Below are 144,179 nucleotides of genomic sequence, written 5' to 3' on the forward strand. Positions count from 1 at the left end.
AATTAGAAACTGTTTGTAGTTGCAACAAAAGTATATAACTTGTCCACACTTCCTCCATGCTCCTTAGGCAGGGACAACTTTTTATCCCCAGGGGGCATGAAACAATAGGGCATTTGATTTCCAAACAAGTATATGATGGGAATGGAATTTATGAAACATAAACTAACACTTAATGTGAACGGAAGCTGAAAGAATTGTTACTTTAGCAAGTGAATGGGCAGCTTCTCCCAGTTTCTGCATAGTCAGAGGCCTTTCAAATCACAATGGCCAACCCAAGCAAATAGAATGAAATGGCATATTTTTAATTAACAATTTATATCATTCAGCATTAAACTCATTTACTTGTCCTTAATTATTCTCAATCAAGATTCATGTTTCATTGCATTTTAAAAGAAAACAACTTTAAAATCACAACTGTCAGCATACCATAGAACTACTTCGAGCCCCAATTCATGGGTGGCATTCAAGGGTTAACCATTAGATCTTGATGTCACTTTAATGCAAACCTTTAGTAAACATAAGGAAAACAAAAAATATTGAAACAAGTTTTTGTACTCATAGTTTAACAGCTGCAGAACCAGGCTTGTATTTGACTAACCTATAGTGCATGCACATCAATATGGTGTCAGTGCACCACTCCACATTTAAACTGTTAGGCAGTAGTACACTCAAGTGAATATATAGTCACCTTTAAAGCTATATTGTGACAAAAAGCAGCCAAATCTTTGTTACGTCAATGGTTTAGAATGTGACACATTAGAACACTCAATCACAACTTATCAGCTGTGTACTATACATATAATTTTAGCGAAATCAAAATGTCCTGGCAAACGCAGGACCTACAAATCTAGGCTCCTGCACGTATTTATTCTTTTATTAAAATCGAGCACTTGTTAGAACCCAAAGGATGCCTTTGGCGATTGCTTCATTAATTATCAACGTGTAGAAATAGCAGCCAGGGCTCCGCCCCCTAAGTAAACGCGAAACTAGTCAGGTTAGAACTGAAACGCTCATTTACGGTTCCCTTTCCCGCTCAATGCACGCGCAGTCCTAGGACAGAACAAACCCGGAAAGTATTTGTTTTTTTAATGACCTTGCTCTTCCTCCTCGAGCATTAGTCAAGTGTACAAATCCACCGAGTTGCCTAAACCGGACTGGCATTACACGTCAGGGTGGAGAGGGGTGCGTAAGGCCGCACCCGAACTTCCTCCTTGTGCACTTCTGACGCTAGCAGAGAAGGGAGGGGACACGAGGTACCCAACAGGTAGCGGGCTGGCAGGTGTTTAAAAGAGTCTCCTCAAACCAGGTCCTGGCTCTACTCTGACACCATCTGTTTTCCTCGGCAGACGAACAAGAAGGGAAGCGCAGGGATGGAGGCGGGAAGGCTGGCGCAGGTTTTGCGGAAAGTGGCCTTGCCGGGGATGCTGATGGCGGTCCTCTTGGCTCAAGGTATGTTGTGGGGTGGATGTGGTGTGCCTGCTGCCATGTAATAATTTGTGGGGGTTAGGGAATGTGTGCACCTCACTGCCGGCACGTGGACCCTCGATTACCAGTATCATGTGCATATCGACGTGTGTTCTTGACTGCATGGGCGCCCTATAAAACCATAAGCTTTGAATAAAATGGCAAACTTACAGAGACAGGCGAGGGGAACACGGGACAGGGCTCCGATGTGGGTGATTGCATTTCGAACTGATTCAACATGATACATTTTTTAAGCAGATGGGCGAAACCTTGTAGAGAATAGGTCTGGCTTAAGTGTGCTGCTTCTGTGTGCCTTGCTTTGATAGGACTGGTGTATGTGATGTTTCATACCACACTTCTGCTGACCCTAAGTGCTACAAATAGCCGATGTTATTATCAAGAATAATGGTGCTCAGTTGATCGACTTTGGAAGGATGGAAGGCTGAGTTAACCTAGCTGCCATTCAGACCCGTGGCTGTTCGCACCCATATTTGAGCACAGGCTATGAAAGTGATGAGGAACAACTAATTAACAGAATTGATAATGGGAGTACGGCCCACATGAAAACAACAAGTCCTTTGAGTTGTTAAAAATGTAGGATTTTCCAAGTGTGAGCACACACAGCGGGAAGGAGACAGGTTCTCAGTGCGGGAAACAGGCGGTGAATACTCTGCTGCCTTTGAGTGTACCCCGGCGGAACCAGTGGTGGTTTCAGTGGTAGTTGGACTGTGTGTATTTGTGTGTATGTATGTGGTATTTCCATATTTGCCCACTTACAAAATATTTTCACAGTGTGAGAAGGGAGCAGGACCTTGGAGGGGGCGGGGCCTGGTGAAGCACTCTGCCCTTCACTAAGACCCCGCCCCCTCTCCCAAAAACACCCCCCAAAACGAAAGTTATCCCGGCTGTGGCCGATGTCCTGCGGTGTTTTCATACCTTTTATAGACATGGACTGCTTACGGCCTCCGAAACCGAGCTGGAAACCCACTATTTGAAGTGGTTTCAGGCTTCTTGTCCCTGCCACAGTGTGATTTTGGCTCCTCACTTGGTGACCGTGAGGAGGGCCAATAAATAGAGGGATAGGGAGGAGTTATGGTCCAGTGTATATCCTCCCGGTAGATACGTCAAAATATAAGATACACTGTTCCAAATAGAAGGAGAGAAAGGATACTGTGGCGGGGGTCCTAAAATTTAGGAGCAAGAAACCTCACACATCAAAAAGGATGTCATGCTTCATCATCGGAGTTGCTCCTCGTCAGACCGGCACTGCAATGTCGGACGGGCACCACCCCGAATGGGGGGACTCTTTGCCGGAGATCTTTTAAATGATGATGCTGTGACCCCAAGAATGAGTAAGCAAAGGAGATAAAAAAAAAGGGTGATTAAAATTGGCTCTCAAAGCCTACAACGGGTAATCAATTTATTGGACCAGATGGGAGATAGAGGCCAAGGTTAAAAAATAGTCATAAGAGTGAAACAGAGATAATGTGCAATGCTGCAATTTGTAGGATGCCCTTTTAAAGGGTGCCAGTGTGAAAGCTTGGAGGCCATGAAGTAAGGCATTACACCATCTGGATGTGTGAGTAGAAGACTTGAACAGCAATTCTGAATTCATTTTCCAGAAGAAACAGTTGAATTTTCTTTGGAAGAGAGACCTGGTACCAGGTCACCTTTGTTTTTTGTTAATGCCTTCCTTGAGGGTTAGGTTGGGCTCTAGGGTGAATCCACGGGACGTACCGTTCAGTGAAAGTTTGAGTTCAGAGTCCTCAAAGTTCATGTAATTGAGACAGGTTTGCCTTGGCTGTGTTAAGCTTCAGGTAGGCAATGGACACCCAGGTCGGAATGATGTGCAGTGTTTGAGGCTATGGATGTTGGAAGCAGAGGGCACGTTCAAATACAGTTGTGCATAATGGGCACATGGGTGTATCTTCATTCAGCTATCTGTGAGTAGCATCAGATATTCAAAAGCTGTTTGGAGAAATACTCGCAAATTTGTCTCACCACTGGCAATCGCTTAGGGTAGGATTCCAAACCATTGCTTCTTTCCTACAGTCCCACTTCATAATAGACTAAGGCATACACATATAATTGTTTTGCTCCAGCAGGAACAGTTGAGCCCAAACTGCCAAGCTTGGTCCTTTCGATACTGGATCAAAAGTAACCCAAGACCAGTTTGGACCTAGTTAGGCCACTTCAGTCAAAAACAGCCTGGTTCAGTAACACAGCCAGCATTGTACCAACATCTGAGCATACCCTTGACCAGTTAGGGCATTACATGAAACACACACAAAAGGTGATGGGAAGAAGCTTGCAAATAGTCTAACGAGTTGTAGTTGCTTAGTGTAGCATTCCAACTCATTGTTTTTTTTGTTTTTTTTTGGCACACCGTGCCAACCCAGGTTGGACTCAGCCATATGCAAACCATCCTGAATCCTGCTCCAATAGGAACAGTCCAGCCCAAACAGTCAACCCAAGACTGGTTTCGGCATAGTTGAGCTTTGTCAGTCGGATGCAGATAAGTTCCAGTGCCACACAGAGCACATGGCCTACATCAGGCCACTTAGAGAAGTACCTCAAATACACAGAAGGTGATGGGAGGAATGTTTGAAAGTAGTCTAACCACTGGGAATCGCTTTGGGTCACTGGTAGTTTGTGGCACACTGTTCCCATGAGGAGTAAGGGCAGTACGGATTTGCATAAGGTGGGATTTGTCTATAGTTCACAGTAGGTGCGTGCGGGGAAGAGAGATGAAAACATTGCTCCCGCAAGCTGGGAGCTGCTATTCAAAACAGCACTCTACTTGGAGGAGAAATGCTGGCTCCCACAGGATGACTTCAAAGCATCAAACTAGCAAGATGTTTGGAATGAATGTTATAGTTATGTTTGGATGCAGAGCAGAACAGTCACTTCTGGCCTAATGGTCAAGGTCTTGTACGTCTTGTACTATCACTCAGTAGGCTGAATGATCACATCCTAGTATCCCTTGGCAATATGGTTATCTATTTAGTAGTGTTTAGACTAATAAAGCTTTCTAGTGATGGAACATTCACTTTTCATTCCAAAACATGGGTGGGTTGACTGTCATAGGTATCTCTGGAAGCATCATAGTAAGAAGTCCACTATGGGCTAAAGGTTAAGGTCAGAGATCCTCACACTGAAAGATGAGGGTTCTACTCCAAGTGTGTCCCTGCTCATTTTTCTTCTTTAATTTCTTTTAAACTTCAAAAGTTTAAAAGGTTCATACTGAAAGGTGATCTCACTCTCTTTAATTGACAAATACATTTCACTTTCTTTCTCTCTCTGTTTCTCATTTTCTGTCTCATTCTCCCACTCTCACACCCACTCAGACCCTTACACTCCCATTCACACACCCACTCAGACCCTCATGCACTCACTCACAGACCCACTAAGACACTCACACACCCACTCACAGACCCACTCAGCCTCATACACACCCACTCACAGACCCACTGAAACCCTTACTTATCCACTCACAGACTCTCACAGACACTGACACACCCACTAAGACACTGATGCACCCACTCTCTCACCCACTGTCAGACACTCTCACAGCCACTTTCACCCCCAGATACACCCTCCCACACTCTGAGAAGTAGGACGTGGCCAAATCTTTGGCAGTGTACAGCGTTGGGTTGGGCAGTTAGGGCAGTAGGCAGAAGGGTCTGGCTGCAGCCGTGGCCCTGTATCCAAACCCTGCCTTGCATGGCCTTTGACCACGCACAACACATCCCAGGCCCTGTGGCCAATCGCCACACGTACAGCAGAGGGCCATGTGTGGCAGGGGTTGGTTTAACGTATAGTAATGAAAATTACAGTACTTTAAAAATACAATAGAAATTCACTGAACATAACAAAGGTTACAGGGGCGCTATAGTTAGGAGTTAGAATTTAAAAACAACATAGAAATTCACGTTAAAAACAAAAGGTTACAGGGGCGTAACTGGTGGTCACCAAGTGGTAGTTATAGTTAGGACCATTTTGTTCCATAGACAGAGCATTTTTTGTTTTGCCAAAAACTTTGGTGCCTCTTCACAAATCTTCATGAGATTTTCTAAATTTATACTTTAGTCAGTTCAGCTGCTGTGTTGAAAGTTTCTGGGTGATCCGTCAGGCAAGGGTCAAGAAAAAAGGCGGGGGACCAAAACACTTTCCCCCCATTGTATGTCAATGGGATTTTTCAAGTTTTTGAAAACGACTACAGCCCGACCTGCTAGATGGAATTACACTAAATTTGGCAGAAAGCTAGCTCTTGGTCCAGAAAGGATGCTGATTTGGTGTAAATCAATTCAGAGGGTTTTCGAGATATTAGAGGGCAAAAAATATAGATATCTAGGCACGGAGATACTCAGCCAATCCAACTGGCGTAGTGCTGATATCTGATTTGCTGTCAGCACTTCAGCAAGGAACTGTTGACAGCCATCTTAGGACACAGCTTCAGAAAAAAGTGGAAAAGAAAAGAGGCCAGGGTAGGGTCACCCGAACCCCCAGCCTTGGTCTAAGGGTCCCTTAGGCTAAAAAGTAATTATTTTATTAAATTGCAGGAAAATACCCAGAGCCTCCACACTTAAAAAAATAAAATAAAAATAAGATTGGTCTCCTGCTCTTTTTTATTTTAATTTGCACCCCTGTGGGCTAGGTCCCCGGGACATTGGAGGCTTTAAAAAGGATGTAGGGGCATGGGAACCCCCGTCCTGGGGTTACATTTGCCCACAGAACCACCACCTCTCCAGGGCAAAGCTATAATTTGATATGGGGGAGGCCCGTATGGCCTTCCTCAGAGCCCCAGGAACCGTGACCTCCCCAAGGCTAAAGATTAAGTTAACACAGGGGGGCTAAAATGAAAGAATGAAGTGGGTCTGTTGCGGACCCAAGTCCCCAGGACCACCACCTCCCCATTGCAAATTCTAATGTTGGAGGGGTGCCACGCGGCCCCTCTCGAGGAGCCAATAATGGCCCTGGGGATGGCCACCCTCCCCCTCCAGGGCCGGCACTTGCAATGTCTTGGGGTGCCCAACAGCAGGACATTTGTTCTGACTTGGCGGTAGCTTTGACAGCACCTGTTAAGTCAGAACAACCATTCCAGTTCCAGCAAGTGTCAAACAGGTCTCGCTGCTGGAAGCGCAGGTTTCCTCTGTTTCCCTGCCTGCAAAAACACAGGCAGGGAAACAGAGGAAACAACTGTTCTCATAGAGAGGGAGCTGCATTTTTAGCAGTCCCATCTCTGTGACAGCATGCCGGCTCCTGGAGAAAGCGGGGAGGCGGCTAGGACCACGTGGCCTTCAGGCTCCCCCCAGGATCCCATTACACATAGGGTGCCCTGAAGGGGACCCTGGAGAGATGACTGTGGAATGGAGCCCATGGGGCTGAAATTGGCCCGAGGAGGAACCACCCTGGAGTTATAGTGGTCCCTGGGGGATGGGCTCCCCAAGGCTAAAACCAGCCAGGGGAGGGAGGCCACCCCACCCTCAATGGACATTCACCCAATGAGGTAACACTTAGTACCTAACCTGTGGGAAGTGCTCCAGTTGAATAGACATTTATTGCTTGACTGTGAACTGGATGCTGGATAAACGAGCAGGGAAGCCTCGATTCTGGCCGTGATGCTCATTTCACAGAAATTAAACCTCAACCGGAAGCACTTACAAATATAAGCCTAGCAGGTGTCCCATCACTTCTGGAAAGGACAAATGAGCCTAACTCCTTAGCCTGGCGAAGGCAAAGCAAATGTGCTTACTCAGCGATACTATGTTGAAAAATCATCTGAAATCCTTTGTGGAGGTTAATGCATCTTTCATCTATTGGAGCTCAATCAGACGCTCTTGCACCCACATAGACCCTCTCACACCCACTCTCACACTTAGCCACTCTCACAGTCACTCTCATGCCCAAAGACACCCTTGGACACCTATTCTCACACCCAGACAAACAGGCCATGTGGATAACTCCAGCTGCGCATGGCCAAAGGCCGTGCGCAGCGTAACTATGGGTGGGTAGGGGACTGGCTGCTGGCCAGGCCCTGCATCCGATCCTCATCATACATGGCATTTGGCCATGAGCGGTTCGGGGTTAGGTGGTATTTGGACATGCGTGGGGGCAGTTGGATTAATGTATAGTAATGGAAATTACTTTACATTAAAAAAGCCTTAGAAATTCACTGAAAAAAACAAAGGTTACAGGGACGTTATAGATAGGTTCCAAATTTACTCTCACAAACCACAGAAATGGAGCAGTTATTGTTAGATATATTACAGCACTCATGACCAGCATATTACATTACTCATCACACATTCTATGCCATCATTTATGATATCATTGACAATATCATCTAATGAGTTTGTTAGTTTGTGTGCACCAGGTACCAATGTACATGTGCTTGTTTTGCTTCAGAAGACGTGCTGTCAGTAAAGTTTTCACCAGAGTTTGAAGGCTCCAGGTAGCATGATCATTAGCACCTTGAGACCCTGGTTATTTGACAAGAATAGTCTCTGTTTGGACAAGTTTTACATAGAGCGCACACTGTTCATAATAGATACTTTTTAATACTCTGTGGTGTATTTCTCATGAGAGCTTCACTGTTTGAAAACAGTGTGGACCTGTGTAAACTACCTCAATAGTGTAAACACTGGTTACAGTATCCACTTTTCTACTGATATCCACTTCATTTCTCAGTGTAGATTCAGAGACTGTGAAGGGTTTGCAACAGGAAAAGACAGCCTATGGTAGGGCAATTTGGTGTTCTCTGAATAGTTGTATAGAGATTGAACACCATGTGCAGTAGAAGTTACCCTTTTAGATGTGGTTGTTAGTCAACAGGAACTCGAGTACCCATGAAGTGTACGCTGTAAGGTCAATGTTGCACATAACAGAAGCTTTTTTAACCTATAGGGATTATATGCATGATATGATTAATGATGCTTTATACTAATCTGAGCCATTTTGCACTTAATTCCATATCTCTAATGCAATACCCATTTAAAGAGCAATGTGTACAGAAGCAGCTTGGATAGATGATGTCATCAGTGATGTCATTTGAGATGTCATCAGTGACGTCATAAATGAAGTTACAGCAAAAGTCATGAGTGATGTCATTTGTGAGATCAGAAGCAGTGCATGGCAGGGCACAAGTTATAGTTAGCTCTACTAACTATAACTGGTGAAGTTCCGTGTGTTAGTTAAAAGCGTTATGTTGTCACTGACATATTTACCTAACTAACATATAACATCATCTTAACCTTTGATTTTTCAGTGAAAAAAATAGATGTGTGTGTGCTCATATATATATATATATATATAAGCACTTTCTTCTTTTCACAGAAGGTCGGCACTCCAAGACAAATTGTGATCAAGTTTGTTAACGATTTACAGGAACGCGTTTCAGCATTACTGCCTTCGTCAACCTGCCACACGTCATATTTGTTTACTATTTATACCATCACATGATTATTTCGGCGCAATCTCTAATTTAAACTACATGATTATTTCAACTGAAAATGGCATAATTTCATTATAAATCTAATTCAAGATATATACAATATGTTATATGACAATTTACCCATGATCTGAGATCTTCATTCGTAAAATGAACCAAAAATAAACATAACGACTAGTAAGAGAGAGAATTAAATAACGTGACACAGGAACAATTAGCCCTCAAATCCAACTGTTCAGATTGCAAAAGTATAACATAATCTTTTATTCCTGTAAACCATAAAGGGTGTTCTCATAAATTGCCCAATGAGAATTTAGCACATAGTCATTTCTTGGCAATCATACATATATGGACCACCTGTGCAGCTATCTCCAGGCAAGATTTCATAAAGTTTATATTTAATAATATCGAATCAAATCACAGTAATTTTGTATTATAAGCAAGTACATAGAAATAATCATGTGTTCCCCTTACTGTCAGTTGGGGAATTTTCTTAAGATTGAGAAACACTTTAGGCAATAGCAGGTGGCTTAATTCGATAATCCAATAGTGCTGGGCTAGCATGCTGTGGTATATCACAAGTGCTGTCTCTTGAGCAAGCCTTGCATTAAACTGCATTCCAAACATAAAATCAGAAAAACAATGATTCATCAAGGTCAGGTATTTCAACAACAGACAGAAAACAAGATGATTTCCTTACTACATAAAAATTGAGATTCCACATTCCGCCCTCCGATACCCAATGGTATCCTATACTATCTCCTTCAATAGTATTACATCCTCTCAGCCCTTCAAGTTGTCACTGTCACTCGTATGGTGGTCCCCTTGCCAATGATGCCTACTTGTATTACAGCAATCAGTGACGAGAATACTAATGCAGGTAGGGCATACCTGTATGTGCACACAGTGTTATCAATATTGGAACCCCTATTATTACAACTTCTGAAAACCAGGATCCCCAGTTGCTAAGCCACATCTCTACCATTTCCCAGATGCCATCTGTGTGTATTCCCTCTGCCTCCTTCTTCCCCTTTTTTTATATCATCTATGGCCTTATTTATTTTTCCACTCTTGTCCAGTATATGCGCACAGCAAGATTGGTGAATGACTTGACAGACCTCACCCTCTTTTGCTAGGAGGATGTCTAACGCAATACAACTCTGGATCACTACGGCCCTCATAGCTGTTAGTTCTTCTGTTATGTTTCCTAACATTGCTGATGTGGAATGTGCCAATTTTTCTATCAGTCGTGCGAGTTAATATACTCTAAATGATGAACAGGCCATCTCTGCAGGGGTCGACATCACACTTATAGCTGTGAAAGTATGATCCAACCATGGGGGTGTCCTTTTCCTAGGGGCTCTTGGGCTAGCTAGATGACCTATCAAGGAAATATTGGCAACATGGGTCATTTGGGGTAGCACCAGTGAAGGGTGACAACTGCCATATCAACCAGCAGGCAATCAAAATATGCTCACTTTCAACACATGGAGAAAAATCCCTCAGGTCCCTCCAACTGTAGTGACAGCTGCATCAGACCATCCTTTGTCCTTTATAAATGTGCATACCTGCTGCATTTACTGTTGCTCACATATGTGGGGGTGTTTTCCTTTATTGATCTTTCCTTACAAGCCACCTTGTGCTCAGCATTAATCACCTTCACCACAGTACATGGCCCATCTTCCTTTTTGGTGCTCTTTGAACTTTTTTTAAAATTGGTATGCCCAAGTCCTCCACCCTCTTACCCCAGGAACATACCGGGCTAGTGGGTCCTTTCCTCCATTTGTTTCCTTTAGCTTTGTTCCATTAAACTTGCTCAATAAACTTGCTGTCTCCTTCCTGTGGGCACATATTTGCACATGGTAGTCCACCCTGGGAAGATGATGGGATTGTTTTAGTTTTGGAAGACATACCATAACGTGTATGCATTATCTCAGCAACAACTTTACATCCTGCATATTTCCAAATGGGACTCATTGTTTCCTGGGAATGCATTGGTAGGTGTGTGAAAACATAGCAATCCGAAACATTGGCAATCTCTACATGCAGGTTTACCATTTGTACATATGTATTTTCAGTATAGGCTTCCTTATATTCACTCCATGCCACTGTCTTCTTATCTTTTAATGTCCCCAGTGTCTCTATCTCCTCTCGTTTTGACCACGTTACTGTTTGTGTCTTGTTCAGTTCCCCAGTTTTATTGGTGGCATCAGGACCCTCAAGGAAAAGTATAGATACGTGATCTGCAAATAGTACTACTATTATAGCCACTATTATTCCTGGAATTGGTGTAAGTATTGCTGTCATCACCTAAGGCCATTTTCTTCCTCCTTCCTTCCTCCTTGGCATGGTCTCTGATGTTGGATGCTAGTTTGAGGCAAGTGTTGCAGTGATGAAATGGCAAATGTGTTCCCGTTATCAATGGTACCTTCCACAAGTCGTATCAGAGGTTAACCTGTACTTCATATCGACTTAGGTATCTAACAGTTTAGAAGCTCAGGATAGGACCCGTTTGCAATCCTTGCCTTCTGCAAGGATGTGTGCAGCAAGAGCAGTCCTAGCAGGACTCGTTTGCATCTGATACTGGAGGTGTAGCATGAGCTGCCCCGGTCGAACGAAGGTTGTACCTTGGGACAGGTGAGGAGACTGCTAGTGGCACCATCAGCTGCTCCTGCTTCTTATTTTCTGTGTTTGCTGCCTTTTCGGTGTGGGATCTGTGAATCCAGGAAGGTAGCCCTGCACACTTGATGGTTGTGGCAGTCATCAGAAGCACCTAGTAAGGTCCCCTCCACCATGGTTGAAGGCAGCATCGCCGGGTGTGGTCTTTCACCCAGCCCAGGTCTCCAGGCTGCAGTCCATGTTCTAATGGTGTTTCCTCTTCTAGTAGGACCTGCAGCACCTAGCGGTGAAGACAACACAATGTTTCTGTTTGTTTTTTACAATACTGTAGAAGAAGGTCATCAGTTACTGACAAAGGAGCAATAAACAAATGGCCAGGTATGTTCATCGGACGACCAAACAGAAACTCACGAGTGCTCAGTTATTTTACTCTGTCAGGGGTGCATCTCATGGCTAATAGGGCTAACAGTAGCACATCTATCCAGGACAGTTCAGTGGATGCACAAATCATTCCTATTTTGTTTTTCAATACCCCATTCTTTCTTTCCACTGCTCCTGTTGCTGGTGGGTGATAGGCGCAATGCAGTTTCTATCTGACCCTCAGCCCTTTGCATATGCCATCTATTACATGGGAGATGAATCTTGGCCCATTGTCAGTACTCAAAAGGGTTGGCACACCAAAGCGAGGAATGAGTTCCTTGAGAAAACACTTGGCAACTGTTTGTGCAACACAGTTCTTTGTTGGATAGGCCTCAGTCCACTTGCTAAACATGCACACTATGACCAGGACATATTTGTACTTGTGCGTGGGAGGCATATGAATGAAATCCATTTGCAAACTTCTTTCAAAGGGTTCATGTGGTGGTGGAAAGTGGTCTGCTGCAGGTATTGTACCTTTCCATTTGTTGTATAATGCAGGGACAGTACATTGTTTGCACAAACGTTCAGCATACTGGCAGAATTGTATAACTGTACCAGCACTGGGAAAACAAACAAATCATTTCATCACGTCCCACACGTGAAAAGCCTTGGAAAGCACAGGCCATAGAAGGTTGCATTGCCACTGGCGAACTTATCTTACTATTTGTACCTGTCCATACCCCCTCTACCGTCACACAATCTCCCTTTTACCAGTTTCCTCCTCTCATACCCCAGTCTGTTGGTAAATGCATTCTGGACCAAAATACAAACAATCATCTTTTGTCGGAGGAGAAGATGACATTTGAACCATTTCATATGTTTGATGTTCACATCCTGTCAGAGCAATTCTCTTTGCCTCTCCATCAGTGAAAGCATTTCCTCCTGATACATAGGGGCATATTTATACTCTGTTTGCGCCGAATGTGCGTCAAAAGTTTTGACGCAAAATCGGGCAAGGGGGCATGACTCCTGTCTTTGCTAAGACAGGAGTCATGTCAATGGAGGTTGGGCGTCAAAAGCCCGAAACCGGTCCCAGGATGCTTGTTTCCGGTCCAGGGAGGACCTGGCCTTGCAGTTCGGGCTGGACTGTTCCCATGAGGAACAGGGTCAAGACTGATTTGCATATGGCTGGGTCCAAACTGGGGTGGCATGGTGAGCAAAAGAACGATGGATTAAACCCAGATCTGTCTCACAGGGTCAAGACTGATTTGCATATGGCTGGGTCCAAACTGGAATGGCATGGGCAGCAAAAAAACGATGGATTTAGGCCCAGATCACTGTACTGGGGGTGAATGTTTGACAATGTTCAGCATTCCGTCCATCACTTATTGTTTTTGCATTTGTCGCCCTAAGTGGGAAGGGTATGCCCAGACGTGGGTCCCGTGCTTCCCATGCCACTGGATTCAAGCTAGCCTGGCTGATGAGGGGTGAAACCCCGAAACCGGTCCCAGGATGCTTGTTTCCAGTCTAGGGAGGATCTGGCCTTGCAGTTCGGGCTGGACTGTTCCCATGAGGAACAGGGTCAAGACTGATTTGCATATGGCTGGGTCCAAACTGGGGTGTCATGGTGAGCAAAAGAACAATGGATTAAACCCAGATCTGTGACTGGGGGTGAGTGTTTGCATTGTCAGCACTCCGTCCATCATCTTTTTGTGTTGCTATCAGTATATATATTCATTGTTTTCCTTTGTGCCACTTTGCAAGCTCTTGTCAAGGCCACTAATTCTTCTGCTTGGGCATTTTTTGTTGTCAACTGCCCCCCACAACAACCTTTTATCTGTGCCCATGGCATAATCAGCTTGCAGGGCTTCCTGTGTCATCTCTAAAGCATAACCCATCTCCAAATAGGTCTCTGTCAGTGTTTGGGAATGGAGTGTCTCTGAGGTCTAGCCGCACCTTGGTGTAACCGTCAGTCGCTAGTACACAATCATGAAATGCATCATCTGTGGTACAATTATACAGGTCACCTCCCGCTGGAAACAAGCAAGCGAGCTTAAGGGTGGTGCATTTCTTAATAGTAATGTGTGGGGCCAGCAGTGTCCATTCATTTTGTGTAAGACGGGTGTTTGTCAAATGCTGTGTCTTTGTGGCTGTCAGCAGTGTATCTACTGCATGGGGAACATGCAAAACCAAGGTATGTGCCAACACCACGTGCTCCGATTGTTCCACTGCTAGTGCCACTGAGGCAACTGCTCTCAGACATGGTGAAAAGGTGCCAGCTACAAGGTCCAAGGTAGTGAAATAGTAAGCCACTGGGCTGTAAAAGTACCCGTGCTTCTGTGCAGGACTTCTGGCAAGCAGTCCCCCTTCTCATGACAAAACAGATTGAAGTCCTTAGTGTAATCTGGGAGGCCTAGTGCTGGGGCCATACACAGTTCACACTTCAAAGTCACAAATACCTTTTCACACTCTGGGGACCATGGTACGGGTTCAGACACCTGCTTGTGGGTAAGGTTTTGTAGTGTATGTGTAATCAGGGAGTAGTTTGGTATCCAGGGCCTGCAGGAGCCTGCCACTCCCAGAAAAGTTCTCACCTCCTTTTGTGTGCAGGTCCTGGGAAACTGCGTTATGATGGAAACACTGTCAGGTAGTAGTCTAAGAGTCCCCTAAGGCAACTCATGACCCAGTTACTGCACTGTTGTCAAGCAAAACTGTAGCTTCTTGGGGGACACCTTGTAACCCTTCTCTGCCAAGTGACAAAGCAGTGCCACTGTGTACTCCAAGCAAGCTGTATGAGAAGGTGGGGCCATCTAAAGATCATCAGTACACTGTACCAAAGTAGAGCCTCCAGCAGTTGTAAGGAGGCCAGATGTGTCTTCAGGGCATTTGAAAAAATCAAAGGTGATTCTGTGTACCCCTGAGGTAATTTTTCCCAAGTCATTCTTCTTCTGCCTATTGAAAATGCAAAAAGGTATTGGGAATCTTTATGTAATGGGAAGGAAAAGAAGGTGGGGCTTAAATCCACGACCATGAAGTGAGTAGCAGTGGCTGGAATGCTAGATAGAATTACAGCTGGGTTCCGAACAACAGGAAATGATAGGATCCCAATTTTGTTTCATTTGTGGAGATCCTATGTGAACCTATATGTGGGGGCCTCGCCTGGTCCCTTGGGCATTTTTTTTTTAGGCAATATAGGGATGTTACAAGGACTGTCCCTTATCTCCCTTATCTCTCCCTGTTGTAAAAGGTCCCTTATTAATGGAGTGATACCCTCCTCTCTTTCTGTTGAAATCTTTTATTGTGGAACTTGTGGTAGTGGCACACCTGGCATCAACTTCACCGTCACTTGGGAATAATTCAGCACTCACCCCCTATCATTGGCTCCTCAAGCCCCAACACTTTCTGGGACAGAGTCCTGCAGCTCCTGTGGATTGCCTAATGTTCCCAGTGGTGCACATTTCATGAAGGATTGCAACATCAGTCCATTCATTCTGCTTTCCAGAAGAACCCCTAGTGGTGAACAATGGATGATACATTGTAGTTTGCAGAGTAAGGCCCATATTTATACTTGGTTTGCGCTGACTTAGCATCATTTCTATTAATGCTAATTCAGTGCAAACCTAACTCCATATTTATACTTTGGCGCTAGACACGTCTAGTGCCAAAGTAATGGAGTTTACATCATTTTCTGGAGGGGAAAACAATAAGATGCAAGGTAAGCGTTCCCGTCCAGAAAAGGACGATGTGGCTTTTACGCCATATTTATCCCCTGTCTTAAAATCCAGCACGGGGTCTAGGGGCCTTAAATAATGGTTAGCACCATTATTTAAAGGCCGGGTCTGGTCAGGCGTAAGGGTACCTGTAGGCAGATTTCCTTGGTGGGAGCCCATGGATATTGCCCACAGGTGACCTCCTTTCCTGTCCCCAGGGACACCCCCACCCACCCCTACCCACACCAGGAGGTCACTTAAGGATGTGGGACCAATCCAAGGTAAGTCCGGGTAAGTATATATTTATTTTGCCAAACACCGCTCGGGGCCCTGACTTGGGGCCTCCTGCACGGTGCTGGCCCCAATGGCCATGCCAGGGGGTGGTGGGCATGGCTCCTGTCTTTACTAAGACAGAAGTAATGTCCATGGGGCTTGTGCACCAGAAAATGGCGCTGCACTGCCTAGAGGCGGCTTACTATCATCCAGATCACTCCTACTAAATGGTAAAGGGTAGCAGCATATTATTGTTAGTTCGTCAAAATGTCATAATACCCAAATATGAAAAAAACTTTACCGGACCCAACAAGTATGATTGTGACAAAGAGCGACACTAATAGTGATGTAGTAATAGCACATGACATACATATGTATATCATAATAAAACATGATTAAAACCTAAGACAGTTACAACTGCTAAACTGCCACACAACTGCCACCCCACTCTTGTACCCAGGATCCCGCCAATCCTGGGGACAACCGGAGGCCAGCCCGAGCACTAGGCGTCTGGCACCAAAACAGGTTGGAGGAGAGGGTAGAGAACCAGCAGAACACCACTAGTCTGCCGGACTGGGCGGACCCCTACCGCCACAAAAAGAGCTGAAGATCTCAAAGTCAGTGCACAACCTGCACCAGCAGCCCCACCAGCAGCAAAAATTACACCTGCACCTCTGCAGAGGAGTGTAGTCTGTGGAAGACCACCAACTCAGAGTCACTGGAAATAGTCCCACACAGACATTTATCATGACACACAAGGCAATACACAAAGAGGGCTAGAAAGAGCAAACAACCAAAAGGGAGAAATATCAAAAAGACAATCTCAATAGGCAAAGCCGCCGCCATCAGGGAGAAAGGGGGAAGAGAAGAGAGAGCACAGAAGCAGAACCCACATCAAGGAGGTGACATGTACTCGCGGCTGCACCAAACTCTCCACAGCGAGGGCTGCACAGAGGAACACCAACAGTCCACAGACTGGCCCCAGGGAGGCCAGGCTGGGGGAGTATGGGGACCAGTAAACAGACCCCTCCTCATGACGCATTCTCCACCATCTGTAGAAGTCACTGTTTAAATCCAGGCCCAAATCAAAGACAAACACCATCTAGTTGTAGTAAGAGAGACAATTTAATAACGTGACACAGGAACAATTGGCCCTCAAAACCATCTGTTTAAATTGCAGAAGTATAACATCATCTTTTATTCCTATAAACCACAAAGGGTGGTCTCATAAATTGTACAATGACAATTTAGCACATAGTCATTTCTCGGTGATCATACATATATGGATCACATGTCCAGCTATCTTCAGGCAAGATTTCATAATGTTTATATTTAATATACAATCAGATCACAGTAATATTACATTATAGGAAATTACATAGAATTAATCACATGTTCCCCCTACTGTGAGATGGGGAATTTCCATAAAAGTGAGAAACGTGTTAGGCAATAGCAGGTGTCCTGACACAATAACACATTACTGCTGAGCTAGCGTTCTGTGGTATATCACAAGTGCTTTCAGTTGAGGAAGCCCTGCATCAAATTGCTTTCCAAGCATAAAATCAGGAAAACAATGGTTCATCAAGGTCAGGTATTTCAACAACAGGCAGGGTCCTTATCATTGAGTATCACAGGACTCTTCAGAAAACAAGATGGATTCCTTACCACAAAAAAATTGGGATTCAACATTTACCTGAGGGAACGAGTTATAGTTACTTCACATAACTCTAGCAACTGAACAACCAACCCTCTATAACATTCCAACTCTGCGCCATGCATGGCCTTTGGCTGTGTGCGGCGGGGGTCGAACACATGGTCTGGCCTGTGGCCAGCCCTCTAATAACCACCCAAACCCGCACCACACATGTGAGGATTGGCTGCAAATCCTCTCCTGTGGCCAGGTCCTGCAGACAACCCCCTATACCCACCCAGCCTCACCGCACGCACAGCCTTTGGACAACCTCCTATAATCACCAAACCACATGGTACACACCACCTCCCCGGGTCTACCTAAAAAACAAAATTGTCTGGGGCCATTGAGACCCCCCTGCCGTGTCCCAGGAACTACCACCTCCCCAGAGCTACGTAATAAGAAATTTTGTGGGGGGGCACACAGACCTGACCACACCACCTCCGGCCCCAGGGACCACCACCTCCCCGGGGCTACCAAATGAAAATTGTTGGGGAGCCACACTGACCCCCGGGCACCATCATCTCCCCGGTACTACGTAAAATAAATTGTTGTGGAGCTTTGCAGACCCCAACTGGGCCCCAGGGACCACCACCTCCATGGGGCAACAAAATAAAAATAGTTAGGGTGGCAGCGTACACCGCCCTAGACCCCGGGGACCACCACCTCCCCAAGACTCCCAACCAAACATATTTGGGGGGGCACACAGGCCCCTCCATCCCCTGGGGACCACCACCTCCCCAGGGCTACTCACATGGAACCCTTCTTCACCCGGGGATCACCACCTCCCTACGGCTACTTTTAAAAATAAATGGGGGTCCACTTGGACCTTCTAGGCATCAGGGACCATTACCTCCCTGAGGCTACTTCAAATAAATTGATGGTGGGCCTCACTGATCTCTCCTTGGGCCCCGGAGACTACCACCTCCCAGGGGCAATAGCTTAAAAACACTTAGGGGGGCTGCATGCCCCTTCAGGCTCCAGGGACCACCACCTCCCCAGAGCCATTTATTTCCTTTAACAAAGGGAGAGGAGCCATGCGACTCCCTCCTTTCCCTAGGCCTATTTCAGTCCTGGGGATCCCATCCCGCTGGCCCCGGCCACATCATCCTGGGTGCCCTGGCACCACCCAGGGCACCCAGTAGTGATTGTTGACAGTGGGAGGAGCCTCAAGGCCCCTGGTGGTCCCAGCTGGCTCCTGCAGGAGCCGGCATTGCTACTGCATGCAGGGAGCTGCTCAAAATACAGCTTGCTGCATGTGGGAGCAATAGTTTAATCTCTTTCCCTGTCTGCTTAACAGCTGTTTGCTTTTGCTTGGCAGGAACTGTCAGCTCCTGCCAAGCAAAAGCAAACAACTATCCCCCGAAGGTGGGCACCTTGGGAGGTAGCAGGAGCCGACCTTGGTGGGTGGTGGTCCCCAGGGCCATGTATGAATCCAGGATGGGTGAGCCATGCAGCCCTCTCTCCTTTAATGGGCATAGGTCGACCTGGGGAGCTGAGGGTCCCCAGGGCCATCTATAGCCCAGGAAGGGGCCCCCTATATATTTTACATATACTTATTGGCCAGGGAGAGGTGGTGGGGCCCAGGGGTCCACGCAGCCCCCCTCTTAATTTTTTTTAAATATACCCAAGGAGGTGGTGGGGCCCGGGGGAGTCTTCTGCTGGGCCAGTTCCCGGGGACACTGCCTTTTTATAGAGGAGGGGGGTCCACATGGCCCACTACATATCTTTTATTTATAGCCCCTGGAAGTTGGTGATCCCTGGGTCTATAATAAGCCCTAGGAGAGGGGCCCTGTGTGCCCCCCTCCTCTATAAAAAGGCAGTGTCCCCGGGAACTGGCCCAGCAGGGGGCAAAATAACTGAGAAACGCAGGAGACTGTGTTTTTTTTTTTTAAACCTGAGCGAAATCTACGGATCCAGCTGCAAATTTCACCAACATTTTCATAAAAAATACTTTTGAGCCATGGCTGCCAAGGCTCGGGGGTAGCGGATACATACACTATTTTTTTTAAATGTGATGTGCAGACCAATCACTACCTTGTTGCCAGATTTGGTGTGCTTCCATCAAGCGGTTTGGACTGCAGGTATGTCTAAAAAGAATATGGGAATTAACATGCAAACAGACATTTTTTGACCCCCCTTTGTCTCGGCCGTCGCTTGACGGATCATCCCAAAACCTACCTTTACTGCTTTGTTCTGAAGCAAATAGCAACTGATCTCTGGACCTGGATTTGACTGGAAAGAAAAATAGCAATACACATGATGATACTGCTAATGTTAGATACATAACCACGTTTAATAGGGCTCATGAATCCATCAGAAAGATTTTACAGAAACATTGGCACATGCTAAAAAGTGATCCTGTGATAGGCACTAATTTGAAAAATAGGCCTACAATAACATATAGAAAAGGGACGTCAATGAGAAATGTCCTTGTGAAAAGCGATGTGAGACAGGGGAAGACTATGCAAAGTAGCTGGCTTCAATCGCAAAATGGATTTTTTAAATGTGCCAAATGTAAAGCATGTAAAAATGGTGAAAACATTAAGAGTATCCAGCAAGGAGACAGAACTATTCACACCATAAAAGGCAGATACGACTGCAGGAGTGAATATGTCATTTACATTTTAAAATTCAGTTGTCCCAAGATATATGTTGGCAGTACTAAACTCCAAGTGCACAAAAGAATACTCCAACATTTGAGGGTGATAACCAACAAAGACGATTCATACCCTGTTGCTAGACATGTACATGAGTTCCATGCAGGACGAATGGAAAGTATCAAATATAGTGTAATTGACGGAATAAAAAAAGATGTACGTGGAGGGGACAGGGAGAAAAACCTGAGAAAGTTGGAATCCAGATATATTTTGACACTTGATTCTAGAGAGCCAGTAGGATTAAACTCTAGTGAAGAATTATATATTCATTTGAACTAAGTGGGTTCCTTATTCAGTATATTCTTTCATTTAGGCCTTTTTAGTCACATGTTCTGTCTGTTGATAAACACAATTTTTTTTTTTCTGCATGAGACATATGGTACCATTCATAAAAAATAAAAATTAAAAATTAAAAATTAATAATATTTTCTTTACTGTCGTGAAAACAATGGTACCATAATATTCCACAGGTTTAAGTACATAGTTATTGCTATTGTGTTATATCATGGTCGTTGCAGTATTTATATGTGTTTCCAACATGTTTAACGATTCTTCTAAGATTTTTCCATGGTTACATAGTATAGTATAACTTTGTTTTTGTTGTTGGTAAATCGTTGATTAAGGTATGCAATTAATCTTTGAATTATGCTTAGTTAATAACTAGTATGAGAGTTTCAATTCAATTTCTTTTTGTTATCTTTGCCTACATATTTGCTTCTATTTACTACTTAGATTAGATTCGTTTTTGGATAAGAACAAGGTTTTCATAGACATAACATGTAAAATAGGAGGTAAAATTCATAGGCATTTATTTATATATGCATTTGTACATGTTTTTGCAATTAGGCGTAATGATGGATGTTGTGAATATTATATGTTTAACTATCAGTATTTTTGTTACTTTGTTGCTTTAAGAAATGCACTTGTATTTAAATGGGGCAAAAATGGCGGCCCACACAGGTTGAGAAAGGCGGAGACGCCGAAACGCGTTCCTGTTTGTTTGTATTAAACCTTAGATCTGCACATTCACGGAGTGCCGGTTGCCTTATTAAAAAATAAGGTTGTGTTTGTATGTCAGACGTGGTGGCGCGCGTCTTATCCAGGCACCATTGGCGATTAGGAGCGGCAAGGGAATTGCCGAAGTTAAGTGTTTCTAAATTAACCTCGCTGCCCCCGTAATGGATTTTCACTGAGAGAGACCTTCATACCGTTCCCGACAGTCTACGCGGAGTCGGAGGACACCGGAGTCGACAGTCGAGTTGTACGGTAAGCAAAAGGTTCTCGTTTAGTTTCATAAATATTTCCTTCAAAACGGAGCCAAGCGCCGAGCAGAAATCAGGAGTTATCTGCATTTTACATGGCGCGTGAATGCTGAAAGAAAACGATATTGGTACAAGTGTTTACAAAGGATCGGCAACAATGTATCTATGTTCATTTGGGAAAACAGACTATTCAAAGACACGAAAAGCCGTATAACAGTGTTGGGGAAACACGAACTTTTGAGTTATCACGAACTGAACGCAGCATAATTATTTTTCAATATAAACAAAGTACTGTTTTCAGACGGACTTCAAAGCTTATTTAACCATGGAATAGTGTGTAGATTGGAGTACGGACCGGTGGTGTTCACAAGGGATTGGCAACATTATACCCAGGCGCACATTGACAACAGATTTTCTAAAGATATGAGAAGTCATAAAAAGACTTTTTGGAAAACGCGAATGTTTTAGTCATTATGAAATGAGCGTGGCATGTCCGTTTTCAAGAGAAACCTACATAAAGACGAGAGTAGCCCCATAATATATATTTTTTGCCTAATGCGAAGATTTTTTGTCATCATGCATTCAGTGTGATGCGCCTTGGTGCATAAAAGCGATGTACGGCTCTGTGATCAACATTAGAGTATAAGTAATTTATTGGAGGATCGAAAGGTATTTTTTGGATATAGACATTCATATTACATATACACACAAAATAATGGCTAACAAAACCACAAATGTCTATGAAAACAGAAAATTAAGAGCAGAATTAGCCTTTGCTAAATGTACTAACAATGGGAATGATCAATTAACCAGGGGGGACTCCCCAGCAGCAAGCACAGACATTTATGGGGCATTTAAAGAACTAGAAAAATTGAAAAAGAAAGAACTAAGCAAATGGTGGGAATGTGAGTCTCTTAATAAGTACTTGGAAGTGGATAGAGTACCCAGGGGCTTAAGAATTTTTATTATGCCTAATTATGATGACTCAAATCCTGATCTTCTAAAGGAATGGGCAGCTCACAATGCTGCAAGCTCTGCAGGAATGATGAGAATATTAATCAAGTATGCACAAATCGAGAGAGAGACAGTTATAGAACAAATCAATAGTGTTACTAAGCGAGTTGAAGCTTTTTCGGATAAAAATTTAGTTGAATCTTTGAGTAATGCCATGGAAGAGCGATTGAGCAAGATTGAGGAAGAGATCATTTCCAAGAAATCACGGAAATTCAACAGAGACGCATTTGATTATGAGACGGGACAAATTTACACATTTGCGAGGAAATTTGATTATTGGAGACAATTGAAAGTGAAGGAATCAGCAAGCCAAATTCAAAGCACTGCACGAAGGACATCCAATGTAGGCATGAGTGAGAGTTCTGATACAGATTTTGAAGAAACATCAAGAACAAAGTCACACACCACATTACAAGAAGAGTTTGATTTTTTAAGGAAGGATCGGAGAACAAATCACAGACCATGGAGAGGAGGAACTCGAATAAGAGGAAGAGGCAGAGGCAGAAAAGACGAGGGGGCAAAAGAAAACCACAGCGACGAGGGAAGCAAGATGACTCGCAGCAGCAAACGGTACTAACTGACAATAAAACTGTGGTTAATCTATCAGACATACAATTGGACCAGGAGGACAAAGTTAATTTATCGTTAGGCCTTTCGTACTGCCAATCCAGTGATTTTGATTATGTGCAAAGCCGTATAGACTTGTTTCTGTTTATACGTAAATTAAAATTGTCAAAAATCCATCAAGCGAAGTGTAAAAAAGTAACAACACAAGGGGAGTGTACAGAAGAAATCAGTTATAACACACAAAGACTAATCAGTCATAATCTAACAATTGAGGATGGGTCACTAATGAGAGAACTTTGGGAATTGGAAGATAGCACAATGGGTGAAATTAATGAAGAACAGATGTTAGACAGATTGGAATCAGAAGGAATCTGTCTTAACAAAGATGGAGCATCAGGTCTGAAACCAAAGTCAAAAACTGTCCCATCACCCAGTGGAGATATGATTGACCAATTTTCAGAGACTGTGACTAAAGAATTGAAAATTTTGAGAGCCAGAAGTTGGAGTGCATTCAACAACAAAAAGGGTGGATTTTATAAAACATTAGATAAACTTTCCAATAACCCAGACATTGTAGTAAGAGGCTCCGATAAAGGAGGGAATATAGTGATCTGGTCAACAAAACAATACATGGATGAAGCATACAAACAATTGAATGACAACAAATGTTATAGAAGGATTGACCTTGATCACGTTGAGAGTGTTCAAATACAATTTGATTCAGAATTGATACAATGGAGTGACAAAGGTCTCATCAGTCAACAAGAATACAGTTTTCTGAAAGTAGACTTTCCCAATTCACCTGTATTTTACCTGATACCGAAGATCCACAAAGATGTACACAAACCCCCTGGGCGACCTATAGTGTCCATTAAAGGAAGTTTGTTTGAAACCGTATCACAATAGATAGACAAGTTTTTACAGCCACTAGTTAGAAATCTATCTTCCTATCTGCGAGATAGTGGTGATTTTCTGAGGAGGATTTTTGATGTTGGCTGGGACAATGAATACTTGTTGATGACACTTGATGTTACAGCATTATATACAAGTATCCCACATGAATTGAGAATCCAGGCAGTAGAATATTTTTTGAAAATGAGATCAATCAGTTTTTACCACCATAGCAAAATGCTGAGCCAAATGATAAGATGGTGTCTACAACATAACATGTTTTTCTTCAATAATGAGATATTTGAGCAGGTATGCGGTACAGCAATGGGAACATGCTTTGCTCCAAGTTATGCCAACTTATTCATGGGGTGGTGGGAAGAACAGATACTTAACAACTTCCCGCTAGATAAATGGAATGATAACATCGTTCTGTGGCTCAGATATATCGATGATATTTTCATAATTTGGAAGGGTGATCGAGGTACTGCTAGCAATTTTATCAAAGAAATAAATATTAATCATTGTAATTTGAAATTCACGGGGAAAATTGACAACCATGAGATTGAATTCTTAGACATCAGAGTATTCATTGAAAATAACAAAATTGAGACAACATTGTTTAGGAAAGCCACAGCAGGGAACAGCATCCTGCATGCTAAAAGTCACCATCCTCAACCTCTGAAGAATAACATTCCTTTTGGAGAATTTTTGAGAGCCAAGAGAATTTGCAGTAAAGAAAGTGATTATTTAAAAGTACAAGACAACATGATTGACAGATTAAAACAGAGAGGATACTCCAGTGAGTTATTACAACACAGTGCAGTTAGAGTCAAATCCAGGTCCAGAGATCAGTTGCTATTTGCTTCAGAACAAAGCAGTAAAGGTGGAAAGAAAAATAGCAATACACATGATGATACTGCTAATGTTAGATACATAACCACGTTTAATAGGGCTCATGAATCCATCAGAAAGATTTTACAGAAACATTGGCACATGCTAAAAAGTGATCTTGTGATAGGCACTAATTTGAAAAATAGGCCTACAATAACATATAGAAAAGGGACGTCAATGAGAAATGTCCTTGTGAAAAGTGATGTGAGACAGGGGAAGACTATGCAAAGTAGCTGGCTTCAATCGCAAAATGGATTTTTTTAAATGTGCCAAATGTAAAGCATGTAAAAATGGTGAAAACATTAAGAGTATCCAGCAAGGAGACAGAACTATTCACACCATAAAAGGCAGATACGACTGCAGGAGTGAATATGTCATTTACATTTTAAAATGCAGTTGTCCCAAGATATATGTTGGTAGTACTAAACTCCAAGTGCACAAAAGAATACTCCAACATTTGAGGGCGATAACCAACAAAGACGATTCATACCCTGTTGCTAGACATGTACATGAGTTCCATGCAGGACGAATGGAAAGTATCAAATATAGTGTAATTGACGGAATAAAAAAAGATGTACGTGGAGGGGACAGGGAGAAAAACCTGAAAAAGTTGGAATCCAGATATATTTTGACACTTGATTCTAGAGAGCCAGTAGGATTAAACTCTAGTGAAGAATTATATATTCATTTGAACTAAGTGGGTTCCTTATTCAGTATATTCTTTCATTTAGGCCTTTTTAGTCACATGTTCTGTCTGTTGATACACACAAAAAAAAAATTCAGCATGAGACATATGGTACCATTCATAAAAATTAAAAATTTAAAATTAAAAATTAATAATATTTTCTTTACTGTTGTGAAAACAATGGTACCATAATATTCCACAGGTTTAAGTACATAGTTATTGCTATTGTGTCATATCATGGTCGTTGCAGTATTTATATGTGTTTCCAACATGTTTAACGATTCTTCTAAGATTTTTCCATGGTTACATAGTATAGTATAACTTTGTTTTTGTTGTTGGTAAATCGTTGATTAAGGTATGCAATTAATCTTTGAATTATGCTTAGTTAATAACTAGTATGAGAGTTTCAATTCAATATCTTTTTGTTATCTTTGCCTACATATTTGCTTCTATTTACTACTTAGATTAGATTCGTTTTTGGATAAGAACAAGGTTTTCATAGACATAACATGTAAAATAGGAGGTAAAATTCATAGGCATTTATTTATATGCATTTATACATGTTTTTGCAATTAGGCGTAATGATGGATGTTGTGAATATTATATGTTTAACTATCAGTATTTTTGTTACTTTGTTGCTTTAAGAAATGCACTTGTATTTAAATGGGGCAAAAATGGCGGCCCACACAGGTTGAGAAAGGCGGAGACGCCGAAACGCGTTCCTGTTTGTTTGTATTAAACCTTAGATCTGCACATTCACGGAGTGCCGGTTGCCTTATTAAAAAATAAGGTTGTGTTTGTATGTCAGACGTGGTGGCGCGCGTCTTATCCAGGCACCATTGGCGATTAGGAGCGGCAAGGGAATTGCCGAAGTTAAGTGTTTCTAAATTAACCTCGCTGCCCCCGTAATGGATTTTTACTGAGAGAGACCTTCATACCGTTCCCGACAGTCTACGCGGAGTCGGAGGACACCGGAGTCGACAGTTGAGTTGTACGGTAAGCAAAAGGTTCTCGTTTAGTTTCATAAATATTTCCTTCAAAACGGAGCCAAGCGCCGAGCAGAGATCAGGAGTTATCTGCATTTTACATGGCGCGTGAATGCTGAAAGAAAACGATATTGGTACAAGTGTTTACAAAGGATCGGCAACAATGTATCTATGTTCATTTGGGAAAACAGACTATTCAAAGACACGAAAAGCCGTATAACAGTGTTGGGGAAACACGAACTTTTGAGTTATCACGAACTGAACGCAGCATAATTATTTTTCAATATAAACAAAGTACTGTTTTCAGACGGACTTCAAAGCTTATTTAACCATGGAATAGTGTGTAGATTGGAGTACGGACCGGTGGTGTTCACAAGGGATTGGCAACATTATACCCAGGCGCACATTAACAACAGATTTTCTAAAGATATGAGAAGTCATAAAAAGACTTTTTGGAAAACGCGAATGTTTTAGTCATTATGAAATGAGCGTGGCATGTCCGTTTTCAAGAGAAACCTACATAAAGACGAGAGTAGCCCCATAATATATATTTTTTGCCTAATGCGAAGATTTTTTGTCATCATGCATTCAGTGTGATGCGCCTTTGTGCATAAAAGCGATGTACGGCTCTGTGATCAACATTAGAGTATAAGTAATTTATTGGAGGATCGAAAGGTATTTTTTGGATATAGACATTCATATTACATATACACACAAAATAATGGCTAACAAAACCACAAATGTCTATGAAAACAGAAAATTAAGAGCAGAATTAGCCTTTGCTAAATGTACTAACAATGGGAATGATCAATTAACCAGGGGGGACTCCCCAGCAGCAAGCACAGACATTTATGGGGCATTTAAAGAACTAGAAAAATTGAAAAAGAAAGAACTAAGCAAATGGTGGGAATGTGAGTCTCTTAATAAGTACTTGGAAGTGGATAGAGTACCCAGGGGCTTAAGAATTTTTATTATGCCTAATTATGATGACTCAAATCCTGATCTTCTAAAGGAATGGGCAGCTCACAATGCTGCAAGCTCTGCAGGAATGATGAGAATATTAATCAAGTATGCACAAATCGAGAGAGAGACAGTTATAGAACAAATCAATAGTGTTACTAAGCGAATTGAAGCTTTTTCGGATAAAAAGTTAGTTGAATCTTTGAGTAATGCCATGGAAAAGCGATTGAGCAAGATCGAGGAAGAGATCATTTCCAAGAAATCACGGAAATTCAACAGAGACGCATTTGATTATGAGACGGGACAAATTTACACATTTGCGAGGAAATTTGATTATTGGAGACAATTGAAAGTGAAGGAATCAGCAAGCCAAATTCAAAGCACTGCACGAAGGACATCCAATGTAGGCATGAGTGAGAGTTCTGATACAGATTTTGAAGAAACATCAAGAACAAAGTCACACACCACATTACAAGAAGAGTTTGATTTTTTAAGGAAGGATCGGAGAACAAATCACAGACCATGGAGAGGAGGAACTCGAATAAGAGGAAGAGGCAGAGGCAGAAAAGACGAGGGGGCAAAAGAAAACCACAGCGACGAGGGAAGCAAGATGACTCGCAGCAGCAAACGGTACTAACTGACAATAAAACTGTGGTTAATCTATCAGACATACAATTGGACCAGGAGGACAAAGTTAATTTATCGTTAGGCCTTTCGTACTGCCAATCCAGTGATTTTGATTATGTGCAAAGCCGTATAGACTTGTTTCTGTTTATACGTAAATTAAAATTGTCAAAAATCCATCAAGCGAAGTGTAAAAAAGTAACAACACAAGGGGAGTGTACAGAAGAAATCAGTTATAACACACAAAGACTAATCAGTCATAATCTAACAATTGAGGATGTGTCACTAATGAGAGAACTTTGGGAATTGGAAGATAGCACAATGGGTGAAATTAATGAAGAACAGATGTTAGACAGATTGGAATCAGAAGGAATCTGTCTTAACAAAGATGGAGCATCAGGTCTGAAACCAAAGTCAAAAACTGTCCCATCACCCAGTGGAGATATGATTGACCAATTTTCAGAGACTGTGACTAAAGAATTGAAAATTTTGAGAGCCAGAAGTTGGAGTGCATTCAACAACAAAAAGGGTGGATTTTATAAAACATTAGATAAACTTTCCAATAACCCAGACATTGTAGTAAGAGGCTCCGATAAAGGAGGGAATATAGTGATCTGGTCAACAAAACAATACATGGATGAAGCATACAAACAATTGAATGACAACAAATGTTATAGAAGGATTGACCTTGATCACGTTGAGAGTGTTCAAATACAATTTGATTCAGAATTGATACAATGGCGTGACAAAGGTCTCATCAGTCAACAAGAATACAGTTTTCTGAAAGTAGACTTTCCCAAGTTACCTGTATTTTACCTGATACCGAAGATCCACAAAGATGTACACAAACCCCCTGGGCGACCTATAGTGTCCATTAAAGGAAGTTTGTTTGAAACCGTATCACAATACATAGACAAGTTTTTACAGCCACTAGTTAGAAATCTATCTTCCTATCTGCGAGATAGTGGTGATTTTCTGAGGAGGATTTTTGATGTTGGCTGGGACAATGAATACTTGTTGATGACACTTGATGTTACAGCATTATATACAAGTATCCCACATGAATTGAGAATCCAGGCAGTAGAATATTTTTTGAAAATGAGATCAATCAGTTTTTACCACCATAGCAAAATGCTGAGCCAAATGATAAGATGGTGTCTACAACATAACATGTTTTTCTTCAATAATGAGATATTTGAGCAGGTATGCGGTACAGCAATGGGAACATGCTTTGCTCCAAGTTATGCCAACTTATTCATGGGGTGGTGGGAAGAACAGATACTTAACAACTTCCCGCTAGATAAATGGAATGATAACATCGTTCTGTGGCTCAGATATATCGATGATATTTTCATAATTTGGAAGGGTGATCGAGGTACTGCTAGCAATTTTATCAAAGAAATAAATATTAATCATTGTAATTTGAAATTCACGCGGAAAATTGACAACCATGAGATTGAATTCTTAGACATCAGAGTATTCATTGAAAATAACAAAATTGAGACAACATTGTTTAGGAAAGCCACAGCAGGGAACAGCATCCTGCATGCTAAAAGTCACCATCCTCAACCTCTGAAGAATAACATTCCTTTTGGAGAATTTTTGAGAGCCAAGAGAATTTGCAGTAAAGAAAGTGATTATTTAAAAGTACAAGACAACATGATTGACAGATTAAAACAGAGAGGATACTCCAGTGAGTTATTACAACACAGTGCAGTTAGAGTCAAATCCAGGTCCAGAGATCAGTTGCTATTTGCTTCAGAACAAAGCAGTAAAGGTGGAAAGAAAAATAGCAATACACATGATGATACTGCTAATGTTAGATACATAACCACGTTTAATAGGGCTCATGAATCCATCAGAAAGATTTTACAGAAACATTGGCACATGCTAAAAAGTGATCCTGTGATAGGCACTAATTTGAAAAATAGGCCTACAATAACATATAGAAAAGGGACGTCAATGAGAAATGTCCTTGTGAAAAGCGATGTGAGACAGGGGAAGACTATGCAAAGTAGCTGGCTTCAATCGCAAAATGGATTTTTTAAATGTGCCAAATGTAAAGCATGTAAAAATGGTGAAAACATTAAGAGTATCCAGCAAGGAGACAGAACTATTCACACCATAAAAGGCAGATACGACTGCAGGAGTGAATATGTCATTTACATTTTAAAATGCAGTTGTCCCAAGATATATGTTGGTAGTACTAAACTCCAAGTGCACAAAAGAATACTCCAACATTTGAGGGTGATAACCAACAAAGACGATTCATACCCTGTTGCTAGACATGTACATGAGTTCCATGCAGGACGAATGGAAAGTATCAAATATAGTGTAATTGACGGAATAAAAAAAGATGTACGTGGAGGGGACAGGGAGAAAAACCTGAAAAAGTTGGAATCCAGATATATTTTGACACTTGATTCTAGAGAGCCAGTAGGATTAAACTCTAGTGAAGAATTATATATTCATTTGAACTAAGTGGGTTCCTTATTCAGTATATTCTTTCATTTAGGCCTTTTTAGTCACAAATTCTGTCTGTTGATACACACAAAAAAAAAATTCTGCATGAGACATATGGTACCATTCATAAAAATTAAAAATTTAAAATTAAAAATTAATAATATTTTCTTTACTGTCATGAAAACAATGGTACCATAATATTCCACAGGTTTAAGTACATAGTTATTGCTATTGTGTCATATCATGGTCGTTGCAGTATTTATATGTGTTTCCAACATGTTTAACGATTCTTCTAAGATTTTTCCATGGTTACATAGTATAGTATAACTTTGTTTTTGTTGTTGGTAAATCGTTGATTAAGGTATGCAATTAATCTTTGAATTATGCTTAGTTAATAACTAGTATGAGAGTTTCAATTCAATTTCTTTTTGTTATCTTTGCCTACATATTTGCTTCTATTTACTACTTAGATTAGATTCGTTTTTGGATAAGAACAAGGTTTTCATAGACATAACATGTAAAATAGGAGGTAAAATTCATAGGCATTTATTTATATATGCATTTATACATGTTTTTGCAATTAGGCGTAATGATGGATGTTGTGAATATTATATGTTTAACTATCAGTATTTTTGTTACTTTGTTGCTTTAAGAAATGCACTTGTATTTAAATGGGGCAAAAATGGCGGCCCACACAGGTTGAGAAAGGCGGAGACGCCGAAACGCGTTCCTGTTTGTTTGTATTAAACCTTAGATCTGCACATTCACGGAGTGCCGGTTGCCTTATTAAAAAATAAGGTTGTGTTTGTATGTCAGACGTGGTGGCGCGCGTCTTATCCAGGCACCATTGGCGATTAGGAGCGGCAAGGGAATTGCCGAAGTTAAGTGTTTCTAAATTAACCTCGCTGCCCCCGTAATGGATTTTTACTGAGAGAGACCTTCATACCGTTCCCGACAGTCTACGCGGAGTCGGAGGACACCGGAGTCGACAGTCGAGTTGTACGGTAAGCAAAAGGTTCTCGTTTAGTTTCATAAATATTTCCTTCAAAACGGAGCCAAGCGCCGAGAAGAGATCAGGAGTTATCTGCATTTTACATGGCGCGTGAATGCTGAAAGAAAACGATATTGGTACAAGTGTTTACAAAGGATCGGCAACAATGTATCTATGTTCATTTGGGAAAACAGACTATTCAAAGACACGAAAAGCCGTATAACAGTGTTGGGGAAACACGAACTTTTGAGTTATCACGAACTGAACGCAGCATAATTATTTTTCAATATAAACAAAGTACTGTTTTCAGACGGACTTCAAAGCTTATTTAACCATGGAATAGTGTGTAGATTGGAGTACGGACCGGTGGTGTTCACAAGGGATTGGCAACATTATACCCAGGCGCACATTAACAACAGATTTTCTAAAGATATGAGAAGTCATAAAAAGACTTTTTGGAAAACGCGAATGTTTTAGTCATTATGAAATGAGCGTGGCATGTCCGTTTTCAAGAGAAACCTACATAAAGACGAGAGTAGCCCCATAATATATATTTTTTGCCTAATGCGAAGATTTTTTGTCATCATGCATTCAGTGTGATGCGCCTTTGTGCATAAAAGCGATGTACGGCTCTGTGATCAACATTAGAGTATAAGTAATTTATTTGAGGATCGAAAGGTATTTTTTGGATATAGACATTCATATTACATATACACACAAAATAATGGCTAACAAAACCACAAATGTCTATGAAAACAGAAAATTAAGAGCAGAATTAGCCTTTGCTAAATGTACTAACAATGGGAATGATCAATTAACCAGGGGGGACTCCCCAGCAGCAAGCACAGACATTTATGGGGCATTTAAAGAACTAGAAAAATTGAAAAAGAAAGAACTAACAAATGGTGGGAATGTGAGTCTCTTAATAAGTACTTGGAAGTGGATAGAGTACCCAGGGGCTTAAGAATTTTTATTATGCCTAATTATGATGACTCAAATCCTGATCTTCTAAAGGAATGGGCAGCTCACAATGCTGCAAGCTCTGCAGGAATGATGAGAATATTAATCAAGTATGCACAAATCGAGAGAGAGACAGTTATAGAACAAATCAATAGTGTTACTGAGCGAATTGAAGCTTTTTCGGATAAAAAGTTAGTTGAATCTTTGAGTAATGCCATGGAAAAGCGATTGAGCAAGATTGAGGAAGAGATCATTTCCAAGAAATCACGGAAATTCAACAGAGACGCATTTGATTATGAGACGGGACAAATTTACACATTTGCGAGGAAATTTGATTATTGGAGACAATTGAAAGTGAAGGAATCAGCAAGCCAAATTCAAAGCACTGCACGAAGGACATCCAATGTAGGCATGAGTGAGAGTTCTGATACAGATTTTGAAGAAACATCAAGAACAAAGTCACACACCACATTACAAGAAGAGTTTGATTTTTTAAGGAAGGATCGGAGAACAAATCACAGACCATGGAGAGGAGGAACTCGAATAAGAGGAAGAGGCAGAGGCAGAAAAGACGAGGGGGCAAAAGAAAACCACAGCGACGAGGGAAGCAAGATGACTCGCAGCAGCAAACGGTACTAACTGACAATAAAACTGTGGTTAATCTATCAGACATACAATTGGACCAGGAGGACAAAGTTAATTTATCGTTAGGCCTTTCGTACTGCCAACCCAGTGATTTTGATTATGTGCAAAGCCGTATAGACTTGTTTCTGTTTATACGTAAATTAAAATTGTCAAAAATCCATCAAGCGAAGTGTAAAAAAGTAACAACACAAGGGGAGTGTACAGAAGAAATCAGTTATAACACACAAAGACTAATCAGTCATAATCTAACAATTGAGGATGTGTCACTAATGGGAGAACTTTGGGAATTGGAAGATAGCACAATGGGTGAAATTAATGAAGAACAGATGTTAGACAGATTGGAATCAGAAGGAATCTGTCTTAACAAAGATGGAGCATCAGGTCTGAAACCAAAGTCAAAAACTGTCCCATCACCCAGTGGAGATATGATTGACCAATTTTCAGAGACTGTGACTAAAGAATTGAAAATTTTGAGAGCCAGAACTTGGAGTGCATTCAACAACAAAAAGGGTGGATTTTATAAAACATTAGATAAACTTTCCAATAACCCAGACATTGTAGTAAGAGGCTCCGATAAAGGAGGGAATATAGTGATCTGGTCAACAAAACAATACATGGATGAAGCATACAAACAATTGAATGACAACAAATGTTATAGAAGGATTGACCTTGATCACGTTGAGAGTGTTAAAATACAATTTGATTCAGAATTGATACAATGGCGTGACAAAGGTCTCATCAGTCAACAAGAATACAGTTTTCTGAAAGTAGACTTTCCCAAGTTACCTGTATTTTACCTGATACCGAAGATCCACAAAGATGTACACAAACCCCTGGGCGACCTATAGTGTCCATTAAAGGAAGTTTGTTTGAAACCGTATCACAATACATAGACAAGTTTTTAGAGCCACTAGTTAGAAATCTATCTTCCTATCTGCGAGATAGTGGTGATTTTCTGAGGAGGATTTTTGATGTTGGCTGGGACAATGAATACTTGTTGATGACACTTGATGTTACAGCATTATATACAAGTATCCCACATGAATTGGGAATCCAGGCAGTAGAATATTTTTTGAAAATGAGATCAATCAGTTTTTACCACCATAGCAAAATGCTGAGCCAAATGATAAGATGGTGTCTACAACATAACATGTTTTTCTTCAATAATGAGATATTTGAGCAGGTATGCGGTACAGCAATGGGAACATGCTTTGCTCCAAGTTATGCCAACATATTCATGGGGTGGTGGGAAGAACAGATACTTAACAACTTCCCGCTAGATAAATAGAATGATAACATCGTTCTGTGGCTCAGATATATCGATGATATTTTCATAATTTGGAAGGGTGATCGAGGTACTGCTAGCAATTTTATCAAAGAAATAAATATTAATCATTGTAATTTGAAATTCACTGGGAAAATTGACAACCATGAGATTGAATTCTTAGACATCAGAGTATTCATTGAAAATAACAAAATTGAGACAACATTGTTTAGGAAAGCCACAGCAGGGAACAGCATCCTGCATGCTAAAAGTCACCATCCTCAACCTCTGAAGAATAACATTCCTTTTGGAGAATTTTTGAGAGCCAAGAGAATTTGCAGTAAAGAAAGTGATTATTTAAAAGTACAAGACAACATGATTGACAGATTAAAACAGAGAGGATACTCCAGTGAGTTATTACAACACAGTGCAGTTAGAGTCAAATCCAGGTCCAGAGATCAGTTGCTATTTGCTTCAGAACAAAGCAGTAAAGGTGGAAAGAAAAATAGCAATACACATGATGATACTGCTAATGTTAGATACATAACCACATTTAATAGGGCTCATGAATCCATCAGAAAGATTTTACAGAAACATTGGCACATGCTAAAAAGTGATCCTGTGATAGGCACTAATTTGAAAAATAGGCCTACAATAACATATAGAAAAGGGACGTCAATGAGAAATGTCCTTGTGAAAAGCGATGTGAGACAGGGGAAGACTATGCAAAGTAGCTGGCTTCAATCGCAAAATGGATTTTTTAAATGTGCCAAATGTAAAGCATGTAAAAATGGTGAAAACATTAAGAGTATCCAGCATGGAGACAGAACTATTCACTCCATAAAAGGCAGATACGACTGCAGGAGTGAATATGTCATTTACATTTTAAAATGCAGTTGTCCCAAGATATATGTTGGCAGTACTAAACTCCAAGTGCACAAAAGAATACTCCAACATTTGAGGGTGATAACCAACAAAGACGATTCATACCCTGTTGCTAGACATGTACATGAGTTCCATGCAGGACGAATGGAAAGTATCAAATATAGTGTAATTGACGGAATAAAAAAAGATGTACGTGGAGGGGACAGAGAGAAAAACCTGAGAAAGTTGGAATCCAGATATATTTTGACACTTGATTCCAGAGATCCAGTAGGATTAAACTCTAGTGAAGAATTATATATTCATTTGAACTAAGTGGGTTCCTTATTCAGTATATTCTTTCATTTAGGCCTTTTTAGTCACATGTTCTGTCTGTTGATACACACAAAAAAAAAATTCTGCATGAGACATATGGTACCATTCATAAAAATTTAAAATTAAAAATTAAAAATTAATAATATTTTCTTTACTGTCGTGAAAACAATGGTACCATAATATTCCACAGGTTTAAGTACATAGTTATTGCTATTGTGTTATATCATGGTCGTTGCAGTATTTATATGTGTTTCCAACATGTTTAACGATTCTTCTAAGATTTTTCCATGGTTACATAGTATAGTATAACTTTGTTTTTGTTGTTGGTAAATCGTTGATTAAGGTATGCAATTAATCTTTGAATTATGCTTAGTTAATAACTAGTATGAGAGTTTCAATTCAATTTCTTTTTGTTATCTTTGCCTACATATTTGCTTCTATTTACTACTTAGATTAGATTCGTTTTTGGATAAGAACAAGGTTTTCATAGACATAACATGTAAAATAGGAGGTAAAATTCATAGGCATTTATTTATATATGCATTTATACATGTTTTTGCAATTAGGCGTAATGATGGATGTTGTGAATATTATATGTTTAACTATCAGTATTTTTGTTACTTTGTTGCTTTAAGAAATGCACTTGTATTTAAATGGGGCAAAAATGGCGGCCCACACAGGTTGAGAAAGGCGGAGACGCCGAAACGCGTTCCTGTTTGTTTGTATTAAACCTTAGATCTGCACATTCACGGAGTGCCGGTTGCCTTATTAAAAAATAAGGTTGTGTTTGTATGTCAGACGTGGTGGCGCGCGTCTTATCCAGGCACCATTGGCGATTAGGAGCGGCAAGGGAATTGCCGAAGTTAAGTGTTTCTATATATATATATATATATATATATATATAGTTCGGACCCTGATTCCGTAGGAAAAGCATTTTTTTGACTTACCTATATCTTTGAGACCGTTAGACGAATCTTCACGTAATTTTCCAACAAAAGTGTTGCAGTGATTCTTGTTGCTCATGGAAAGTTTTGGGGTGATACATCAAGCAGGGGCTGAGAAAAAGGGGGCTCAAACAATGTTGTGTTTCCCATGTTAATTTCCATAGGATTCTTTAGACACAACTATAGGCCAAACCACTGGACGGATTTATACCAAACATGGCAGAAAGATAGCTATTGGTGCGCAGATCACGCTTTTGCTTATTTGGAGTAAATCCGTTCAGTAGTTTTTGAGAAATTTAGGGAAATTCTAATTTGTATATCTTTGGCCACAAAGTATTCACAAATGAAGACCAGCTTGTGCACGGAAATGAACAGCTCTGATTGGCTGCCAATACTTCAAACTAGGTAGTGTTGGCAGGCATCCTGGGACTCGGCTTGAGCCCCAGAAAAAAAGTAAAAATAAAATAAAAGGAGCCAGGCAAGATTTGCTAATTTGCGGCAAGAAGAGGAAGAAAAAGAACAAGTGTGGACTCCTGCGCTTGTTTTTTTTATAGGACACTCTGGGACCCACCACCTCCACGGAGCTTTAATTTTTTTTATGTCAAAACAGCTCCATGCTTCCTGAAGCATTAGCACTGCGGGGGAAGCTGTAAGGCTTTCCCCGCAGTGCCAGGTAGCCCGTAAAGGGTGTTTTATTTGTTTAAAAAAATTTAAATATAAAAAATAAAAATAAATTATTTCATTAAAAATATATGTAGGGAAGGCGGAGGTGCCCTTAAGGCTTCCCCTGCGGTGCCAGATAGCCCGTAAAAGGCTTTTGATTTTTTTTTCTTTTAAATACATAATATGAAAGCCTATAAAGGGTTAGGAAAAAAAAACAAAACAAAAAAACCTCCATAGGACACTGAGCTATGGTGATTTGAGGCCAGCTGGACTCATTTCCACTTTTTTTTTAATAAAAATTTGGAGAAACAAAAAAAACAAATAAATAAATTGGGAGGAACCGCCAGGGGGCCCTTGAGGTCTCCCTGGTGGTCCTAGAAAGACCATAAAGGACTACAAAAAAAAACATAAAGAAGACCTGTAGCTCACTGGGGGTTCGAGCCCAGCCATATTCATTACCATTTTAAAAAAATAATTGTATTTAAATAATTTTTAAAAAATATACTTTTTTTGTTTTAATTTAGATGTAAATATCTCATTCTATTAGACATCAAAGCCTAACTTTTGCACCCACTCACAGACCCACTCAGACACTCACAACCCCGCTCACAGACCCACTCAGACACTCACGCACCCACTCACAGACCCACTCAGACACTCACTCGCCCACTCACAGACCCAGCCAGACCCTAATGCACTCCCGCAGAGCCCTAGTGAGACCCTCAGGCACCCACTCAGAACCACTCAGACAGCTACGCACCCACTCACACACCCACTCAGACTGCCACACACTCACTCACAGACCCATTGACACCCTCATTCACCCACTCACAGACTCACCCACCCACTGATATACCCACTAAAACACTGATGTATGCACTCTCACACCCAGACAGGCAATCTGACACCCACTCTCATCCCCAGATACGCCCTCTCATACCTATTCTTACACCCAGAGAGGCCACAGACAACTCCCAACATGTACGGCGAAAGGGCAATGCGCAGCATGGGGTTGGGTGGTTAGGGAGGTTGGTTGCAGGGCTGGCTGCAGGCCAGGTCTTGCAGGCGACCTCCGGTGCACATGGGTGAAGGCTGTGCATGGTGTAAGAATATAGGGGTTGGCCACAGGCAAATTGAATTAAAAAACCCATAGTAAAAGGGACATTATAGTTAGGCTCACATTTTAAACGTACAAAAACTTAGAAATTCGCCAGTTATAGTTAGAGTTATCTCAACTAACTATAACTCATGCCCTAAGGTAACTACAACTTGCGCGCCTATCATGCACAGTTTTTTTGTCAAAACTTTTACTGCAAATATTACATAGATATTATCAATGATGCAAACAAAGATGTCATAAGTGCCATAATTTGTGGGTAATTACTAGTGCATGGCGAGGGAACGAGGTATGGATACATTAGAGATTGAGTTATAGTCAGCTGAGATAACTCTAACTATAACTGGCGAATTTCTAAGGTTTTGTGTGTTTAAAATATGAGCCTAACTATATCGTCCCTGTAACCTTTTTTTTCAGGGAATATATGTATATGTCTGTGAAGAAGATCGTTTGATCGAAACGTGTCCCCATTAAATTTATTTTTGCATCTAAGAACTTTGGAGTGGGGTCTTTTTGATGCCTAGGAGGAATGGCATACTTTCAGTTTTACAAGAATGGCTGCAACCGTGACCTGCACCAATCCCGAGAGGTGGAAGAAGCTGGGTTTTATATATATATATATATATATATATATATATATATATATATTTATATATATATATATATATATATATATACACACACACACAAAGCGGTCAGTTGCTCGAGTGCACACTCATCTGCCTGTGCTTGTGCGAAGGAGACTGTCCTTGTAAATATAAAATACAATGAAAAGATTCACAGCACTCCACAAAGTCCAAATTCACAGTCTTTAATTAAGTTGCACAGCCACCAACGCGTTTCAGCTATTCTAAAGTCCTGTCCACGGTAGTGAGTCCCCTTTCCCTTTCCACATATATATGATTAATCCATGCTGCCACTGAGGCATTCTGGATAACGTAGTAAAAAACAAAAATCTAAATAAATAGAAAAAAATATATACAAATCAATGTATGATTTCATTGTAATGCTAAAATGAATGTTTTTATTTAGCCTAACATGACAAGGTTGTATATATATATATATATATATATATATATATATATATATATATATATATATATATATATATATATATATATCCATACATATATAATGCAAATTATATGAATTGAACAAAAGTGTAATTATCAAACAGTTAAGCTTAGTGCTAGATAACTTCAAAATTTCATTAGAGGTGAAAAATGAGCAGGAGTGAATATCATTCATACATTAGAACTTGGTGCTATAAACGTATTTTGATAGCTGTCAGTTATTGAAACCTTGATAATATTATTCAATAATAAAAAGTAGTTATCACATCTAAGTTACATCATTCTTTATGAATATTCGTTCATTTCAATTAATATTATTAGCATATCTTTTCATACTTATAATTTTTCATATTCACTAACGATCATTTTCATATATTTCCTATGAATATTGCCATGTGTACTAAAAGGTAATCACCAGACAATTTGTTCAAACTTTTTTTGAACTATGAGTCAATCAAGTGAATAAATAGCTCCTCATCATCATTCAGTCCGCCAGGTATCTTCGTACACAATTGTATAATGTATTTACTTTCTAATTCTCCTAATTTAAGAGTCCTATCTCCACGTCGTTCATCTTGCTTTATCATCATTAGACCAAAGAACCTAATGCTTTTCCAGTCATTAGTATGTCCCGTTACATAATGTTTTGCAACCGCCTAACAGAGATCTCTATGCTGTATGGCGCTAACATGTTCAAGTATCCTTTTTTTTAAGGGGACAAATAGTGCTACCTATGTACCATAAGCTGCTTCACATACAATCAAGTATACCACACATTGACTGTTGTAAATAATTATTTGTGTAATGTGTCTTTCTTTTCCATTATGGTCTGTAAAAGTTTTCACATTTCTAGCTATTCGGCAGACTTTGCATTTGTTGCATTTGTAGAAGCCAACCATTTCTTTGTTCAGCCAATTAGTTTTGCTAGGCGCTACATAGTGTTTTTTCACCAGCATGTCTTTGAGTCAACGTAACTTTCTATAAGTTACCAGGGGCCTCAAACCCACAATTGTAGCAATATCCTGATCAGTTTTTAATACTTTCCAGTGTTTTTTGAAAATATTTATGATGTCTTTGCTTTTTTTTTATTATAACTAACTATAAGGCGTGGACTGCTATTGTGGTCTTCAATGGCTTGCAATGGCTTTTCTACCAAAACTTGCTGCAGAGTTTTGGATTTGGTCAGTGTGGCACCCAATTCAATATGTGTTGGTAGATTACCTCTACGAATGAATCTTTGCTTAACAACTACAAATTGAACTTCCTTCTCCTAATCATTTGAACAATTGCGTCGGGTGGTAAAAATTCTCCAAAAGGAATACTTTTTAGCAATGGTTTTGTGTTAGAAATGGGGTCTTTGGTTGACAGTCAGGTTACCCCCTGTTCAAGCAAGGACCCTCACTCTAGTTAGGATAAAAGAGAATCACCCTCAGCTAACCCCTGCTTACCCCCTTGGTAGCTTGGCAGAGCAGTAGGCTTAACCTCAGAGTGCTGGGCGTAAAGTATTTGTACCAACACACACAGTAACTTAGTGAAAACACTACAAAATGACACAACACCAGTTTAGAAAAAATAGGAAATATTTATCTAGACAAAACAAGACCAAAACGACAAAAATCCAACATACACAAGTCAAGTTATGATTTTTTTAAAGGTTTAAAATAAAAAGAGTCTTTAGGTAGTTGTAACACCACACTAGCGCTGCTAGCGTGAAAAAGTACCTGGTTTGCGGCAAAAATAACCCCGCACGGGCGGTGTGCGTCGAAAATAACCCTGCACGGGTATATGCGTCGAAAACAGCTCGGCTCGGCGAGGCGCGTCGAAAAAGCCAGCCACGCGACGGTCCGAAGTCCCGCGGCGCTGGTTGCGATCTCTCAGCCTTCGTCAGCGATGCTGCGCGTCGTTTCTCCTGCTCCGGGCGTCGATTCTCCGGTCGCGTTTCCAGCGGCGTCGTTTCTCAGCTGCGGAGCCGGCGTCGCGTCGTTTTCTCAGCCGCGATCGGATTCGCGTCGATCTTTTCTCCGCACGGTGCTCGGTGCGTGTATTTTTGTCCTTAGGCTGCCAGCCTCTCCTTTCAGGGTCCCAGGAACTGGAAGGGCACCACAGAGCAGAGTAGGGGTCTCTCCAGAGACTCCAGGTGCTGGCAGGAAGAAGTCTTTGCTATCCCTGAGACTTCAATAACAGGAGGCAAGCTCTACATCAAGCCCTTGGAGATTTCTTCTTCAAGATGGAAGGCACACAAAGTCCAGTCTTTGCCCTCTTACTCTGGCAGAAGCAGCACTGCAGGAAAGCTCCACAAAGCACAGTCACAGGCAGGGCAGCACTTGTTCCTCAGCGATCAGCTCTTCTCCAGGCAGAGGTTCCCCTTGATTCCAGAAGTGTTTCTGAAGTTTGTAGGTTTGGGTGCCCTTCTTATACCCATTTTAGTCTTTGAAGTCACCTTCCTTCAAAGGGGACTCACACCTTCTTGTGAAATCCTGCCTTGCCCAGGCAAGGCCTCAGACACACACCAGGGGGCTGGAGACAGCATTGTCAGAGGCAGGCACAGTCCTTTCAGATGAGAGTGACCACTCCACCCCTCCCTCCTAGCAGAGATGGCTAATCAGGAAATGCAGATCACACCCCAGCTCCCATTGTGTCACTGTCTGGTGTGAGGTGAAAAACAACCCAACTGTCAAACTGACCCAGACAGGGAATCCACAAACAAGGCAGAGTCACAGAATGGTTTAAGCAAGAAAATGCTCACTTTCTAAAAGTGGCATTTCCAAACTCACAATCTCAAAATCAACTTTACTAAAAGATGTATTTTTAAATTGTGAGTTCAGGGATCCCAAACTCCACATGTCCATCTACTCTCTAGGGGAATCTACACTTTAATCATATTTAAAGGTAGCCCCCATATTATCCTATGAGAGAGACAGACCTTGCAACAGTGAAAACGAAATTGGCAGTATTTCACTGTTAGGACATATAAACCACATTACTATATGTCCTACCTTATCCATACACTGCACCCTGCCCTTGGGGCTACCTAGGGCCTACCTTAGGGGTGCCTTACATGTAAGAAAAGGGAAGGTTTAGGCCTGGCAAGTGGGTACACTTGCCAAGTCGAATTTACAGTGTAAAAATACACATACAGACACTGCAGTGGCAGGTCTGAGACATGATTACAGAACTACTTATGTGGGTGGCACAACCAGTGCTGCAGGCCCACTAGTAGTATTTGATTTACAGGCCCTGGCACCTCTAGTGCACCTTACTAGGGACTTACTAGTAAATCAAATATGCCAATCATGGATAAACCACTTACATACAATTTAAACAGGAGAGCATATGCACTTTAGCACTGGTTAGCAGTGGTAAAGTGCTCAGAGTTGAAAAGCCAACAGCAACATGTCAGAAAAAGATAGGAGGCAGGAGGCAAAAAAGTCTGGGGATGACCCTGCATAAGCAAAAGTCCAACACAACCCCCTACCAGCCTAAAGCCAGGGGAGAACAATCAATACCTTGATGTACTTCCCTGATTGGGGCGATAGAACAGGGACCCAGGCCCACAACAGCAGGGGCATGTTCCAGTTCTACGCCTTCCTGACTCCAGTTGGATCCCTCTGTCCATACTCTCAGGGCCCACTAAGCTAACCCATGGGGAACCCTTCTCCACATCTACAGACACCATCTGTGCAGCACCTAACTTTACTTTGCTCACAGATGAATTGCAATGGGCAGATAGTACCACCAGGGCCAACACAGTGGTGTTGCCCACTCCACCCCCGGGGTGTGACTCTCGTCCTCCCCCCCCCAGGGGCAACTCTGTCCACCAGGACAGCAAGCCACAGTGGCCCCAGACAACTGTCAGGGATGAGAGCCCGACCTCAGGCCTCTCTAACCACTGTGACTGTGGAGAGTGGGGGGTGGTAGCCCCAGGTGCCTGGCACCCTTTGACCACTCTCTCTTCCACCAGGTCAGGGATGACAACCTGACCCTGGTCCTCCCCTCTGGGGCTCTGTACCCTCCCTGCAGAAGCGGCACCCCCAGAGTCCAAAACTGTCAGGGTGCTTGTAGAAGCAGTCCTGCACAATTCTTCCATCAGTGCAGGGATGTTAACCTGCAACTGATCCTCCAACCTGGGGTCTGTACCTTCAGGTTGGACCAGGGCCAGGGGTGAGGCTTCCCTCCCCCTGCCCTCTCTTCTGGGGTCCTGAACCACCCAACTAGGAGCGGCCCCCCCAGAAGACAACATGGTAGGGGTACTGTTAGCAGTAGCCCCTTCCTCCAGGTCAGGGGGGACACCCTTAACCTGGCCTCCCAATCCAGGGTCTGTACCCACAGACTGGATCACTGCCTGGCAACCCAGGACTTCCTGGGGGGCATACCTACCCCCTACCAGGTCAGAGTTTACCCTCTGAACCTGGTCATCCAACCCAGGGTCACCACCCTGCGGTTGAACCACTGCCTGGCACACCAGGACTTCCTTGGGAGCACATTTACCCCCCATCAGGTCAGAGTTTACCCCCTGAACCTGATCATTCAACCCAGAGTCACCACCCTGCGGTTGAACCATTGCCTGGCACACCAGGACTTCCAGGGGAGCACACCTACCCCCTACCAGATCAGAGCTTACCCCCCGAATCTGGCAATCCAACCCAGAGTCACTACCCTGCGGTTGAACCACTGCCTGGCGCACCAGGACTTCCTTGGGAGCACACGTACTCCCCATCAGGTCAGAGTTTACCCCCTGAACCTGATCATCCAACCCAGAGTCACCATCCTGCGGTTGAATCATTGCCTGGCGCACCAGGACTTCCTGGGGGGCACACCTACCCCCCACAAGGGAAACACTTTCCCCAAGGGCCATACAAGAGTCTGGCTGGCGCAGGTCTCCTGACCTCTGCCCATCTGACAGAGTCTGGATTCCCCCCAGCCCAGAAATGGTCTCACCAAGGTCATTCCTGGGGGGCTCTGCACTCAGAGCTGACCCCTGACCCTCCAGGTTCTCCACTGGGGTCCGCAACCCCCTCTCAACCCTCTGTCTGGACTTCTGCAACCCCTCACTAGGAGTGGTACTGCCAGACACCAGAACTGGTGGGACGCTGGCTACAGCCGCCCCCCCAAGTTCTCCTGACACTGTGGGGTCTCCCTCAACAGATGGCCCTATGGTACAGGCTAGGCTCCCCTCCTGGGGTTCCCGCAGGGAACCCTCCAGGACCTGGGACCGGATCTCGGGCACCTTGGGCCTCAACCCATCCCCATTCCCTCTCCTCTGAGACTGGACATGGGGTCCCTCACCCATCCCACTACACTGGGACCTACCTGGGACACTACAATCCTTCCCTACCTCACCTGGTTGGGAACTACCTAGACCACTCCTCTCAGGAGCACCCCCAAATGCCTCTTCAGACTCTCTGGTACTCACCCAGAAGTCTACCTCCATTGTAAGCTCCCTGGGGTCAGAGAACTCACACTCCACCTGGTGTTGGCATAGCTCTGGAAAATAAGGACTAGACATATGCTCTCCAGCAATTACATCACTCAGCCCCTCACATGAATTAACCAAAGTACCCTTCACCCAACCATCCAGTGACTCTGCTTTGACAAAGCACCCCACATCACCCTCCTGAGACTGGTGAGACAGTACCTGACTGTCCCTGACACTCAACCCACACTCTTCTGGGATGTCTTCACACTCCATAACCAGGACTTCTACCTGGGGGGAACCCCTCTCCCTGTCACTCTCAACTAGAGTCAGTAGAGTGTCCCTCCCACCAGTAGGAATATGATTCCCCATGCCAGTTCCCCAATCCACCTCAGGGACCCTGTGCATCACTGGAGCTACCTCATACCCCTGAACCTCCTGGCGTGTGTTAACTCCCTCCTTCAAGTAGGGCACCACCTCTCTGGGCATGTGCACTTCTGCAGCATCACTGGATATACAATTGTTGCTGCCACCATTCCAGCTGGACTCAGCCCTCATGACTTCCAGCTCTTTCAATTTAAGCTCGTAAGCATAAATCATTTTTTTAATCTCTAAGTCCCTCCTCCTTTCTGCCAGGACTAAGGCCCTCTTCTCCTCGGCCCTCTTAAGCTCTTCCAGACTCCGGATTCGAGCTAGGAGCCTATCATCTCTTTCTGTTCCCTCCTCAGGGCCACTGCCCTCCTCTTTGGAGTAGTCCTCCTCCTCAGAGTAGTTATCCTCCTCAGACTCATTTGGTGGTGTTGCCTGACAACGTTTCAATTCATCCTGAAACAGGGCTGACTCAAGATCCTCCCTTCTGGATTCCTTGTTCACAGCCAGTCCCCTTTCCATGCAGAATGCTTTAAGCTGCCACTTTTTATACATAGATAGGTGCCAGAAATTGACTTCCATTTCTGCAAAGGCTTCACAACCAAAAAAAACAAAGTCCAAAAATATCATCAATACTTCCAGGAGGACATCAGAGAACAAAAAGCAGAATCACAAGACAAGTAGTATGTGGTCACGTAGTGGTCTGAGATCAAAACAGTAGTGTACACTTAATTACTGTATGTCAAGTACAAATACAAGTCCAAATCCCGACCGCTGGTCACCAATGTTAGAAATGGGGTCTTTGGTTGACAGTCAGGTTACCCCCTGTTCAAGCAAGGACCCTCACTCTAGTTAGGATAAAAGAGAATCACCCTCAGCTAACCCCTGCTTACCCCCTTGGTAGCTTGGCAGAGCAGTAGGCTTAACCTCAGAGTGCTGGGCGTAAAGTATTTGTACCAACACACACAGTAACTTAGTGAAAACACTACAAAATGACACAACACCAGTTTAGAAAAAATAGGAAATATTTATCTAGACAAAACAAGACCAAAACGACAAAAATCCAACATACACAAGTCAAGTTATGATTTTTTTAAAGGTTTAAAATAAAAAGAGTCTTTAGGTAGTTGTAACACCACACTAGCGCTGCTAGCGTGAAAATGTACCTGGTTTGCGGCAAAAATAACCCCGCACGGGCGGTGTGCGTCGAAAATAACCCTGCACGGGTATATGCGTCGAAAACAGCTCGGCTCGGCGAGGCGCGTCGAAAAAGCCAGCCACGCGACGGTCCGAAGTCCCGCGGCGCTGGTTGCGATCTCTCAGCCTTCGTCAGCGATGCTGCGCGTCGTTTCTCCTGCTCCGGGCGTCGATTCTCCGGTCGCGTTTCCAGCGGCGTCGTTTCTCAGCTGCGGAGCCGGCGTCGCGTCGTTTTCTCAGCCGCGATCGGATTCGCGTCGATCTTTTCTCCGCACGGTGCTCGGTGCGTGTATTTTTGTCCTTAGGCTGCCAGCCTCTCCTTTCAGGGTCCCAGGAACTGGAAGGGCACCACAGAGCAGAGTAGGGGTCTCTCCAGAGACTCCAGGTGCTGGCAGGAAGAAGTCTTTGCTATCCCTGAGACTTCAATAACAGGAGGCAAGCTCTACATCAAGCCCTTGGAGATTTCTTCTTCAAGATGGAAGGCACACAAAGTCCAGTCTTTGCCCTCTTACTCTGGCAGAAGCAGCACTGCAGGAAAGCTCCACAAAGCACAGTCACAGGCAGGGCAGCACTTGTTCCTCAGCGATCAGCTCTTCTCCAGGCAGAGGTTCCCCTTGATTCCAGAAGTGTTTCTGAAGTTTGTAGGTTTGGGTGCCCTTCTTATACCCATTTTAGTCTTTGAAGTCACCTTCCTTCAAAGGGGACTCACACCTTCTTGTGAAATCCTGCCTTGCCCAGGCAAGGCCTCAGACACACACCAGGGGGCTGGAGACAGCATTGTCAGAGGCAGGCACAGTCCTTTCAGATGAGAGTGACCACTCCACCCCTCCCTCCTAGCAGAGATGGCTAATCAGGAAATGCAGATCACACCCCAGCTCCCATTTTGTCACTGTCTGGTGTGAGGTGAAAAACAACCCAACTGTCAAACTGACCCAGACAGGGAATCCACAAACAAGGCAGAGTCACAGAATGGTTTAAGCAAGAAAATGCTCACTTTCTAAAAGTGGCATTTCCAAACTCACAATCTCAAAATCAACTTTACTAAAAGATGTATTTTTAAATTGTGAGTTCAGGGATCCCAAACTCCACATGTCCATCTACTCTCTAGGGGAATCTACACTTTAATCATATTTAAAGGTAGCCCCCATATTATCCTATGAGAGAGACAGACCTTGCAACAGTGAAAACGAAATTGGCAGTATTTCACTGTTAGGACATATAAACCACATTACTATATGTCCTACCTTATCCATACACTGCACCCTGCCCTTGGGGCTACCTAGGGCCTACCTTAGGGGTGCCTTACATGTAAGAAAAGGGAAGGTTTAGGCCTGGCAAGTGGGTACACTTGCCAAGTCGAATTTACAGTGTAAAAATACACATACAGACACTGCAGTGGCAGGTCTGAGACATGATTACAGAACTACTTATGTGGGTGGCACAACCAGTGCTGCAGGCCCACTAGTAGTATTTGATTTACAGGCCCTGGCACCTCTAGTGCACCTTACTAGGGACTTACTAGTAAATCAAATATGCCAATCATGGATAAACCACTTACATACAATTTAAACAGGAGAGCATATGCACTTTAGCACTGGTTAGCAGTGGTAAAGTGCTCAGAGTTGAAAAGCCAACAGCAACATGTCAGAAAAAGATAGGAGGCAGGAGGCAAAAAAGTCTGGGGATGACCCTGCATAAGCAAAAGTCCAACATTTTGGATGAAAGCTTGTTCCATGCAAGATGCTATTAGAGCTGATTGTCTTCTACATAGAGCTCAATGTCAAGAAAGTCTATTTGATCATCACTTGAGTTATATGTGAAGTTTAATCCATATCCACTATGATTCAACAATTCAAAATAAGTACCAAATTAATCTTTTGTTCCATCCTAGATTATGAATAAATCATCAATGTATCGCAACCATAAGATTACTTTATTGAGATATTCTTGATGGTTCTCTTGCCATGCATACTCCCTTTACCACCAGCCCATGGTAAGGTTGGCATAATTGGGGAAAGAGAAATTCCCATAGCTGTCCCACGTATTTGCTTGTAAACTTGATGGTCAAATAGAAAGATGTTGTTACAGAGACACATTTCTACCATTTCTAGCTACATTTCAGAATAACGTGCTTCTTTAATGTTTTCCCCCAGTGCCAACATTTTGAATCAGAAAAGATATGAGTTTCAAGATGTCCGAAAAAAGTCCATATACAATTCTTATCCAGCCAGTCACTTATTATTATTATTATAATTATTACATGTAAAATGTGATTGACAAAACTTGCAAGTCATGACTCCCAAGTTAAAACAGCATACTCATATAAAAATGTTACCTTTTAAATCCCACTCACAAAATTTTGAAACACAAAGAGCTATAAAACTACTGAATGGATTTACACCAAATAAATAAAGGATCATCTTCTGAGTAAAGTTCTACTTTTAAGCTGAGATTGGTCCTCCATTCAACTGTTTGGGCTGTAGAAGTGAGTAAAATTTCCTATGAGATATAAAATGGGAACTCAAATGTTTTCTGTCATTTATCTTGTTTCCTTAGGTGAATTTACAGAAAACGTGGAATGCCAATACTTAGCTGCCACAATAATTAGATGGACACCATTTTTGAACACAGAGTTAAAAGCAAAATCAAAACATGCTTTTTAGTGAAAAGTATGACTGAACCTTAACTATACAGTGTATATATTATGTTGGAAATTACCATCTTTGTTTGGTATTCCCCTAGATTCTTTCTTTCTTTTTCTGAACCTGTTTTTGCCAGCCATAGGACTCTGTACACTTTACTCCTGCTATCCGGTGGTAAAGTACGTGTGCTGTCCTCTCTAAACTTGTTAGAACTGGCATATCAATAATTGTCACATTTAACTTACTTGTATGTCCTCCATATGAACACTAGACGCGCATTGATCAATAGGAGTTATTTTCCGACTAGTCGAGCCCGGTTCACAGAAGGGGCACACAATGATCAGAGAGGGTTGTTCTTTTTATATTAACACATGCCTTCTTCACAGGTGGTGGTTCTCCACTGAGGGATACACTGTTCACAGGAGGTTGTCTTTAGTGGTCAGAGTTCTTGGGAGGTGTTTCTCTCCTTTATAACCGCTACAGCACTGAATACAATGACTGTACACAAAGAGTGATTCTCACATTTTCTTTTCATTCAGGGGTTGCTAGTCTGCGTTGCTACTCCTGCAGGGATGTGGGTGATGGAGGATGTGCTACAGACCGCATCAAGATAGAAGAGTGTACCCCACCGCAAAATGTCTGTTTGGAGTCCTTTGCTATTATAATCATAGGTAGGTAACTGCAACAAATTTCGAGTTAGACTTTTTGCTATGTAGTAAAGCAGGAGAGGGCCTCTGACTCTTGTTTCTGAGAGGTTAGGCCCAGAAATAATGCCCTCAACAAAACCAGTGCTGAAAGATATGGAAGAATGGACTGTTTAGTATGGTTTCTCATAATGTCTCCACTTCACTCTTTATTTTCTTTACAGTGATGGTCTCAACAATACCAACATCTTACATAAGTAGTGTACATAAGTAATATTCTGTTATCCCATGTGTTGGGTGTAAGCTATCCATATCTTGATTTAACTGTATTTAATACTTCAAATAGATCTATTTTTGAGGGGTTTGGTAGCAGCTTTACATTTAATCTATTTTCCCATTAAAAGCTATTCCTACCCCAAAGGTCGTTATGGCAGCCTCTTATGATCTTAGGATGTTGTTACATCAACTCCCTTAACAGGCAATTGATGTACACATCAGTCCAATGAAAAGCCTTCCCATGTGAACCATCAGAGTAAAGAATGGCTTTTTCTTACCAGACATCTGGTGCGTGTAAACTTGCGTCTGTGATGGATGCCCAATGCCTCCCACCATATTGGCCTCCTTTGGAGCGTTCATACTCAGCTAAATTACTGGATCCATCAATGTTATCAAATTTCACAACCATCACACAACTTCGGTGATGGGTAAAATTCGAGAGACAGGCATTGCTCAAAACTATCCATACTCTAGGAAGTGGTTAAAGTACTTCCTTTTCCATAGATCTAAAAAGCCAGCTAGGTTTGGTTCTATCACAAAAAAAGTTTCAGTTGGGTCTCCACTTTTACATGTAGTTTTAGACATACATTTGGACCCACTATTTAGCATCATTAACAATTCCCTTCATTAAGTATTCTAAGGGTGATTGCTCAATAAGATATCTACAGAAGTTGTGAGGGAAGTCGAATGTGGATGAAAAGAAAACTCCTCTGGGTCTGTAGTCTAATAACTGAGGGCATTTTCATTTGACACTAAAGAAAGAACAAGGTTATCTTCCATTTTTTTACAAAGAGCATTTGGTCATTAGATGACTATTTCTATTAAAGTAAAAAATCTAGCTGTCAATCAGCATTTCAATAGGATCTTTGGCTAAGACATAGGCACTGTAGTAGAAAACTACATTAAAGTAGGGCCGTTGTTACCATGGCTCTCAACCGCTTACAAATCCTTAGCAATGGAAATAACAATCAGCTCAGGGCTTGACTTATGGTATGCTTCACTCCGGGACTCCTGATTAAACCATTAACAGAGCACCCACAATGCTGACTTCAGATCACTAGAAGGTCTAGGGAATATCAATTATTTAATACTGCAAGAAAAGTTCTCTAGTGGAGACATGTCCAAGACTGCATCATCTATGTTCAGATGCATCACAACCAAGCACCTCAGTTTGTGGGAGAGTGGATTAAGGTATGTCAATGTTAGAAATGGGGTCTTTGGTTGGCAGTTGGGTTACCCGCTGTCCAAGTAAGGACCCTCACTCCAGTCAGGACAAAGGAGAAACACACCTGATTAACCCCCACTCGCCCCCTTTGTAGCTTGGCATGAGCAGAAAGGCTTAACCCAGAAGCAATGTGTAAAGTATTTGTATCAACACACACAGTAATACAGTAATAGGCAATATTTATCTAAATCAAACAAGACCAAAATGACAAAAATCCAACATACACAAGTCTGGATATGAAGTTTTAAAAGAATAGATGGGGCACCACTTGGCAGGGCAGGAGTCTCAGCAGAGAATCCAGGTCCTGGCAGGGGAAGTCTTTGATGGCCTTGAGACTTCAAAACAGGAGGCAAGCTCAGTTTAAGCCCTTGGAGATTCTTCTCAAGCAGGAAAGCACAAAAAAGTCCAGTCTTTGTCCCCTTTGACAGGTAGAAGCATCAACTCCAGGATAGCCCAACAAAGCACAGTCACAGGCAGGGGCAGCACTTCTCCTCAGCTTTTCAGCTCTTCTCTTTGGGAGAGGTTCCTCTTGGTTCCAGAAGTGATCTAAAGTCTGGGATTTTGGGTCCAATACTTATCCCCCTTTCTGCCTTTAAAGTAGGCAAACTTCAAAGGGGAGTCTCTGTTGTTTACAGGATCCAGACTTGCCCAGCCCATGCCCCAGACACACACCAGAGGGTTGGAGACTACATTGTGTGAGGGCAGGCACAGCCAATTCAGGTGTGAGTGAATACTCCTCCCTCCACTCTAGCTCAGATGGCCCATCAGGATATGCAGGTTACATTCCAGCTCCCATTGTGTTACTGTCTAGAGGAGTTTCACAAACAGCCCAACTGTCAGTTTGACCCAGACAGGGAATCCACAAACAGGCAGAGTCACAGAATGGTTTAAGCCGACAAAATGCATACTTTCTAAAAATGGCATTTTCAAACTAACAATCTAAAAAACAACTTCACTGACAGATGTATTTTTAAATTGTGAGTTCAGAGACCCCAAATTTCAGATTTCTATCTGCTCTCAAAGGGAAACTACATTTTAAGGATATTTAAAGGTAGCCCCCATGTTAACCTACGAGAGAGATAGACCTTGCAACAGTGGGAACCACATTTGGCAGTAATTCAATGTTAAGACATGCTAAACATACCAGTACATGTCCCACCTTTGACATACACTGCACTCTGCCCATGGGCCTACCTAGGGCCTACCTTAGGAGTGACTAACATGTATGGAAAGTTAAGTTTTCCCACTTGCCAAGTTGAATTGGCAGTTTAAAACTGCACCCACAGACACTGCAGTGGCAGGTCTCAGTAATGTTTACAGGGCTACTCATGTGGGTGGCACAATCAGTGCTGCAGGCTCACTTGTAGCATTTGCATAACAGGCACTAGGCACCTCTAGTGCACTTTACTAGGGACTTACTGGTAAATCAGATATTCCAATCAGAGAAAAAGCCAATTACACATACAATTTCACATAGGGAGCACTTGCACTTTAGCACTGGTCATCCCTCCTATTTGTCTGAATTTGTTTACGTTGGCTCGAGGACTGTGCACTTTACCACTGCTAGCTAGTGCTAACATGCTTCTGCTCTCTCTCTAAAGCATGATACAATTGGCTTGCACTCGATTGGCATATGTCATTTTTTTCTAAGTCCTTATTAAAGTAGTATATCTTATACCCAGGGCCTTTAAATTAAATGCTACTGAATGACACCCGCTTAAGTAGCTACTTAAAACATGCCCCAGGCCCGCTATTGCAGCTTGTGAACAAGTTTAAACTGCCAATGTGTCTTGGCATTAAAGGTTGGACATGTACTTTTACGGTTAACATGTCATAGTAGTGAAAAACTCCTAAGTTTGTTTTTCAGTACTGTGATGCCTAGCTCTCCCATAGGATAAAACTTGATTGCTTATTACATTGAATAAGTGCTAATGTTTGACTGGGAGCAGGTAAGAATTTCGTGTTTGGTATCTGAGAAGCTGTAATTTAACATTATCCTGAATGATAAAGTCAGACGTTAATTTACAATTTTGAAAATGCCACTTTTAGAAAGTTGGCATTTTTCTGCCCTATTTGGTGCATGCACCCTGTTCCTGGGTCACATGACTGAATGTAGTTGGCAGTTGGACTTTATATGTTCCTCCCAGACAGCCACACAATAGAAGGATTAGGTGTTCCTGGATGGGCCATCACTGACAGGATGTGGGGATGGAGCTGGGTACAGCCCCATTTGCAACTCAGTAGGCTGTGCCCTGCATTCACACAAAGGAGTTGACAGCAATATGCTATGCCTACAGCCATCATGGAACCTGGGCAGGCAGGGCAAGAAACTCCAAGCACTTTAAAGGGAATTCTCTAGAAACCTCTACTTCAAAGAAGGTATACGAATAAGACCCTCAGACCCACACATAAGTTAACTTTGTGGATCTGTGGAAGGACTCTCAGAGGACAGCCTGCTAATGTGGTCTACTGTGTACTTCAGAGGACTGCTTTTCTATGCCCGGAAGGTCTGCTCTGCTGCCTGAAGCCTGTCTTGAACCATCAAAGGCCCACCATGCTGCTTGAGCCACGTTCCACTGCTTGAACCTAGAACTACCAGAGTGACTCCAAGGCTAGTTGGCTAACATGTTGATCAGAGCCTCAGGGACAAAAAAGGCTCCCTCTAGCTTGACCGTGCACCTGGACATAGACCGAGTTAGTCCAGCCCTCCTAGTGGTGTCCCTCCAGTCCTCGACCCTTGAAAGTAGTGGCAAAGGTGTCCAGATTACTAAAACACAGGGGACTTAGAAACTGTTTAGCTAAAAACTGCTCTGAGAAATGAGAGAATACCAGAGCTATCCTCCACATCTATTCGCATAAGGTGCATAGTCAGTCGGCCTGACTCAGTGGCAACCTCTGCTGTGTTCTTGCCCATAGAGGCAAATCTTGTTCAGCAGTTCTTCACAGAAGGGGTATTTGTCCTTGTGGAGCCCTTATTGGGCACACCTTTAAGCTTCATCCTGCTGGAGGTGTTCGACTTCCAAAAAAGAGATTAAGGGCCTGATTTAGATATTGACAGAGGGGTTACTCAGTCACAGCAGTGACGGATATCCCGTCTGCCAAAATGTAAACCCCATTGAATATAATGGGTTTTATATTTTGGCTGACGGATATCAGTCACCTTTGTGACAGAGTAACCCCTCCACCCAATATGTAAATCAGGCTTTCAGTCCGAACATGGAAATCTTCACCACAACTTCATCCAGTGGCTCCCCAGCGATGACGCCGCCTCCTAGGACACTACCTACAGCCTTGCCTCGCTGAAATTCTACCTTCTCATATATTTTTTGTTGAAATTTCATCTAAGTCTGAAGGTAAGTGCCAAGGTGGGCCAATTCCCTTCTTGTATCAGAGTTGTTTCCATTGGTGTCCGCCATATTTTTCAATTTTGACCCGGTCTTGCGCAACTAGATGTTGCCGTTGGCTCATTGATCTGATTGCCTTTTTTACACTTAAGTTCGAAAATATATAACTCCAGTTCTATTGATTGGATTTTTGTTGTTTTGCTGTCAAATCATTTATTGAAGTTCACTCTATTTTCTAAATTGGTGTGGGGTATCTATCATGTGGTGTTTTCATCTTATTGCGGTTTGTGAGCTGCATAAATACTTTGCACATTATCTCAAAGTTAAGCCTGGCTACTTATGTGCCAACCTATCAGAGTGTTAAGCACATGTTAATTTAGTGAATTTTGTGGTTCACCCTGACAGGAAGTGTAGCTGTTGCTTGAGCAGGGTTAACAGGCCACAAAGCCAACATACCTATTTCTCAGAGTTGTTGTTACACTTCTTCGATAACTGTCTGCTTTGGTTCGCAGAGGTGTAATTCACCAGGATTGCATTTTTGCTACCTTCCATGTTTATAGTAGTCTCCTTGATCAGTAGAAAGCCAATTTGTGCCTCCATTATTGTCAGGGGATGTGCAAAGAGTTGGCATAGTATATTCTTCCAAGGCTTTGTGGTTTTTAAATTAGACCCCATATCTTGCTGCTCTATGCCAGGATGTTTCTGACCTTGATCTGCATTATGATGTTCACATTTGGTTATTCAAGGAGCTAATTAAGTGTGTTATTTCTCTTCTAGTGATCTCTGTCTTTCTGCATGCAGATTTTATGCTGGAATCCCATGATGGATTTCCCATCACAGTGATTCCAAATAGGAGAACTGCTTGACTTTTACCAACTTTGTATCTTTCAGGCAGAAGTGTTATTTTCTGTGATTGTTGCCTTGGGTTCCCCGCGACATAGTCTTGATTTTTTGTATATTTAGCTGCAAGGTAGAGTCTCTGCAGTAGTTTAATCCTGCATGCTGCTGTTCTTTGCTTTGCTCCAGCAGCTTTTGTACTAAATATGGAGTCATCATCATCCACAAATATGGGAACCATAAAATTGCTGTTTTGTAGTGTGTAATCCGTGGCAGCCTTCACTGTGATTGCACATGATACATTGCAACCTTGTTTGACTTCTCTGTCAGTTTTTACTCCTTTAGAAAATTGGCCATTCAAGCCTGTGCACCTACAGATTTCTTTATTACTACGCGCTTGTCCTCGCCTTATGCTTCCAGTTCTTGCCAGAGCATTGCTTCTAATGAATGCCAGAAATGCAACAGAGATGGGTTGGTTAGCCACTGAATAGTATTAAGTTCATACCTTGATCTATTGTGGAAAGATTTTCCCTGAATCCATTCTGGGTATAGTTCATGCTTGGTGACCCTCTATCCAAACTGGCAGCCTTGACAGTATTACGAAGGTGAGGATTTTCAGGTTGATTTTGATAAACTGTAACATTTTGGGATACTTGTGAACGTTTTTGTACAACAAGCACAACAATGCTTGTTCTCTAAGAGTCCAGGAAATCTTCTTCTGCTATGGACAGGCAGAAGTTGTACAGGAGCCCTGGTTCCAACCATCCAGACACTTACTTTATTATTTCACAGGACATCATGTCCGGGCCAGGGCTCTACCAGTCTGTAGCTTTTTGATTGCCATTTGTAGGTCCACAGTAATCCTTTGTAATATGTTATGAATGCCTGTATATTGAAATAGCTCATGGCTAAATGTTAAAATTAATGACAGGTTTGTAGAGCACCGATGGACAGCAATAGGGCTTAGTTTAAGCCAGCCCTATAGCAGTAAGACCATATGTATAGCTGACTCTCCAAACATAGTGCCTTGTCAGATGGACATCTGAATGTGGCTTGACCACTCCACATCCTTACCACCTTTCCAGAAGCAACCTCTGGCATGTTCTTGTTAATAATATATTGTGCTGTCCTTTTAATTTGAGCTTTTAGAGCCCCCCCCCTGGATTGTTATGACACAGGACCTTCTAAGATGCTGTGCGGAAACCGCCACACCATAGCAGTTCTGGTTTCCAGCCTAGTTTTTTCTAATTGCAATGCATTTTCCTGAAACTAAAAGAGGTATTATTTCACTATCCGATTGTGGGGAGTGTCATGAATGTCATTTAGAGGTCACAAGAAGTTGCATACATGTATAGTGTGACTCCATTCTGAGGTGCCTACTCACATAGGTAAATATACATGTGTAAGTTGGCTACAAGTAAATGCACATTTTGTGTAACTTTACTACTTTTGGCTATTGGTCATATATGGTGTGAAGTACTGAAATAGTGGTTGGTTCATAAAAATTTGAAATACGACTGTAAAGTTACTACTAGTACAACTGTATTTGACATTCGTCAAACTTAGCAGAAACCTCCAGAGACCTTCAAAATCAGGGCAGAGATCAACCTAAGGTGAAGTATAGGGAAAATAATAAAGGTTTATTAAATGTTCTAAAAATATGAAATTTTTTAATGCATTTTATATATTTATTTCAAATGTAGAACTATATAAAAAGTTATAGCATTAACAAAAAGATCCCACCTGAAAAAAGTATGTATTAACAATAATTGAAAGCAATGTATATAATCAATTAAATGACATGATTATTTTAAATAAATGTTAATGCTACTTTAATTTTTAAATTTAAATAAAGTTTAACAAAATATTTCAAAGGAAAATAATACTTTATATTTATAAATGTTTTTAACATTAAATAAAATGTTTTGAAATTTTTAAATAGTTTAAATTAATTAATTTGAACATTAATTCCTATGAGGTCTTATTTCTGCTCTCCATTATTTCCTGTGAGATGGTGTTGCAGTATCACTGATTTGCTATGCATGGTGCTAGGCTTACTCCAGCTCTGAGGCAGAACACATTTAACACTTTATTAGGTCCTTTTTGGCTGCAGTATCTATTGGAGGGCATTTTGGAGATAACATTGGAGTTACCCTTTTGTGGGTGGGAGATTGCCCTCCCTAAAATCCTCCTTAGTCCTATCTATACTTACTCCATCTCTGAGGTAGAGTAAATGTATTACTTTTTTGACTCCTTTTTGGCTGCAGTATCTATTGGAGGGCATTTTGGAAACAAAAGTGGACTTACCCTTTTGTGGGTGGGAGTTTACCCCCCCTAAATTCCTCCCTAGCCCTATCTATACCCTTTGATATTCCTCCCTCAACACCTCCCTTTTTGTAGTAGGTATTCCCCATTTTCCAGCCACTTCCCTCTGTCTCACCCACGTTGCTACTAAAACATATACTTACAAGTGCCGAGATCTCCGCAGTCCAGGTGGAGTTCTCCAAACAGAAAACGTAGGAGAGGTGGAGGCATACATAGGTATGTGAATAATAGTGTGTAGCATGTTAGCAGTATTATAGTAATCCTAAACATATCACAAAATGCAGTTTGTGAATAGGCCCCAACTCTAAATCGAGTGATTCTCAGTTTCCATGTCTGCTGTCTCTAGAGTCAATGGCAATTAGTATGTCAGAGATACAGATGTTAAGTGCACCAATCTCAAGAAAGAGCCAGTAGTTGTATGTTTCACTTGGAGGTATTTCATAATTGTCAGTGTGGCAGTGAGACAGATCATTTCCATTTAAAAAAGTGTGTTTGTTTTCCTTATCCTCTAAAAAATACACTGTTGTATTTGCTATCCACTCTCTCTCTCTCTCTCTCTCTCTCTCTCTCTCTCGGTTTATGTTTTTTATCTCTTATCTTTCTGTTGGAACAGATAAACAAAATGTGTCAGCAACAATAAAGGGGTGTGACCTTGGAACCCATAGGAATGAGGATTTCACTACCAGCTCAAACGGCCGCTGGAAATATCATGCCTGCTCTGAAGATCTCTGTAACACACTGGTGGCTGAAGACTTGGTGCACCAGCCACTACCCACTCTGACTGGTAATTATCTTTGTAGTAAAGAAGCTCCTACATATTCTCTTTGAAAAGGTAAATATGACACATTTCACACTACAAATTAAAGATATGTTTCAACACAGTAAGTCACTCTGTCCTCATTGATCGCTTTGCCAAGATTGTGGTTTGTGAAACAGCTTTGGAATTACTTTGATCCTTCCTCACAAACAGAGAGCAGTCAGTTTCCCTTGGAGAATTTAGGTCATATTCTTTCACATTGCTGTGTGGCATCCCTCAGGGGTCATCCTTCAGCCCTATATTTCTTGACATATACATGGCTCCTCTGGCTAAACTGATATACCTTTGGATTCTCCACTATTTCTTAAGCCGACAACAATCGAATTATAGTGTCCATTTATAGGAACGATGAAGAGGTCTCTTACTACTTCAGTAGTTGCATGTGCGAAGCCATCTGTTGAATGAAACAAAACATTTTTAAGTTAAAATCAGAAAAAATGAAGTTTTCCTTTTTGGTAAAGACACCTCTTTTTGGAAAATGTCATGGGAGCTCCCGTTTCCTGAGCCCCTTTTTGTCCTCCTCCAGAAAGTTAGGAACCTGGGGATGATTATTTTTATCTTAACCTAACATTTAGAGAGCAAAATAATAAACTTACTTCCTCATGTTTTTTTCTTACTAAGAACCATGAGAAAAATCCTTCCATTCCTCCCCTTTGACCTTCAGAAGCCAGTAGTCATTTCAATGGTATTTTCCAGGTTGGATTACTGCAGTGCCTTTATGAGAGCATTCACCAATGCTCTTTATACAAACTCCTAACTACTGCAGAACACGGCTGCTCATCTCCACTGTCAGGCGCAAAATCTCTTCATGGGCTAGGGATAGCGTACCTGAGGAAGAAATTCACATCTCATACTCCAAGTACACAGCTGCATCCAAAACAGTCATAGTTCCCAAATGGAATAGGACATCTTGGGGTGGCAGGAGTTTTATATATTCTACTTGCAAATTTCGGAACCAACTTTCTGGGCATCTAAAAAATCAGCAGAATGTGACCAGTTTCCAGAAACCACTTAAATCTTGGCTTTCCCTAATTCCCTAGTAATCTTTTGTTCTTCTAACCATGCAGATGCTAGCTCCAAGATGCCTTTCGGCAACTGTGCGCTCAATAAACATTAGCAATATCAACAAAAGCCTCCAAATAGGTTGTAAAAATGAATAGCATAACAATTTAATAAACTGGTCTAAGTTATGAAAAGGCCATTAACTGTGAAGAAAAAAAGAGTTAAAGTGACACATGACTTCTCAACCAGGGAGATGTAGCTTAATTGAAGACAACTCCACTTAAACTGAAAGGCCCAATAGAGCTCTACACTAATGTATGGAAGGAAATAATTGGTTTAGTGTAACTTCTAGATTGCTACAAGGACCTCCATATGTTCTTCTTTTAGATTTTCTATTTCTCAGAAACTAAAGTGTCACATGAAAAAATGGCAAGAGCCTAAACTGAATATCTTTTTAAGTTTCTTTATCAATTTTATATATGAAAAGAAGAACTTGGCTAGACTTAAGAAAGAAGCATACTTTTAATCAAGCCATATTTATTAAACAAACAAACACAAAATACAATTTTTCCTGAAACAATCTAACAAAACGTTGATTGTTTTAGAAATTAAGGGACCCATTATGAGCTTGGCAGATGAAAAACTCCATCCGCCAAACTCCCGACAGGTTGGCCGCGGCCTACGCAGCAACCTCCCCACCAGAGCTATTATGGGTTTCCTGCTAGATGGGCTGGGGGAAACCTACGTTTCCGCCCGCCGGCCTAGCAGGAAACGGGTTACAGCATTGTATCTGCTCGTAATCGAACCGGCGGCAGTGCTGTCACCGACAGGATGCACCAGCACCCTTGCAAAGTTCACTGTCTGCAAAGCAGACAGTGAAAATTGCGACAGTGCTGGCCAGGGGAAGGGGCTGCACTGCTCATGTCAAGTGCACCTGTTCTCGACCAGTCTTTTCATGGTGGTGCTGCTGCCACGAATTGGCTGGCGGAGAAGGGGGTCGTAATCCCCAGGGCAGTGCTGCTTGCAGTGCTGCCCTGGAGGATTAGGACCGCCATCATCCTCCAGACCAGTGGTTCCCAACCTTTGGATTTCTCTGTGGACCCCCGCTTTATCATTACTGGAACCTGGGGACCCACTGATTTATTACTGAAAGCTGGGGACCTAAGCTGTTAAGATTACTTAATTTTCTAAGCAGTTGCGGACCCCCTGAGGAGGCTCCCATGACCCCCCATGGGTCCACAGACCACAGGTTGGGAACCACTGCTCCAGACCACTGGTATCCAAGATCCTAGTGGAGCTGGCGGTCCGACGGCCAGGATTGTAATCTGGCATCTATACACCTCCACACTCGTAATAAGGCCCTAAGGGGGTCATTACGACCTTGGCGGGCGGCTACCGGCGCCCGCCAGGCGGTAACCACCATGCAGCCGCACTCAGGCGGCCCCTATTATGACATTCCCGCTGGGCCGGCGGGCACAAACCAAGTTTGCGCCCGCCAGCCCAGCGGGAATGAGGCCGCAACATAGGAGCCGGATCCTAATGGAGCCGGCGGTGTTGCGGCCGTGCGACGGATGCAGTTGCACTCGTCGTGCTTTTCACTGTCTGCTATGCAGACAGTGAAAAGCTGGCCAGGGGCCTCAGGACACCCCTTACCGCCAGCCTCTTCCTGGTGGTGCAAACAGCCAGAAACAGGCTGGCTGTAAGGGGGTCGTAATCCCCAGGGCAGCGATTACATCCGCCGGGTCCATTGTGGCGGTAAACTGCCGGCCCCGGCGGTGCGACCGCAGCGTTACTGCCGCGGTCATAATACACCGGGAGGCACCGCCAGCCTGTTGGCGGTGCTCCCGTCGTTTTGGCACTGGCGGTCATAATACCGCCAGGGTCATAATGACCACCTAAGTGTTGTGCAAGTATTTTCATTGGATAATTTTGTGATACAACTTAGCAATTATTGTTACATTTTGTTTAACTACTATGTATGCACACAAAACTCAACATTAAGAAAGTGGGGCAGGTCTACACTGGTGTCACTTATAGTATAGGTTTTAAGCATCTAGGGCCAGGTTTGCTCAGCACTTGTGTTGTCTTTGTCATGCAAGTCGATGCAAGGCAACATGAGTACTTAAGTGACGTCTACAAAACCATGCAAATCGATATTTGCATGCCCTTGCATCACTTCTCACCTGCAAAGTAATGCAAAGCAATGCCTTTCACTGCCTTGCATTACCCTGTGCCAGACAGTGTGAAGCATGGGCGTTCCCTTGCATTCACTCATGCATTCACTCATGTATTTTCATACAAACCCAGATTTACTACAGTCAGTCAACCTGTATTTGCAACAGAAGGGTGTGCCTACCTGACTTTCGTGTAACAGAGAAATATATATATACTTCTTCTCATTACTTCCTCTTTACATGTGTGCTTCATTCTGCAGCATACATACAAAATTGATAAGCCTCTAAGGATAGTGTTTGTGCAGGAAGGTATCCCTTCCTGAACAACTACTAGCCTGACTAGAACACAGGCACCCTTGTGGCATGATGCAAGTATGCCTACAGTGGTGCTAGTCTGCCACATATGTGCGAGCACAAAGAGAGAGCAGTAGTGTGCCTTATGTTAGTAAATATGGTGCATTTCTTCTCTCTTCCTTTTGCCCCACGCAGAGAATCACTGATGGCATTTTAGATGCCAACAGTGAAGTCTTCATTGATGTCACTGACCATGTCATGAGTGATGCAATACGTGAGGTCATAAACAGTGCATTATTGGGGCGCAAGTTATAGTTATCTCAGTTAACTATGTAGTATTAATGGGTGAACATAAGGAGTATGTGGCGCTGCCTGTCAATTATCCACTGATATCCAATTAATGCTGATGGTGCTCTTAAAAGAAGATCATCCTTTGCTCCTTGCGCTCAGTGGTAAGAATCACTGAAAATAGTATTACTTTATATAAGGCACACATCAAACGTAAAGTCCATTTGAAATCAGTTTTTATGTCTTTTATTCTTAAAATCTTGAATTTCCGCTGTAGGGTTCAATCGTCACTTGCCATTTGCCGCCAGAAACCACCAGAAACCAACACGTGTTTCATCAGGGGTGTACCCCATGTCTTCGTCAGGGCTGCAATCACATATATATAACACATTGTCTATACAGTCCTTAGAAATACTAATCATTGAAAACATATCATTTTATACACCTCTCATGCAAAGAATGGGATACTACTGTGATTAATGATTTATACCAACTACCATAACAAGTAAAATAAGATTTACATTTCAAGAGATAAATCATTATATAATTAGTAACCGTCACAAGAAGGTGGAAAACGAAGAAAAGAAGAGAAAAGGAAATGTATGCGTAAAAGACTAAGGGCCAGATGTAGGAAGAAACCAAATTGCGACTTGCAATTTGCGAGTCCCTGAGACTCGCAAATTGCAAGTCGCAATTTGGTATGCAGAAAGGTGTCTCAGACACCTTCTGCAACTCGCAATGGGGTCGCAAAGACCCACCTCATTGATATTAATGAGGTGGGTCGCAGTTTGCAACCCCATTGCGAGTATGGGCACTCACGGGGATGGTGGCCTGCTGGAGTCAGCAGACCACCATGTCCGTGACTGCTTTTTAATTAAGCAGTTTTTTTTTTAAAGGAAAACGAGCTGCACTTGGAAAAAAAAAAAAAAAAACTTTAGTTTCTGATTTTGTCAGGGCAGGTGGTGGTCCATTGGACCACTGCCTGCTCTGAAAAAATATTTTTTTTCCAGTCACAAAGGGGAAGGGGTCCCATGGGGACCCCTACCCGGACCCCTACCCGTTTGCGACTGGGTTACCATCCACTTCAAGTTTCGCAAATGGAATTGCATTGCGAGTTGCAAATAGGAAGGGAACACCCCTTCCTATTTGCGAGTCGGATCCGACTCGCAAAATGCATTTCTGCATAGCAAAGAGGCTTTTGCGCCTCGCAAACGGTGTTTTTCGCTGTTTGCGAGGCGCAAACACTTTGCTACATCCGGCCCTAAGTACTAGACACTGTTCTAGTTGAGTCCATAAACTGTATTCAATTGAATACGATTTAACACATGATCGATTCATTGTTGGATTTTCATTCCGAAACAGGTCCCCCAATGTGCAAGCATACACGTGTGTTAACTATAACTGCTGAATTTCACTGGTTTTGTAGGTTTGAAGTGTTAACCTAACTATAACATCCCTATAACCTTTGTTTTTTCAGTGAATTTCTATGTTTAAAAAAAAATCTATTTCCTAACTTTAACGTGCCTATAACCTTCAGTTTTTTCTGTGAATTTCTATGATTTTTTAAAAATCGTTTTGCTAATATAAAGTCCCTATAACCTTTGTTTTTTTCATTGAATATCGAAGTTTTTTTTTTTACATATAGTAATTTTTGTTACTATATGTTAATCCAACCACCACCGCATATGGCCTTCGGCAGTGTGCGGTAGTGGTGCTTTGGCCCTGATGCCAACCCCCTGTAAGCACCCAAACTTGCACCGTGCACAGCCTTCAGCCGTGCGCAGGGGAGGTTGCCCACAAGACCAGACCCTGCAGCCAACTCCCCCTAACCACTCAACCCCATGCTGTATACGGGCCTTTGGCTGTGCGCGCCATGAGTTGGCCAAGGCCTCTCTGGGTGTGCGAATAGATGTGAGAGGGCATATCTAGGGTGAGAGTGGCTCTGGGATTGTCTCTCTGGGAGTGAGAGTGCGTACATCAGTGTTTTATTGGGTGCGTTTTTTAGGCTTTAATATCTCATACTGTTAGAATGAGATATTCATGTTCAATTTAAAATAAAAAATCTATAATTTTAAATAAAATCTTTTTTTATAAAAAAAAAAAATGTTAATGAGTCCAGCTGGACTCGAACCTCCAAAGCTCAGTGTGAAGGTCAAGTAACCTTCCCACTGAGATATTGGGGTTGTGTTTGAAAAAAATATTTTTTAAGCCATTTATGGGCTACCTGGGACCGCGAGGGACCCCTTAATGGCTCCCCCACTGTCCTTCCTTCTTTATTATTATTATTATTTTTCAAATACAAATTTTATAAAAAAAAGTAGCTCTTATGGGCTTCCTGACACTGCAGGAGAAGACCTAAGGCTTCCCCTGCAGTGCCATTGCATCAGCAAGCACGGAGCTGCTTTGAGAGCAGCTCTGTGCTTGCTAAAGCATTTCATCTCTGTCCCCATATGGCCCTCATTCAGTCAAAAATTCAGTTTAGCCCCGGATGTGGGTTTTTTCCCCAGGGCTAATGGGGTCCTGAAGAGACCCCTCTTTCTTTTTAAAAAAAATATTTACCCTGGGGTTGATGGTCCCCAAGGTGCGGGGGTGTGACAGGCCCCCCCCACATTTAATTTGTTACCTTCCCCACAGAGGTGGTGGTCCCTGGGGCAGGGGGTCAGAGGGCCCCCTGCAGTTCTAAAAAAATGCCCCAGGAACTTGGCTCACCTCGGGCTTCATGATAATGAAGTGCGGGAGTCCGCGCCTAATTGTTTTTTATTTTTTTATTTTACGGCGGATCCACTGATCTGCTGCCAATCTGTCCAGGAATGTTTTTAAAAAAATGTTTTTTTAGCCCTGGGACCACCAGAGCTAAGGGGTAATAAAAGGGGTAGTACCATAGCCCCTTTTGTATTTTTTAACCTTTTTTTCTGGGACTCTGCTTCAGCCGAGTCCCAAGATGGCTGGCAAAACTTCTGTTGTTGGAGTGTTATCAGCCATTCAGACCTCTGCACGAGATCGTTAGGGGTTGTGAATCCTTTGCATCCCTTTACATTTCCCAACAATTACTGAATGGATTTACATCAAATAACAAAAAGGGCTCTTTCTGGACCAAGAGCTACCTTTCTGCCACATTTTGTGTAATTCCATACAGTCGTTTTTGTGCTATCGCTGTTCAATTTTTCCTACGGGAATTAACACTGGAAAAGCTCTAAATGTCACTCCCCTATATCTTAGCCCCCTCCCCCGATGGATCACCCCAAAATATTCCAGACAACAGCTCACGTGACTGTTGTATTTTCTGGGAAAAATTTGTGAAGATTCGTCAAGCAACGCAAAAGATACAGACAAGCAAAAAACGTTTTTTGTAGGTTTAGTTACTAGAGATAATGCTAACTACAACTGGTGATTTTGTATGGTTTTGTACTTTTAAAATGTGAGCTTAACTATAATGTCACTGTAACCTTTGTTTTTTTAGGTGAATTTCTATGTTTTTTGTTAACATATAGTAATTTTCATTACTACATGTTAATCCAAACAGCACTGCGCACTGTGGCCGGGCCCTGAGGCCAATCCCCTATAAGCATGCAACCTTGCACTGTGCACACCCTTCACCCGTGCACAGCAGGGGTTGCCTGCAAGGACTGACCTACAGCCAGTTCCTGTGGCCAACCACCCAAACCTTCTCTGCACATGGCCCTTTGACCGTGTGCAGCAGGGCAGCAGTTGGCTGCAACCTATCTCTCTTGGTGTGACAATATGTGTAAGGGGGTGTATATGGGAGTGAGAGTGGCTGTGAGAGACTGTCTTGGTGTGACTGCATGTATCACTGTCTTAGTGGGTGCATCAGTGTCTACACAGGTATGTGAGTGGCTGCATGAGGGTGTCAGTCGATTTGTGAGTGAGTGTGTGAGTCTGAGTGGGTTTGCGGGTGGGTGCACGAGTGTCTGAGAGGGTCAGTGAGTGGGTGCATGAGGGTCCGACTGGGGCTGTGAGTGGGTGCGTAAGGGTCTGAGGGGGTCCATGAGTGGTTGCATGAGTGTCTGAGTGGGTCTGTGAGTGCATGTATAAGTGGGTCTGTGAGGGAGTGCGTGACGGTCTGAATGGGGCTGTGGATGGGTGCACAAGGGTCTGAGTGTGTCTGTGAGTGGGTGCTTGAGTGTCTGAGTGGGTCTGTGAATGGCTTCGTAAGGGTCTGAGTGGATGTGTGCGTGAGAGAGAGAGAGATTAAAATAGAGAAAGAGAGAGAAAGTGAAAGGAAGAGGAAGAGTCTTTTGTAGGCTTTGATTGAGGATATACTTAGAATGAAATATTTCAACACAAATTGCATATAAAAATGTGTTTATCAGTTAAATAGAGTAATATCACCTTTCAGTATGAGCCTTAAACATTTGAATAAAAAAAAGAGGGAAAAGACCAGGGACATACCTGGAGCCTAACCCTCAATACTCAGTTTGAAGGTACGCGACCTTCACACTTGAGCTATGTCATTTTGTTCTTAATTTTTTTTAGCCCTTTATGGGCTATCTGGGGCCACGGGCAGAAGCCTTAAGGCCTCCCTCAGGATCCTTGAGTCTGTCTATTTTTTATTTAATAATGTGCACCTATGTGCCCCCCCCCCCCCCACGATCCCGTTGCTTTAGTAAACAGGCAGCTGTATTTAACAGCAGCTGTCTGGTTGCTGGACCACAGTTTTCATCTCTGTTCCCTGCACACATAACTACGTGCAGGTAACAGAGAGGAAAGCTCCACTTTTTGACAGCGGGACCTGCTTGACAGGTTCTGCTGTCAAAAAGTGGAGTGTCTGCTGTGACGTGGCTGCTGCTTCAAAGCTGTAGGCAAGCCACAGCAAATAGCTATCTCCTGTGCGTGGGTACCCCAGGACATAGCGGGAGCCAGCCCTGGGGGTGGTGCCGGTCCCTAGGACCATCAGTGGCTCCTCGAGGAGGGCCACCCGGCCCCCCTCCAACTTAGAAGAAGCCCCAGGGAGGTGGTGATCCCCGGGGCTAAGGGGGTCCCAAACAGACCCCCTATAATTATTTGTAATATAGCCCCAGGGAGATGGTGATCCCCGGTGAGCCCGCAAGTAATTAATTTAGCCTCGGGGAGGTGGTGATCCCCAGGGATGCAGGAGGATTCCCCCCACGTATTATTAGATGAACGCCCCGGGAGGTGGTGGTCTCCGGGGCAGCAGGAGAGGGCTTGACACCCCCCCACCCACATTATAATATAAATGCCCCTGGAACTTGGCCTACCTGGGGGCTTCAAAAAGACAAAGCGCGGGAGCCCACACTTCGTTTTTTGTTATTTTTTTAGTTTACAGCGCATCTGCGGATCCACTGGAACTCGTGCCTTAAAAATGCTTTTTAGCCTTGGTAGAGGTCCCTTTGGGACCCCAGTACCAGAGCTAAGGGGTCATAGTGTTCGTCCCCTGGCCAGTTTCGTATTTTTTATTCTTTTTTTCTGGGAATTGGCTAAACAGAGTCCCAACATGGCTGCCAACACTTGTTGAAGTGTTCGCAGCCAATCAGATCTCAGTACGAGATCGGCAGGGGTCACCAATCCTTTGCATCCCTAGATATACAAATTTGGATTTCTTTAAATTTCTCAAAAACGACTGAAATTTACACAAATAACAAAAAGGGCTCTTTTTGGACAATGAGCTACCTTTCTGCCAAATTTGGTGTAATTCCGTCGAGTGGTTTTTGCACTATCACTGTTCAATTTTTTCTGTGGGAATTAACATTGGAAACGCTCTAAATTTCACCCCCATGCCCCACCCCTTTATCTCAGACTCAGCTTGGCGGATCACCTCTATACTTTACATACAGCAGCTCATGTGCCTGTCTAATCTTTTTGGAACATTTTGTGAAGATTCGTCAAGTGGCACCAAAGATATAGGCAAGCAAAAAGCAGCTTTTTCTGTAGAAACTAAGGGCCATATGTACGAACACATTTTCCCATAGACACAAAATGGGTAAAACCCTTTGCTACATCTAGCCCTAGGTCCTAACTATAACTACCTAGTGGTGACCGCCCCTTGGTAATATAGATATAAATAATGAATGGGTTGGGTCCATTAGAAGCTTGTTTTTGTTTTTCTCTTTGGCCATTATGTTGCGATCATCGGGATGTTGTTGCAAATATGCTTAAACATTTAAGAAAAAATGTCCATCTAAAAAAATCAACAATCATTTTGGGCAATAGGGCGGCCGTAAGAAGGGGCTTCTGTTCATTGTTATAATGACTTAGTAACATGAAAGACTGGAAGCAGAGTTTCAGGTCTGAAAGAAAAACTCTGTTGCCTTCATCTGTAAAGTGCACACCATCACTTCTATATATGTCAGTCATGTTAAACCATATGTTGTATGCACAACACATCTTATGGTCCCTGAGAAATGCAGAAACAGCTTTATTAACATTTTTCCTGCTTTGTCAATCTGTGGGCATTATTGGCTTGACCTGTCCCATTTCTGTCTTTGACATATGTTGGTGTATGCCAAGACAGTGTGAAGGAAAAGTCAAATTAATTGTGCAAAGGTATGTCTCATTAAGATTTTCACTCCTACCCCAGTCAATGTGCCATGCTCATTACCTCCACAGTGCACAGTCATCAGGTCAGGGGCAGGTAATCTCTAATGCTTCTCACCAAAGGCAGCAATTGATGGCACTTTAACCCTTACTGGCCAATCCACGTAGGCCCGGATTTATCCTTTTTGACGCAAACCTGCGCTATCACTGGGTTGCGTCAAAAAGTATACTGCCAGCTACTGCCATGCCTAGACACCAGCATTTAAGCCATATTTAAGGAATGACGTTTGCCGGCGCTAAGGCCCGGTTAGCTTCAAAATAAATGATGCTACCTGGGTAGGGGAGGCGTAGGGGAGACTGGAGGTTGTGTGTCAAAGAATGGCGCTAGTCAGGTTAGCGTCAAAAATATTGACTCTAACCTGACTGGCATCATTTTTTGACACACAACCCCCATGGACATGACTCCTGTCTTAGTAAAGACAGGAGTCATGCCCCCCTGCCCAATGGCCATGCTCAGGGGACTTATATCCCCTGGGCATGGCCACTGGGCACAGTGCCATGTAGGGGACCCCAAGTTAGCACCCCCCAATGGCACTTTGAAAAAAATAACAAAATATTTATCTGGACTTACCTTGGATGGGTCCCCCCTTCCTTGGGTGTCCTCCAGGTGTGGGTGGGGGTGGCTGGGGGTGTCCCTGGTGGCAGGGAAGGGCACCTGTGGACTGCTTCCATGGTTTCTGCCCATGGATGAGCCCACAGGTCCCCTAACGCCTGCCCTGACCCAGGCGCTAAATAATGGCACTAAGCAGGCTTAGCGCCATTATTTAAGGCCCTCCTAATGCGCCCTCCTAATTACAGGCACCTGTGGGCCACTGGGGCGGACTGGTATTCAAAGAGACTAATCAGGTGCCTGTAATTAGACAAGCTGAAGCCATGCCGGTCTTTTCAGTAAGAAAGAAATGCCTGGAACACTTCCAGCACTGGCTGCACCTACGAGGGAGAAACACTTTTATATTTTTCTCTGCTGAAGAAAGGATTGACCTTGAAACACGTGTCCAGAGATGATTTTATAACTTAAGGCCTGGAATAATGAAACTGCTTAAAGAATTCACTGTGAGTTGCTGGCTTTGCTTTTTCTTCCCGTTTATATAACCTGTTGGGAGTACGCTTTCACATGAGGACAACTTCGTTTTTGAGAATTAACCGTCCTGTCCAGTCGGGAAAGCAGCACCACTGCACATCGAAGCAGGTCTGTGTGACTAAAAATGGATTGTCACATAAGAGCAGTCAGGTTGGGATATTCACAGCAAATATGACAATTTTACTTTGGATTCGCCTACAAAGGTTTTGCACTTTGGTTCGTTATTTCGTTTGGCTCCATCATCCCACTTGGGGCAAAATGATAAAATTGCAGGACCACCACAACCAGCATGCACTGTTACTCACTTGAGAGGCCCACTGGGATGGACTGGTATTCAAAGAGACTAATCAGGTGCCTGTAATTAGACAAGCTGAAGCCATGTCGGTCTTTTCAGTAAGAAAGAAATGCCTGGAACACTTCCAGCACTGGCTGCACCTATGAGGGTGAAACACTTTTATATTTTTCTCTGCTGAAGAAAGGATTGACCTTGAAACACGTGTCCAGAGATGATTTATGACTTAAGGCCTGGAATAATGAAACTGCTTAAAGAATTCACTGTGAGTTGCTGGCTTTGCTTTTTCTTCCCATTTATATAAACTGTTGGGAGTGCGCTTTCACATGAGGACAACTTCGTTTTTGATACATATAGGAAAGAACTGGGAAAATCTTGTTATCTGTTTAGACAAATAGTGCTTTAGTCATGTGTGGGGTTTAGTAGTGCAGAGATTGTATGGGAGAGTGCCATCCTGTCCCATACAGTTTGGGCTTTAAAATCTTTTTACTAGATGTCAAAATCACATTTTAGTAGAAATACCAGACCTCTGTGATGTACTGTCGGTATGCCAACAAGCATTGCTCATTGTGCTTTAGTGAGTAACAAATGTAGTTTTCAGTTTACAAACTTAGACACGCTCTACATAGAGTATAGCACTGAATAAGGAACTGACATTCATCTTTCCAATGCAGTTATCCTGTGTCTGAGCTATTGAGAGGCCGACAGAGAAATTTCTACTTTCAGTGAGATACTCAGAAAGTAATTATACCTGCAGCAGTATGTGACAGAATATGACTCACACTGGCATAGCAATGTATTCAGTAAGAGAGGTACTAACATATTGGTTTAGAAGTTATGCAGACAGTTACGGAGGTATGGAGGTAATAAAAGAGGCACTACCATAGTTAGAGGTGCACACGTAGATTCACTCATATATAGAGAAATACTGATGCAATTTGTTCATGTATATAGAGAAATACTGCTTTGCTAATGTATGATGTCTACTAATGCAGAGTCTGTGTTTCCTCTCCCAGGGCGTAATTAAAGTTTGCCTGTAGAATGGATTTCTAGGTCTCAAACTCACTTTACTTTTTAGTAAAAATAATGTACCTTTGTGCTATGCCGCAGTTATGCCATGAAGCATGGTGCACTGTCCTTAAGTGATTAAGCCATGTACTTTTCAGTTTTAGAAACGTACTCATGCATTTCTTGACCTCTAAGCAAAGCGCTATGTAGAGTATAGCACTCACTAAGAAACTGCATCCTGTGTGTCACCCAGTAAGAGAGTGACAGGATACTTCTAAATTCACTGAGATAGTCAGAAAGTACTTATAAATGCAGGAGTATAAAACTCAATTGCACACACACTCACATAGTGCTGTATTCCCTAACAGAGCAACTAAGCTATTTTTTTTTCAGTCAGTTATGTACACATTCAGAGAGCACTACTGGTACTAAAACAGGCACTCAAAAAACAGAACATGTATAAAAACATCTCAAGGTAGTAATACAGATGAACACCTAATTTCACTGAGATGTATAGAGACGTACTGAGACACTCTTCTAATTTATTCACACAACTACTGCTTTAATCATACGCAAGGCCTAGTAGTGCAGAGCCTGTGTATGCTTTGTCAGTGCCTAACTAAAGTTGGCCTGTAAATCCCATTTGTCTGGTCTAAAACTCATGTTTTAGTATAAAAAACCTCACCTCTGTAATATGCTGTAGGTATGCCATCAAGCATGGACCATTGTGCTTACATGATTAAGAAATGTACTTTTCAGTTTTACAAACTTACACATGCTCTTCTAGACCTGTAAGCCAAGTACTACATACAGTATACCATTTACCAAGGAACTAAAATTCTTCATTCCAAAGCATGGTTCCCGTGTCTCAGCCAGTGAAAGACCAACAGAGAGACTTTCACATTCACTCAGATACTGAGAAAGTACTTATATATGCAGCACTATCAAAGGTAATTGCAGAGATACTAACACAACCCTGCATTCTTTAACACAGACACTAATGTATTTGTTCAGCAAGTTATGTACACATTTATAGAGTCATACAGGTACTAAAACAAACACTAACATACCGACAGATGTACTGAAACGTCTCATGCCACTCCTTCTACTAGAAACCTACATTGACTGAGATATATGGCCAAATGCTGGCACAATCTTGTCATGTACTTAGACAAATACTGCTTTAATCAAGGGTGCACCCTAGTAGTGAAGAGCCTGTTTGTGCTTTCTAGCTGTGTAATACAGTTGGCCTGTAAAACCCCTTTGTCAGGTCTCATATCTCACCTCTGTGATATGCTTAAGGTATGCCATCAAGCATAGTTGTGAGTGCTTAGGTAATTAACAAACATACTTTTCAGATTAAAAAACTTAGTCATGCCCTTGCAGACCCATAAGGGAAGCGCCTCACAGAGTATGCCACTCACCAAGGAACTGACATTCATGTTTCCAAAGCATGGATACTGTGTGCTAGCCAGTGACAGAGTGACAGAGAGACTTCTACATTCACTCATATACTGAAGAATGACTTATATATGCAGCAATAATAAAAGGCAGTTAAAGAAACATTCACATACGTCTGTCTTCCCTACTGGAGGCACTAGGATGTTTGCTCAGGCACTTATGTACACATTTACAGAGCTATATATGTACTAAAACAGGCAGTCACACACACCCAGATGTACTCAAACATCTCTAGCTACTACTACAGGTAGAGATCTACATTATTAAGTGAGATATATATGCAAGGACTGACACAATATTGTAATGTATTTAGACAAATACTGCCATAATCATTGTTGAGGCCTGTAGTAGATAGCCTGTGTGTGCTCTCTCACTACCTAAGTAAAGTTGGCCTCTAAAACCCATTTGTCAAGTGTCAATTTTACAGCTTAGAACAAATAACTCACCTCTGTGATGTTCTGTAGGTATGCTATCGAGCATAGTGTATTGTATTTAAGTGGTTAAGAAAAGTCATGTTCACTTTTATAAACAGGGGGTCTGATTTACAAAGGTAAACTTAAACTTTTGGTCTAAATTTAAACCAAAAGTATATGTGTATACCTTTTAGGTATTTACAAAGTTAAGTTACGAGTAGTATCTTTACGTCCACACTCGGGTCCGGAATCTCCGCAATTGGGTGCAGAGATTCCACTCCGCACCCGGAAGATACTCTCCGCACCCAGAGTGGAATCGCTGCACCGAGTGCGGAGATTCTGCCCCGAGTGCGGACATAAAGATACTACTCATAACTTACCTTTATGAATATCTAAAAGTCGTAAACTTAGACTTTTGGTCTACACTTAGACCAAAAGTCCAAGTTTACCTTTAGGAATCCGGCCTTTAGTCATGCACTTCCAGACCCCTAACCAAAGCACTTCATGGAGTGTAGAACTCACCAAGAAACTGACATTTATGTTTCCAAAGCATGGAACCTATATCTCAGCAGTGACAGAGCAGCAGATAGACTTCTACTTTCAGTCATGCACTGAGAAAGTACTTATATATTCAGCACTATTAAACGAAATTGCAAAAACACTGACATAGCGCTGTGTGGGCTGACAGTGGCGCTGAGGTACTTGTTTAGCCACTTATGTACACATTAACAGAGCCACACAGGAACAAAAACATGCACTAACATACCAGCAGATGAACTAAAACATCTCATAGAGGTACTACCTGTAGGCACTTATTTCCACTGAGATACACAGGAAGTACCGATCCAATCTTGTCATGTATCTAGACAAATGCTGCTTTAATCATGCTTGATGCCTAGTAGTGCAGAGCCTGTGTGTGCTCTCTTACTGCCTCACTAAAGTGACCTGTAAAACGTCTTTGGCAGCTCTCAAACTCTTATGTCATCAAGCATGCTACATTGCTCTTAAGCCATTATGAAGTCTACATTTAGTTTTAAAAACATACTTAGGCACTTGCAGGCCTTTTGAGTCACGTAGGACATAAAGAATAACACTCAGATTTATGTTTTGAAACCAGCAATTCTGTTTCTTCGGTACAGCCAAACTGACAGAGACACTTCTACATTTACTATCAAAATATCAAAGTGTATTGTTCACACACTCACCTACCCCTGTATATTCTAACACAGACACTAATGTATTTGTTCAGTTAGCTACATATAGATTTACGGAACCATGCTTTCTTAGAAGTAAGATTTCCACATGATATGGTACATGTATCTTTTGAAGTAAAATAAGATTTTTTTTTTACATCACGCTGAACTGCTAAAAATATCTAATATACAATTAAATAGAAATTAAATGTGCCTTTTATATTAGTTTTAAGGTGTAAGGTCCTACTCAGCTAGACAAAGTTGCAATGCCGTCAAAAAGTGAATGAAAGAAGAAAGAAAAGCAGAAATACTGCAACCTTAGAACTGAGAAACAAACAGGGCAAAATTATGAAAATCTAATGAGTCAAAAATGAGCTTCTGATAATAGAATAAAACCATTTCTTAAATAGTGTATAATTGGCTTGAATGACGGCACAACGAAGAGCATAATGTGAAAGGTTGAGCTCTACTAAGAAAGGAGTGAAAGTTCATGATATTAGAAGTAAAAAAATCCTGCAAAGAATTAAGGCCCATATTAATACTTTTTGCTGCAAAACCGCAAAATGTATATTGCTGGCTTGCCCCATTCCACAGCACCAGGGAGGGAGGGGGTTGTGTGCCAGTGAATGAATGGTGCTAGCCTGGTTTGAAGCAAAACAAATGCCTCTAACCAGACTAACGCTATTTCCTGCTGCACAGTCACCAAAAACAAGACTCCTGTCTAAGGAAAGATAGGAGTCATGCCCACCACCCCAATGGCAAGCACAGGGGACAAGTGTCCCCTGGGCATGGTCATTGCACCCGGTGCCATGCAGGGGGCCCCCAAGTTAGGGCCCCGATAGTAACTTACGTAAAACAAAAAAAGATACTTACCAATACTTACCCTACTTACCTGGAATAGGGTCCCCATCCTCCGGTGTCCATCAGGTGGGGGTGGGGGTGTTCCTGGGGCTTAGGGTGGGTACCTGTGGACCCATTCCATGGTGTCTAACCATGGAAATGGGTCCACAGGTCCACTAACGCCTGGTCTGACCAGTGCATTAAATAATGGTGCAAAGCAAATTTTGCACCATTATTTAGCCCCTCCTCCCACCCGTGCATCATTTTAGCACGCAGGGATAAATATGGGGCTATTGGGATAGCACCATTTTTTAGATGGGAACGCCTACCTTGCATCTCATTACCGCAAGGTAGGTTAACGCCTCTAAAAAATGGTGCAAACACCAGTATTTTGAGTCTAACGTCAAAATAATAATATGGAGTTAGGTTTGTGCTGAATTTGCGTAAAAAAATGACGCATATTCAGTGCAAATGGTGTATACATATGCCCCTAAAGTCTTTAACTAGAAGGCAGCACCAGTTAAAGAAAATAAGAATTAGGATGTTCCGTAGCAGAATGATCAAGAATCTGATAAAAACTATGAAGAAGTATAAAAGGAGGACAGAAGCTATTAGACAAAAGGAATGTGCTGAGAGTATTATTGATAAGACATTTGTACTGAAGAGGAAGCTATTTATTTTGATTTTGAACAGAATGAAGATACAAGATAAGATAGTGTTGACTATAAGGAGAAAAAGCCAAAGGAAAAGACTTATAAACAGAACTAACTTTTGCAAACTTTTTTGTGGGGAATGGGTACATACTTCTAGTACTGAGCCTTTCTTTAATGAAGAAAGCTACTTGCAAGAGAACAGACTAGTGCATGCAGTTGATGAATGTGGACTCTGTTATGAAATGAAAGACAGTGCCCCTATTGTGATAGAGATAATGGTACCTAGAAATGTTAAAGAGTTTCTAGCTGAGAAGTGCAAGGAAAGCATAGACAGACTCCTGTATATAAGTGGAAATGTAGCAGTATTTCTGCTGTTAGGCAGCAATCAATTGACATAGTGAAAGAGCTTTTAAGGAAGTTCCCACGTAAAACTCTTAAGCAGAAAATTGCGGTTTTGCAAAGACTAGAACCATGCAAAGTAAGAAAGTATACAAATCTGCAGGGACATTCACTAGCATGTGTAGCAAGGAAAGTGTGTCAGAGCACTTTTCAACACCACTCAGAAATGCGTACTCTAGTTAGAAGGCTTTACCACGTAAAGACTCCAGCACAATGTTAGGGGAAAGGAATAGAGTTCTTTTGTATGGGACAGTGCAAGAATTAGACAAGATTAGTTATGATGTGCAGTTCCGTTTCTTTGGATCTGAAGAGCAGGTCGTAGACAATGAATACATGGAACCTGTAAGTGTAGCACAACAGGAGACATCCATTACTCTTGATAACTTTAGTTAAGCAATTACAAAGTTCAAAATAGTCTGTTCAGAGAAACCAGACTATATTTGAATATGCTGAAGACGCATTCACTACAAAACTCAAACTCATTACGTTAATGTGTCTTCCAAAACTGAAGAAGACAATAGTGACAAACGACAAGATTTTGCAGCATATTTATGTGTAGAAGAACGCTTTGATTGTCATGAATGACAAGTTACATGTAAGTAATGTTATAATAAATTAGATGAGAATAAAATGCTTGCTAGAGTAGTGTGACAAGTTAGAACTAGTTTCTATTCCACAAGAAGTGCAAGACTTGAATGTTTGAGTCTATACTTATACAGTGAGTACATCAATTCCAAGCACAAGTGCTGGTGGACCCAAAAACAGGAAAGTTACCTCCTAGTGAGCTGTAGAAAGGTCTGAAAGGTAGAGTTGTTTATTTACCATTAGATTTTAAAGAAAATATTTAAACTGTAGGTGTGGAAAGACATTTTGAAGAAGGACTTGTGATTCTAGTCAATGGTGTGCCTACAAATAGTCAAAAGAATTAGTAGATGTTAATAAAGCGAAGAAGTGAAGAATGCAACATCATATCTGGTACAGAATAACTTTTACTATAAAAATGTAAATTCTCTTCAAGCAATTTCAAATATAGATGATGGTACAGATTTGTCCAGATGCCAAATTGAGAAGGTTTATCAAACAAGAACAGACAAAATTTGTGAACACTACAGTATACATCCTCTACATTCTAAAGAGATTAATGGGGATGCTAATCCACATGAAAAAAGCAAAAGAAGCTCCATTAAGTGTGTGGGAGAAAAGCTTAAAAGCACATTGTTTTCCACAACTGTTTCCTACTGGAGTTGGTCGTAGGTATGATGACAGCCCTATACAGATACCAGCAGCTGAATAGAGATGTACCAGACTTTATTCAGAAGATCCTAGATTTTTGCAGAGTATTCATTGTATATTTCATCTTCTATTTAAGAGTGACTTGTCCTATGCAGTAAATCACATTCTAAAAACAGGAGTAAACCTTCAAATAAAGTTCAAGGAAAATATGAACATCTTGAATACAACTCAGTCAACTTGATGGCATGTCAACATGGCACAAATGAATATTGGTATCACTGTTATGATGAATTAAAATGTATGTTAGGGAATCCAGGACCACCTACATGGTTTCTGACACTCAACTGTGCTGCATATACATGGGATAACCTTCTTGAATATTTTCATGAAGCAAACTCCAATATAAAAGACAACCATTTGAAAACAGGAGGAGAACTCTGTTCATTGGATCCTGCAATTGTTTGCAGATATTTGACCCATCGTTTTCAGGCAATTATGACATTAATTTGTAACAAAAAAAAATCCATCTCTCAGTGAAGTCACTGATTTCTTCTGGCGCAAAGAGTACCAAACCAGAGGTGCTCCACATATTCATATACTGTTATGGTTAAAGGATGCCCCAAAGTTTGGAATAGACACGGATCAATCAGTCTTGTCCTTTATAAAACAATATGTGACATGCACCATCCCAAATAAAAATGCTGAGAAGGGATTGAGACAACAAGTTCTTTGATTTCAAAATCACAGGTGTGGCAAATATTGTCAACAGAAGACAAATCAATGTCACCTTGGATTTCCTCATTCTGTGATCTCTCAGGGAAAAGTAAACAGCTTCTTGTCCGCAGTGAGACTCACTTTGACAAGGAGATGACCAAAAAGTTCCTACAACATCAAAAGAACAGAAGCTTTAAAATATATTATTGACTACAATCATGTTATTCTAAAGATGTGGAATACAAATATGGACATTCAGTTTATTGCTGATAATTCAATTGCTGTAGCTTGCTACATCACTTCTTACATAACAAAGCCAAAAAAGATAGAAATGAAAGAGCTGTGGGAAGACATTAACTACAAAATTGTACAGTTTTAGCTTGAAAATGCTTTTGCGCAGAGAAATTGGTTATTATGAATGTGAGATAGGTTGAGCTCAGCAGGTTTGTTCTCCAAGTCTAGAGGAATTGTATGGATAAGTGTAGGCCTTGCCAGTAGTCATAATATAATAGAGTATCAAAGTCTTTCCCAGAAATAGAGGGGCATATTTATACTCTGTTTGCGCCGAATGTGCGTCAAACTTTTTGATGCACAATCGGCGCAAACCCTGCCCCATATTTATACTTTGACGTCCGACCCCGCGGGCGTCAAAGTTCCACCATGTGCGTCATTTTTTGGAAGGGGAACCAGCCTTGTGTTAATTATATGCAAGGTAGGCTTTCCCTTCTAAAAAATGACTTTAAGGCCTGTGCCCCATATTTATACACTGACGTCATTTTGACTCACAGGAGGGGGCAGGCCTTAAAAAACGGCGCCCAGCCTGATGGGCGCCGTTTTTTAACGCCTGGGTCAGGGCAGGCGTTAAGGGACCTGTGGGCTCAGAAGGAGCCCAGAGGTGCCCTCCCATGCCCCCAGGGACACCCCCTGCCACCCTTGCCCACCCCAGGAGGACACCCAAGGATGGAGGGACCCATCCCAGGGAAGTTGAGGTAAGTCGGGGTAAGTATTTTTTTTCATTTTTTTTTTGTGGCATAGGGTGGCCGGATTTGGTCCCCCCTACATGCCACTATGCCCAATGACCATGCCCAGGGGACATTAGTCCCCTGGGCATGGCCATTGGGCAAGGGGGCATGACTCCTGTCTTTGCTAAGACAGCAGTCATGTCAATGGAGGTTGGGCGTAAAAAACAAATGGCGCAAATTGGGTTGAGGCCTGAATTTTGCCTCAGACCTGACTTGCCCCATTTTTTGATGCCCAACCTCCATTTTCCCCTACGCCAGCACTGCCTGGTGTGAGTCATTTTTTTTGACGCACACCAGTCCGCACCGCCGGCTAACGTCATTCAATAAATAAGGCGCCTGCATGGCGCTTTGGAATGGCGTTAGCCGGCAGTAAAATTTTTGACACACAACTGCGTTGGAGCAGTTGTGCGTCAAAAAGTATAAATATGGGCCAGAGTATCTTGCAGATGTGGATCCAGGAAGTAGAGACATTTTGAAGACTAACATGCTGGATACATTCTACTCAAGAAGAAGTCATCATCTTGAAAATATGTGTCTATATGAGGTACTACAGCATTACACATATAGAAGTAGTGTCACAGAAAAATTTGGCGAAGGAAGATTTCAAGTTACTGGATTTGATGGTTGTTTAGTTAGATTCAACAAAGGAAACCTAATTAATCACAGGAAGCTGAGTTGCTAAACTCCAGACAGAAAATACGTTTTCTACTTGCCACTTTTACAACTATTCAAACCATGTGGAAATGAATCAGAACTTGTTGGACACTACGACTGTTATGAAGACTCATTCAATGTAGTAAAAGATACCATTGGGTGCTCTGTGATTCCAACATATTTGCAGATGTTGAAGATGAGATTGAACAAGAAGAAACTATTGCAGCTGAAATAGCTAGGGAGAGTTCACAGAGCAGTCAAAGATCTCCACCAAGAAGTCTGGATTCTCTTGGGGAACCAGTTATTCACAATGAAGCACCGATAGCAATGAATGAAGTAGAGACTGCAATGCAGCAAGCAAGAGACAAAACTGTGAATTTAGAACACGGAGTTGAACAGCTAAATAATGTACAAAGAGACATTTTCAATGAAATTAAAGCAAAAATTGAACATGTATTTCTCTGTGATAAAAAACTATTTGACTGTTCAACATATAACCCCATATTACTGTACATTGGTGGACAAGCTGGTACTGGAAAAAGTTTCTTAATTAAAGTTCTCCCCAGTTACCTACAAAAAACTACTGATACAAATTGGTCATGTGTTGTGTCAGCACCAACAGGAGTAGCTGCACATAATGTTAAGGGAATTACTCTGCGTCAACATTTAATGCCCCCCATAGAGCGTGACACTAAACCTGGGTATCAGAAGTTTTCTGGTGATGCTGCCATGAAGTATTGAGAGTGCTGAAAAAGATGACTCTTCTTATCATTGATGAAGTAAGCATGGTATCAAACATAATGCTTGCTTTCATACACTTACAAATGCAGAAAGTTTTAAGAAGTAACTATGATGGATTATTTGAAGGAAAACATCTAATTGTCTTTGGAGATCTACTCCAACTTACCACTGTAAAAGGACAACCAATTTTCAAAACTCTTCTGCATAATGAAACAAGGAATTCCCTAGGAAGTATTGGCAATGTGAACATCTAGCTAAACTTTGAGTACAAATAATTAATTAAAAATATGTATCACACATCAGATAAAGAATATGGACACATACCGAAAGACATTAGATTAGGAGTTCTTACAAAAGAGGGGACACTTGCCTTACTGTCTTTTCATCTCCAGTAACTGCAGCAGAACTAATGTTCAATTTCATCAAAGAACAAAAGTTTATAGTTTGTTTACTACCAATCCTTCAAGAGTGCTCAAATTTTAATGAACAGTTACTTAAACTGGAGAAAGAAGAAATTTTGGAATTAACAGCTGTTGATAAAATGTAACATCAAGGAGTTACAATATTGGTCCCAGATAAACCACAGACAGAATTGGATTCTCTGGAAAAATCTGTATCAAAATCAGCAGGAGTGTAAAAGCATTTCCATGTCTGTAAGGACTGTGGAGTTATTTTGCGGTTCAATTTAAATGTTGACAAAGGCTTAGTAAAGGGTGCAGTGGTAAAAGTTGTTGATTTTATTAACTTTCCAAATAGAGATGAGGACAGTTAGATGATGTTAAGAAGATTGGCTGGTGTGTTGTACGGTCTTTACTTGTAAAAGGCTTATACATTCAAAGACAACAGTTTCCTCTGTTATTAGCATATACAGTAACAATCCATAAATCACACGGTCTAAGTTCAGATGTGCCTTTAGTTAACATTGGAAGCTCTGTTTTCAAAGAAGGAATGTCATATGTAGCATTGTTAACAATTAGAAGTTTGCCTGGTTTGTTTATAGTTTACTTTGATGAAAGCAAGGTTAGTGCTGACGTAAAGTGTGTCTGAGAGTATAATCGTCTAAGAAGTCCTTACAATCCTCATTTAGGGCAGTACCCTCTTTATGAGAAACGTGTACTGTGCCCAGAGCAGAAGATTACAAAACCGTCCATGGATGCTGAAAGAAAGAAACATCAGAAGGAGAACAAACAGTGCTAAGAAAAGAAAACTGGAAAATGATAGTGAAATTCTTGGATACCAGTTAGAAAACAGTTCAGGAGTCAACTGCTATGCCAGTATCGTTCTCAATGTACTATTTAATTTACACCACACACTAAACCAAATTGAACAAAACTCAGATGAGAGAATGTGTTCTGCTCTACATACTTTGATGCAGCGTTTAATGAATAACAGAACTGTAACACATTCTACTTCAGGAATCTGAAATCTTCTAGATATGTACTGGATCTATAATATTTACTCTGCATACTCAGCAAGATATCCAGGAATTTATTATGGTGATGCTTGGAGTTTTATAAGAAGAACTAAATATTGATGATCTTTTTGGACTTAGTTACAATTGGACTTAGTTACAAATGGACCAATGAGTGTGAAGACTGCTCTTCTACCTCTACCACTGACTTTGACTGTGAACGATTTCTGTACTTAACGTTACCAAATTGTAAAAGTGTGGCTTTTGAGAAGTTGTATAGAAATGCTTACCAAAATATGAGCTGTAATAAGACTATGCCTCTTCTTTATTTCTAAGAAGAACAGTGAAATACATTATTGTAATGCTGCAACGATGCAGACCAGACGGTTCCAAATTACAAACTGAAGTTATTAACTTCAAAGCTGGCCAAATATGATTTTTAGCAAGAACTTTCACTACCTTGGCTATCATCTTTCATGAAGGTCTGAATATAACCTCTGGACACAACGCTGTGTATTTGAAAAGCAAAAGCAGATGGACACAGCGCAATGACAGAAACCTAACATAAAACAGAAACTCCCCTTCAAATTATAAAATTATTATCTTCTTATTCTGCAACCAAAGTTCTAATGAAAAACCATTATTAAAGAAGAGTACATAGAATTTTCTCCATGTGATTTATCTGTTTTATAGATAATATTCGGCCTCTTAAATGTAATGTCTTTAAAAACATGTTCAAACCGCAAAATAATTTTTAATATTCTAGAAATGGAATACAGACAAAATCAATTCTGAAAGTGGAAGGGTGTTGTAATTACAGCAGCTTCAAAATGAAATAATACAATTAATTCTAAACTAAGGAAAAGGTCCCATTTTGTTTCAAGCAAACTTGTACATGCTATGTAACTATATGTGTATATAAAATGTATTATCAACACTGTACACATCATTTGGCATAGCAAGGATGATATTTTCAGTTGCATCTGTAAAATTTAACAGCATTTTATATTTTTTCAGATATTGTACCAGATATAATATTTGAAAAACAATATTACAAACAGAATGTTTAGCTTATTATAGCAGGTACACCCAAGAGAAGTGATTAATGAAATGTAGTGAGTGTGAAGCATACTATGACTTATTTTTAGTGATTCACTGTGCAGTGTTGATTTTTTCACAATCCATTGATTGTTTTTCTCTACTGTTCAAAAAAGATGGTTTATATTTAGTTTATATAAAAATTCCTTCCAGCTCTGAATCCATCAGGAGGTTGAGTCTGCCCTGGTGGCACTGTCCTACCAGGGTGGGGAGAGAAAGCCGATAATGTAGCTTGACACTATTAGGTGTGTGAGGCTTCCTCTTCTTAAAGGACAGATCCCCCAGTGGATAAGACACTGTGGTTAAAGCTTAGTGGATGCATTCTTAGAAGGAAAACCAGAAATTGCTTTATCTATTTGTAGCAGTGACGTTTAGTTGTGTTTTTTTGGATGCTTAATAGAAATCATCATTTTAGATGAACAAGTATAAAAGCTGAGAAGAGTAAATCAATCAAATATATATGAACAATGTATTCTTTCAATATTCATAATGAATATTGTAATATTTGTCTATGTTTGAAGATTAATTACTAATATATTTCTATGCTCTTTGTCTTTTCCAAAAGCGGGTGTAGTTGAACGATGTTTTATGAAAAGAGTTTTTCTAACATATACATATTGGTTACAGATAGGTATAGACAATGTTTTTAAATATACAGGCCTTATGCTATATGTTTCGATTAGTTTCCTATGTTTATTTTGTATTTAAATGATCTTACACACACACCACTTAAACTCATATGTTAAAAGATGCTTTCAGTCACAGATACACATACTGTTCCACTCATACACTTACATTTATATGCAGTTATGCACTCAGTGATTCAGCAATACTTGTACTAAACCACTCAATCACTCACCCTTACAACACTGATATACCCATTCACCCACTCATACATACATTCATACACTCACTCAATCACTTATACACCCAGTAACGTATCAAGTCACTGACTGAATGCACACATTAATGCACCCACTCACTTATTCGTACATGCACTTATAGATTTTCTTAGTCAGACATTCATGCACTCATACACTCAGCCAATCAGCAATACAACACAGTGAGAAACTTACCCACATATAGATGCATTCACTTACTCTCTCATACAAGCACTTATCAACTCTGTCAATCAGATATACACACACTCATACACTCGGTAAGTCACTGATGCATGCACTAATACAGTTACTCACTCACTCATACATGCACTCATGCACTCAGTCAATCTCCTATACACACTTATACAATGACTCACTCATGCATGTACTCAACCACTCACTCATTCACTCACTCATACACTCAGTCACTTACTCATGAAGACACTTGTGCACTAAGTCATTCCCCCATTCATGTATTCACTTACTCATAGATACTCTTATATACTCAATCAGCCATACACACAATTATACATTCAGTCACTCACACATACATGTACTCAAGCACTTACTCATTCACCCATACATGCACTTATGCACTCAATGACTCACCCATGCAGGCACTCAAACACTCAGTCAATCACCCATACGCACACTCATACAGTCACTCACTCATGTGCACACTCACTCACACAGTCACTCATACACACACACACACACACTGATACACTCAACCACTCTCTCATACAGTCACTGATGCAGTCATACAGTGATACATGCACCACTCAGATGCTCATCCATTCAATCATTCATGGACCGATGCACTCACTCAACCATAGTTGCATCAATGACACATACAGACATAAACATTCAGTCATTCACTCATGCATGCACTCAACCACTCATCCATTCATGCATAGATGCACTCATGCACTCACTGACTCACACAGACAGGCACTCATATACTAAGTCACTCATACATACATTCGTGCTCTTATACACCCACTCATACACTCTCATGCTCACATATGTACCACTCAAATGCTTACTTTTTCACCCATAAATTCACTCATGCTCACTCATGCTCACCGGCTCACCCATACACACACTTACACACACAATCAATCACCCATAGCACATTCACACATTTAGCCCCTCATTACGAGTCTGGTGGTCCTAAGACCTCCAGACTCGCGGTGGCAGTCATACTGCCGCCAATACTTCGGTCCGGCCTCCACATTATGACCGTGGTAAAAGCGCCATGGTCAGACCACCGGCATTCCCACTTTTTTTCCGCCCGATGGCCTGGCTGTGCTGGCGATCTCAATCCACTTGCGCTTGCCCTGGGAATTACGAGTCCTCTTTCTGCAGGCTTTAACATGGTTGCACCGCCATGTAAAAGCTGGCGGAGACCTTGGCATGGGCAGCGGGGTGCCCCCATAGCCAGCCCCATCGCGCTTTTCACTATCTGCTGCACTCAAAACACCACAACATTGCTGCTGGCTCTATTATGAGCCGGCGTTAATGTTGTGGGCTGTTTCCCTCTGGGCTGACCCAGCGGGAAACTCTTACCAGCCCTTGCGGTAAGATCACCGCATTGGCGGGTTTATGACCGCATGGCTTCGGCGAACGGATGTTTCCATCTGCTGAAGTCATGATGTGGGCCTCAGTCACTCACTGATGGACACACTCATGCATCATGGAATAACTCAATCAATTATTCATACAGTAATGCACTCAGTCAACCATATAAGCACTAATACACTAAGGCAATTATCTATACATATACTCATACATACAGTCAATTAGTCATGCATGCACTCATCCTTTACCCATACATGCACTCATACACTCACTGACTCACCCAGACAGCACCCATTTACTCACTCACCCATATACACACTCGTGCACTCACTGAACTATATGCACTCATGCACATAGTCAATCTACTATGCACAACTGATGCACTCTCTCACTCCTCCGTACATGCAGTTATAAACATAGTAAGTCACTCATGCAATATTCATACTCTAAATCACTCATGCATACACCACCCACACATTCATTCACTCATCCATACAGCAGTTCTACAGTCACTCACACACCACTCATGCACTCATTCAGTCACCCATACATGAACTCATTCACTTATTTAATGTCCCATGCACCACTTATGCACTCCCACTCCTCCATAGAGCACTCATACACTCACCCACTGATCCATATACACACTCATGCAGTCACTCAAGCTACCATACACAACTCATGCACTTCCTCACTCATTCATACATGCACTCATACTCACACTAAGACCCTCATTACTTGTGTGGCAGTCTTAAGACGGCCACACTCGAGGTGGTGGTCTAACCACCGCGGACCCGGTGGTAATGACCGCCGCATTATGGGTCTTGCGGTTTGGCCAAAGCCAAACCGCCACAACGCCGCCAGTCCCACCAGTTCGGTCCGGGCTTAAGACCGTCGGCCATGTTAGGAGGCAGCAAACTGACAGGCTTTTCGCGGCAGTTACCCCGCCACGAAAACCCTGGCGGTAACACACCTGGCGCCAGGAAACCCCATTCCTGTCGCTGGCACATGCACCCCCCACGTCCACACACTTGCAAACACCCTCCCACCCATTCAGGCACTTACAGACACACACCCCCACTCGCTCTCACACTGACATACAAACACACCCATTCGCTCTCACACATATGCACCCCTCCGCATTCATGCACACCTCTACCCCCTCTGCATTCATTCACACGCTCCCCCTTCACACATACATACATGCATGCACCCCCCTTCAGACACGCATACATGCACACACTCCCCCCTTTATACATGCATACATCCACACACACTCCCCCTTCAAGCCCGCATACATGCACACACTCCTCCCCTTCATGCACGGATACAGTCCGACACGCACACACACCCATTCCGACACACACACACACATGCTTGCACACACACACGCACACACCACACTCACTCATCCATTTAAGCACTCATGCACTCACTCACCCATATACGAACACATTCACTCACTCAGGCTACCATGCACAACTCATGCACTCTGTCACTCCTCCATACTTGCTCTTATACACACAGTAAGTCACCCATGCAACATTCACACTCTGTCACTCATACATACACCACCCATTAATTCATATACTCACCAATACATCTATTCTTATGCACACATCAACACACATATATATCTTATCTTTTTTAAATCAGAAAAGCTGGTTGTAAAGAGAACATTATTTTGTTTTCTGTAACTTTTTCAAAAATGTTTTGGTATTTTTCAGGAAGTTTTGTAAAATGTTTTGTTATTTGTTTTAAATTAAATGACAACTAGCCAATAACAAAGTTCGTAAAAGTAGCAAAAACTGGAAAAGGACATCATAAAACAAAACAAATTAACACTTGTGATTTTTAGCAGCTTTCTTCATCAAAGTAACTGACTGTTCCCCTACGGTTAGTGCACTTTTGCAATCCAGGCAGAAGCTCCCCACTCAATTTAATTCTGGAGCAAGGTCTGACAACTTACTCCCTACCTCTTCTGGCACAATGTTTCCCACATATGGTTGTGCAGTAGTTCTGTACTTCTCTCCTCCCTCAGAGCTCTTTGATACTGCCAGTAGTGATATGCTTTGAGATGATAAAGCAAAGTTGTTGTAGGGAAATAAGTATTTCTTACTGGATTCTCATAAAGGTGTTTTGTCGCATAGATTGCATTTCACAAGTTTCGCCACAGCTTTTTTCCCCTGAATGGATAACAAAAAAAAAGTTCTATGCTATAGATTGCTTTTTTGGGGTAACGTCTGGTTCTGAAGAAGTTACTTCCTCTCCATGCTCTTCAGGCAGCTCAGATGAAGTAAATGCCATTTTATTTTCAAATAACAAGAATAAAATAACAAAACGACTGAACAGGACTGGAAGCAGCACAACCAAAATAGCTCCCTCTCTGTCTGTAGGATGAATCCAAATGGGAAGACTGGGTGTGGTTCTTCCTACAATATTACTATTTTCTCTCTTGTCCAGTGAAATCACTTCATTATGAGATCACATGATTGTCTCAAACAACAACGTAGTAGCGACAACCGAATGTGTTGCGACTAAATGAATACAAAACAAAATAATGTGTTCACAAATGTGTTACTTGGATATTTAAAAGTTTCTATAACACTACAGTCAAATGCTCATGTGAAACATTAGGTTTAACTTCTGTGTAGGAAAGTCCTCCTTTTTGCCACAGTCACCCCCAAACCTTTTGGACAGATACTGGCGGTTACTGACTCTTGGCTGTGCTCTGGGTACTGCTTACCAGTCCCAGAGCCAGTGCTCTGTGTAAAGTGGATATGCAAATTAGGCTAATTATAATTGTCAGTATCAACCTGCCTATAAGTCCCTAGTAAATGGTAGAGCAGGTAGGTTTAGAGGCCCCAGCATATGTAAGTGCACTGCTGAGGTGCCCGGTGTCATTTTAAAGGAAGGCCTGCCTTGCTGGCTGTTTTTAAATTAAAGTTATATGGAAATTCAACTTTGGAATTAAAAGTACTTCCAAAGTCTTAAACTACCTTATTTTGTACATATAAGTCACCCCATGGTGTGCCCTACGTGCCCGTAGGGCTGGGTGCTATGCAACTATAAGCAGGGACCTTATAAAAATTGTTTTCTAAACCCTGGTGAGGTAAAATAGCCAAATTTGTTTTTCCCTCACTGTAGTGAATGTGCTCAATGAGCTAAAATGGGGAGACTTTATTTTAATTAATAATGTCCCAATAGGAGCCAGATATTTCAAGTTTGGGATCAAACTGATTGATATAATAAGTCCCACAACATGCCATTGTTGGATTTAATATAACTAGTTCAGAGAAAGACTTTTAGAACTCTACCTGAAAGTTGCCAACTTCAGCTCTGTAGTGCTCTTCTCTGATTTGCCAGCCTCTGGCAGCCTGGCCAAGCTGCCTTGATGAGGTGTGTAGGGGCCTGGGCTGAACACAAAGGAAGTTCCTGGAGGAGGAGATCTGCCGCAGCAGATTATGAAACAGGATGAGTGGAGAGCAGCCAAACTGGTCTTCAAAGGAGTGAAGGACATTTGGAACAGCTCTGGACCTTCCCCATTTCCTGCAAACACAGATAACCAGGTGCCCTTTTGATTAGATTAGGAGAGGGCAGGAGAGGGGCGTCCTAAGGATTTTTAGCCACACAAGTGGGGTGCTCAGCCAGACCTAACCTGCAAAATTAAGTTTCTGCCATTTTGGATTTTTAGGGAATGTTGCTTCCTGGGATTGAGTTTTGCCACACTTCCCAGGAAGTGGTCATCTAAGAGGGTAGTGGCCTGCCTGTGATTGGACAGTTGCCCACCCTGCTTTTCACCCCAGGAGCAAGGATAAATTTGGCAGAGCTGCACACACCTCAGAAGCATACAAGGAACAACACCAGAAGAAGAAGGACCCCTGACCTGCACCTCGACACTGCCCTCTGAAGGACTGCACCAGCTGCACACTATGGCTTCACCACAAAAAATACTAGCCTGATTTCAAGAGGTTCATGAAGGGACTCCCTGCTTGCTACAAGTGAAATATAGCTAGAAACAGAGTCCCCTGCATCAAATTCTGAAGGAACTGACCAGCTGACCACTGTCCAGTGGTCATTTTGTAGTTTGACCCAGGTGCATTCTGGTAGTTGGAGTCCTAGCCCCTCAAGGAGCAACTCAGAGGTTCTGGAACCTTGGGGTGAGCTGTGGACTCCTAAAAGAACTTCAAAGACCTTCTGGAAGAAGATACAGAATTGGAGAAATTTTGTTAAAAAGCTCCATAGAGGGACTGACCCGCTGTTTTGAGTTAAGCAGGCTTACATCGACTGCGACCTGGCCTGACCTGCAGGTTTGTCCTTCTGAAAAGCTCCGGCGCCCCAGACTTCCAGGATTTCACCGGTGGCTTCTGAAAGGCAATCGTATGACGTGGACTTGAAATCAGCTTGCTGTAGAGGGTCGTCCGATGTCGGAGAGAAAAGCTCTAAAAAGTGACAAAGTCCAAACGTAAAAAGTTGATCAGGACTTCCCACACAGCGTATCAAAGGAGGGTTCCAGGGACGTCAAGATTTAGCTTTGGCCCAGACAAAGATTTCTGTCCTGAAAAGTCATCTAAGTCCAAAGGTAGAATTCTTCACCAAGGTCTCCTGCAACGCGTATCCGAAGAGGGATCTCGGGAGGTCGGATCGGATACCTATTGCTAAGTGTAGGTACTTACCTGCCCTTACCAATAATACACTTTCTCACAATTGGTTTATATGTACTTTTTAATTTTTGAAAGTACGCTGACTTTGAGATTAATTGTGATGACCGCTAGCAAAGAATTGGTCCCCATTAAACAGAAACCATACCATATAAATGTAGAGCTCAATTACAGATATTTCTAACACTTTCTACTGCAAATTTATTAAAAGATTTCCAAACAGATTGTGCACAAAATAAGGTTATATATCATCTACATTTTTTGGAAACACGCCAAATTCGCGATTAATGGTGACAGTCGTAAAACGTCTGTTTTACTAAGCAAAGTTATCAAAATTAAATGAGTAATGTACATAAAAAGTAGGGGCCGTATTTATACTCTGGTTGCGCCGAATTTGCGTCGTTTTTTTCGACGCAAATTCGACGCTAAACTAACGCCAACTAACGCCATATTTATACTATGGCGTTAGACGCTTCGGGCGCCAAAGTGCCCGGAGTGTGTGTCATTTTTTAGCGTGAACCCCTTCCTTGCGTTAATGATATGCAAGGGAGGCGTTCCCGTCTTTAAAAATGACTCCCAGGCCTTTACGTGGTATTTATACTCCCGGGCAAAAATGACGCCCGGGAGTGGGCGTGGCCAAAAACGGCGCATTTGCGCCGCTTTTTAACGCCTGGGTCAGGCATGGCGTTAAGGGACAAGTGGGCTCAAAATGAGCCCAGAGTGCCCTCCCCTGCCCCCAGGGACCCCCCCTGCCACCCTTGCCCACCCCAGGAGGACACCCAAGGACGGAGGGACCCATCCCATGGACATTAGGGTAAGTTCAGGTAAGTATTTTTTTTTTTTTTTTTTTGTGGCATAGGGGGGCCTGATTTGTGCCCCCCTACATGCCACTATGCCCAATGACCATGCCCAGGGGACAGAAGTCCCCTGGGCATGGCCATTGGGCAAGGGGGCATGACTCCTATCTTTACAATGATAGGAGTCATGTTGATGGGGGATGGGCGTCGTTAAAAAATGGCGCTAGTCGGGTTAAGACGATTTTTTCGACGCAACCTGACTTGCCCCATTTTAAGACGCCCATACGCCATTTTCCCCCTACGCCGGCGCTGTCTGGTGTACGTGGTTTTTTTCCACGCACACCAGGCAGCGCCGGTCTGGTAGCGCCGGCTAACGCCATTCAATAAATACGGCGCCCGCATGGCGCTTCAGAATGGCGTTAGACGGCGCTAAATTTTTTGACGCTAAACTGCGTTAGCGCAGTTTTGCGTCAAAAAGTATAAATATGGCCCTAGGTGTTTAGCTGGACATGGTTCTGCCAGTTCTCAGTATTGGCACCTTCTATAAACCAAATCGTGACACAATGAGTCTTACTACCAGTCATTGACAAATCCAATACTCCTGGGCTATTGTAGATCTATAGCTGCCTAGTTTTCCAGGTCCATATGCTGATTCAGTCCAGATGTTTTCCTTTGAATTCTGAGACTTGTAGTCCTGTTTTATAGTAGATGAAACATGCCTACAACTCCCAGAATTCAAAGCAAAAACTTGGACAGCAGCACATTATGCATGGACCTCGGAAACTTGGCCAGGATGTGGATGTAATGTACCTTGTTGTATCATACATGTGGATACAATGACAATAAGGAGCAGTAAAATACCAGTCATGTGGCACACTATAGTAACAATGTATGTTTACCTTGCATGTTCTTAGGCATGGTCCTAATGACGCTGCCCACACTCCTCTAACAGACTGTGCAGTTTTTTCATCCCACTTAAGGGTCTCTTACAAATTTTAAAATAAAATGACTCAAAAAAATGTAACATATTAATCTAAAATAACGTAGTCTGTAACTAATATCTTGAGAGTATGGGTTTGCGGACTGAAATTAACTGGTGTCTGCTTTGTAAGAATGTCTGCCATGCGCAGGGTTGGTTGGAATAAAGTATAGTAATTAAAATTACTTTATGTAAAAAAAATAGAAATTCACTAAAAAAACAGAGGTTACAGGGACATTATAGTTAACCATGTCAGGAGTGATGTAATATATGAGGTCATAAGCAGTGCATTACTGGGGCACAAGTTATAGTTAGCTGAGATAACTATAACTGCCGAATGTCACTGGTTTTGTAAGTGTGAAATATGACTCTAACTCTAACGTCCCTGTAACCTTGGTTTTTTTGGTAAATTTTTAAGTTTATTTTGTTGGGAGGTGTTGAATTATGGTCAATATAGGCCCACACTCTTCCAGCTTTTGAAGAACATATCTTGATCTCCCTATTTAGGTGTGATCATTTAACACCCATTTTATCATATAAAGAAATTGCAATAACCGAGAGAGCACATTGTAGTTTGTAACACCTGTTCATAGAAAGCATCTTTGTGCCCCTTTGTAACTGCAGCTTGGATATAAAGCCCTGTATCAATGAGACTGTACATCTCTGTACTTGAATCCAATATTTAGCCAGTGAAAAATAATTCACTGTATGCACCTCTAACATTAGGGCAACCAGCCTGCCCATCTACGTTTTTTGTAGTTAGTGTCTTGTGTGTTTAGGCCTCACTGATATAAAGATGCTATGTTGGCTTGAGCCGATAATCAACATGTTTTCTTTTGTTTTTCTCCAGGCAATAGCTCTTCGATCCCCAGCAATCAGGAATGTTACTCCTGCATCAGTACCTCAGAGGACAGGTGCTCCGCTCAGAACGCTGCTGTTGTGAGATGCCCGGATCACTCTCCAATCTGCTATCAAGGGAATGGCACCATAGTTCTAGGTAAACCACCTAGTGTAATATAGCTAATAAGGGACAAAAGGCCAGATGTACAAACATTCGGCATACCGATTTCCTAGTTGCAAATTCTCTACGATATTACAGTTAGGAAAGCGGTATTCCTAGTGTATGAAACTCACTGAGTTTAATTTAGGGATTCCTTGTGAGTCGCAATCAACCTACCTCATAAATATTAATGAAGTAGTTCGCTATTTGTGACCCATAAGGAATCACAGCCATCACAGGGATGGTGGCCTTTTGATGTCAGCAGACCACCATGTCTGTGGTTGCGTTTTAATAATCCAGTCTTTTTTATATATGCAGCCTATTTTCTTAAAGGAAATGCATTTAAAAAGTAAGTTACCGAACCACATTTTGCATTATGTTCATCGGTAAAAATATTTTTCCGATCGCAAACAGCCCGATTCTGCAAATTGGGCCGTTTGCATCCAGAAAACTGCTCTGTACATCTGGCCCAAAGGTTTTTGCCATTTGTGCAGCAGAGTCTTTAAGCATAAGATTAGCACAGTGCCATCCATGCTGAGCTGTGAAATGACAAAGCTTTACACCACTCCAGCAGAGTACTACAGCTTTGGAATGATAAAAGGCTTTTGTCATTTTAAAGCTCGGCGTGGATATCACTGTACTAATCCTATGCTTAAAGACCTTGCTGTAGAAATGGCAAAATACTTAGTTCCTTTGTAGTTCGTCATGGATAATTTTTAAAGCACTTTAAACCTGAAAGGGTATTTTGTACATATGTGTGTGTTTGTGTGTCTATGTATGTGTGTATATACATATATATATATATTTGCAATGCACTGTGTATGATATATCGTTACTTCTGGTGAATTTCAGTGTTTATTGAGTTTAAAATGTTTTGTTTTTACTGACATTTGCACCCAACGATGATGTCCCTTTAACCCCTTCAATGCGGGCGTCGGCCAGTGGCCGATGCCCGCACTACCTCCCTGGTGCGGGTCACGACCAGTGGCCGACACCAGAGAGGGGGTTAATAAATGGATTAATTTGTTTTTATTTTGGTCCCAGGGAGACACGGAATTTCTCTTTTTTTTTTTTAAACAAACAAAAAGAAAATAAATGGACAGAGGGAGACCCCCTGTGGGGGCAATATTTTTTTTAGTTGTTGTAGGGTTTCCCTGGGGGCCATTTTGGCCCCCAAGGAAACCATACAACAACTAAAAAAATATATATATATCTATATAGATCTATATAGATATATCTATGTAGATATATCTATCTACATGGATAGATCGATCTATAGATATATAGATATATATATATATATATATATATATCTATGGATCGATCTATAGCTATATCTATGTAGATAGATATATATATAGAGATAGGTCTATATATATATATATATATATATCTCTATATATCTATCTATATATATATATATATATATATATATATATATATATATATATATATCACTTTTGGCAATACGTGTGTGGTTTCCCTGGGGGCTGCGATCGGCTTGGGGGAATATAGAATAGCAAAACAAGTGCTATTGCCCCTTATCTTTCTCTAAATTGTTTCCTTCCAAATATAAGAGAGTGTGTAAAAAAGACGTCTATTTGAGAAATGCCCTGCAATTCACATGCTAGTATGGGCACCCCGGAATTCAGAGATGTGCAAATAACCACTGCTCCTCAAAACCTTATCTTGAGCCCATTTTGGAAATGCAAAGGTTTTCTTGATACCTATTTTTCACTCTTCATATTTCAGCAAATGAATTGTTGTATACCGAGTATAGAATGAAAACCAACTGCAGGGTGCAGCTCATTTATTGGCTCTGGGTACCTAGGGTTCTTGATGAACCTACAAGCCCTATATATCCCTGCAACCAGAAGAGTCCAGCAGACGTAACGGTATATTGCTTTCAAACATCTGACATCGCAGGAAAAAGTTACAGAGTAAAACATAAAGAAAAATGGCTGTTGTTTTCAGCTCAATTTCAATATTTTTTTATTTCAGCTGTTATTTTCTGTAGGAAAACCTTGTAGGATCTACACAAATGACCCCTTGCTGAATTTAGAATTTTGTTTACTTTTCAGAAATGTTTAGCTTTCTGGGATCCAGCATTGGTTTCACACCCATTCTTGTCACTAACTGGAAGGAGGCTGAAAGCACCAAAAATAGTAAAAATTGGGTATGTCCCAGTAAAATGCCAAATTTGTGTTGAAAAATGTGGTTTTCTGATTCAAGTCTGCCCGTTCCTGAAAGGTGGGAAGATGGTGATTTTAGCACCAGAAACCCTTTGTTGATGCCATTTTGAGGGAAAAAAACACAAGCCTTCTTCGGCAGCCCTTTTTTCCCATTTTTTTGAAAAAAATGAAATTTTCACTGTATTTTGGCTAATTTCTTGGTCTCCTCCAGGGGAAACCACAAACTCTGGGTACCATTAGAATCCCTAGGATGTTGGAAAACAAGGACACAAATTTGGCGTGGATAGCTTATGTGGACAAAAAGTTATGAAGGCCTAAGCGCAAACCACCCCAAAAAAGGGCTCAGCACTGGGTTGGGGGGGGGGAGGGAGGAAAGGCCCAGCAGCTAAGAGGTTAATCTTTTTTTTTTTGTGAATTATCTGTTCTGTCTAATCAGCATGGGTCTTGGGCAGGGCCGGACTGGAAACCCAAAGCTGCCCCGGCAAATTTTGCCAGATTCATAGGTTGCATAGCCAGCAAACCGAACCACTACAATAGGGCTTTGGGGTGGGGTTTCTTCCCCTCAAGAAAATTTGTGAAAAAACGGCAAAAAGGATGCATTCTACAAAAACATTTGTCATTTTATAATCAATTGCATTGGTTTTTAAAGAATAGTAAACAATGCCCTTGCAGTGCATCTGAGACAGCAACCCTTATCGGGTCTGTTAAATGATTTCCTCACTATCACCTTCTACAGTCTCTCTCATCTCTCCATAGCCCCTCTCTAATATGTATTTTTTTTGTTTTATAGCAGCTCTCTTACCACTGTTGTGTGCTGGAGCACTTTACCTCACTCACACAAAGAGATACAACAAATTATATGTATGTAAATCAGTGTATAGAAGAATTTGCATAAGACAAAAGGGGCTATCAAGGTGTAGGATTCACATGTCATCCGTACTGTTAGGTATTTTTTAAGAGGGTTTGGTGTAGGCAAGCACTGACTCAGGATTCAGAATGTTACACAGTGGTTAGGGTTGACTTTTCTGATAAGAATTTATTTCCACCCAAACAAACCCTTTTAGGCAAAATTAGGATGATCGTAGATTGGGACAAAAGCATAACTTTCTAACCTGTCCGATGCAGTTTGCATGGCAGTTCATAGCACACTGTGTTAGAATATGATTGTAACTTATGAACTGCACCGTAACAGAAGTATCTCTGTGACAAAAGCAATATCCCACTGAGCATCGTACATGAAATACTCTTCTGTGATCTGCACAGTACACATTCTTTGCAGAAGGCATATTAACCCTCTGCGCAATCTTAGAGGAGTCAAAACTGCCATGAGACAAAACTCGATGTCTCTCCAGCAGGTACGTCAATCACCAGAGTAATCTTAACACTTTTACTGTTTCATGAAACTGTTGAGTATACAAGGATCTTTGCAGTGCTTTTAAAACTGTTGCACTGCTACAAAACCGGTCCCCAGTAACAAAAGCAGCCCCCACCCTTCCAGCCGCCTGGGGAAACACAAGATGCCCCGTCCTTCCAGTCTGGCCTTGGTACTAGGTTTTATTGACATTAAGCAGAGACTCAGTACCACGTATTAACACGTAATAATAAAAGTAGTCAAAGGTGACGTATCAATCAGCAGAACCCAACCCACCCACAATTACTTACTGCGGGCAAGCAGACAGTAGTTCTTTATTGTTGTCCCTCCCTGTTTTGAATCTGTGATGTGTGCAGCTCATACTATCTCACAAAATGTCTAAGTTTAATATGGGTGCTTTAAACAGTGATGTGCTTTGAAAGCAGATATAGACCTCCCACGTTCATCATACTGCCCTAAATCTGTAGGAAGAATAGTTGTCCTTTTTACTTTTCTACTGACAAAGCTACAGCAAGCGAATGACCCAGCCATACCTTGTGCTGGAGACCAGTATCACTGCAGTCGCTTTAATCGCTAGAGCATTAAAGGGTTTACATGTGTACAAACTAGGAAATAATTCACGGGCTGCCCTGGGCTTGTATTCCTGACACATTTCCCCTATAGCCTTATAAAAAGGTGTACCTTTCCCCCAAACACCCCTACCTCCTCTGTGAAAAGCACAGTACTAGGTTTGCCAGAAGATAGTGGAATTATTTTAGAAGAGACTTGTGCATTTCTAGCAAAACTGGTCATGATCTTGGACCTTAAAATACTGGAGGGAAATATGATTTGTAAATGATGTACTCTTCTTAATAATTTGTCCAAAGGCACTTACCAATCATAAACCAGATCTTCCTTTTAAATGCTTATGGCAAACATGATCTTTCTTGTAAATGCCCACTGCTGTTCAGAATTAGTCAGGATCAGAAGATGGAGTTAGACATCTTGCCCTGCTTTGTTGAGAAGAACGCTTGCTGCCTAGCAGAACAGAATTGAAATAGTTGCCTTCACCTCTATGGTTATATCGGCCTTCCAGCTCCTGATTTTAAGAGCAAGAAAGGACACTTTCCAGCTCTGGTCTGCAGGAGGATGTTGAACTATAAAGGTTCTTGCATAAGAGCATGATCTACTGGATGACTGTCATTGTCTTGGACCAGAAAAAGCTGAATATTGGTTAACTAGTGTGTCTCAGGTTAGACGATGGAAAACCTGCACCAGTTGTAAGGGGCTTCCTACTACTGTCTTTAGGCAACTGTGACTCCTGACAACAGTCCAGAACAACATATGCTTTTCTGATTAGCTAACAAAAGAAAGAGCTTCAAAGGTCTCTGAAGACCAGGGGAAGCAAGACATCCATCTGACAAAGAGCAGCCTTCATGGTTAGAACCACTGGCTCACCAAGGTCTGAGCTTTGATCTTGAACATGCAAAGTGTTCAACAAAGTCTTCTTTGAAGCACAGGAGGCCAGGTTGAGTTGGGGTTGGATAGATACAATATCTTACTGCGTCCCTCCAGACATTCTTCATTCTTTCACATTGTGTATTCAACTCTGGGATCTCTTAGCAGACATAACTTCCCGCTTGGTCCGAATTGACTTTTTGTTGCTACACTTTTTGCAAAGGCAGAATTCTTGATCAGGCCCAACAGCACACTTTAATCACACTGCACCAACATGTAGGTCATCCTGCAAACCATTTGTCACTGTATGATGTTCCTTCTGTTATCGAAGTATGAAAACTCAATCTAGCTTACAACATAGCTAGGGCATTTCTCCCCATAGCCTGCCAGAGCTGATCCTCACGGCTGGCTTTAGCGCTGTGATGGCATCCAGCGCAACAATTCTGTGATTCCCCTGTCACCTTTTCTCCACAGAGTCCCTCACCCTCACCCTCTAGCAGGGCTCCTCATATCTCCATTGCCCCTCTCTCACATGCATTTCATTCGTTTTAAGGTGCTACTCATACCAGTGTAAGGTGTCAGAGCACTTTACGTCAGACACACATTACACAAAGACAATGAAGCATAGGTGTATAAATCAATCTATAAGAAATGTTATATAAAACAATAAGGATTACAAAGTGTAGGAATAACATGTCACCGATGCTTGTAGGCAGTATATTTTAAGAGTGTTTGGCCTGGAGAATTACAAACTCAGGATTTAAAACGCACCACTGAGGTAGGGGTTGGCTTTACTACTAAGAATGTATTTCTGCCCAAATTAACCCTTTTTAGCAAAATTTGGATTATAAAAGGCTGGGGGAAAAACAAAACGTTCTAACCTATACTCTGCAGTTTAAATCCAGCTCTTTGACTACAGTTCATAGGTCACTGTGCTATATTAGGAGTGTAATTTATGAGCTGCAAGTCACAAAAGTATTTCTCTGACAAAAGCAGTAACCTACAGAGTAATCCACATAAAATATACTTCAGTGATTTGCGTGGTACACGCCCTTTGCAGCAGGCATATTAACCCTATGTGCTACTTTATGATAGGTCAAAACTGGCACTAGATGAAGCTCCAATCTCTCTCCAGCAGGAACATTAATCACCAGAGATATCTTGACATCTTTATTGTTACCTGAAAACTGCTGGACACACAAGGAACTCTGCAGCAGGTACTTTTAAAACCCATAAGTTATTTCTAAACGCAGTATTTCCTTTAAGCCGCCCCTGGTGCTCCTTAAGTATAATTGTCAAATATGCAGGCTAAACTGGTGAATTAAAAGTTGGGGGTCAGTTGAGAGCACAGGGCAAGTGATTGTTTGGGTGAACATTTCCACATGGATATAAAGGCGAATAGTGTTGGTTCGAAGTTGGAAGAATGAACTGTGGTGTGTAGTGGGTAGAGTGAATGGGTGTGCTAGCTGAGTTGAAATCATTAGTCAGATGGAGAGAAACACAAGTTCAAGGGGGTGAGTTGGTAGAAAGGGGACTATGGCAATGACATGAAGAAACCTCTTGCCAGTGTGATCTGAACTGAAAAGGATACAGAGGGGCCTCCGGAATCCTAGGACCACATCGATGACTGAGCAGGCCTTCTGGAAGAATGCATCGACCAGGCTGGGAAGATGGTATATATATAATCAATCAAATCAATCAATCAAAAAAATGTCTATAGCGCGCTACTCACCCGTGAGGGTCTCAAGGCACTTGGGGGGGGGGTCAGGAGGGTCACTGTTCGAATAGCCATGTCTTGAGGCCCTTTCTGAAGAGCAATCAGAGTGGTGTGCGTGCAAAACTTCATACAGCTCAATTTTTGCACTTCTTTTTTTATGAACTCTTTTACCCACATTCAGGACTCCAAGTGATCTATAGAAATCACTTACTCACATCTAGAAAGGTGCACCTCTGTCAGGTGAATTGCAGTGGCATGTGGAAAACACTTAGGACTAGATTCAAAATCATGTGTGGCGCATCTCAAAATCACAACCTTTGTTTTAGAAATTGTTCAGGAACAAGACCCAGTCTAAAGGTGCCAAGAGAATCTGCAGCTTCATGTGACCAATTCAAATTGCACATAGGATTTCAAAGGGGCTGCCGGCGTTTCCTGATTGCCCAGGTGTGAAGTATATTCAATCCGGTGAAACACGAGTGTCATACATTTGTAGTGTTCCCAACATTTATTTATTTCATCAGTACAGATCTCTGTGCATTCACTGGATTTGCTGTGTTTGTGAAAGGCAAACTAGACAGGACAAGGGTTTTAAAGGGCATCACCTAGGGCCTATGCACTAGTGGGCCACCACACAGTCGTGCTAGGGCATGCATCAAGAGACGTTTTTTAAGACTTTTATAGATAAATCTGCTCCTAGACACTATCAACCTCTTTACTCACTGGCTGTATGTTTTCCTTTGACCCTGGATAGCACTCTTCTGCTGTTTGGCTATGTTTGCACCAACAAACAACGCATACCTTTATGCATTTATACAAAATGATCACTGAAAACATTTCTGTATCAGAATATTGTACACAGCAACATCGTTTGACATAAATATTGTGAACATAAATATGGTCCCATTGTATATAGCTTTTAAATTATTAGCGTAGGACATAGGCCCTCATTTTGACTTTGGTGGTTAATTTCCCTGACTGCCAAAGCCACACCGCCACCAGACTGCCATACTATGAGTGCTGGCAGCCATCCGTCAGCTTTGTGGTCTGTGGTGCAGAGGCGGGTGCATTGCCAGCACCCCCACTGCAGCAGTACTCCGCCTGTCATAAAACAAGCTGTAATACGACGTGGCCGAGTCTTGCTGGTGTGGTGGTGCTGGCGATGCAAGACCGCCAGGACCCATCCCCTCCCTGACGTACTCCTTGGAACAGAAGGTAAGTGGGTGTCTAAAAAGTGGGGGAGGGTGTCTGTGTGTGTGCGTGTCTGCAGAGGGGGGTGGTGAATGTGTGCATGTATGAGTGTGAATGTGAATGTGTGTTTCCGTGAATGTGTGTGTCTATGTGGATAAATGCTAGTGAGTGGGGGTGTCTGTGAGGATCTATGCATATGCTTAGGGGTGTGTATGTGAATGCATCCATGCAAGAAGGGGTGGGGAGGTGTTTGTGAGTGTGTGGACTTGTGGGGGAGGATGTGTGCATGTGTGGGAAGATTCCTGTTGCTGGGTGCATGACCGCTAGGGTTTTCGTGGCAGGGGGCCCACCATGGAAAGCCTGCCAGTTTGCTGCCATGTAATCCGGCCGGCAAGCTGAGGCTTGGAGGTGCTCACCGCTGGCTGCGGCGGTGTGACCGCACTGGTGGGCCAGGCAGCATTGTGGAAGCTTGGCATCTGCCAAGCCCCACAACTCGTGATGTGGCAGTCCTTACCACCGGCTCCGCGGCGGAAGGACTGCCATGGTGAGTCTGGCGGTCTTATGACCGCCAGCCTCGTAAATAGGGCCATAGTATTTATGTCAGAGGATATTTCTGAGCTCAATATTCTGATACCACACTCTGAACACCAGTGCCAGGAAAGCCAATCAAGTCTGTCGGCACAGGGTGATATTTTCAAAACTCTGCCCAGTGCTGTGTCTCCAAGCATCCCATTAAAATGATTTATAATATTTATAAAACTTTCATTAATTCTGTCTTCAGCACAGTGTTTGAGCCCTCTCTCTATTGACTTCACACTAGGGGTCTCATTTATAAGTTGGTAGATGGCACTCGTCCCACCAGGAGGGTGGAATAAATTACTCTGTTCCTCTGGCGGAGAGATTGCCCGCTATATATGACAACCAAGCATTGGCAGGAACCTCTGTCACCGGGGTTCCTGCCAATGCATTTCATTTTTTGGTGCAGGGCTATTTTAGAATGATGCAAACCATGTTATGGCCCTCCAACCCATCCAAGTCATGCATCACCATATACCAGCCCTGTGAAACCCTGATTTGTTAACTCATCATCCAAAACCTTTAGAATTTGGTTGTGCAAGTGTCCGCTAATAAGGTGAATTCTTAAATCCTTTCTAGCATTAAATGAATGGAAATATTTGGTATAAGGATGTTTTCATCAGCAGTCTTGCCATGCTGTCGGTCAAAGTGAGCGGTCTGTTGGGTCGCTACATCCATTCCCTCTGGTACCTGGTTGGTGAGGTCTTACCATGGTTCCAGAAACCTTACCAGCTTCTTTGGCTCAAACCATTCAGGATGGCCAAGATGTGGCTCAGTTTGCTTGCTAAACATTGAAAATGTTTCTGACAACCCTCAAAGGGAGGCTGGTGCTAGTTCTCAAAGACAACACCACTGTTATGTGGTCCTACAATACACATGGAGGGGTCTTGGGTCTTGTTCCAGGAGGCTGTGCACCTCTGTAACTGGCTGATTTGTCAGGGCATCGCCCTCACGTGTATCCTCGAAGGGATAGTGTAATGCCAGAGATAACAGACTGAGCCAGTGACACCTTGTGTATCATGAATGGCAGCTACACCTGGAGGTGATGCAGGGCATCATCTCTCAGTGGGCAAAGCCCTGGTTCAAGCTCTTCACCACTGCCAAGAACACGTAGTGCCAACTGTTTTGCACACTGGAGTTCCCAAGATGGATCTCTGAGATGCATTCAACCTAGAGTGGAGCATGGGGCTCCTGTATGCCTTCCCACATTTTCTCTCCTGCTCTGAGTTCTTAAGAAGATCAGCAATGACCGAGCCCAAGCCATTTTAGTTGTTTCAGATTAGGCGAGGAGGGATTGGTACCCAGAATTTATAGGCCTGAGGACCTGTCCCTCGATCAGACAGCTGCTTCTGGAGAATCTTATTTTGCAAAAGTAGGTCAGAGTCTTGAAAATGAGCTCCTTTAATCTCCTTTTGAAGTCATTGATGGGATCTTGGCAGTCAAGCACCCATGAACAAAATCAATGCATGACAGGTGCTGGAATAAATTTGTGGCTTCATTCGGAACCCGCCAGACAGACCGATTGCAGGCAAACCTGTTGGCTCTCTTGTTGTTCATTTTATCTTTGGACCAGTAAGAGTTTGCAGTTGACATTGTAAAGGCTACTTATTGGCCCTCTCTGCCTTTTTAGATTTTCTGGATCAGCCTTCCTTGTTCAAATCACCTGTTCTGATATGTTTTCTTAAAAGTTTGAAACTCATTTCCTAATGTTTACCACTTTGAGCCACTACACAGTTGTTCATTATGTCTCCTGACTTTGAAAACGTTTTTTCTTGTAGCAGAATTCATGCTGCATTGCTGCTGAAGGTTGTGACACCTTTTCATGTCAGACAAGCCATCACCATTCCTACCTTCTTTGCTCTGCCTCATCCCTCAAAGGAGGAGGAAACATTTCATCGGTTGGACCCAATGAGAGCGCTGAGCTTTTACATCATTCACAACAAGGAAAATCGTGTGAAAGATTAGCCCTTTGTGGGGTACTCTGGAGCAATGAAGGGCAATGTAGAAGTGTACCATCTCACGATGAATAGTCTTCTTAATTAAGAACTGTTTTCTATTGGCTAATAACCAGCTTCCACAAGGTCTGAGGGCTCACTTCTCCAGAGCTACGTACACTACTGCTGTGTTGGCACATTGAGTGCTGATATCTGTCAGGCTGCTACATAGACATCAGTGCACATGTTTACACAGCACTATTGCCTCAGACTGTTAAGTCCTTCAAGACAGATATATTATAATTAAGCCCCACAGAACCTACTGATCTGAGCTGTGCTGTTCCACAGCCCCCCCTACTGTGGGACCTTTGGTATGTTTTCACAAGGTAAGGAATCTGTGATTGGAAGAATCCATGAGAAGAACAAGGTACTTACCTTCAGTAACACTCTTTCTGATGGATACTCTATCTAACCACAGATTCCTTACCTCCCTCAGACCTCCTGTTTTGTGGGATGGTCTCCTTTTCCATCTGAAAAGGTTCCAATATAGGAATGAGCACACTGGTCCTCCCGATCTGTTTATGGGCTCAACGCCTAAGAGCGTGGACATGCTTCTGAAAGAAAGTAACAGTGCACATTGGTGGTCCTTATATGTTGCTCTGTTCATCACTTCTTCATTGGAAAAACATCAGTACAGAGTCGCACAGTGCTTCCTATTGGTAGGCAAAAGCACTGCTTTTCGAGTTTCTGAATCCAGTCTGGTGCCTGGGGATATTCACAATGTGCTTTTTGGATAGAGTATAAACCAGAAAGGGTGTTACCAAAGGGGGAATCTTATCCTAAAAAGAGCAGTTTTTACCTCCAGTGGGATCTAGTGGCACTATTGGCAGATAAAAGATGTTTATTGTTATCAAACTCACTAGTACTCATTTTATCAACAACCATTTCTCAATCCGAGTTCGAATTGATCTCAATCTGGCATGTCACAAACAAAGATAGAAGTGCATATATAACAAAAAGTGTATGTAAATACAGCCATTAGGAAGTAGTCAGTTTAATACTGTTTTCCAGCATCATTGGTCCATTCACAGTCTATTACAGGGTGCTAGTAGCCCTCTGACTCTTGCCGTCTGCCAGCCCACACTGAAGCATGTTGGATATATACATTTTTGACGCAGATCATCATTAAAGTTACTTTACTTTCTGCTTCTTTCTCACAGGTACCCAACATAACATCACCCTATCCTATTTTGTAAAGAAATGCTGCCACTATTCTCGCTGTGCCGGAAGATCCCAGGTGCACAGCCAGTATTTGAATCTAAACGAAGAAACCTCCTTCTGTCAAGGAAACCTCTGCAATACACCGATGCCAAATGGTGGCCTCCTCTCTGCCACATATGTTGCGCCACTCATAATGGCTGCCGCATTGGCCATTACCAGTTTATAAAGGACAGCTGAAAACATAAGGAACTTCATCCAAAAATTAAAACACAGCAGGGTATTGGGACCACAAGATTATAGTCCTAAATCAAATAGTAGTCTCCCCTTTAAAAAACATGTGAAAGTACCAGCACACCAACAAGATAAACATAACATTCCTGGATTTTCTTGCCAGTGGCACACCATACTGTAAAGAACTTCACAGATTTATAAATGAGCAAATACCTTTAAAATGGTCATGCAAAAGCATGAAAGCTTGAAATACTCACCAAAGGCCCATATTATTGGGCTTTTGGCGCAGGGCAGTCACCTTTCTGCGCTGCCTGGTGTCAAAGGGCAAGAATGCACCGTATCTGTGGAATATGGTGCATTCCTATCCTTTCCCAACTGCACTGGTGCTATTTTGGCAGCCTAGTGCTAATGCAGGCACCCTTGGAACATGGTGCAAAACTGGGTCTGCATTGTGAGCAAGATTGTTTTTGTGCAGGAAGGGGCACCTTCCTGTACAAAACAATCCTGGGAGGTTTTTCCTCTTTCTATGTATGCAGCACACATGGAAATAGGAAGTAATGAGGAGAAAATAAAGATATTTCTCTTTGCTATGCCTCCACTGGGGAGGCGTAAGGCTTTGGCGCATCCTCAGGTGTACAAGGTGTTATAAATTTGGGGATGCATCAAAATCCATGGGTGTTGCTTGTGTAGAGTAAGGCAACGCATCCATTTGCACCAGCTTGCCTTACTCCTTATCTATCAGGCCATACAAAGCCATGCAAAGTGGCTTTGCATGGCCTCATAGATATGATTTTAAGGTTTGTGCTGCTATCGTGTCACAAGCAATGACGCAACAGCAGTGCAAGGGCCACGTAAATATGCCCGAAAGTATTTGGCCAAGCTTAAAACATCTGCGAGTTATTCAGTATTTAGTATTTTACAATATTTTTGGCTAATCGTAGTTAAATCATTAATTAAAGTGTTATAGATTATGCACTTTGCTTGTCAGTTCTTTAGAATGTCTTGCAAACCTAAGGTGTATTGCTGTACGTTTCAGTATGTATTGAAAACTGAAGGAACCATACTTATTTTGACTCAGATTTTGATCTCAGGTTTAACGTTTATTCCTTTCCTTTTGCAGTCTGATTGTCAAATGCGCAACCCATCTTTAATATGTTTACATTTTTAAGGATTACATGTCATTGTAATTATATGATTTTTTACTGTCAAAATACATGATCATGAGGCACAGCTTTGCCACTGCCTGGTTCTCCCTATGAATAAACATTGAAAGCAAGCAATCTTAAAAACAAATGTAAATTCATCTGATTGTTTTAATGTGAACATGATGTCTTATCTGAAAAGCAGAGCAATGCATATGCGCTTACAAAAGTTGAGTCAGATACTTAATACTTCTATTCCCATAGTTCTCCAGTTCTGAAAGTCCTCTAATTTTGCTCCACGGCAAGGGCGATTCCATGTCGCACAAGCTGCCAACCCAGTGCTCCATGATGCCCACTGATTGTTCTGCTACCTGCTTCTCACCCTTCCTTGGTACCTATCACATATAAAACCATCCTGTATGGACTTTTACTATTACAACCTCATTCTAAAGGCGACAGCAATGTGTAAAGTGAAGGATTCCCCAGCAATGAGAAGGAAGGTTGGCAGAGTGAATAGGGAGGATATAGCTGTCATATTTGAAAATAGTAAGTGTGCAATTCATAAAGAAGTTAAGGGGGTTTGCCTGAAGTCTGCCTGGTGAGAATATTCTGCATGAAAAAGATAGTTGTTGAGAGTTTGCAGGAAGAGGGCAGAGAGGAGGAAGCCTCTTAGGAGGACAGCCCTTGGGATGCACCTCAACAGAAGACCAAGCGTTTGATGAGTCTTCCGTGATAGAGTCAAGTCAACAGACTGCATAGATGAGAAAGAAGCTCAGCCAGTGCTGCCGTTGGGATTTCCCAAAGGGAACCTTGTGTCGCTAAACAATTAGAGCGAACCTATCGTCAACACAGCACTTTGGAATGTGGGAGAAATGTGGGAGGAGGACAATAAATGGAAACATTATGATCACTCCAAAGTATGACCAGTCCTCATGGAGAAGTCTGGTTCACTAAGATAGGTGTGTGGGCTCCTTTGGGAAAAAGAATGCTGGATTGTCACAGTGCTAGCTGGATGCAGTGTACTTTTGTTCTTAGGTCTTGTCTAACAGGCAACGCAACCTGTCTGGTTGCAAAAGTTGTATTTTGAACTTACAGCCCACACATTGCTTACCATTAGTTGGCTTTATTACCACACTTATTTACTTGCTCCTTATTTTATGGCTTGTATTCCTATTCTTGTGTTTATCCTTCCCCTGGAGGATAGCTTCTTTATGATCTTTTTGATTTGCTTCTTCCACTGCTCACATTTAGGGAAATACTTTTTTTGTTATTATTATTTTTCATTGAGAACTACAGGAGAGTGCATGTATTATTTAGCTCTCTCCCTCGTTTTGAAGGTAGGGGGCTGGCCTGGTGTGTGGTGGGTACTGCAGGTACTTACACCTTATTCCAGGTCCAGGTATCACTTATTAGCATAGTGTAGTCAGTGTCTAGAAGCCAGGCTCTCTAGACGTAGCTGTGTATGACCAGCCAAGGCTTATCTAGGAGACATGGAAAGCTCATGCAATAGCACTGTAGTCACACAGTACTCACACACATGAAAGAAAACACTCAGTGTTACAAAAATAAAGGTACTTCATTTTGGTGACACAAGTACCAAAAATACCATAGAGACTACACTCCCTCAGGAGGTAAGTAATACACAAATTATATACACTAGTATGCAGAAATAGGCATAAAAACATTTAGAAAACAGTGCAATTAGTGAAAATCACAATAGTTAAAAACGGGCCTGGGGGAGCACAAACCATATACTAAGAAAGTGGAATGCGAAAGACGGTCCCCCACCTAGGCATGTGTAGTGTGTAGAGGGAAGCTGGGAGTACTAGAAAAGCCCAAAAGGTAAGTACCACAACCCACCCCAGCGACCAGGAAAGCAGGAGTAAATCACAGTAACTTTCCCAGAATACACACAGAAACCAGAAGAATTATGCAAAACCCAAAAGAGACTGCAAGACACCAACAGTGGGCTCCTGGACAAGAAGACCTGTGAAAGAAGGGGACCAAGTACAAGAAGCACAGCAGGGTCCAGGAAGGGCAGGTGCCCCTGCCCACCAGGATGAGGGTGCGAGAAGGGAACCACTGGTGAAGAAGAAGAGTCACCACTGCACCCAAGAAGATGAAGTCAGGTTTCTTGAGGGTGCAGGTGATCTCCCATGTCATATCGAGGATTGCAGTCAGGTTTGCGTCATCGGAGTCCGCCAACAAGCCTTGGCACATGCAAAGCTTGTGATTAGCGGAAAATGCCGCTGCCGGGGATCAGGAAGGACCAGGTGGACTTTACCCAGGAGGGGGAATCAGACGGGGCCCTCAGCAACTCAGAGAGCTCACTGAAGATCAGGCAGCATGCACAGGAGTCCCACAGGACGTGGACAGGAAAGTTGCAGAAGAGGCCCATGGAGCACCACGACAAAGACTCCCACGCCGCCGGAGAGCAACTCAGGAAGCTGTGCTTCGCAGTATGGAGTGCTGGGGGCTGGAGCTTCAAGATGCATGAAGAACTTGGAGGAAGGATGCAAACAGGCCTTGGCAGCTGCAAAAGACATGGTGCACAGGGGTTTTCTCTTGCGTGGGAACGCAAAGTCTTACCTACGCCAAAGTTGGACAGTGGGAAGAGAGGACCATCGGGACCACTTCAGTCCACCACCCGTGATGCAAGATCCAAGCAGCTAAGCAGGAGAGGGGATCCACACAGCTGGCCATCGTAGCAGTTGGTGCCTGCAGAAGCAGGGGAGTGACTCTTTCACCCCTAGGGAGACTCCTTCTTTCTTCTGATGCAGGCTGAAGACGGGCTGTCCTCAGAGGATGCACAACTGGGAAATTGTTGGAGTTGCTTGAAGGAGCCAGAGATACAATGTTGCAGGAGGCGTCTTGCTTCTTTGTTGCAGCTTATAGGGTCCTAAGGAGTCCAGATGCAGTTTCTTCGGTCAGAAGTCAAAGTGGAGGATGCAAAGGATTCCTGCTGGAGTCTTGCAATCCGAATCTGAGGCACCACCCCAAAGGAGAGGCCTTAAATAGCCCTGAAAGGGGAGTTGGTCACCTAACCAAGTAAGCACCTATCAGGGGAGGGCTCTGACGTCACCTGCTGGCACTGGCCACTCAGATGCTCCCAGAGTTCCCTGCCAACCTTGAATCCAAGAAGGCAGAACCCAGGGACCCTCTAGAGGAGGTTTGAGCACCACTCCTATGGCAGTGATGGACAGGGAAGTGGTCACTCCCCTTTCCTTTGGCCAGTTGTGCGCCAGAGCAGGGACTGAAGGTCCCTGAACCAGTGTAGATTGGTTTATGCAAGGAGGGCACCAAATATGCCCTTCAAAGCATTTCCAGTGGCCTGGGAAGGCTACCCCTCCCAAGCCTGAACACCTATTCCAAAGGGAGAGGGTGTAACACCTCTCTCCCAAAGGAAATCATTTGTTATGCTTTCCTTGGCTCGAGCTTCTCAAGCAGCAGGAGGGCAGAAACCTGTCTGGGAGGTGGCAGCAGCTTGGGCTGCCTGGAAACCCTCAGAAGGCTGTAATGGCAACCCTGGGGGCCATCAAAGGAGCCCACAGAGTGCATGGAATCATACAACCAATGCTTGCAAAAGCCTTGGGGTATTCCAACATGTTTGATACTAAACATGCCTATGTTCGGAGTTACCATTATGTGGCTGGACATAGGTCGTGACCTATGTCCAGAATAGGTATAAAATGGCATCCCCACACCCACGAAGTGTGGGAAAATGGGCCTGGAGTTTCTGGGGGGACCTCTGCTAGTGCAGGGGTGCCCTCACACACAGGTACTTTGTACCCTTCCCTCTGGTTTGGAAGGACTGCCATAGGGGTGACTTATAAGTGATCTGGTGTAGTGAAACATGGCAGTGAAAGGGTGCTTGCACCTTTTCACACAGGCTGCAATGGCAGTCCTGCAGAAGCCTTTGCATGGGCTCCCTATGGGTGGCAAAATAGATGCTGCAGCCCATAGGGATCCCCTGGAATCCCAATGCCCTGGGTACCGAGGTACCATATACTAGGGACTCATAAGGGGGCACCAGTATGCCAATTGTGGGTGAAATACAGAGTGATAACAGTTGCCTACAACTAAATTCAATGGAGAGAGCATAACTGCTGGGGTCCTGGTTAGCAGGATCCCAGTAGACACAGCCAAACACACTGACAAACAGGCCAAAAGTAGGGGTACCAAAGCTAGAAGGAGGCTACTTTTCTACATTGATGCTCACCCTTACCAGCTTGGCTGGTAAAGCACATCAACATGGGTATTTTTGCTGTGGTATGGCTGAACAGCAGACTTTTCAGGGTTGTCCTGGTTGGTCTGCTGCATTACACATATTGCATGAAAAAACAATCATCTAGGCACTCATAAGACCGCCAGGTCGCGGTGGCCGTCAGACCACCGCCAATGTGCCTGTCTGACCGCCACATTATGACAGGAGCAGTAGTGGTGCGGTCGAGCCACCAGCACCGCCACTTTTCCACCACAGGATGGACTGGCGGTGCTGGCTGTCCTAATCCGCACGGGTATCTGATTAGGACTCCCCTCTTTGCTAGCGGTTTCATGGCAGTAGCACTGCCATGAAACTGCCTTGCAAACAGTGAACTTTGCAATGGGTGGTGGTGCACCCTACTCACTACAGCATTTGCACCGGCACTATTACGATCAGCGACAATGCTGTTAGCCGTTTTCCGCACGGCCAGCGGGTGGAAACTCTGTTCCCGCCCGCTGACCTAGCGGGAAACTCGTAATGAGGCCGACGGGGAGGTGTACGCACTGGTGGCAACCTACCCGTCAGGACTTTGGTGAACAGCCATTTCCTTCCGCCGAAGTCTTCCGCTGAAGCCTTAATCGACCCCATAGTCTTTTATGGCGCTGAGGGAAGGGCCACCTGGTGCACTCACTGGCATTATAGGCTGAAAATGTACTTTGCATAACCCTTTTCCTGGGGGCCCAAAAATGTTATCCCTGTGCTACTACAGAGTGGCTGAATCCTGTGAAAAGTAAAATAGGCATTAGGAAGTGTTTCCCTTTAAATTCTGACACTTCCTGAGTCTTTTTAATACTCTATACAGTTTCCAAAGTGAAATGTTTTGAGATATTAAAAGACGTGTTTGCTTTTTCTTCAGTATTATTTCTTTTACTTTTTTAAACAATACCTTACAGGCAAATAATGACAATGCCAACAGTTTGGCATTTGTGTTAAAAAGGAACAACTTTGCTAGTGCTTGTTGTTTTGGAACTCTGGACAGGTAACGAAATAGATGGATGAAGGAGGCACTCATGCACTGCAACAGCACTTGCGGAGGGCAGAGGGGCTAGGAATTATGTCCTAAGCAAACAATGGATAACCATAGAAAATATGGGCAGTATAAAACACAGGGCTACAATAATTAGAGATCGTATTTGCTGAACTGAATCTACTACTGCTGCTGGCCCATAGAAGGATTGAAGAACACCCTATTGTAGTAGAGATCATTTGAGATGGTGACGAGCAGCGATGAGGGGCTCTTACCCTTTCTGCCCTCGCAGATCAATGTGGTTTCTAGGCTGGTGCTGGATTGAGCATGGAGGAAGTACAGAGCAGAAAGGTAAGAGCAATGGTCTCTAGTACCATAGATCAAAGGTATGGGAACTGAGAAAACTGAAAGAAGAAAAGCAGTGGGTAGAACCTTATGAGGCTTCGAAGCTAAGAAATCCCCATCAATTCTAGAAGCTGGTGCAACAGAGGTCAAAAGTAGACACTTTGAAAGTACAGTCATCCATATCAGCAGCAAATTGGGTAAATTATGCTATGAGCTTATGTCTCACAAACACAGAAAGCCCGTCTGATGAGGCCTGGACCCTGGGCAGGGTGTCTCATGTTGGCACTTCGCAGAATGGGAGGGTAAGAAAAGCAATATGGACAAATTACAATTAATCATCACCTCTCTTCGCTCGGCTGAAGTTCCTAGGCCTAGTAGTCTACCAGCTAGAATATTCAAAATTGCACAAGAAGAATGGATTCTTCATCTATACCATCTGTTCATGCAATGCATTATAACAAATGAGGTTCCATACAGCTGGAGGGGATCCATATTATCCCCAATACACAAACAAGCATTTACAATGCACTAGGTCTTGCATTTGCAAGGGTTAGAGCTATTGGCATTGTAAATGACAATATCTTTCATCTATGTGTTTAGGTTTGGAATGTCTTTTGAGTCAGAGTATACTGCCATCTGCAATTGAGGGACACGTTCTTAAAGAAATTAAAGTGCACATTTCATCAAATATGTGATGAGGTCTATTGTTCGCATGGTACACAGCTGCTTTCGCAGGAGCCCTTGGCCTTGTGTCTCACATGTACTGTTGCATAGGCTCTCATTATCCTAATGAGACTACTGGATTTGTGGGCGGCAAGATCGTTGGCAGTGTGGGGGACTAAGTCTGACCCACGGTGAAGGACCCTTGTCACCCCAAATCCGGGTTTTGCTCCGGCTAACTAGCAGTGCCTCATCTCTCCAGAAGGGAAGAGACAATTGGGCAGCCGAGCGCATGACATCTTAGTACTTACCAGGGAAGTCGTTGTCACTCAGGCCACAACCGGTGCTCTCATACACAGTACGGTCTCATATAGAAATGACAAAGGCAGTTTAAGTTTTAGAGATTGGTTTAATAAAACAACTGCATTTTATATAGTAAGGCGTGAGCTGCAATAACCAGAATGACACAACACAGTAGGATTAAAATAGTAACGATGAGAGTGAAGCACAAGAATAAAGCTATCATAGTGCAACTATATTAAGTTCTCTCTAAGTTATATAATGAGCACAGCATGTGAAGCTCTAAGCCTGCCTTTCAGGTTCCCCCAGGAGGACATCAACCCTCATACCTGAGCAAAGGCCTGTAATTTGTATCAGCATGTGCAACGGGCAGTCAGCATCTAGTTGTAGGTTCCTGGTCGGAATCTCCCTCTGACCTGTACTAGGACTAGAAAGTGATTTTATAACTAACATGCAGTTGTTCCTGCGTAAGGATGTGTATCGTCTACAAACACTAGAGACTAAACCTCTACCACATGTACCGGCAATGTACCAGACTGTAGCCTTGACTGAAGCACAGGGTGAGCAAGAATGCAGTGTTTGAGAACACAGTGTTGAACTAAGCTAAACAGTGAGATAGAAAGAATAAACAAGACCGTAAAACTGGTTATTGTAAAATAACAGTGCAAGGCTAAATAAAATGTATCTAGGGCAAAGTGCACAGAGGCCTAATATGTTAACCTAACATGCATAAAGCTATATTAAAAATGGCTACACTACAGTACCACCAACATGCATAGCGCAATGCAGGTACTTCCCAAGACGCTGTCCTTATCAATACAGTGCAATACTAGCGCGTGGAACTGTTTTGCGTTACACTCATTTAATTTTCTTCCCAAAGATGAAAGGAGGAGTCTGCGCCTTGTGCAGCAGGAGTACAAATTCTGTAAATGGCAAGTAACTATACAAAGCTGCATGAAAGCGCATTCAGAATTTGGAACCCTAAGGTATATTTTCAATTCACCAACACTGACTTCATGATGGATAAAAGGCAGAGCCGATGCAGTTTGCACACAGATCTCTGCTGCAGGCCCATAAACCTGCCTAGTTATTCTGTTGACTATCTCAAATGTATATGTTGAACCAGTGATGATCTAGGACACAACACAGCGACTGTCCAAAGTGCAGTACATGCCAGACTGAGCTCAGTGCAGGTACAAATTAACACCTACACAGCAGTTTCTTTCGAGGTCTGGGTCAGAATGAGTTTCAAAAGCTGTGGTGACATTTTACAAGCGGTAACATTTTGACATCAGCCATAAGAAGGCATAGTGTAAGTTTGGTATCACAGGGCATAGCGGTGAGGCCACAAATGTGCCGGTGAGAGAAAGAAGAAATGCGGGCAGCCTTTGACTGAAAATACAAACTCCACAAGCAAAGCGGTTAAAATAAATAAAAAAAAATCAATCAATCAATCATAATGCTTGTAACACGAGACTAATCACCCTCTAGGGTCTCAAGGTGCTTGTGGGGGCAGTAAGTGAGAGGCCATCGATGAACAGAGAGGATCAGGTGAAAAGCCAAGTTTTGAGATCTTTTCTGAATTGCAATAGAGTGGGAGATCTTCTGAGGTGGAAGGAAAGGGAGTTCCAGGTCTTGGCGGTGTGGTGGGAGAAGGATCTTCTTCCGGTTGTGGCCTTCTGGATGCTTGGGACAGCAGCGAGTGTGAGGTTGGCGGAGCGGAGCTGTCTGATTGGTGTGTAGAAGTGGAGTCCTTGGTTGAGGTATTCTGGTCCGGCATTGTGGAGGGCTTTGTAGGAGTGTGTGAGAAGTTTGAATGTGATTCTCTTGTCTATTGGGAGCCAATGCGGGTCTCTCAGTAGAGCGTAGGTGTGGCTGTGTTTGGGGGTGTTCATGATGAGACGGACGGAGGCGTTCCGGATGCGTAGCTATCTTTTCTGTAGCTTGGTGGTGTTTCCGGCGTATAGTGCGTTGCTGTAGTCTAGGCCGCTGTTGACGAGGGCATGGGTGACTGTTCTTTTGGATTGGGTTGGGATCCATTTGAAGATCTTCTGGAGCATGTGCATGATGTTGAAGCAGACATAGGAGACTGTGCAGACTTGACGCTTCATCAAGAGTGCCGAGTCCAGAATTAAGCCAAGGTTGACGGCATGGTCGTGGGGGTCGGAGCGCTTCCGAGAGCTGTGGGCTACCAGGAGATGTCCCTGGCTGAGGGGTTGTTGCCGACGACGAGGACTTCTGTTTTTTCAGTGTTAAGCTTGAGGCAGCTCTCCTTTATTCAGGCGGCGACTGCCCTCATTCTGTTGTGGATGTTGGTTTTGGCTGTGTGCGGGTCGTTGGTGAGGGAGATGATTAGCTGAGTGTCATTGGCTTATGAGATGATGTTGAGTGCGTGGTGTCTGCCGATGGTGGCTAGGGGGGCCATGTAGAGGTTGAAGAGAGTGAGGCTCAGAGAGGAGCCTTGCGCATAAACATACCTATAACAAATAGAACGACACGCAGGAGGTGGTGGTGTGTGCCGTCACCATACTTAAAGAGAAAGCGTGGCGTGCTGCGCTGCAATAGTTCCCCAAAAAATAATTTGCCCCAACACCAGATGAAAAATATAAGCGGAAGGAAACTATAGTTGAGCGGTGCTCTTCTGCGGAAAAACAGAAATGATGAATCACTGCATGAACCATTTAGGAAGCAGCAAATAAGAGCAATGCTAGACTAAACCAATGGTAAGCAGCAGGCGGGAGCAAAGTCCTTTATTCAAAACAACAGGTCTTCCAGACAGTGTATGCGTGCTGCCTAGACTCAACCTAACACTGATGATCTCTAGGAGATCTACAATTTATTTGAGTTGCTGACAACTATTTTCATTACAATACGAACAGACTAAGGCCCAGATTTAGGAGGGCCTTGTGCCATTCCAACGCCACATTAACATCATGTTTTATGCTAGTGTGGCGTTAGAAGGGCAAAAATTCTGCACCATAGTTACAAAGTGGTGCAATGCATGCATTGAGCCACTTTGTAACCCTTTGTGCTACATTATGCCTGTGCCAGGCATAATGTATGCAAAGGGGGCATTCCCAAGTTAGGGAGGGGTGTAAAAATGGCACAAAGAAATGTAACAGATTTCTTTGCGTAATTTTTACCTGGATTTGTAATGCCTGCTCACAGCAGGTGTTAAAATGAGGCTCCCACTGCTTTTAATGGGCCTTTGGGTGCTTTGCAGGATTAGCCCCAAATTGCCTTATTTACTTAAACCATAATGCAAAATTAATTGTATATTTATTTAATCTAAGGAGTAATATGTTACACAGGTAAACTGTAAAGAATACCTTGTTTTAAGATGAAACATTCACTCAATTTGAGAGGACTTCTGTCTTCGATTATCTCACCTCAATATTTTATCTAGCTAAGGATTCTACAAAAGTGCCTTTTGAAGTCTGACAAACTCATAACGTGAGGAGCAGAAATTTAAAAAAAAATAGTTTGTGTCTGTGTTTTTCTCTGAAGCCACTTCTACCTGAATTGACATTTCAACTTCATAATTCTTCTTGGCTTATATGCACTTGCAAGGAGTCAGTCTGAATATCTTGATGAATGAAATATGACATCTGGGTTAACATGTTATCACTCTTACTAAATCAATGTACAATCCAGATTTTCGAGAATGTTTTTCCAAAATATTTTTCAAACGCATTTTTCAAGAGGGACATAAAAGTATCTATTCATGAAAAAGTTACAAAGTGTTTAGAATAGCCCAGCCTCTCTGGGTACACAAAGGTAGAATTAATTTTAAAAAAGGTTTAGAAAAGACACTCAAACTACAGCAATAATTGAAAGTAAGGGGGAAAATGGAAACCACAAGATTGGTTTATCAAGCATCAGCATGGTGATTGTGAAATAGACAGACCAGGTAGCGCTTATCTGGTATCACAATCTATGCTTCCGTGTGCATCTTCTGAATTACAGAATGCATTCTGTGGTGCAGAATGACTGGTATATTTAGGCCTAGTTTTAGAAGCTCGAGTGCCACATTAGCGAATTTGTTTTGACGCTAATGTGGCATTAGGCTTCAAAAATCTCCGGGCCATATTTACAAAGTGGCGCAATGCATGCATTGCGCCACTTTGTAACTCATTGCGCCACATTATGCCTGTGTCATGCATAATGTATGGAATGGGGGCATGTGTCCCATTAAGGGGTCCAAAAAATGGTGCAAAGAAATCTAAAAGATTTCTTTGCACCATTTTTTGCGGCATTTTTAATGACTGCACAGAGCAGGTGTTATAAGGAGGCACACCATTATTTATAATGGGCCTCAATGAGCTTTGCAAGATTATTGTGAAAATGTTTTGATGCTAATCCTGCAAAGCACTAAAGTAACATCACAAAATTGTGACGCCAGTTCCCTAGCTACTGCCATGGTGCGCCGTATGTTAATTACAGCACATACATGTTGGCATTAGGGGGTGCTAAGGGGCTCAAGGAAAGTGTCACTGCATTGAATGCAGCACTACTTTACATAAATCTGCCCCTTACTTTTACAACATATCGACAAAGGTTCAAGCTGCTGTTACACAAGTCTGAAATCAATGCGGAAGAACATTAGTAGAATGCTGTCATTTCATAAAAGACAATTAAATTAGGATTGTCTCTTGGTCATCATGTACTTCTTACAAAGGCCACAATCTGTGGCACATTCTCAAAAGAAGGGTGCACATCGTCAAGCATAACAGTTGTCATTTTCTGTTGCAGACAATAGTGGCAATATTCAGTGGCAATCTTATAGATGTGTTTTCGGAAACAATACTATGGGCATCACTTGACCAAGTGACGGCATATTCTGTGGTATAATACATTGAGGCCCATATTTATACTTTTTTACGCAAAACTGCGCCAACGCAGTTTTGCGTCAAAAAAATTAGCGCCGGCTAACGCCATTCTGGAGCACCATGCGGGCGCCGTATTTATTGAATGACGTTAGCCGGCGTTAGCCGCCGGCGCTGTCTGGTGTGCGTTAAAAAAAACGACGTACACCAGGCAGCGCCGGCGTAGGGGGAAAATGGCGTATGGGCGTCCAGAAATGGTGCAAGTCAGGCTGAGGCAAAAAAATCGCCACAACCCGAATTGCGCCATTTTTTACGACGCCCATCCCCCATTGAAATGACTCCTGTCTTAGCAAAGACAGGAGTCATGCCCCCTTGCCCAATGGCCATGCCCAGGGGACCTCTGTCCCCTGGGCATGGTCATTGGGCATAGTGGCATGTAGGGGGGCACAAATCAGGCCCCCCATGCCACAATTTTTTTTTTAAAAAAATACTTACCTGGACTTACCTTAATGTCCCTGGGGTGGGTCCCTCCATCCTTGGGTGTCCTCCTGGGGTGGGCAAGGGTGGCAGGGGGTGTCCCTGGGGGCTTGGGAGGGCACCTCTGGGCTCATTCTGAGCCCACAGGTCCCTTAACGCCTGCCCTGACCCAGGCGCTAAAATACGGCGCAAATGCGGGTTTTTTAGACCCGCCCACTCCCGGGCGTCATTTTTGCCCGGGAGTATAAATACGACGCATATGCATCGGAGTCATTTTTTAAGACGGGAACGCCTACCTTGCATATCATTAACGCAAGGAAGGTGTTCACGCAAAAAAATGACGCTAACTCCATGAACTTTGGCGCTAGACGCGTCTAACGCCAAAGTATAAATATGGAGTTAGTTTTGCGGCGAAATTGCGTTAAAAAAAACGACGCAATTTCGGCGCAAACGGAGTATAAATATGCCCCTGAATATTTTGGACAACAAATCACTTTTTGTTCTACTTTTTATATGTTATGCAATTACCACTCTCAATACATGTTGTGAAGATTGGATATGTTTTGTATGAATGTTCACATTCGTTCAGATCCCCATCCATGAGGTAAATGCATCAAATCCAACCCTTGTATTTTAAATCAAAGTGAACAGCTACACTTGTGCGCTGAGGCGAGTGGGTGTTCTTTGGAGAACATTTCCCCACACACTTCTTTGCTCCCGCTATCTAGAATGTGAAATACACTGCTGTATCTGTACACTATCCCACCAACTGTGGGAGCATCATCTATTTCAACTGAGTTTGAGCGCAGTGTCAGTTGACTCTAGAAACTAAGAGAGACCCTGATAGGGAGCTGAGAGTTCCTTAACCTGGAAAGCAGACGAGCAGCAGAGAAAGGAACATATTTTGGCTATCGAAACTCTCTAAAAATAAGCCTTTTCAAACAAATTATTATTATTATTTAGATTTTAAAAAGTGAACTGCATGCTGTATAATGTATAATGGAACCTCACCAATAAATACATTAAAACATAATGAAGTGTAATTACATTTAGGGTGAATACAATCTAATTACAAATAAGCCCAGGGAAACCAGGGGAGATAGTCTCAGGAAGATGTGGTGAGATTTCCTTAAACTGGAAAAGAGCAGGAGCAGCCTTCAAAAGGAACAGCCTTGAGCTGGTGTTGTCCAGGAGACCAAATGATGAAGAGTCGCCATCGTCCAGAGCCACTCTACGTTTAGATACAGGAACCAGTAAATGGGAGCGTTCAGATGGACAAGGTGGTACAGGACATATACACAAAGCCTGGTGTGTGTGATTGTCTGTATCACTAACCCAATGGACGATTCACCCGTTTAAATATTTTTAGTATACAGGATCCCATGAAGATTCAGGATGCTGCAGATCTACTGACATACAACACAAAGTATTAGGGAAACATTTATGCCATCTTAAAGCAGTGAAAAATGCTTGGTTTACACCACTCGTTAATAAGTTGGTGGGTGCAAGACATACCGGTTAGTATTAGGGGTGGGGAGGGGGCATATGCTACGGAAAGCTCGCTTGTCCATTTCAGGAGACCAGAAGAGCATTGGAACGTCAGAGAAGACTGTAAAACTCACCAGCTTCAAAATGTATTCCCTGAATAATGAGCCAGAGGGTACTTTGTTTTCACCCTTCCCGATTGGAGACGCGCCCAGAAACAGCTGCATGCTAACACTACACAAGAATAAATACACGTACACCTTCAGTGTAGTATTATTACGTGCAGCAGTTAATCAAGACACTTTTGCAGAAGCCATAAATATTGTCTCCTCAATTTTAAAAATGTATTTCAGGATGTCCGTTAAGAGTAATTCAAATGGGAATCGAATTGCAAAAATCAATGTTTCAGAAAATGTTCGGGTCAGTTGGAAAATAAATACAGATTTTTGTGTCGCTGGTGAAAACCCAGGATAAGCTGAAGGTAGGTTGCTTATCCAACAAATCCAAGAAACAACTGTTTGTGTTCTCAGGCCTTAGCTTTTCCAGGGTTAGTGCTCCTCATCGATTGCCCGAACATGACTCACACACTGCAGGGTCCTTCGACAGCTTAGTGTAAGGGGACAGTATGTGAAAGCAGGTGGCAGCTGCAGGAGAGGTGTGATCAATCGCTTACTGCCCCTAAGGCAGACAAAGGCGAGAAGCCGTGCTTCTCACTAGTATCCACCACAACTTAGACAACCAATGGGATCCTGACAACGTCTATAATTAAGGCCATGTCTTAGCCTCCATTATGTTTGACAGATAGAACCTTAGGCTGCCCAGTGTGCTCCTTGGATTGAGTCATACCTGTTAGCCATCATTTTGTAAGGATTCTGCGTGTTCTTAGCAAGGAAACACAATGCGCATAAATAACAAATATAAAACAGGGGTTTTAGATTCCAATTCCATAAGGCTAATTCCATATTTAATTATCTTTTCTATTTAATTTATTTGTAAAAAAAATATATATTATTTAATGAAGGAGTTTGTTTCACTTTCCAGAACAGCAGCAAGCAATGATTGGTATGATGGTGTAAAAAACGACACAACAACTATCAGCGACAGGGAACTACAGCAGTGACCAACAGAAAGAATAACACACATCTGTTGTCTGGTGGATTCAAACTTTGTAACCTTCAAAAAGCACAGACGAAAAAAAAAAAACATAGCGCTCTGGTTCTGGGCATCGGCCAATAAAGTGGAATGTTATTCAGCAGTGAAACGTGTGTTCGAGGTTAACCATAACAGTGGTTGAGCTAGGATGTGACAGTGAAGCAGACAAGCAGCCTGAGAAGATTTATGGCCCCGATGAGGGAGATAAGCTATGCGCCACGTGTGGATGTTCAAAGGGCTGGCAGGAAGGGAACCTCAAAGAGAGTCTCCGGATGTGAGGCTCTGCAAGTTTTAAGTGAATGAGTTTATCCTGTGCTGGCACTGTTTTGTGAAAAGTTTTACGCTGTGCAGTCAAGTTATGAGGGAGGGGAGGCAAGAGTAATATGCTGACTGAAAAAAATAAGTAACAACATCCTGGAAAAAGCAAACACTCATAGAGATGGTTGGCCGAGACCAAGAATGCTCTGCAATTGAAAAGGGAAACCATGAAAAAAAAGTCCTTCAAAGAACAGATAAATATGACAAAACGTAATTATATAGTAGTTAGTCCCTGCTCCCAAAGAGAAAAAGGAGGGAGAAAGAGGTATGACTGACCACTAGCAAGCAAGGATTTTTAAATGACACTGAAACAAACAAATGAAAAGACTTTAAGCCCACAGTACAGTATACTGAAGTATACAAGAGGCTGTATGCTTATGCTCAACCTAAAAAGGCCCAACTAATCAGCCAGCTAATTTCAGGCTAATAAACCTGCTCAATGTCAACAGGAAATGCTTTGTGAAAGTTCTCAACTCAGAGCTGGAAGAATGGGTCACAGTCATTGAATTACTACTGATTACACAGTGAGGTTTTAGACAAGGTTGCACCACAGAACATAACCTGGTGATTCTTTCTTCCCTGATTGAACCAGTAAGTAAAAAACAAGCACTAACTCTTTATGTAACCTTCATAGACTACACCACTGCCTTTGATAAAGTAGACAGAATGAGGTTGAGGCAGAAGCTCTATAACTGGGGCATTCTGACCAGACTGTTGCAAGCCATCATGAGCCTATACTTTAAGACCTAGGTGAGATTCAAGTTTTCCACTAATAAATTGGCACAAAAGATCTGGACAAAACATAGGTTGAAATAGGGGTTCATATTGGCTCCCCTATTATTCAATCTTTACTTGGTTGACCTAAATGGTGCCCAAGAGAGACCATATTTCCATCTAAGTTTGCAGGCTCTCATTTAAAATGTTTGCAATACGCAGACAATAACATTTTATTTGATCACACTGCTGTTGGTCTGCAAAGATCGTTGAACACCTTATCTGCCTACTGCAATAAATATAAGATCTGTATTAATGCTTCAAAAACTAAAATAATTGTGTGTGGGAGGAAGAAAGTTGAGAAGACCAAATTTACTTGGATCAGGCAAGTATTGAGTGGGTACATAGCTGAAAATAGCTTGGTATCTATTTTAATCAGCATAGCTCACAGCATGAGCAACTTGAGGCGATGAAAATATTGCCTGTTGCAGTGATTATCAGCTTTCAGAAAGTGCTAAAACAAGTGAGAGGTTCTGACCTGTCTGCAATTTGTTGAGTCTTTAATGACATTTTTTTCCAAACACTGTCATAAAAAGACAGTCTAGACCTTTGGCTTGACAAGGCCTAGTGCCGCTGGTTTATAAGATTGATCTAGTTGCTGGACCCCACTCCGTCATCACAAATTCGTCTACAATTCAACTTAAGCAAGCAAGTGACTAGTAGGGAAAACAGATTCTTAAATTGTTATATTAAACTTAAGGCTGCCCCGCCTGGCTCCTTAAGGGAGCTAACATGATCAGGTATGCAGAATAGTAAGCTTACATGTAGACCATACATGACAACATCAGTCAGTGCTGTTGGTGCCCGAGAAATCATTGACCTGAACCTTACACCGAAACTATGTGCTAAGATACTCACAAAAAATGCAAGACTGAAGTCCTGTTAATATTGAAAGAATTAATGTTGAAGTATGCCATGATACATTTGTACGTAGCAACAAAATCACATAGCTGTTGTCGAGTTCCCTCGTCATGAACTCTCCGTCAACCCCGCTCTCCAAATACGTGGTCAGGCAGGCTCTGAGATCTAGGCCTGAGGCTGACTGATTGACAGGTCACAGGTGGGGCAGCTCGTATCTGGTAGGCAAGCAGGAAACACAGGTCAATCCAACAGGCTCAGTGACAGGCTCAGTGACATCTCGATATTTCTAGGAGATTGGCCCCAATACAACACATGTGGGCGGAGGAGTATGCACACTCCCATACACCATAAAAATCAGATACCAGATACGTTTAGGAACAATTAGCCAATCAGAACACAGCACACACAGTAATATCAGCAGTGGTCACGCATACCTCATGCCGGACCCCTCGACACGGTATCCACTAGCCCACATTGTGTCCACATCCACCTGGATTTGTTATCAGGATCATATTTAGGACTCGCATTCTCAAACAAGAAACAGATGTCTTAATTATTTTATGGTGTTCAGTGAAATGTATAAAATGGAACCACAAACCGATGAACAAGGCAAGACAGTCCTCAGAGCCAAGTACTGAAACTGCTCTCCCGTTCGCAATGTTTAATTAAACAAAATGTTCCTGTTTTGCCAGACTCCTCTTGTCTTTTGTTTTTATGGTAAATTCACATTCGTGCAACAGCCCGCTGATGACAATTGACAGGAACTATCAGTAACGGCCAACGCAAATCTGAATATTTACCTCTATCAATCCAATGGGAGGGCCACCCATCTATCTAGCTTTATAACTTTCATGCTGAAACAAGATCTTATCAGGCTAAGATGCAGCATTATGCCTATAAAAGCCTATAAATATAGATGATTGAAAAGGACAGAGGCCTTGAAATGTAGACTGTGTCATTACGAACTTGAATCACTGCTACATGTAGTTTGAATCAGTAACAAATTGATGGATTTATAGCACTTTTGGTTAACTCCAGTGTTTTGCCACTTAGATATTAGGCAATGTCAAAATGTAATACAAACATTTCTAAGTAGGTCCCACGTCCAGTTAGTTGGCAGATTTTTAAAATTCCTGAAGGATATTTATTAAGTTATGAAAAAGAATACCCTGTCTGCGTAGAATTTTAAACGCATGGAAGAGTGTGATTTAAGCATTTTTGTCCTCACTGCATTTTAAGTTCAACACTCAACTATAAAGATTCCCCCACCAGGGAGTAGCCGGAAGAATAAAATACCCCCCACTTAGACCTATATACAGCAATAAATGTGAGTGTAAAGGGGGCAAGCCCAACCCTTCCTATCAAGTTTCATGGGAATTGTACCCTTTGGGAAATTTTGCCGAAAATGATGCAAAGATAAATATTATAGTATGATTTTAACCGCTTCGGTGCTCATGACAGAACGGTTTCATCATGAGCACGGTTGGGCATGTGCTGAAGATGGAACCATTTCGTCCTTGCACCTGCCCATAGGGGAAATACTGGTGCTTCCCCCATGGACATCCTACTTTTACCCCCTGCCCCCCTACAGGGGATGGCAGCCGAAAGATTTCTGCTGCCATCCCCAAAACCCTATTAGCGATCTGCGAGTGCTCCAATGTCATCACATGCAGCCGGGGATGCGCTCGAAGGCAGTTGCTTTCAGCGCATCCAGGGAGAGAACGCATCTTGGTAAGTCCTTCTGGGGGGGGGGAGGAGTTTTAAAGACACAAGGGAAAGAATTTTCCCCCTGCACCTGTAAAGAGTGGATTCTTGCTTCACGATCCTGAGTGGTGCTCCACAGTGGACCAGGAGTCCATACCACTGGGCCACCAGGGATTTCCTACAGGATTGTTAGGGAGCAACCCCTTAGGCAAGGGTCACCCCGGGGGCATAATGTATCCTTGTTTCCACTAGAAGTCAGGGAATTTGTATTCATGATGATTGCAGGGAGCGACTCGTTGGGCAAGGGTCGCTCCCCTTGGGGGGCATATTTTTAAGTATTCTGCCCCCCCAGATGGCAATCTGGCCATTTTTAGGCCGATCTGCCATCTCAGGGGGAGGTGAAAGGCCACTAGACACAAGGGGGCAGATTTATGATATGTGGCGCTGCATCTAGTGCAGCGCCACTTTTCTTGCGCCCCTTAGAGCCCCCTAATGCCACCATGTGTGCGCTGTATTTAAAATACAGCACACCATGGTGGTAGTCAGGGGTACTAGCATCATAATTTTAGTCTGGCGTTTTGCACGTTTAACATGAAAAATGTTGCTGCTAATCTTGCAAAGCACCCAGGGGCCCATTGTAAACAATGGCAGCCTCTCTTTAATGCCTGCTCTTAGTAGGCGTTAAAAATGCTGATAAGGACGCTAATAAATCTCTTAGATTTCTTTGTGCCATTTATTCGCACCCCCCTAGTGCCGGAACGCCCCACTTGCATACATTATGCCTGGCGCAGGCATAATGTGGTGCAAGGGGTTAGAAAGTGGCACAATGCAAGCATTGCAGCACTTTGTAAATATAGTGCAGCATTTTTGGCCTTCCAGCGCCACATTAGCGTAAACAAAATGCCACTAATTTGGCGTTGGAATGGCACTAGGCCTTCTTAAATATGGGCCAAGGGATTTTATTGTTGCATGTTGGGGAGTGATCCCTTGGGCAAGGGTCATTTCCTTTTACTGGGAAATGCTTCAGCCGTTTTCTGCTCCGGGCAGTTTGGCCATATTTTTAGGCCCATGTGTCCCCACTGGGGGCAGAAAGTGACTAGATACCAGGAATGTTATTGTTGTTTTTTGGGGAGTGGCCGTTTGAGCAAGGGGCGCTCCCCTTTATGGGGGAAATGTTTTGCCCATGTTCTGCCCCTACTGGGGGCAGACTGGCCATATTTTTAGGCCTGTCTGCCCCTACCATGGGCAGAAAGGTAGTAGACATCAGGGATTTTATTTATTTATCTGTTGGGGAGCGGCCTCTTTGTCAAAGGTTGCTTTCCTTGTTTGGGACATGTATTCTGATTGTTTCTGCCCCCCTTTGGGGCAGATTGCCCATTTTCTAGGGGGGGGAAAGAAAACTACTAGTCCAGGGAACATTTCTTTGTGTGTGAACTGGAGTTCGGGTGATGGTCTGCGTGTGTGGGCTAGCGATTGGCTGGCGGTGTGCACGGACTAGTACTTGACTGGCGATGTGCATGGACTGGCACTTAACTGGAACTGAGCGTGGATTGACGTTTGGCTGATGATGTGTGTGGCTGGCATTTGAATGATGATGTGAAGACTTCATAGTGTTTTATATTGTTAACTGTTTTATTTTGTGTCAACATTTGTGATTGTAATGTTTTCTTTTTTTTCTAGTGCAAAAATTGTGTTTTCCTTTGCTGCGACCCCGGCTTGCATTTTCGGCACTGGTTGATCTGCAGTTTGATAAGAAAAAAAATGTTGTACTGTTTAAACCATATAAGTATCATTGCCCTGCATGAATGCATTTTTTGTAAATGCTGTAATAATAGCAGCATAGTTAGCTTCTGTTTGATTATGTGTGAAGTTATCTTTGGATTTGTTCACAATGTGTATTGTGTTGTCCTTTGTGTAGTTTTCTTTAGTTTTTTCTTCCTAGTGGGCTATTGTTGGTGCTTGCTGTGTCTGTATAGAGTTAGGTGCTGGTTAGTCTAGCTGTCTCTGGCTGTCAGTGGTATCGTTTTTGAGTATATAGGTCTTTGTGATAAAGCCACACTTTGTTGGTTGTTGTTGACTTATTTGTCAGGTTACTTTTATTAGCAAGTATTATGGCTAGCCACAAGATTATTGCTCAGCAGGTTGTTGGTATGCTTTTTGAACCTTCCTCTGACCATGGTTATGATATTGACTCTGCATAAGAGGCAGACAAGGAAGTGCAAGAATCTGGCAGTGAATTTTCTGTCCAAGAGAAATCATCTGATAATGAAGCTACTCTCAGTGTGGAGAAAGTGCCCGTTATAGAGGAGTATGCCGATGTGCTGATAGTGCAGCAAGAGGCATCTGGATTGTAGCCTAGGGCTTCAAGGCTTCCCACTGGAAGAAATGAATTGTGGGTTACCCCAAACATGGTGCAGCTGGCATTGCCTGCCTTTACTGGTGTCTCAGGGTGTGGAAAGAATATTGAAAACTTTTTGCCTATAAATTTCCTTCAGTTGTTTATGGACGATATATTTTTGGATGAGATCACCACCTGGAACACCCTATGCATCCACATCAGACAAACCACCTCCCTCCCCAGCCTCACAAAGGAGCTGAAGACATGGCTTTTTAATCCACCTCTGGTACACGCTACACCCCCCCCCAGTGCTTTGAGACCCTAACGTGTGTGTAGCTGCGCTCTATAAACCCTGATTGATTGATTGTTGAGAAGACAAATTTGTATGCTGAACAGTATTTGAGGGACAACAGTGCCAGACTTAAGCCCCACTCCAGAGCTACCCAGTGGACTCTCACAAATCTGGATGCGTTGAAGAAGTTCTTGGGTTTAACTTTTTTGATGGATGTTAGAAAACAGGTCTCTAGCTGGCAGAGGTATACCTGTTGTCCAAGTATGGACCACAATCTTAGTAAGGGTAAGTCACTACATAACCTAAATTATCCTGTGCTCACCCTCTGATAGCTTTGCACAGAGCAGGAAAGCCTAACTTAGAAGGCAAAGTGTAAAGTATTTGTGCAACAACTCATACAGTAACACAATAAAAACACCACAAAAAACACTGCATACCAGTTTAAGAGACTAGATAATATGTATCTGACTAAAATAAGACCTAAATGTCAAGGCTCTAATGTACACAAGTTAAGTTATGATTTTTTCAAGAATAAATCCTATTACAGCAGTTAGAAACACAATAGCTCCAACTGGGGCCATTTTGACATTGTGACAGAGCCGTTTCCAACAGTCTGACGCCAGTCGGTGTGGAGTGCGGGCTGGTCACGGAGTCGCATGGTCCCTAGGCACATTACATTTGGTAAACAAGGAAATGAAGACCTAGCACAGAGTCCGGGAGATGAGGCATCACTGGGGACGATGCAGTGTTGGTGCCTGGCTGTGGCTATAGAAGGGAGGCGTTGGTTCAGTCCGGTTGCAGGGGAGGTGTTGTAGCATCAGTGGCGAGGTCTCAGTTCCTTGTGAGCCAGCAGGGTTGATGAGTCCAGTAGGTGAGGACACGATATGTCGACTTCAGTGTCATGATCACACTGCTGGACTTCAGTGGCATTGCAGCAACGTCGGGCTTACGTTGCTGGTCATGGTCGTTGCGTTTAGCAAGGAGCATAGAGCTGGAGCAGGCAGCAGTGCGGCGTAGGACAGCAGTGCTGGTTCTTGAGTCGCTGAAGCCAGTGAACTAGCTAGGAGCTAGTAGGTGAAGTCTTTACTGACCTGGAGACTTCAGAACAGGAGGCAAGCTCAATCTAAGCCCTTGGAGAGCACTTGTGGAGGAAGGCAGAGTTCTTCCAGCAGAGTCACAGAGCAGCAGGAAGCAGGGTAACACGCAGGATAGCAGTCCTTCTAGAAAAGCAGTCCAGATGAGGGCTTTGGGCAGCTCAGCAGTCCACCTGACAGAGTCCAGTTGCAGGTACAGAAGTGTCTGATTTGGTGTGGTCATAGACCCAGTATACCCAAAAGTGCCTTTGAAGTGGGGGAAACTTCTAAGAGTGGTTTTGAAGTGCACAAGTTCCCCTTTCAACCCAGCCCTGTCTGCCAGGAGGTCTGTGGGGGGTTATCAGTAGTTTGTGTGAGGGCAGGCCACTGGCCTTTGAAGTGTAAGAGAGAGCCCCTCCACCCTTCCTGCCAGAGAAACCCATCTGTATGCAGATGAATGCAGATTCGGTTGATTGTCCTGTGTTTATGACTGTATGGGTGGAATGCGCAAGGGAATTGTCAACTATCAGAAACCAGACATGGATGGGAGATGGAAGTAAGTGCAGAGAAATGCCTACTTTCTAAAAGTGGCATTTCTGAAATAGTAATGTAAAATCCAACTCAACCAAAAAGTTGGATTTTTTACTACCATTCCAACCATATGAAATATGAGAAGTCCATTGCTCTCAGATCAGAAATGACCATTTAAAGGCATATAAGGGCTCTCTAACGCTGGCCTATGAGAGGAGCAGGCTTTACAGTAGTGACTTTGGGAGTTTTTCACTACTGTAAAACTTAAAGTACCTGTCCTGCCTTTTAATTTCATAGTACCCTGCCCTAAGGGTTACCTAGGCATTACTCAGAGGTGGCCTATACGGAGAAAAGGCTTGGCAAGTAGTTTTAAATGCCAAATTCCAAGTCGAAGTGGCAGTGAAACTGCACATTCGGGCCCAGCAATGGCAGACCTGAGACATGGTTAAGGGGCAGCTTATGTGGGTGGCACAAGAGTCTTAAAGCCAACAAAAATTACATCAGAAAAAAGAAGGAGGAAGGCAAAAAGTTAGGGTTGACCCTTCAGAGATTGCCAATTTCCAACAATGGGCTTCATAAGTAAGCTGTTGTTGTCTTATACTCGTCTACTAGGCCTTTGATTGCAACGTCTATATTTCCTACGACCGTGAATCATGATCAGTGTTTGCTTTTGCTTTGGATGCTGTATTTTGTTGATAATGCTTTAGCATTGCCACACGATCACCCTGAATGTGACCATTTTTTTAAGATTCAGAAATTTTTGTTCCATGGAAAGAAATAGCTGTGGACGAGTCTTTGGTCCTGTTCAAGGGCCGTTTGGTTTTTAGGCAGTACATTCCTAGCAAGAGGGCACGTTATGAAATTAAGGCGGTCATTCCAACCCTGGCGGTCATGGACCGCCAGGGCCGGGGACCGCGGATGCACCGCCAACAGGCTGGCGGTGCATCCCAGGGCATTCTGACCGCCGCGGTCAGAAACGGAAAACCGGCGGTGTCCCGCCGGTTTTCCGCTGCCCTGAGGAATCCTCCATGGCGGCGCTGCAGGCAGCGCTGCCATGGGGATTCCGACCCCCTTACCGCCAGCCTGGTTCTGGCGGTTTTGACCGCCAGAACCTGGCTGGCGGTAACGGGTGTCGTGGGGCCCCTGGGGGCCCCTGCAGTGCCCATGCCAATGGCCTCCGCCGCCCGCCAAAGTTAGAATCACCCCCTAAGTTGTGTATGCTGGCTGAGAGTAGAACAGGATATGTCTATAATTTTAGGGCGTACACTGGTAGAGATCCAGTATTGACCCCCCTAGTTGTCCGTCCACTTTCAGAGTTAGTGACAAAATTGTGTGGGAACTTGGTAGAGGACATATTAACAAAGGTCACCATTTATATGTAGATAACTACTCTGGTGTGTAATTATTCAGGGAATCGGTCAAATTGGAGACTGTTGTAAAGATCTTAAGAAGTCGACAGTGGAGTGTTTTGCGTAGTGATGAACTTCTACCTGTGAAATTTGCAGACAGGAGAAATGTCTACATGCTGACTACCATCCATGATGAAAGTTCTTCACCTGTGACTGTTCTGGGTCAGGTTGCTCAAACCTGTGTGCATTTTAGACTATAATAGGAATATGGGTGGTATTGATTGAGTAGATAATGGAACCTTACAGTGCTGTTCAGAAGGCTTACATTTGGTGTAAGACGTTGGCTACCCATCTTTTCCACTTAGCAACCTTTAATGTTTTTGTTGTATTTAAGGATTGTTCTCAAGAGTCAAAGATGACAGTAGTTCAGTTTCAGGAGTCTGTGATAGGCAGCCTTGCAGTGGAACAATCAAGTGTTCCTAGAGCTGGAGTGGTGAAGGAAGTGGCTAGTTTGAAAGATCTCCACTTTCCTGATCACAATGCTCCCACGCCAAAATAAGACTTTTCCAGTAGGACATGCACAGTATGTATGCAAAGAGATGGATGGAAGGAGAGTCGTATGCGTAGGAGGCTGGCCCTCTATGTAGTGTACAAAGCATTGTACACTGTGCAGAGGGTCCGGGCAACCACATATTGGTTTACAGAGGTAAATATTATACCAACTAATGCTCTAATTTTTATGGTAACTTGGTCGAGCAGTTAGGCTAATCTTGGAGTAGTGCAAATCATTTGTTGTACTCACAGTTGCAATAAAGCAAGGCACATAATCAAAAGAATAACTGGAGGCCAAGTTACAAAAATACTTCTGATTTTTATAAAATGTTCAAGACTAAGATCATCAAAATTGGGTAAGTAGTTTTTAAGTTTCGAATTTTCAAAGTTTAGAAAATGTTTCAGTTCTGTGTGTAATTACGCACCATAGCAATCAATGGAGAAAAACCTCAAAATGCATATAAAATCAGGCAATGCGTTTAGCAATGTCTCCTCTTGATTGTAGGTCGAGGTCATCAGTGGGCCCTGTGGACCAGCTGGAGGAGTTCGGTGGGAACAGATGCAGAAAGTCTTTGGAGCTGGTGCAAGGCCACTACGGGGGACCATATAGAAAAACACTACACAGTTAGACTTCAAGATGAGTCTGGTGGGTCCCCTTGGAGTCTTGAGGACACAACGAGTGGGGGACCCTTACAACACAGCTGGAGCTTTGGTCCAGGGCGGCTAGGTGCAGAGCAAATCGGTGATCCAAGAGCCGCGTGCAAAGGTGCCCTTGGAAGCAGGAGGTAGGTCACTTTGAGGGTTGTTTGCAGGTCAGCAGGTGCACTCTGGGGGAGGTCCTTGTAGTTCCTGGAGTCCTTTGACTGAGGCTTCCCCCTGGTCCTTTTTCAGTCCAGAGTAGACTGTCCTTCTTGGTGTCTGATTTTGGGAGTCCAGTACCACTGGCTATTGCATGGTTCAGCCACTGGAGATGACAGTGCCACCAAACGTGGCACACTTGCAAGGTTTGGCCTCCGAGTCCACAGGGTGAAATTTGGTCCAGATGTGGTGTACAGTTCCTTGATCAGCAGCCAATCAGCAAACAGGACTTTATTGAGTTTTGGGTTTTTGATTCGAAAGAGTGATGCCTTCACTCTGAAGGGAGATCTTCGGTGATTTTTAGAAGAGTGGCGGTCCTCTAGGGGGTTTCACAATCCATCCGATGTCTCATGAACACCTCAGTGACAATTGTCCAGTTCCAGGTGCAGCAGGCAGGGTTTGCCGCCTTTTCCTTGGTGCAGCAGGACTTCAGTTCTCGAGCCTTGGGTCTTCTTTGTGGCTGGTTTTCTTGTGTCCTTGGAGTCGAATCTCTAGACTAGGGGTGTCCACTAAATACTGTATTTAGTGGGCATTTAGGGGAGTACCTAGTATTTACTGATGGGTCATCTACCTTAAGCTGGCTACACCCACTAGGTGACCACTTCCTGTGGGCAGAGGTCACTTCCCTAAACGGATTGGCTATTTTCCTTCCATGCAAGATGGAGGAAAAGGAAATGGAGGGGTCATTTTGCATGCACCACCTTATGGGTGGTGCAAGTTATGGCTGACCACTCCTCCTATCCTTTGTATGTTTTCCCACCGTCGCTCCCACCAAAAGTGGGGGTTTGCTGTGGAGGTGGCTATCTGCTGCCAGCAGCAGGCCCACTGGTCAAGTTTCAAAGGTGGTAAGCCCTTTGAAGCTCACTAGCAGGGCAGTGCACATTCCTGAGGAGGGAGGTGTGACACCTCCACCCAGGAAGGGCTTTGTTCTGGGACCCAGAGAGCAGGAGCTCTCACTCCAGGGTTCCAGAATCTTGTCTGGTGGTGGCAGGTTGGTTGTGACCAACCAGCAACCATGACAGGGTTAGTTAGCTTTGCAGGGGTCACCTCTAAGGTGTCCCATGGATACTTTTTGCAAAAAATCTAATGCTGGTACCGGATTGGATTTATCATTCTGGGTTTGATACCAAACAGCCCAGGGTTCAGAGAGGCCACCATGTAGCTGTGAAACTCGTACTGACTAGTGCCCAGCACATGGATTTAAAATGGCTGCTCTATTAACTTACAATGTCCCAGGTTCGGCAAGGACACATTAAGGGCACATTGCTCATGCAGCTATTCCCTCACGTACAGTATGTCACCTGCCTTAAGGCTAGAAGGCCTGCCAGAGGGGTGACTTACCTTTATTGCATGCATGTAGAGTGGACAGAGTACACAGACTGTGTACCATGTTGAGTTAGAATTTTAGGATTTCACCAGGACACTCAGCCTGCAATGGCAGTGCTGGGTGCATCTGGATGCATGGCCCTTGTGGGTCTGTGCTGCTGCCCTCAGGGCCTCCCCTTAGTACCCTATACCCTGGGTACCCAAGTACCATTAACTCAGGACTTATAGTGGCAGTTAAAGGTGGTGCCAGTTGTGCCAATGCATCACAACCGTTTTGGGAAAGAGATCTGGCCAAAGTAACCAGGATAGCAGGAGCCCTGGGCACTAACAATTTTGAGACCACATCAAATAACAGGCAAAAAGTGGGGGCTAAGCATGAAAAAGAGGCCTTTCCTCATAGTATGTACTTCCCTGACTGTCTGGTCTGCGTGTGTCCGCTTGTTTTAGAATGTACCACACGCAAAAGCGTTTTTGGGAGCAACCATGAGTGTAAAAGTCAACTTCTTGGTCTATATTGTTTTATATTTTTTGTTCAGTTCACAGTTGTTATTAGTGTGATTTAGTTAGAGTTTTTGTGTTTGTAGTTTTGTATTTACTTACTTACTTACATGGTTTGTGTTTTCGTTTTTGTTAAAAAAAATGTGATGGCCGTGTGAGTGGACTGGCATTTGTCTGGCAGTGTGCGTGGACTGGTGGTGTGCTAGGACTGGTGCTTGGCTGGCAGTGTGCATGGACCGGTGCTTTCCTGGCAGTGTGTGTGAGCTGATGCTTGGCTAGGAGTGTGTAAGTAGTGAATTTCTGGTGATTTTAGCACTACAAACCCTTTGTAACTTCTTAGTCCGCTCAAGGGGAATCTACACACCCTGGATACCTTTAGAATCCCTATGATGTTGGAAAAAAAGACATACATTTGGCATGGATCACTTATGTGGAAAAAAAAGTTATGAGGGCTTAAGTGCAAACTACCCCAAATAGCCAAAAAAAGGCTTAGCCCTGGGGGAAATAGCCTAGCAGCGAAGGGGTTAAAGAACTTTGGCCAAAAACTAACATTTACCTTTGCTGCCCGATTTCTCTAATTCATTATTCCCCTTTTCTTTCCTCTTTTTTGTGCATTGCTCTTTCCTTCTTTCCACCATCTTTTTTGTTTCGTGTATGTCATTCTTTCTTTCAGTCGTTCTTTCATTCTAGTCTTCTCTCCTTTCATCAGTCCTTTTTTTCTAGCTGTCTATCCTTTTTCATATACGGTTATTCTTATGTTACTCCTGTCATTTTTTCACACATTGATTAAATCTTTTCTTTTTGTATTCCTTCCATCAGTTAATTCTTTTTTTTTCGTCTTTCCTTCAATCGTCCATCCTTTCATCTCACATTTCTTCTTTATTTCATCATATTTTTCTGCTTTTCTTCTTTCCTTTTTTCGTTTTCTCATTTTTATTTGTTTGCTTTTTTCTTCTTTTTTTCCATTCTTCATTCTTTCTTTTTTGTTTTTTAATTTTACCCCATTGTTTCATTTTCTGTGTTCATTTATTATTATTATTATTATTATTATTATTATTATTATTATTATTATTATTATTATGTTTTATAAAGTGCACTGCTACCCCACAGGTTTTCCTGGCTCATGTTAAAACAACCAACTCTTAAAGTTTTTGGAACGCGGAGAGAGAGGTAGAGCTCCTCAAAGCTTCCAGGAGGTCGTTCCAAAGCTTTGGGCCTAAGTAAGCAAAGGAAAGGCCTCCTGTGTGCATTACTTGAATTCTAGATACTTTGCAGTGAGATTGATTGCCAGATCGGAGCATGCGCACGGGCTGGTATTGCACCACCGGATCTTGAATGTATTTTGGCCCAGTCCTGGATCTGACATTATTCATACAGCACAGGACTTTTTATTGCATTTGTTTATCCATAGGCAGCCAAAGGAGCTCGCGGAAAAGGTTAGAGGCTGATGCACTTTTCAGCAGGCGATTGGCATGGGCACTGCATTCTGGACAACTTGTAGATGCCAAATGGCTGCCTTAACTGCTCCCAGATATTAGATACTACCATAATCGATTATTGAGGGAATTAAGGCTTAGACCACCAGTTTTCTGGGCTGGGGGTAACATAAAGCCATTGATCTTTTTGACTCATCTCAGCACACCAAAGCATGTAGAGGCCACCCTGGCTACTTGTTGCTTTCTTGATAGCGTCTCATCCAGTCAAAAGCCAAGGTTCTTAACCTAAGATGACAATACAGGAAGGGTTATAGGTACTTCTGGCCAATGCTGAAGGCCCCATATCCGTTTTTTTTTTCCCAAGAATCAAAACCTCATTCTTTCACCATTAAGCTTGAGTGCATTATTTCCCATCAAAGTAGGGATCCTGCGCAAGCATAGATTCAGTGCTCCATTGCTATAGCCCTGAGCTGACAAGAGCAAAAAAATATTTTGTGTGTCGTCAGCATATGAGAACAGCGTTAGTCTGCAGCTTTTCACAACGTCCACTAAAGAGTGTATGTAAATGTTGAAGAGCACCGGGCTTAGGGCAGTGCCTTGGGGAACGCAATAGGTCAATAAATCAATCAATCAATCAGGGAATTTGCAAAGCGTGCTACTCACCCGTGAGGGTCTCAAGGCTGAGGGGGGGTGGTTGCTACTGCTCGAACAGCCAAGTCTTGAGAAGTCTCCTGAAGGTAAGGAGGTCCTTGGTCTGACACAGGTGGGTGGGAAGAGTGTTCCACATCTTGGCGGCGAGGTGCGAGAATGATCTTCCATGGGTGGTTGTTGTGGATGCGTGGGGTGGTGTAGAGCGCAAGGTCGGTGGAGTGAAGCTGTCGGGTCGGGTGTAGAATAAGAGCCGTCTGTTGAAGTATTCTGGTCTGGTGTTGTGCAGTGCCTTGTGATTGTGGGTGAGGAGCTTGAAGGTGATTCTCTTGTTGACGGGGAGCCAATGCAGGTCTCTCAGGTGGGCTGTGATGTGGCAGTGGCGGGGGATGTCCAGGATGAGGCGTGCAGAGGCGTTCTGGATGTGTTGCAGTCTTTTCTGGAGTTTGGCCATGGTTCCTACATAGAGGGCATTGCCGTAGTCCAGGTTGCTGCTCACGAGGGCTTAGGTGACTGTTCTTCTTGTTTCAGTCAGGATCCATTTGTAAATCTTCCAAAGCATGCGGAGGGTGTTGAAGAAGGAGGAGGGGATGGCGTTGACTTGCTGGGTCATAGATAATGAGGAGTCCAGGATGAATCCCAGGTTTCGTGTGTAGTCGGAGGGTGTCGGTGCGGTTCCCAGTGTGGCAGGCCACCAGGAGTCATCCCATGCGGAGGGGGTGGAGCCAAAGATGAGGACCTCAGTCTTGTCAGAATTCAGTTTAAGGCAGCTGTTCTTCATCCATTCAGCGATCACCTTCATTCCTTCGTGGAGGTTGGTCTTGGCGGCGTCCTTGGTGAGGGAGAGGATCATTGGGTGTTATCGACATATGAGGTGATGTTGAGGTTGTGAGATCGGGCGCTGTTAGTGAGCGGAGCCATGTAGATGTTTTAGAGGGGCGGGCTGAAGGACGAACCCTGGGGACACCGCAGATGATTTTGGTGGCTTCAGAGCGGAATGGAGTGAGGTGGACTCTCTGAGTTCTGCAGGTGAGAAAGGAGGTGATCCAGTCCAGAGCTCTGTCGTAGATTCCTGTGTTTCTGAGGCGTGTGCATAGGGTGTGGTGGCAGACGGTGTTGAATACGGCTGAGAGGTACAGGAGGATGAGGGCTGTGTTTTTACCATTGTCCAGTATGGTTCTGAGAGTTAAGAGCCCATGGCGCTGATGTAGCGCTGGTTGAGAGGACCTGAAATAAGCAGCTGTCCAAAAATGATGTCATCCAGGCCAGGGCTTTGCCCTGCAGTCCTAGTGTTATCAGCCTTTCCAGGAGGATGGTATGGTACACTGTATTGATGGGGGAAGTGGATCTACTGGTAAGCCTGATTTAATAGTACGCAATAAAGCCAGGACGTCCAGGATGTCCAACAGGGGCAGTGCTTTCAATATAGGGGCATCCACTACATGTTTAATGATTTATCCTCTGTTCTTTGGACATAGTCCCAGATGTTAATGCTGAGTGGGACATCAGTGACCTGCTCCTCTGCCATACGCACCTTGGCTAAGAGAAGGTGGATTTCATTACCTTTTTTTCAAAGAAGAGTGCCAATACTTTGCACTGATTTTGTGATAGCAGAGGCACTGGAGGGACTTTGCTTGGATCAAATCCTTAACCACATAAAAAAGTATCCTTGGACAAATTAGGGCACTAGCAATTTTGTCTGAATAGAAAGCAGACTTGGCTACCTTGCAGTGACCATGACACTGTTTATGAGCTGGTTTATACTCTGCTTTTTTGTCCCCCACGTAGGACTTTCTCCACTCTCTTTCTAAGGCCTTGCAATGTCTTTTGTCTAACTGAAGTGCCTGACTGAACCATACGGAGGGAGGATGATTTCTCTGTGATGATCTTGGCACCACTGGGAGAATTGCATCCAGTGAATTCATGAGCCAGTGCTCAACCAGTATCTGCTTAAACACATGCTTTATTCGATCAGTCAATCATCAAAGCGAATATACAATAATAATAAGAATAAGGATAAAACCAATAATGATAATAATAATATAAAACATATATAGAAATTGTTATGGAACATGGATTCCTAAAAGCATAGTCCAATTAAAATTCTCAGTACACATAATACACATAATACGGTTTCAACCCCCTTCCTACAGTTCTTTTGAGAGTAAAAGAATAAAAGTAAGGCTCTAGATTAAAACACAGTCTTTACAATGGAATTACGTATTCGCCATGCTATTAATAGATATTTACTAACAGCAAGTATTAAAACCGTAGAATGGTGACTTTTTAGAATCCTCAAAGCAGAGGCACAATCTCTTATCCCCATTTCGCGGCAAATATGGCAGATCCACTTAGACATGGGAAGGGAGTAAGCAGGGCAGAAAAACATAAAATGTTCAACCGTTTCCGATTTTACACCACAGGCTGGGCATGTACTTGTATCTGTTTTTGTACCCCATCTGCACATCAATGACTTCAACGGCAGCGACCCGAAACGGAATCTGGCATATAAGCTTTTACCGAGGATGTCAGGAATATTGTCTAAGTATGGTTCAAATTGTGGATACCACTTAAAATCTGTGAAGCCATACTGTCAACCAGTATCTCTTCTTAGACTGTAGGTTGTATGAAAGATGGCACAATGCAATGCAGTTATGCATTCAAAGCTGAGGCATCTAATCTCAACCAGATCTTCGAATCACCCAGGGAGATGGCTGGTCTTCTACCAGGGGTGACTTGATTCCTAAAGGAAAAAGGTACCGCTAGATGATCTGACCAAGGCAGTGGCAGTGGCGCACCTGAGGTGCAATCCTTAATGTTAGAAAATACGGAATCAAGAAGATGGCAAGCCTCATGTGTAGGTAGTGAGTTAAGAAGATTTAAGTGCAGAATGCTCAAGTTTTCTATGAATGTCACCACCAAGTTGCATGTGGGGGCTACAAGATGGATTCTAAATTCATGCAATAGTACAAAGTTGGCACATTTCGGAATATAGGGGGACAAGTAGGTTGGGAACCATTGAGCCAAGTTCCCGGCACCTGGAGGCTGGTAGATTAAGGTTCCAGAAACTGTGACTTTAATAGTAAGATATAGTGAAAAAAGCAGAGTTTCACAGTCAGAAATGGATAAGTCCTGGACTTGGCATTGATATTTTTTCTTGAAAATGATTGTGACCCCGCCTCCCGTCTTCCCCTGCCGATCTTTTATTATGTTAGCGTAATTCGAGGGCAATGTGGCGATTATGTCCTGTACCGATGCTTCATGCAGCAGGTTTTCGGTTAGAAACAGGACATCCGGATCATTATCCCATAGAAAATTGAAGATGTCTGTTGGTGCTTAGTGAGTGACCGACAGTTAATTTTAAAAAAACAAAGGCCCATATTTATACAAAATGACGCAAAACTGTGCAAACGCAGTTTTGCGTCATTTTATTTAGCGCAAGCTAGCACCATTCCGTAGTGCCAGCTGTGCACCATATTTAAGGTATGACGTACAATGGCGCTAAGGCATGTTGCGCGTCCCAAAAAATTACGGTAACCATTGCGCCCTGTGGGAATGAAAAATTAGGTTAATGCTGCAAAAGTGGCCCAAAACCGTTTTGCAGCACATAAACCTGTCGCAAAAGGGTTACTGACATTTTTAGCTTGCATTAATCCCAAATTTAAATGCACAAGCAGGACAGATTGCAATTGCAACTGAAAATGAAAGAATCAGGACAGGAGAGACCCCAGTTGTCCAAGCACCAGCCAGGAGGATCCACAGACGCCCCTGGAGAAGGCGAAGAAAAAGCGCAAGTGTCGCTTTATTGAAGAGGAGCACGACATCCTTGTCAGAGAGGTGACGGAACACCAACAACAGCTCTTTGTCACCTCCAAATTGCCAATTGGTAAGAGAGAGGCAATATGGCAGCAAATAGTGGACAAAATCAACTGCGTGGCAGAGGTGAAGAGAACTGTCACTGAGTGCAAGAAGCGCTGGCATGATTGCAAGCGCAGAACTAAGGAAAAATAGGCCAAGAACAGAAAGGCAGCACTGCCTACTGGAGGTGGAAGTCCTGCATCACAGGAGGACCTGGATGAGCTGGAGCAGATGGTTGCAGCGGGCATCCCAGAAGAGCTGGTCACAGGAATCCAAGGACAGGACAGCGCAGACTACCAACCACAACCACAAATGCAGTGGAAGTAGCATGAGGAAATTAACTGGAATCTTACAAATGCCAGAAGAGGGAGGTAGATAGGACACACCTAATGCATGGTAAAGGATGGCATATATACAACATGGATATATGCCAATCGCCAGGGCTATACTCCACCACATAATAATGCAGCACATTGGCTGGAAGGGATGTACAAAAACAGTGCCTGTGGCTGTGCCATCACAACACCCCTTGCATATTTTCAAACTTCCTGTATCCACACAACTTAGACACCTGAGACTAGGACAGAAGTCAATACCATTGAGCAGGCTCAGGGTGGTGTATCTCACAAAAATGCTTCCCTACCTCCTGTTTCATCTTGGAACACACATTGAAATGCCACCTTAGCTAACATGACTTGAACATGTGCAGGAAGGGACACCACCCTGCACATAAACAATTCAACCCCTCAAGGAATCCACTCCTACTTCATGCTGCAATAATGCCTGTCTCGGTGCAGGGAGAACAAATCAGTGCATCTGCGAGGGGGAGTTGCAATGATGTCCCATATCCCAGTAAACATCGCACTTCCTTGCGTAACATACTGATGCAGTGTTGAGCTACACATTTTGCTGCTGACCTTAACTGTGCCACAAGAGAAAATTCTGCACTAAAGCTTGCATCCTGTGGAACACAACACATACAGGGTGAACCCACAACAACTCAGACACAGCCATATTACTCACATGGGAATGGGCAAACAATAGAACAAATACAACACATGGTGCATGCCTGTGAACATTATGGTGACAATTACGACATTGGCTGCTGTAGGACGATGCCCGCCAAAGTCCTATGTTGGAAAGACCGCCAGTGAGTACTTCCCCCTGCAGTAGGCATTATGAGATTCTGGCTGGGACGGTGGGTGGAAAATGTGTTTCGGGCTGCCAGCTCTGTACGAAATTCACCACAACATTTACGCTGGCTTGTAATATAGCAAGCACCAGTGTTGGGGTGCGCTTCTCACTGCCCGTAAATTGAGCAGTGAAAAGCGCAAGAGGGCTGCCCATGGGGTCCGTGGCACTGCCCATGCCTTTACCACCAGTCTTTGCATGGTGGACCGACTGCCTTGCAAAGGCTGGTGGGAAAAAGTGGGATAATATTCTGGAGAGCATCGCTGATTGCATTGCTGGCCCGGAGGATCAAGACTGGTGGCACTACCAGCCCACAAGCTGGCTGCAACCTGGAAGTGCCAAGCCATGGGACCGTGGCGCTTACACCATGGTCCCAGTGTGTTAGTTGGACCACTGCTGTTGGTGGCGGTCTGAGCGCCACTGCAAGTCTGGCGGTCATAGGATCATCAGACTCATCATGAGGGCCCATGTGTGCTGTAGTACAAGTAGCTGCAATCCCACCATCAAGCAATATAGAGACCCAGCTCAAGCTGGAAATTAATGTGGGTGCCTGTGTAACAAATTAGGCTGGATCACGCACTGACATTTAGAAAATGTAGTCTTGACCAAAAATCAAAAGCATATGGGCCATCCCTGCGTCCACCTGTGCCAGTGGTAAATTAGCTATCCAGCCCCAACAATAGTGCAAGGATGGCTGCGTTGAGGGCGAGAATATTGTTGTATAGGACGGAGCACCCTCCTACACAACAAGAAACTGATATGGCAACCTGGTTGGTCCATGTGTGCAGTATAATGCAGCACACATTCACAAAGGAAAACATGAGGAAGAATTAAAGTATACGTCAACATTGCACCCTGCTAATGTCTCCCCTGGGAGGTCTTAGATATTGGCACAGCCTCAGGTCCACAAAAACATGTAAATCGGGGGCAGTATCAAAATACAATGGATGTTGGTGTGGCCCAAAGCAATAGCCATCGCACGCCCCTTCCACGCAAAGTGCTGCATGAGAAGGGGCAGTATTTACAAGGTGGCGTCAAGGCACAATAAGTGGCTTAATGCCACATAGCAAGTACACCACTCAAGCGTCCCTTTATGTGACAATCCAGTTGCAATAAGGGCTAAATATATATGCCACATAATGTACAATAACAACCTTGGGCCTTTAATTAGTCACTGAGCCTCCACTAACAAGTACATGATGTGCCTTGTCAACTGCCTGAGGAACCAGGAAAGATTTGACCCCCACCCGGGGTCTCCTTCCCAGCGGTGGAGGGACACCCTTTATGTCCTCAGGGTCAATTTAGCAGAGAGTTCACAAATCAGACGGAGTCAGCAACTGGAGGAATAAAGAGAAGTTTATTACATGGATAATAGCTCGAGCTAATACAGAGTCCCAGGACAGTCAAGTGACTATCCTACGGAGGCTGCCCCTTCACTCTGGGGCACCCAACCTTATATACACACAAAACTGCTTAGTCAGAGGACAACTCCACCCCTATCATATTCAAGGTCCTCTGCGGTCTTCAGAATATTTCAGGGATACACGTGTGGTGGGAGAAGGTACAGATGCAGCTGGCAGGAGGTGGCAACGACCTGTACAAACTTGTTCTGGCAGTTACTGATTAAGCACAACAATTCTCTGAACTGTAATTGGGAAAAGTAATATGGCAGCGATAAGCAGATTGCAGCCCAAGGCTGCGAGCACAAGGTCAATCATCAAAGTTAAGGAGGTTTGTCGAGCACATGGCAATATAATAAAGATAAACAGATGCCTAGCAGCTATGGTGTATGATTAACTTTATGTACATTTTCTCAATCCCTCCTTTTGCCATTGTGAGGCAAGTTTGAACGTCATTCAGTGTCTATGTTAATGGATAGGGGGCAAAGGATGCCATACAGCAACCGCACAAAGCAGGTAGGCATTATTACCACAAACAAAATATGAGTTTTGTGATGGTATCATGGTAGGCCAATTAGTTCCATTCAATATTACTGTAGCATTACAGTTACTGGCACCTACACTTCTATTACCACTTTTCTGAAAAGAAAGTGGAGCCTTGACCTGTGTTACAAAAAATCTTCTGCCAATCCAGGGTGTGGTATTAAAGGATAAAAAATATATGTCAATAGACCTATTTCGTCGGTCAGCATATTCTGACTTTTCTTCCTTTGTTCCATAAACTCTCGTTCCAGTGGGCCAGCATAACTGGTATAGGTGGGTGACCAATAGTCCGGAATTAGTAGCATCCATTGAGGTAGCCCAAATGGCTGATAGTTCATACCAGGCGCTGCAGGAGCCATCAAAAGGGAATGCAATATATGGCAACCTTCTTTGCACGGAACTCGGTAGCAAGCCACATATCCAACAATTTGTTCTATTTACAGCCAGCTGATGTTGATGTAACATAGATATGAAGGTATTGTTTTCATATTCCTTACGTCGTCCTTCCTCATGGGGTGGTAAGGAAACATGGCTGTGTTCTGGAGGCAGTAACGTAGTTGGTGAGACCTCTGAGTCAGAATCATGTATTACCCACCCAATGCAGGACAGAAGTACCAAAAATAGTATTGTTATGGTGAGACAAGCGATACGTGGGCCTAATAGTCTTTTTAAATTACTTATTTTCTTCTTTTTCCTCTCGTCTTCTTCTATAACACCCATTTCTCTTTATTGCTTGTCCCACTAGCAGTTCAGTTCAACCTAGGTGCTGCCCGTGACTGGTGGTTGCTTCACTGTGGGGTGATTCCAGCAGTCCTATTGACACAATCTAGTCCGCCCTGACAGTCAAAATCACGGCCCTGCAGCTATCGTCACACTTAATACAGGGGACAAGCAATCAGTTCATTGTTCATTTTCTTATTTTCGTGGACAGAAATCGTATCTTGTGGACTGTGGTATGGTATGGTATGGTCAGGAAACAATTGTTCAGTGTGACCAAAATCTGAGGGAACCTCCTGCAGCACACTGTCGTTCTGTTTTTTATCACTCCGCGTAGTGTTGCTGAAATGGTCCTCAGTCGTAGGGTGGTCACCACTTTTCATTTCATCAGAGGGTACGAGTAGGGGTACTTTCTTACAGTGGGATGCATGTATCCAATTCTTAGTTCCCTCGACTTTAACTGCTGTTCGAGTAGCAAGGAGGACCTGTCGCGGACCTTTCCATCGAGGTTCGAGACTCTTTTTCTGCTGGAAATTCTTTGTGAGGACCCAGTCTCCAGGTAGTATCTTGTGGCCTGGATCAGTGGATACAGATGGGAGTGCTTCACGCACCTGTTGGTGAATAGAACGCAAAGAATTAGTGAGTTCATTTAAATAGTCCATTAAAACAGGATGTTCTAGTTCTGAGTACTTGTGAGGTCGAGGGACCCCCCAGACATTTGCTGGCCTACCCATCACTATCTCATGGGGTGACAACCCTGATCTAGAGTGAGGCGTCATCCTGACAGACATTAAAGCCAGGGGCAACGCGTCCGGCCACCGTATACCGCGTTCTGCGCATATTTTTGACATCTTCAATTTAAGTGTGCCATTATATTTTTCAACTAGTCCTGCTGACTGGGGGTGGTTAGCTGCATGAAACTCCTGGCGGAGTCCCAACCCTTCACACACCCTTTTCATCACCTGCCCAACAAAATGACTCCCTTTATCTGACCAGACACACCTTGGGACCCCAAACCGTGGGAAGAACTCCTTCAGAAGTACCTTTGCGGTGGTAAGGGCAGTATTATCTTTAGTAGGGTAAGCTTCTACCCACTTACTAAACATACAGACCGCAACTAGGAAATATTTCAAGTTATTACACCTTTCCATCTCAATATAATCCATTTGTAGTACTTCAAAGGGATACGTTAGTTGGGAAAAATGCCCAGCGGGGACTGAGACACCCTTCCCTATATTATGTTGTAAACAAATCATGCAGGATTGAACCAGTTGGTCAGCTACTCTTCTGATATTTTCATTAGACCAAACCGGATCAAGCAAATCACAAATGTTTTTCGCACTAACGTGTGCAGGAACATGGGCCATAGTCACTACTGGCAGCACAAATGCATCGGGTAACATCCATCTTTCCCTCTGTGACAGATCTGTCCAGCACAGCGTATTTTCATCTAACTTGGCCTTACCTTCTT

The 144,179-nt window shown here is 42.9% G+C and overlaps 1 protein-coding gene across 3 annotated transcripts; it reads left to right on the forward strand.

Moving 5' to 3' along the window:
• Positions 1-1,151: 1,151 nt before the first annotated feature.
• LOC138246588 (ly6/PLAUR domain-containing protein 3-like) lies at positions 1,152-120,423 on the forward strand. 3 transcript variants are annotated; one of them, XM_069201281.1, is made up of 5 exons: positions 1,152-1,449; positions 49,584-49,715; positions 58,309-58,479; positions 92,806-92,952; positions 120,331-120,423. In XM_069201281.1, exons 1-5 carry the CDS (start codon positions 1,371-1,373, stop codon positions 120,363-120,365), a joined length of 564 nt encoding a protein of 187 aa, XP_069057382.1. In that variant the 5' UTR covers positions 1,152-1,370; the 3' UTR covers positions 120,366-120,423. The 3 variants fall into 3 exon arrangements, with proteins under 3 accessions (XP_069057382.1, XP_069057383.1, XP_069057381.1); XM_069201282.1 differs by lacking the exon at positions 120,331-120,423 and adding an exon at positions 99,052-99,083 and having other exon boundaries at positions 1,154-1,449; XM_069201280.1 differs by lacking the exon at positions 120,331-120,423 and adding an exon at positions 104,592-106,116 and having other exon boundaries at positions 1,166-1,449.
• The last annotated feature ends 23,756 nt before the right edge of the window (positions 120,424-144,179 follow it).

This window comes from Pleurodeles waltl, chromosome 7 (assembly GCF_031143425.1).
Source record: "Pleurodeles waltl isolate 20211129_DDA chromosome 7, aPleWal1.hap1.20221129, whole genome shotgun sequence".
NCBI classification, from domain to species: Eukaryota; Metazoa; Chordata; class Amphibia; order Caudata; family Salamandridae; genus Pleurodeles; species Pleurodeles waltl.

Bases quoted from the DNA above. Each gene is read 5' to 3' on its own strand.
- LOC138246588 (XM_069201280.1), top strand. From the start codon at position 1,371: ATGGAGGCGGGAAGGCTGGCGCAGGTTTTGCGGAAAGTGGCCTTGCCG. The intron at 49,716-58,308 runs GTAGGTAACTGC...CTGTTGGAACAG, and splicing joins CTTTGCTATTATAATCATAG to ATAAACAAAATGTGTCAGCA. The intron at 92,953-104,591 runs GTAAACCACCTA...TCTTTCTCACAG, and splicing joins GAATGGCACCATAGTTCTAG to GTACCCAACATAACATCACC.